Source organism: Peromyscus eremicus, chromosome 4 (genome assembly GCF_949786415.1).
Source record: "Peromyscus eremicus chromosome 4, PerEre_H2_v1, whole genome shotgun sequence".
Taxonomy (NCBI): domain Eukaryota; kingdom Metazoa; phylum Chordata; class Mammalia; order Rodentia; family Cricetidae; genus Peromyscus; species Peromyscus eremicus.
The window spans coordinates 152,156,461-152,267,257 of NC_081419.1; the positions used below are offsets into that span (position 1 = coordinate 152,156,461).

The 110,797-nt window shown below is 50.3% G+C and overlaps 3 protein-coding genes across 7 annotated transcripts; 2 read left to right on the forward strand and 1 right to left on the reverse strand.

Annotated features, from left to right (window-relative positions):
* The first annotated feature begins 11,939 nt into the window (after window positions 1-11,939).
* On the forward strand, window positions 11,940-26,835 carry Arfgap1 (ADP ribosylation factor GTPase activating protein 1). Of its 5 annotated transcripts, XM_059262114.1 has the most exons (14): window positions 11,940-12,052; window positions 12,445-12,628; window positions 15,659-15,722; window positions 16,178-16,287; window positions 16,595-16,766; window positions 17,230-17,330; window positions 18,066-18,152; window positions 18,618-18,714; window positions 21,299-21,355; window positions 22,314-22,346; window positions 24,082-24,138; window positions 24,596-24,655; window positions 25,533-25,609; window positions 26,203-26,835. In XM_059262114.1, the coding sequence occupies exons 3-14, from the start codon at window positions 15,663-15,665 to the stop codon at window positions 26,537-26,539; spliced, it is 1,248 nt and encodes a 415-aa protein (XP_059118097.1). In that variant the 5' UTR covers window positions 11,940-12,052; window positions 12,445-12,628; window positions 15,659-15,662; the 3' UTR covers window positions 26,540-26,835. The 5 variants fall into 5 exon arrangements, with proteins under 5 accessions (XP_059118097.1, XP_059118099.1, XP_059118096.1 ...); XM_059262116.1 differs by lacking the exon at window positions 16,178-16,287; XM_059262113.1 differs by lacking the exon at window positions 12,445-12,628.
* A 3,174-nt stretch (window positions 26,836-30,009) lies between these two features.
* On the forward strand, window positions 30,010-65,071 carry Col20a1 (collagen type XX alpha 1 chain). The gene is made up of 37 exons (XM_059262118.1): window positions 30,010-32,336; window positions 34,912-35,022; window positions 39,138-39,281; window positions 39,529-39,684; window positions 39,933-40,058; window positions 40,891-41,049; window positions 41,562-41,681; window positions 42,148-42,312; window positions 42,964-43,116; window positions 43,320-43,489; window positions 43,905-44,034; window positions 45,928-46,073; window positions 46,154-46,277; window positions 46,457-46,593; window positions 47,125-47,254; window positions 47,499-47,641; window positions 47,839-47,971; window positions 48,365-48,513; window positions 48,683-48,812; window positions 49,739-49,777; window positions 51,018-51,156; window positions 53,696-53,838; window positions 54,106-54,215; window positions 54,542-54,700; window positions 54,773-54,850; window positions 55,512-55,598; window positions 56,413-56,466; window positions 60,577-60,672; window positions 60,747-60,800; window positions 60,901-60,954; window positions 61,375-61,428; window positions 62,350-62,421; window positions 62,986-63,021; window positions 63,102-63,168; window positions 63,242-63,412; window positions 63,808-63,885; window positions 64,853-65,071. Exons 1-36 carry the CDS (start codon window positions 32,258-32,260, stop codon window positions 63,879-63,881), a joined length of 4,092 nt encoding a protein of 1,363 aa, XP_059118101.1. The 5' UTR covers window positions 30,010-32,257; the 3' UTR covers window positions 63,882-63,885; window positions 64,853-65,071.
* Window positions 65,072-70,438: 5,367 nt separating this feature from the next.
* On the reverse strand, window positions 70,439-86,789 carry Chrna4 (cholinergic receptor nicotinic alpha 4 subunit). Its single transcript, XM_059259828.1, has 6 exons — window positions 86,705-86,789; window positions 85,183-85,334; window positions 81,851-81,895; window positions 81,665-81,774; window positions 75,764-77,138; window positions 70,439-72,379 (listed from the first exon to the last, which is right to left on the reverse strand). Exons 1-6 carry the CDS (start codon window positions 86,787-86,789, stop codon window positions 72,254-72,256), a joined length of 1,893 nt encoding a protein of 630 aa, XP_059115811.1. The 3' UTR covers window positions 70,439-72,253.
* Window positions 86,790-110,797: the final 24,008 nt, after the last annotated feature.

The following is a 110,797-nucleotide window of genomic DNA, read 5'->3' on the forward strand; positions in this document are numbered from 1 at the left end:
GTGGCTACAGACAACTCGACCTGCCAAGGAGTCTGTCCGGAAGAATTAGCAACCGAGTCTCCCTCCAATAGCTTTGGGACTGGCTCCTGTCCCTGCTCAGAATCCTCTGGTGGGTCAGACACCTCGGCACTGTTGCCATCAAACTCCTTTCTTGTGGGGTTCAGGCTCACCCCATCCACGAGGCGTTCTCAGTGTGAGTCTCCAAGAAGTCCTGACCTGGTCCAGAGTTCTATGTCCAATCTGAGAGTGAGGACTCAGAAGCAGGAGGAATGATGCCCTCACCCATCACTACTTCACCTGTCTGGAAGGTCTAGTCCAGGTCTGCTCAGGAACAGCATTAGGAACTCTAGTGGGTGTCCTGTCCACAACAGTGCTCAGAAAGCCCTGCTGCACAGAGGCCTGTAAACCGGACTAAGCCAGGTTGTAGAGGAGCCTCACATCCAGGCTGGCATGGACGTCCTGGTCAGATGGAAGCACTGGGCTGTAGTGCAGGTCCTAGTGAATAATGATTTAAAAAAAAAAAAAAAAAAAAAAAAGCCTGTCGCTGGGGCAGGAATCTTGTGCCAGCAGCAGCAGAAGGTACCAGTCTGGCACCTGGTAGCTCACTGTGGGAAGATAGAGGAGGTGGATAGGAGAAGCAGTTCACACCAGGTGGTTTGGCCACAGGCTTCAGAGGAAACTGAGTCTAGGTAGCTTTGGCCTTGACCTGAGCAGCTTCACCCAGCCTCATGGGGATGCTCAGAACGTCTGTGGATAACCTTCCTCTGTGTGCCAACCATTGTACACAGAGCACCCTCTCACCACTGGCTTCTCACAGAGAAATGACCTGTGACTTCCTGTGGCTACTTAACTCCTGAACCATTCATACTATTTTATGAATTACCACATCCCCCTTACCTCAGTTTGGTGAACAGTCATATGGCACTGCAGGGTTCTATCTTGCCAGCCCATTTCATAGAAAAGCAAGTCAAGGCCTACAGCCTTGGGGAGGAAGCCAATCAAGATCCTTAATACAAGCTTGTGGAAGTACAAGTCTCAGACCCAACAAATAGGAACATTTAGAGGAGAGAGGGGTGTGTGTGTGTGTGTGTGTGTGTGTGTGTGTGTGTGTGTGTGTGAGAGAGAGAGAGAGAGAGAGAGAGAGAGAGAGAGAGAGAGAGAGAGAGAGAAAGAGAGAGAGAGAGAGAGAAATCAGGACAACAGACTTTAGGCTGATGAGAGGCAAAAATCAAGCAGACAAGGGAATGGGACATCCACTCACCCCCTGCCCACTCAGAGTAGTCTTGATGGAACTGAACTGGGGTTCATAAGCTCCCTCTAAGGATAGAGACTCAACAGCTGTGTCCTGAATGGGGCAACCTAGGCTTGGGGAAGAGATAGAGCCACATAGAAGTCCTGATCATCAGAGCAAGCTGTGTGAAGATGGTAATAGGACTTCTTGGGAAGGTTTTCATGGAAAGTTACTCAGTAAAAAGGGCAATGTGCCAGAGAGTGTTTGACTGGATGTGGGGTTGGATTAATTTCCTGAGGTGGGGCCCTCCTAAGTTGAGTAGAATGAACATTAGTGGCACCTTAACTTCCACCATGATATGACACTCTTCTCTAGTTGTGACAGCTACACATGTCTCCAATGTGGACCAATATCCACTCAGTCCCTTCCAGTGTGGGTTTGGTGTCATATGAAGGGAAACACTGTGTAGATAGCTCGATGGCACAGGGCACCACATGACACTGTGCACACCTCTGGGTACATTTTCACCATGGCCATGTGTGGGGGCCACAGGCTTCACTGCATGTTTTGCATACAAGCACACATTCTTTCTGCAGCCTGCTGTCTGTCTCCAACTACCATGGTACCTAAATTGTACACCAGAGTGCAGCAGTGAGCCTAACGTGACCCCACCTACGTGCTCTGTGGTCCAAGCCTACACCTCCACACCTCCAACCAGGTGGATGCCCTGTTGCACGAATCCTAAATAGTCTTATAATAAAAACCTGGAGCTAGATGTTGGGGTACACGCTGAAAGATCAGAGGAAACAAAGGGACAAGGCACAGCCACTTCTCACCTCCCCAACTCCTCAGCTGATCTTGTCTCCACGAATCCTCAGACTGAATGCCTGAGTCCTCAGCCAAAAAGGCTCTGTTTCCTGTCTCCTCATGTCTTATATGCCTTTCTCTGCCCAGCCATTTCACTTCCTATCTCAACCTTCCTGGTGCTGGGATTAATGGCATGTGTGCTTCCCAAATACTGGGGTTAAAGGTGTGTGCCACCACTGCCTGGCTCTGTTTCTCTCCTAGACTGGATCAATCACATGTAACCCAGTGTAGCCTTGAACTCACAAAGATCTAGATGGATCTCTGCCTCTCCAGTGCTAGGATTAAAGGTGTGTGCCACTGCTGCCTGACCTCTATATTTAATCTAGGGGCTTGTTCTGTCCTCTGATCTTCAGGCAAATTTTATTAGAGTACAACAAACTATCACCACAGTGCCCAGCCTGTGTTCTTCCCAGTTCTCTTGGTGGACAGCAGACATTTTGTTTCTGGTGTCTGCAGGTCCTGAGTCTTGGCTATAGCCTCTCTGAGGTTTGTTTTGTTTTGTTTTGTTTTTTATTTTGTTTGTTTGTTTGTTTTTGTTTTTGTTTTTTCCCCGTTTTTCGAGACAGAGTTTCTCTGTGTAGCTTTGGAGCCTGTCCTGGATCTCACTCTGTACACCAGGCTGGCCTTGAACTCACAGAGATCCACCTAGCTCTGCCTCCTGAGTGCTGGGATTAAAGGCGTGCACCAACCACCACCTGGCCATCTCTCTGAGGTTCTTTAGGACTCACTCTGAGACAATAAGGGGTGTTCTTATTCACAGGAGAACAGACATGAGCAGTGAAGTCTTCCTGACACATACTGTAGCTCAGGGGTGGCTGAGATCCAGGGCTTCCCTCAGCTATTTGGTCTGTCTGTGGGAACTCACCTTTCTGCATCCAGAGCAGGAGCATGCCGTCTTAAGTTTCTGGGTCATTCCAACTTCCTAACCTGGAGTGCACCTTGTGGACGTAGAAGGGCAGGCAGAGTTAGACACCAGATCCACAAATTTCATCTATGTCACAGTGTGACTTTATGCCAACCTAGGCACATGCTCTGGATCCACCTCCACTCCCTGTGTCAAGCTCCATCTTTATAGACCAGCAGGTCTTGTTGCATTGTGACTGCATTTCTTACTTTTTTTTCCTTAAGAAATTTTTTATTCATTTTACATACCAACCACAGATCCCCCCCCTTCCCTCCTCCCGCCTCCAGCCCACGCCTCATTCCCTGCTCCAACAAGGTGAGGCCTCCCACTGGGAGTCAGCAGAGCCTGATACATTCACTTGAAGCAGGTCCAAGCCCCTGCCCCTGCATCAAGGCTGTGTAAGGTGTCCCACCATAGATAGGTAGTGGGCTCCAAAAAGCCAGCTCATGCACCAGGGATGGATCCTGATCCTACTGCTAGGGGGCCCCTTAAGCAGATCAAGCTACATAACTATCTTGTTTATGCAGAGGGCCTAGTCCAGTCCCATGGAGGCTCCACAGCTATTGGTCTAAAGTTCATGAGGTCTCACTAGTTTGGTTTGGTTGTCTCTGTAGTTTTCCCCATCATGATCTTGATGCCCCTTGCTCATAGAATCCCTCTTCCCTTTGACTGGACTCCTGGAGCTAAGCCTTTCTTATGAATGGTAAAGAATGTCCCTCAAGGGACATTGCCACCTATTCTAAAATTGATAATGCATTTTTGGTTATATGCAGGATAGTCATATCATGTTAGACATAACTGTAATGTGATTAAATATAAAATTTGTTTGCAATTGTATGTGGGATAGTTTTATCATGTTAGGCCTACTTATGAACTGGTTATTGTTTTTGTTTGGAAATTAAACATGATATAAAGAGAAAAATTATGTGTCAAGTTGACAAGGAATGGACTTATGGCTGATTTTTTTTTTAAAGATTTATTTATTTATTTTGTATACAGCATGTATGACTGCAGGCCAGAAGAGGGCACCAGATCTCATTACAGATGGTGGTGAGCCACCATGTGGTTGCTGGGAATTGAACTCAGGACCTCTGGAAGAGCAGTCAGTGCTCTTAACCTCTGAGCCATCTCTCCAGCCCCTTTTTTTTGGTTTTTTGAGACAAGGTTTCTCTGTGTAACAGCACTAGCTGTCCTGGAACTAGCTCTGTAGACCAGGCTGGCCTTGAACTCATAGAGATCTGCCTACCTCTGTCTCCCAAGTGCTGGGATTAAAGGCAAGTGCCACCACTGCCTGTTGTGGTGGTTATTCTTTCTTGTCAACTTGACTATATCTAGAATCAACTAAAATTGAAGCAGCTGGTATACCTATGAAAGTTTTTTTTCTTAATTAAATACTTTAAAATGGGAAGACCTGTAGTGGATACCTGTTCCACCTATGACCTTGAAGTACCAGCCCCTAAGGTGTGGCCTCTGAGCTAGCTTAAGACTGAGGGGCACATACACAGGCCCCTTTTCTTCTCTCCCTTGTGGGCTTGGACGGTGGGGATTGACTCAGGCGGCAGAAGCAGCATGGGATCGGCCATCAGCCTTCCAGGACTCTGCAACGGATTTGCCTTATCCTGTTTAGTGAGTTCTTCTCCCCAGTATCATTTCTTAATAAAGAATTCCTTTATCAGTATCTGTGGATTATCTGCAATAAAGACTCATTTTTAACCCGGATCTCTTGAGGTGAGAAGAGCCACCTTTAACCTGGGCCATGCCTTCTGCAGGCAGCCTATGTAAAGTACCCAGAAGAAAGAAGCGCCCTCTCTCTTTTTGCCTGATTGTTCTCGCTCTCATTTGGAAAGTCTATTCCTTCATTGGCATTAGAGCCTACTTCTTTGGAATTCCAGTGTCTACTGAAGACCAGCTGAGACAGCCTCATGGACTGAACAAACTACTAGATTCTTGGACCTTCCATTGTTAAGGCAGCCATTGTTGGACTAGCAGGACCACATCCTGTGAGCCACTTTAAGAAAACATATACATATATTACATAATAGAAACATAACGGACAGAATACATATGTACACACATACTCTAGAGCACTGGTTCTCAACCTATTGTGACTCCTTTTGGGGTCATATATCAGATATCCTGCATATCAGATATTTACATTACTAGTCACAACAGTAGCAAAATTACAGTTATGAAGTAGCAATGAAATAACTTTATGGTTAGGGGGTCACAATAAGGAACTGTATTATAGGATATTAAAGGGTCACAACATCAGGAAGATTGAGAACCACTACTCTAAGAGTCTAGAGAATCTTACTAATACAGCTTGGGTAAGGTAGGCTGGCCTTGCAGGGACAGAGGGTTGTCTTCTCATCTGGTTTGCTTGATTCTTGGAGAAGGTCGTCTGATCCTCATTTCAGATGAGGACGCTGCGTGAGGGAGATCACACAGCCGAGAGGAGGAGAAAGTGGCAATAACTAAACCTGTAGGCTGAGTCTTGCAGTGCACATTTGCTCTCACAGAATCTTACACGTTGCTGAGTGGTGAGCAACAGGTCTGGGCCTCCCTGGGTCCCAGGGCAGAGAGAAATTTAAGTACAAGTACTGAGACCACTGACAATGCAGTGTAGAATGGAGCCCAAGGCAGTCAGTGATAGTGATGCCGTGAATGACTATGGACACCAGACCAGAGCAAGGTAAGCCAGGTGGGGCCAGTCACTTCTGATAGTTCACTAGGGTGTCAGACAGCATGATCAGCTACAGAGGAAGCCTTAAGCCTGGGACCCAATTCCTCTAAATTGAAACGTTCTCTCCTGGAGTGAAGAGCAAGCACATGCCACTTTTCAGGCTCAGGAAGCTCAGAATGTTTTCAGATCCACAAGGCACTGCCCAAAGTTACATAAGCAACAGTTGCTGAGTTGAGGAGACTCTCCCAGGAAGCTGTCTTCAAGCTGCAGTGAATGCTCTGGGTGCAGCACTCATGCATGAGCCGTCATGTTGAGGAGGGCTGCGTTTGAATCACCCTGGTCCTGTAAACAGCCCATCACTTACGCTTCTGTAAGTAAACCCTATAAACTCACTTGTTAATTAAGCTAGACCTAGATGGAATAGTTTCTTTGGTCTGTAGTTGGTACTTTATCTGGGGTTAATAGATGTGTGCCCATTTATCCTTAGTAAAAGTCAACTAATTTCTGGGAAACTAGGACTCCCTGCAGCAGAAGAAGGGCCCATGCCTGGAATCTAACAGCATGAGGGAGAAGACCTTTCCCTGTGGCCACGTACCTGGGTTTCTGAGAACTTCTCCATAGGAGCCCAAGGCCAGGGATCTGACCAGGATGTCTTGGGACCTCATCTTTAGTATTAGAAACTCATGGATCAAAGAGCAGAGCAAAGCAGAGGCAGGCGAGGCTGATATTTTTCTCACATTCTTTCAAACATTAGCTTTATTAAACAAACTCAAAGGGATCAAAAGCCAGCTGCAGGCCCCATTGGATCCCTCTACCCTCTCCTGAGGCTAGCAGCTGCTCCCCTTCAGTGCATCCTATACAGATTTCCTCTGCCCCCACTTCTGTTTCTTCCTGTTGCTCCGTCTCTCACGATGGAGCCCATAACATGATCTCTAAATGTTGACAAGAAACCAATGTTTGAGACAAAAGACCCGAGCTAGAGTAGTTTATAAAGAACGGAAGCTTGTTATTTACAGTTCAGGAAGCTGGAAGTTCAAGATCTAGCTTCATTAGATTTGGTGTTTGGTGTGGCCACTATGCTTTCCAGCAGGCCCCTGTTGAAACCTTGCCTGGGGGCAGACAGCAGGACAAGAGTCCTTTTACAGAATGCTATCCCATTTCTCAGGCCAGAGCCTTCTAATTCAGCCATCTGTGACCACACCTTAAAGCTCTTACATTGAGTCAGGCAGTGGTGGCACACACCTTTAATCCCAGTACTCGGGAGGCAGAGCCAGGTGGATCTCTGTGAGTTCAAGGCCAGCCTAGTCTGCAGAGGGAGATCCAAGACAGGCACCAAAACTACACAGAGAAACCCTGTCTCAAAAAACCAAAAAAAACTCCCCCCAAACAAAAGAAGTTCTTACACTGAGGTTCAGGCTTGGCATGAATTCTAGAGGGACTTCATCATTAAATCATAGCAGGGAGTACCCAGGAGGATGTAGAAATAATCCTTCTAGCCAGCAAACTCAGCTCCAAAATCACAGCATGGTCATTTTTCACTGTGGGTCATGCATTAATTTCGCTAGACAAAACACAGGGCACTCTTCCCAGACCCTCTGTTTTGTCTCCTTCTGCAAGGTACCCCACTTGGGAAGACCCCACTCGAGCAGCAACAATAGTAGTGGTCCCCACAGTCTCTGCCAGCCTGACAGCTTTTTAAATTTCATAAAAGCCCTTGTGGATTAGTGTTGTATCTTCTTCCACTTATAGGTGAGGAAACCAGAGCTTCATCCTAAGTAACTTGCCTGGAGCCTGCAAACGACAGAAGCAAGATTTAACACCAGGCCTCTTCAGCTCCAGAGTTGGACACAGATTGCACTTTTGTGCTAAAGAGAACATCCCAAGGGCCTGGGAGGCTGGACTAGGACAGAGAGTAGCCAGGAGGTGCCAAGGCCACCCTAGCACATACCCAGAAGAGAGGTGCACAGCCCATACCTTATCTTAGGGACAGATCTCACTTGTCTGGGCCTGTCAGCTTACAGGCCTTCATCTGATCAACACCACTGTGGGTACCAGCCTTGGTTAGATGGCCTTGTGTGGACCTCTTATAGCCCAATTTCTACCTACTGGTCCTGTTGGTCTTGAGGTAGGTTTGAGTCCTTTGCTGACTATCCCAAGTCCCCTCTGGCCACACTGGCTCCTTTCTCAGCTTCCCTGTGGGCACCAACTCCTCTACCTACTAACTCCACAGAGTCCCTAGGGTCTCTTCTAGGGTCTCATCCTGTGGGGCCTCTATTTCTTCACAGATCTGGCACTAGTCCTGTATTTTCTCTGCAAGCCAACTCCAGGCTCATGGGTTTGGTATTGGGTACCTAGATCTAGATATAACCAAGTCTGAAGTCATGGCTCCAACTCTCCTATGAACTAGTCTTCCTGGGCCCTCTGGCCTCCAGCAAGCTTCCCATGATTTCAGCAGAGATTCAGTATCCTGTTTCTCTCTCAGCTCCTGGACAGGGCAAGGTGCATCTACCACACCTCGGCCATTCCTCCTCCCAGGCAGTAGTCTCTGGGATAAGAGGGTTCAGAGGCTCTCACACTGAGACTCCTGTACACATGCAGGACAGTCAATATATGTGTATGTGCTGTTACCAACATCTGGATCTACAAACCTCTAGCTGCTAGAGTCTAGCACGTGTTTCCATGGTTGGATCTGAAGGGGAATAGCCCAATCTAAGACACATGTAGAGAACAGAAAAGACCAACAAAGTCCCACCATTCTGTCATCAATGTTTTCCTCATAAGGCTGTAGACTTACTGGATCTGGTGACACAAAGAGTTAAAAGCACCCCCATCATGCAGGGAAGGAGCACAGAGGCAGTTCTGCACTGAGGTTGTGGACTGTCTGCTCTCCGTGACCAGCTTTCATCTGAATTAGTACATTTGTTGTGTCCACCATTTAAGATTGGATTTCTGTTTCTACCAACTAGATCAAGAATCTCATCTAAGATAGGAGTGGGAGGGGCTAAGGCACAGGGAGTATTTAGGTCCTGACCCTTACAGTCCTGAGATCTGAACCATCAAGCCTCTAATCTGAGGAGCTGGCCAGTCCTGGCATATTCTTAGATACTGTGACCAAATGTGATTCAACACAGCTGCAGGTTCCTTGGAGGGTTAGGATGGAAGATGGCCCAAGACTGCTAAGGACAGTTGCACTTCCGAAGCTCTCAAGGCTTCTTGACCTTGCAGTGTCGCCTGCTCTGACAGTCTTCTAGTTCCCTCTGTCCCAACCCCCCCCCCCCCCCCCCCCCGGCCCTTCTCCATCATGGCTGCTCCACACAGCAGCAGCCTTATCTGGGTGGACCTGAGCCATCTCACATTCTTCTCTCCTGATTCAGGAAGGATCTGGAGGAGGTAGGCTATCAACAGAAACACACACACACACACACACACACACACACACACACACACACTCACACCAGGAATCAGAGGTTAAAAACAAAGTAAAATCTTCACTGGGAGGTGGTACAGCTCTGCCTAGCACACAGCAAAGGCAGGAGCTTGATGACACCAGCAGAGGGAGGCTGTAACTACTACACTAGGCACTGGGAACAATCTGAACTTCAAGAGGGTGTAGGAGGCTCCCAGGAGAAAGGAGGGTATGACGCAGCAGGTATGTCCTCAGATGGAGATAAGCCTCAATTGACCCAACCCTGCTCACCACTGGAGGAGGGGGCACTTGTGTTCTCACCTCTTGGGTGTTGGCTAAGGACTGGCATATGTTCTCTAGAGACCAGAGGCTGGCTCTCTGGAGAAAGGTGCTATATGCTATGGGCACCCAGAAGGCCCATGGTGAGTACATTACAGAGGATGTATAGACACTGGGTTTCCAATTCTGCACAGGGGCTGGCAGTGGCCTGCAAAGGCCTTGTGCTTACTCTGCTGTCTATTTCAGGGGTTATCTGTATGGTACACTTGCAATTGGAGATAAATAACAGGTCCAATAAGGAGGACTCCGGACTGCCCACTATTTTACTTTTGTGAACTCTGAATTCCTCAGTAGGCCTGACATGGAAGGGCTTAGCTCTGCCCTCTGGCTGGAAGGGCCCCAGCTCAGGCCCAGCAGGCTCCTTACGATGGCCTCTTGTCACCAGGATCTTCTTTGTCAGTTTACTCCAGTTGTTATACAAGGCAAGAGCCTTCCACGTCTGGGGCCTAAGCTACTTGCACCCGCCCAGTCCTCCTTGCACCCGCCCAGTCCTCCTTGCACCCACTCTTTGCCCCCCAACCCTGGGTGGCCGGCCAGAACTATCTAGACCTCCCATGGCCGCGTTTTCTTCCATAGACTTTCAGGAGACTGGAAAGAGGAGCTGTTTCTGATAAAACCCCAAATGGGATGACCTGCCCCCTGGAGGCCAGTCAGGGCTACATGCTTCCTGTATGCTGGTGGGAAACATCCCCGTTCAGAGATGAGAATGAGCCCACTATGGAGAATGTTTTCAGGGTGACCTTAACATCGAGGGTTCTCACATTTGAACTGTTTGATACAAGCTCTGGTGCTTCCTGGAGCAGTGTTTTATTTAGGGTTTAGTCACTACTTGGGGAGGAAAGGGTTTATTTGGCTTAGCTTCCACATCACTGATCATCATTGAAGAAAATCAGGAGAAGAACTCAAACAGGGCAGGAATGTGGAGGCAGGAGCTGATGCAGAGGCCATGAAGGAAGGCTGTTTACTGGCTTGCTCCTCATAGTTTGCTCAGCCTACCTCTAATAGCACCCAGAACCACCAGCCCAGGGTGGTACTACTCACAATGGGCTGGGCCCTTCCACATCAATCACTAATTAAGAAAATGCTCTACAGGCTTGCCTGATTACAGCCTGATTTTCTAGAGCATCAGTCCTCAACCTGCAGTTTTTGACCCCTTGGTTTTGGGGTTGAATATCAGATACTTCCATTACAATTCATAACAGTAGCCAAATTACAGTTACAAAATAGCAACAAAATAATTTTGTGGCTGGGGGTTACCACAACATGAGAAGCTGTACTAAAAGTTGGCAGCATTAGGAAGGTTGAGAATCGCTGTTCTGGAGGCATTTTTGCAACTGAGGCTCCCTCCTCTCAAATGACCGGTTTGTATCAAGCTGACACAAAACTAGCAAACACAAACAGGAAGAGATGACTTGATCAGGATGGGGATAGCTTGAGAACCACAACCTACACTGGCCAAAGTACTTCTGGACCACCTATAGGTCAGGTCTGCTTGCTCCCGCCTCCCAAGCAGCATTTGAGCCAGCCTGACCTGAAGGCCGTGGGTAGGAGCAGCCCAGGTCTGCACCCTACACTTCTGTCTGTCACAGAACTCAGGAAGCATGTAGCTCTGACTGGCCTCCAGGGGGCAGGTCAGCCCATTTCGGGTTTCATCAGAAACAGCTCCTCTTCCCAGTCTCCTGAGAGTCTATGGAAGAAAATACTGCCATGGAAGGTCTTCGAATTCCAAGCTAAACTGGGCTACAGTGTGAGAGCCTGTCTCAAGCCACAAAATTGGGCTCTGGATAAGTCATCTAACACTACATTTTTCGTTATTCTGTTTATACAAAGTTCTGAACCTGTGACAGAAACTCCAACAGTGGATGGAAGAAGGGACGCATTATCCCTGACGGTGGTACGGGTACCAACCGTATGTATTTGACAAAATGCCTCACTCACTGTACATTTCGTTGCAGGTAGGTTTGGTTTGGTAAATCTGAAAGTCAAACGAGCCGAGCGGTGGTGGCGCACGCCTTTAAGTCCCAGCACTCAGGAGGCAAAGCCAGTCAGATCTCTGAGTTCGAGGCCAGGCTGACAGCCAAGGTTTTAAAGAAACCCCATCTCGAAAAACAAAACCAGAAAGAAAATCAAGCAGTCGACGAGGGAGAAATACATGGCACAGACAGGCCCACAGTGTATACAAAACTAAAAACCACCAGCAATTAACCCAAGTGATTTGACCAGAACAGCCGGCCCAAGTCTATTTTAAACCACGAGTCCGCGGTTCGAGTTGACAGTGGCCGCGGGCAGTTCTTTGCTCCGGTCCAGCCTTGGTCGGCATCGTGGATTTCCCAGATGCCCGGCTGCCGTGACCGCTACCCGGACCCACCCGCTCTGCCTTGCTATGCGGCTCCGCCCACTCCGGAGCTCCCCAGCAAACGGCGCGAGGCCCAAGGGTTGGACAGACCGGAAGAAAGCCCCGCTTCGAGGCTCGCTCACGGAAGCGGAAGTACCACATCGCAGGCCTCCCATGAGTCCTCTCGAAGCGCGACGTAGCCGGAAGCTGCTGGCGGCTGGTGGGGGAATCTGAGCACCCAGTCCAGCTTGGCAACTCGGCCGGACCCGACGCCCTGAGGGCAGCAGGTGAGCTCGCGGCCCGGACACCCGGGACCCGCGGACCCTCAGTTCCATGACCTTCCGGTTCTCAGTTTACCGGGTTCCTGGTCCTCTAATCCTCGACACTACGCCCCTAGGCCCTGGTCCCCTAATACCCCGACTGTCCGACGCCCCCAGTCTTCATCCCTGACTCCACGGCTCCCGGTTCCTCCCGCGCCCCTTACCTCCCATTCCCTAGCTTCCTGGCCCAGGACTCTCCAGTCCCCCGACCCGTAACATTCCTGTTCCTGGGACCCCAGACTCCAGGATCCCTGTGTGAGGCTGCTCTTCTCGGTCCCCAGCGGCCGCCCCATTGTGTGAGCGGACCTCCTCGCTGCGGTGGTCCAGACCCCTCGGCCTCTGAGCCTGCCTCTCTTCAGCCTAGCGATTACGCGGATCTAAGTGGTCACTCGGCGATCTCGGGCGCAGACCGGTTCTGCATAGCCCAGTTACCCGGGAAAGGGCCGCTACCCTTCACTTCGAAAGAAGATTCTGTCCAGAGGTGCCAGGAAGCCACACTCCCTAGCCTCAGCTTGTTGATCATTTTCCTTCTTGGCCTTTGAAGTGAGTACTTTGCCGAAAGTGGAAAAAATAAACCAACAACAAAACAAACCAACAATAAAACCCCCAAAGGACCAGCCTTCTAAAATCTTTTCTCAGTTTTACCTGGGTTTAGAAGGATGTGCTTATGATTGCCCTCTTTAGCACCACACGTCAGAAATAATCCGCTCTGTTTCAGGCTTCCTATTTCTGCTGTGCTGTGTTTGCAGCAACGGAGCCCTACCTACAGTCCTGGGCAAGGTGATGTTCTGAAACCACCTGTTCTTCAGAGCGAAGAAGCATAACTTAGACATGGGTTCTTTGTGTGCTTTGAGCATTTCTGAGAAAGACAATTAGTATTTCTCCTTGTCACCCATACTATAACCTTAGGGCCACGCTATGTTCCCAGGTGTCCTTTTGACCTCAAAGGTTCATCATGTCCCATTTTAAGAACCAAATGCTCTGTAGTGTGACATGTAGCTTAGTAAAGTCTGAAAATATCCTTATTTGCTTCAGTATTTACTGGTTATGTGTGCTTGAAGGAAGAGAACTTTGTCGTTGTTTATTTCAGCTTTAAGAATTCTTAGGGGTGGGTGAGAGATGGATTATCAGGTAAGGGTACTTGCCACCAAGACTGAGTACCTGAGTTTGGTCCCTGGAACTCACATGGTGGAAGGAGATAGCTGACTCCCACCTTCGAGGCTTCTAGGCAAGTACTGTGGACACATTATACACACACCTAAGAAAGAAATTTTTTTTTTTTTTTTTTTTTTTTTTAAAAAGGATTCTTGAACCTTTTTTGAGCCATATTTAAGCTGGTGAAAGTGAGCAGATACTTGTTTTCATGTTATTAAACAACATTTAAGATAAGTAATTACTCACTAATACCCAAAGTTTGCCACACAGGAGACTTTTTTCAATCCAAACCAAGCCAGGGATGATGGTGCACACCTTTAATCCCAGCACTTGGGAAGCAGAGGCAGGCAGATCTCGGTTTGAGGCCAGCCTAGTCTGCATAGTGAGTTCCAGGACAGCCAAGGGTATGTAGAAAGACCTTGTCTCAAAAACAAACAAAATCCAAGCCGAGTCATCTACTTTTCCCTGTAGCTGTGAATGTCCTTTATTTATTTCACACAGTGAGAAGTACAGAGTTGTGTCATGAGATGCTGACTTCTTGCCTTTGTTTGTCTCCATTGTGTAGTTGTGAGCCTCTGAGGGCAGACACAGTGCTTTGAATATTGAGATTGAGTACAGAAACCTGCACTGGTCTTGGTGATGGCTGTTTATGTGCTACTGGAGAAGAATGCAGAGGGCTTTGTAAACTTAGATCTACCTCTGTCTTCCCAAATGCTCAGAACTGTCTGGGGGTGTGCATGAGTAGATAATTGGGGTGCTAACTATTCTGTCTGAATGAGTCATGCCAGGGCCCGAGTCCTACATGCAGGAGTCTGGATTTGTGTGTTCGTGGTTTTAGGGTGCCATCCTAACATGTAGTTAACACAGTAACAGGAAGCTAGAGTGAACTAGGATTTAGTTTCAAACAGTTACAGAAAACAAATATTTCCTAACATCAGAAAGAAGGGGATCCTGGTCATGCTAAAAGATAGAAATTTCAAGATGCAGGAGAATTGGTGGGTTGAGAGTCAAGATTCCCTTTACTGAACACCATGTTTCTTCAGACTTAAATTCTAAATGAAATATGGGATCTAGGACAGAGGTTTTTTTTTTTTTTTTTTTTTTTTTTAATGTGAACCACATGAATAGAAAATGGTCATTTTCAGTCTTAACAGCAAGTAAGTAGTGAGGCAAAACACTGAAAACCTGTAGCTTTTGTCAGAGAGAGTGCTCACCTGTTTTTTGTATGTGTTTGCCCTGTGAATTAGAGGAAACAGCATGGGTCCATTGCAATGGATGAGTTCTGGAAAGACCACACCTGACTGGTGGGCTGGCAAGGGGGATGGCTAGAGGCCCAGGTCCTGCCTCCAGTTCCCTCAGTGCTGGTATGTGCAATAACACTGGGATTAGTTTACATCCAGCCTTGTGGTTGGCACAGTCTGTTGCTTTTGCTTTATTTTCTTAGTCCTGAAGTAAATGGACCACCAGTTAAAGCTAAACATCGCTGAAACTGGCAGATATGAGACAAGAACAGTGGCTAGGGAAACAGTTGGGGGTAAGAGCACTTCCTGTGTGTGCATGAAGATCTGAGTTCAAATCTCCAGTACCTACATAAAAGCCAGGCATGGCTGCACATGTCTATAACTCCAGCATTGGAGGATGGAAATAGGAAGATTGTGGGAGCTTGTTTTCAGCTGAGCTCCAAGTTCAGTATTCCAAGGGCATAGGATGGAAATCTGTAGAAGACAACCTGTGTCCTCCTCTGGTCTCCACATGTGTACATAGGCATACATTGTGGATGGACAGGTACAAACGAAAAGAAGGAAGGAAGAAAATATTTAAAAAGAAAGTGAGCTTTTCTCTTTAGCTGAGCCTTATTTCTGTTCCCACCAAAGGCACCAGGCAGTGGTCTGTGGTCATTGTTGTATCCTATTATTTCACGTTTATCTGTCAGGATGTCCTCATAGAGGACCTATTTACAGACTAACACCATTGCCAGGAATACTTCCTTGGCCCTTGTTGCAGCCTGAGGGCTTCCTACACCAACTTGGAGAGCTGGCAGAGAGGTAGGAAGTACAGAATACTCTTCCATCAGTGAGCTGCCCTTTTTAGGGGAAGCAGATTTAGTTGCTAATCTTCATATGTTTTGTAAGGTTACTCCTTGTGAGTTTTATCACCAAATGACAGGGCTTTTTAGCCAGTATGCTGCCTGGTGGCACAGAGTGGCTGAACTTGTACTTCATTCCTGACTCTTACTGCTGGTTGTAGCCTGAGATTCCCTCCTCCCATGTGAAGTGGCTCCTGTACTGTGTAGGACTACCACTGTCAGATCAGCAGTTTTGTGGCAGATGTTATGAAGAAGTCATCACTATGCAATGTTATTGCACTGCCAATTCATTTTCCTTCTTTTATAGTAAGGGTTTGTGTTCCTCCTTGCAGTACCATGGCCAGCCCAAGAACCAGAAAAGTACTTAAAGAAGTCAGAGCACAGGATGAGAACAATGTGAGTGTGAACCTTTGGGCTGGGCTTGGGTAAGCTGGTGAATGTCTTGGTGTCAGATGCAGCTATGGTGGTGTCCCTCCTTGGAGAGACTGATCATGTCATAGGGGAGCAGCCGGCTGTTCTTGGTGCTCACTCATGTGGCTGTAGGGAGTGGGACTTCTGTCACGCTGCTCAGATTATGCTGAGGATGCTCGGTCTCCTTTCTGAACATTTTTCTTATGAGAGGTTTTTTATCTTTATGCCAGTTTCTAGGCAGCTTCTGCCACCTCCAGCTTTGTCCTGAACCCACATCCTTTGACCAATCTGAGCAGCCCTGTCCGGCTTATTGGTACTAGCTCTTTAGTTCAGTCTTTGCACATGTGGCCTGCTCCTCTTCTGCATCCTTTTGGGGCGTCTTTGGGGTCCTAACCCCACCCTGAGCTGCCTGGTGAGTTGTGTATGGCCTCCCTTTGCAGGTTTGCTTTGAGTGTGGTGCATTCAATCCTCAGTGGGTCAGCGTGACTTATGGCATCTGGATCTGCCTGGAATGCTCTGGGAGACACCGTGGGCTTGGGGTGCACCTCAGGTCAGTGTCCTGCCACTGAGCCCCTGCATATCCTGCATCTATCCTACTTTCCGTGTTGTGGGGCCTGCTGCCCAAACTGCTATCTGACAGGATGTTAGGGAGCTGTTTTCCACCTTGTTAGATGGTCTTAACTCCACTAACACCTGCCAAGATTATCAGCTGTTGTTCAGCTTGCCTCTATGAAGCTTCTTCTGTCTTCTGCCTCAATACAAGGAGCTCTTGTATCTAGCTCAGGATGTGATCTTGGGTTGGGAGGCTACTTGGGGCCCCTCATACTTGGTAATCAGATCAGATATCTGGTTTCTAGCTTTGTACGCTCTGTTACAATGGACAAATGGAAGGACATCGAGCTTGAGAAGATGAAGGCTGGTGGGAATGCTAAGTTCCGAGAATTCCTGGAGGCACAGGAGGACTATGAGCCTAACTGGTCCTTGCAGGACAAGTATAGCAGCAGAGCCGCAGCACTCTTTAGGGATAAGGTAAGGACTGATCTAGCTTGCCTCACACACAGAGGTGAGTGCATAGCGCACATTTTCATAGTGGCCAGAATCTGGCTTTAGTGGCTTTGGGAGACAGGTTTCTTTTGTCACTTTCAACATCTATAGAGGCCTTGTACTGTCCAAGAACAAAGACAAAGACAAGTGGCCTTTACTAAACCTAGGGCAGGCTTTTCTTGCCTACAGAGAATACAAATGACCTATGTGATCATAGTGCCTTAGACTAGCTCATTTTGCAGACCCTCTGAGAATTTGGCCTTCCTCAGATTGAGGGTCAAATTAATGAGTCCTTGTGCATTTAAAGTTGCAACCATAGTGGCCAGTAGGTCACTGACATTCTCATCGTCATAAGAGCCCTGGTTCATGGCTTCGTGGTACTGGCTTGTAGAGTTGGACATGCTTGAGTAGATGGTATATCCCCTTATGTCTTGTGTCATCTTGTTAGGTGGCTACTTTGGCAGAAGGTAGAGAGTGGTCTCTGGAGTCATCGCCTGCACAGAACTGGACCCCACCTCAGCCCAAGATGCTGCAGTCCACTGCCCACCGGTAGCTCCTCTGACCAGCTGGTCAGATCTCAGCTTCACCCTCGCGTTAGTGGTAGCTTAGGATTCCCATAGAAACCTCATTTCCTCCACTTGTGGAAAGAGCTCCAATTGTCAGCTATTCCCAGAAGTCAGTGAAAAGTAGCTTTTTAACATTTCTGAAACAGTGCAAACTTCTAATAAAAATTTACCCCAAATAAGAAGTAGCATCTCAACCTGTTCTGCAGGAGGGTTGATTCATACAACCCTATGTGTGTGTCGTACAACCCTATGAACAGTACCTGTGGGGATGTTTGTTGTGTCTTTTTTGCCATATGGCCATACCATAGAATAGGCCCAAGGTGGTACAGATCCCTGTTGTGCACACCAAGTTCCACTGTGAAGAGTGTCCCTTGTGGAGGCTGGTGTAAGATGGACGAGGCACAGGAGATGACTTTGTGTACTAAATGACAGCACATCCTCCACTCCCAGGTCCTGCAGAACTTGATGAGAAGGTCCTAGCACCACTGATGGCTTCAGTCTTCTTTCCCAGCTCTGAGCCCTTCCTGGCAAGTGCAGAATTCACTGTCAGCTGCTGTTAGACTGGGGCAGAGAACCACTGTACTCAGATGTGGCTGAGCAGCCTGTGGGTCAGAGCTGGTTGATGCTTAACCCCATATATGATATGAAATGTCACAAAGACTGTGTGGTTTCATTTGGTGTTGTCAAGGCCTTACTGGCCTTTAACTTTCTATTTCAGACCCTCTGGCCAGCCACAGAATGTGACTGCCTCTGGGGACAAGGCTTTTGAAGACTGGCTGAATGATGACCTGGGCTCCTATCAGGGGTAAGGCCTCTCAAGCCAGGGATAGCAAACAGGCAGCTGAGGGCACCTTTGACAGACCACTCTGCAGGGGTTTACTCCATTGGGTTGGGGCTCTTTCCACTCCTTCTATATGTGTCCACAGTGTGTGTAATCCAGGGTTCACTTATGGTAAGCCCCAAGATGGCCCAGGTTTGAGTGGAGGTTTTGAATAGGAAGAAACCCCAATATTAAAGATCATGCATTTTCTTCCTGGAATCTCCCTGGCCTTTAAATGATGCTTTCCAGTAACCCCACTTATTGGGATTGGGTACTGCTGAAGAACCTCAGGTCATGTGGTAAAAAGTATCTGTATAGCTCCTGTTCCCGTTGTGCAGAATGCAGTATGTCCTGTGAGAGGGAGGAGGCACCTCTCCTGCTGGCCAGTGTCTCACCGTTGAGGAGTGGCAAAATTCATGGCTGTGGCTAGTGATGTCTGTTTATTCTCAGGGCTCAGGAGAATCGCTATGTAGGGTTTGGGAACACAGTGCCACCTCAGAAGAGAGAAGACGACTTCCTCAACAATGCCATGTCATCCCTGTACTCGGTAAGGAGACCTGCAGAGTGCCTCCTGTGGCAGGCATAGCCAGAGGGGTTGTCTAGTGCCAAGACAAGGAGGACCCTTCATGGACAGAGTGGGTATTCCTGGGGCGCATACCCTTTGATCTGATAAGGGCCCCTTTTTGTTTACCTTCAGTGAATGGTTCTTTTACAAAATGGCCTTTTATTCATATCCCAGATGTATGCAGCCACTTACTTACTCTGACCATAAAACATGTATTTCAAATTTACCAAGGTAGATTTCCTCAAAGCACTGAAAGTTTTCTATGGAGCCTGTGTACCTCTTATTTCCAGGTCATGTCCTGAGTTCAGTGGAAGGCCGACCTAGCCTCCTGGCCTGTGCTGGGTAGGCTGACTCAGGAAGTGAGGCCCCGAGCAGAGACTGCCCAAGGTTCTGGCATTCTGCTGGAGTGTGATGCTTGGGCTTGGGGCCATTTGTCTGCTTTCAAGGCAACTTGGAAGCTCCAGGTCAGAAGTTCAGGGTGTGGTGTCTTAGGCTTGCTTTTCCAAGGAAACTAATCTTTTTTAAGCTGTTTTTGTTCATTGTAGTGTTGTGTTCTGTAGTAATCATAAATGCAAGCATCCTGAAGGGCTGGCAGGGGCTGCTGTTAATTGTCAGATGATACATCCATTCCTGGATGCTGCAAGTGAAAAGAGGAAGAAATAGGCCAGATGTGGTAGGGCACACCTTTAATCCCAGCACTTGGGAGGCAGAGGCAAGTGGATCTTTTGAGTTCAAAGCTAGCCTGGTCTACAGAGTGCCTCCTGTGTTCTAGGACACAGGACACAGTGTCGAGTTCCAGGACAACGAGGGCTACACAGAGAAACCCTGTCTTGAAAAACAACAACACCGGGCAGTGGTGGTGTAGGCCTTTAATCTCAGCACTTGGGAGGCAGAGGCAGGTGGATCTCTGTGAGTTCGAGGCCAGCCTGATCTACAGAACGAGATCTAGGACAGGCACCAAAACTATACAGAGAAACCCTGTCTTAAAAAAAAAAAAAGGAGGAAAGGCTTGTTTTGTTTTGTTTTGTTTGTTTGTTTGTTTGTTTATTTTAAGATTGATTTATTTATTATGTATATAGCATGTATGACTGCAGGCCAGAAGAGGGTACCAGATCTCATTACAGATGGTTGTGAGCCACCATGTGGCTCCTGGGAATTGAACTCAGGACCTCTGGAAGATCAGTCAGTGCTCTTGACCTCTGAGCCATCTCTCCAGCCCTGAGGAAAGGCTTTTTATATTGATACCAGATTTTCAAAATACGAATGAATAAGCACAATGCATAAGAGGAATAAATGCTTACTGTGAAAAGGGGCAGAATGCAGAAATCTGCTGTTCTACATGTGCACTGGAGTCTAGACTGACAGGCACAGATGGAAGACCAGCATCACCCTCTTCTTTTGTATCATGAATGTATGAATCTTTTACCCCCCCCCCCTTTTTTTTTTTTTTGAGACACTCTTGCCTGTAGCTCTGTGTGGCCTCCTTGAACTCATGTAGACCAAGCTGGTCTCAAATTTGCAATGTTTTGCCTGCTCCATCCTCCTGCATATTGGGATTACAAGCATGAGCCACCATGCCTGGCTCAAAAATTGTTTTAAAACTGAAGTCGAATTGTAATGCACCCCTGTAGCCCTAGCCCTGGGGAGGCTGAAGCAGGAAGATTGCAGTGAGCTACCCTGGGCTACATAGTGAGAACCTGTCTCAAAAACCAAAGATTTGCTTTAAACTGCCTCTTTGCCCCAAGGGAGTGTCGTTGTAGGACTGTGGCAGTGACAGTCATTTTCCTGCTATCAACACTGGGTCTTCTTTAGGACAGAAAAAGCAGGCTTTTATCATAAAGCATGTTGCTATTGAGAGGTCTCTCTCTTTTTTTTTTTTTGACAACTCATTTTGTAGATCAGTCTGGCCTCGAACTCAGATCAACCTGCCTCTGCCTCCCAAGTGCTGGGTTAAAGGTGTGCGCCACCATATCAGGCCCTGTAGAGCTCTATTTAAAGCCCCTCCTCGTTATTGCAAGCTTATTTCCTGTCTTCTGCTGATGACCTTTTCTAAGGAACACCCATGAATATAGGTGTCTCCTAAAGTCTGTCGGTTTCTCTGCACTATCTTATGGGGACAAAAGCCAGTGGTTTAAGTGGGATGTTTTTATATTGAAGTGGCTTTAATTTACTTTGGAAGGTATTGGTGAGGAAATAACTTTGAATTTAGAGGAAGGTCTTTCCCCACCACTGTCTGCTCCTCTGGGAGGCGGGAAGGAGTAAGGAAAGAAGTGAGTGCAGCTTTGCTGACACCCTTTATATCTGCCCAAGAGGCCTGGTAGCCATCCTGTGCTGTGGTTGGTGTCTTGAGTCCTTCCTCTTGGGAAGGACAGTACGAAAGTGTTCTGTATGCTGCAGCTGGCAAGGGGAGTATGGATACTACAGCACTTGGCTGCCTTTGGCTGGTCACAGAGCTATAGAGGTTTGTGATGTGCCTTCTGTGGAGTCTTCTGTGCTGAAGTGTCGAGAGTATGGCATGTACAAGGTCTAGAAAGCCATGCTCCACCATTCTCTGTTGTCTTCTCAGGGCTGGAGCAGTTTTACCACTGGGGCGAGCAAGTTTGCTTCTGCAGCGAAGGAGGGTGTAAGTAACTCTGGGGTGTATGCTGTCCACCACTGGCCTAGGGTTCTGGGGTCCTTCCACATATGGTTCCCCTTCTAACATTACAAGCATGGGGCCTTGTGCACTGCAGGTTGGCCCAGGACAAACTACTTGCAGAGGTTGACTTGACTTCATGTGGGTAGAGACAGACACAGTACTAGTGAATAGCTGATGGGTACCTGTGCCTGAATTTTTGCCTTTAGGTCTTAAGAGTAGTGTTGGGATAGTCGAGCTTCTCTCCCTCACTCTTACTTACAATGAGAGGAGAACTTGAAAGGCCTTGTTGGGATAGACCATGCTGCATAGGGAGCATGTCTGACTCTGGCAATGAGTTGGCAAGCACTGATAGGAAGAAACCAGAAGATACAGGCCTTCAGCCTGGGGTTGGGCTGTGTGGTCATGGTATTAAGAAGAACAGGGATAGAGGTAAACTGGCCCACTGGTCCTCAAGAACCTGACCAATAGTGCTCATAGCCATCCAAACAAGCTGGAAGCCATTGTATCTGCCTTCCTGCCCATTTGCCATGGAGAAGTTGCTGGCTGCTGAGAAGGTGTGTTTCCTCATCTCTAGAAAGGCTGGGGCCAGGGGAGGTCTAGTTACTTTCCAGCTTGGGCATCTGTAGACAGGCCTACTTTTTCTCAAGTGTCAGCAGTTCTTTATATCTAGATAAGTTAGATACTATGCTGCTCACATGTTGAACAATTAGGGGTTAGGGGTGGCTGCTAGGCCCAAACATGTCCTATCCCCAGCAGTTTGTGGGCTTAGCATCTGCTAAGCTAGGCAACCTGGTCCCTGTTGCCAGGTTGGTGCTGACTACCTGGGTACTTGCCAGGAGGGAGTTCTGGAACTAACTCCACTTGGGCCCCATATAGATAAAGCCTTATGATCAGGGTCAAGACATTTGACTACAAAATGCTGGCTTTTGTTTTTCCTTTTTAGGCTACAAAATTTGGATCCCAAGCAAGTCAAAAGGTAAAAAGGGGAAGCTTTTATTCTCTGTTTTGAAATTCTTCAGTCTTATATGCAGTGTCTGGAAGCATACTGGGCTAAATGCTCAGGTTCTGAGGTCCTAGTGAAGAAGGTCCTCCTCCTCCTCCTCCTCCTCCTCCTCAGTCCTCATGTGTCACTGTGATACCTCAGTGCCTCTAACTGCTGCGAGCAGGGGGCTTCCTGTGTTCAGGGCTTCCTCATCTACCACAGCCACTGATAGACATGAAGCCACTGTGGCATAACTGCCTTATATGGGAAGAATTGTGTAGGCCATGGCTCTCAGCCTTGGGCTGTTCAGCTGGAAAGGGGTCACTGCATCCCCACGTGGCAGCTTGGTTTGTGTGGTCAGCAGTGACAGTCTCAGCTTGGCAGTTTACTTTTCTTCCAAGCTGACTATAAGAATAGTTGCCATTCTTAGAGCTCTGGTCATCTGTCCTCCATGGTGAGGTGGGCAGGATTTTAGGTCCTTGTGGCCTGCAGCACTCTATTCATATGCATTTCTGCCTCTCAGGACCTTTTCCAGCCCAGCATCCCTAGTGATCCACCTTGGAGAAGCCTTCCTGGCTTTGCCTCAGAGCTTCTAAGGTAGACTCAGGTTCCTCAGGCATATTATGGAGTCTAGACTGTGATATTTTAGAGCAGAGAAATAATGATGCCAGGGTCCAAAGTAGATTGGTGTGGTTCTGATACAGGTAATACAAGGGTATGGTGGTACACAGGTGTAACGCCAGCAGTCAGGTAGCTGAGGATTGTTAAATGGCTGCATTGTGAGACCCTTCTTAAAAAAAAAAGTTAAGGTGAGGGGTGTGTTTTCTGGTACTTCTGGGCATTGCTAATGCGACTCCCACTGCCTGCTCTTTCTCTGTAACTGCCTTCATGCCAACTGGGTCAAGTTTTGGGGTTACAAGCAGCAATCAGAGCCGGTAAACCCTGTTTGTACTGGTGCATGCTGCCCCATGTCTGCTAAGCATGTGCTTTGCTCCTGGCTGCATCTCCCTTTGTGTTTGGTCACCAGTGTCACCTTCCTGACCTGCTGGTGCTGGAAGCTCATCTTCCCCAAGAGCCACAGCCCAGATGTTCCCTCAGCAAGGTTGTTTGGGCCCCTTGGGCTCTGGCGAGAAAGGCTGCTTAATTCAGTTTTCATTTCATGGATTAAAATGATATCTCAACCCAGATAACTCCTGGAATCACACCTTGCTGGAAAAGAGCCTTCCTATGTTAATGAATTATCCCCCTTCAAGCCTTTTATCTGGTCTTGCTTTGAGGTTAAGGTCCAGACAAGTCATATTCCTAAGGTGGCTCAAAGCTTCATGGCCATTAACCATGGTGGCACCAGGAAAGGCTGTACCCACTGTCTGCTACTGCTCTGCCCCAACCTTTTCTCCATCTCTCCACCGAGCCTCCCACATAGGCTTTTCTTCCATGTAAGGTTCAAAGACCGCTTTAGGAAATGGATGAAGAGGTGCCTGCAGTGAGCAGATCCATGTCTGTCCTCCTTACTTGTGGACTAGAGCCAGAGCTGCTTCCAGCATTGTGTGGGAGCTCCCTTCATATCTTGGTTCTTTCATTCTGGTGTCACTTCTATGACCCTGCTTCCCCATGTGTATCCACGTCCCACTGCCTTCCTTTCTGTTGGCAAAGCTTGTGCTGTCCTGTGCTTATTGTCCAGCAACTAATGTTGCTGCATGTAAAGCTCACATAGTATGTCTTCTCACAGGCTTCGGAGTTGGGCCACAGCCTGAATGAGAATGTTCTCAAGCCTGCACAGGAGAAGGTATGGGTGGCACCAGTGGTTAAGGTGTTTGTGTGTACCACTGAGGCTCTTTATTGACTGGGGAAATGGGTGTATTGGAGATCAGCAAAATCTTGCCTATAATTTTCTCTGGTCCGAGGGTGGCTTTGGGCTCCTTAGTCCCTCCAGTTAGTTCCCAAGGGTGTCTCTGAACTTGCTCTTCTTCTTTTTTATCCCAGTGGCCTGGCCACAGGCAGTGGTGCTTATCTTCAGAAGGGTATTAGCCCTGGGAGGAGTCAGTAGTCCCCATCCTTCCTCATAACAGGAGTCTGGACAGCAGTTGGCTTCTCCAGGAAGGCACAGGGCCCTCTTGGTAGTGATGAGGTCTTATGAAGCTGAAGCCAGCTGGGTTCCTGGTGAACTTGGGGAACTTAATGTGACAGGTCTCTCTGCACTCTGAAACTTCAGACCTCCTAATGATGCCCTTTAAATTGTGCAGGTGAAGGAGGGAAGGATTTTTGATGATGTGTCCAGTGGGGTCTCTCAGTTGGCATCCAAGGTAGGGTGACCCTGCTGACTTGCACAGCCAAAGCCAGTCTCCATATTCTAGACACTGCAGCCCCACAGGGCCTTGGGCCGGCTGAGGCAGTGGCCACTGCCCTCTGATTTCTGAGGGCTTGAGGAATATGGAAACAGCTTGGTTACTGGGGACTTGCCAGTCACTAACCTGTGTTTCTTTTCTGTCTTGGCTGCTGTGGGCCTGTCCTCGGTAAGTGCCAATGCCCTTGTTAGCTGTTGCTGGTCCTCTTCAGAGTCTGGTGGAATGAGGGTGGGATCATCAGATTTCCCAATGTGATGGCAGTGGAGGACACCTCCTGAAGACCTTCATTGCATTGTGGTAAAGACAAGGCCTGTGGTGGCTCGAAACTTTTGAACACCTTCAAAGTGTTGAGTGTGACATTGGGAATGCCATGGTTTTTGTGTTTGTTTTTGTAGTTTTTCCAGACAGGGTTTCTCTGTGTAGCCCTGGTTGTTCTGAAGCTTACTTTGTAGACCAGGCTGGCCTCAAACTCACAGAGATCCATCTGCCTCTGCCTCCTGAGTGCTGGGATTAAAGGCGGGCACCACCACCTCCTGGCGTAAGGCCATGCTTTTTACTATCCATTTGGAATTGTCCTACCCATCACAGGAACTGCTTCTGCAAAGAAGGTAGAGAGAGATGCTGTAAGCATCTAACTACGCAGCCAACAGCTAGTGTTGCTTCAGCACGGCTGCTGTGTTACTGTATACATATGTGTGCGTGTATCTATATGGGATACTCCTCCAGGTTTTTGTCCAGGGCTTCTCAGCAGAGCAACATCCATTTTTGTTCATGTTATAGAGCCAGAGGTGCTATGTGCAGTGGGGTCCCAGCTTCTTTTCATGTCTCCTTGTAGGTCCAGGGAGTTGGCAGCAAGGGATGGCGTGATGTTACTACTTTCTTTTCTGGGAAAGCCGAAGACACATCGGACAGGTAGACCATGTCCCCACCTCAGGCCCTGGGTCTTTTGGGCTCCTGAGAGATAGCTAGTGGCCTGACCTAGCACCCTCTGCCCAGTGTTGTACACATCGTCCTTTACTAGAAACAGAGTGACTGCCCTCTCACCCTTACCACCAGAGCCCCTGGCTCATGGACAGAGGCAACATGCTCTTTCCCAGTGCCCTAGTAAATACCCTACGGTTTGGGTGATGGTTGGGAATATGGATTGAGGTAGCAGGAGGAACTCAATCCCTTCTAAAAGTTCCATGCTCTCAGCACCAGAGTGGACCCTTACCAAGGCCAAATTAACTCTCAGAGAAAAGGGTCCCTCACTTAGTTGGGTACTCTGACCCTACAAGGGTGGCTAGGAAGCACGTGAAAGGGCAGCAACCTGCCTAGCTAGGAAGAGAGCATGGAGCTGTTGTAGGCATTTGCCACACCCTGGTCAAATGTAGGCTGGGCTTATGAAGTGGTGAATCTTGTTCTAGAGAGCCTGAGACCTGAGCAGATTGGGCAGCTTAAGGGATACAGGCAGCACAAGTATCTTTCTGTGACAACTATTGAGATCTTGTTCCTCTCTGTAATAGACCCTTAGAGGGCCACAGCTACCAAAACAGCAGTGGAGACAACTCCCAGAACAGCACCATAGACCAGAGCTTCTGGGAGACCTTCGGGAGTGCCGAGCCCCCCAAGGCCAAGTCCCCAAGCAGTGACAGCTGGACCTACGCAGATGCCTCAACAGGGAGGAGGAGCTCGGACAGCTGGGATGTTTGGGGCTCGGGTTCTGCATCCAACAACAAGAACAGCAATAGTGATGGCTGGGAGAGCTGGGAGGGAGCCAGTGGGGAGGTCAGGGCAAAGGCCACCAAGAAGGCTGCCCCATCTACAGCCACTGATGAGGGCTGGGACAACCAGAACTGGTAGGAGCCTTGCTGCATCCTGGCCCCAGCTCTGCTGGGAGACTGCTGTGTTTGCACTTTACCCTTCTTGTTCCTCCTTCATTTGACCTCAGTGTGAAGACAGTGTGGCTCAGGCAGGACTTGAGTCGGTGCTGCCTGCCTGGTGTGGGGTGGCTTTCTCTTAGGCCTCAGAGGACATGTTATCCATCTGCCTCTTGGGTCCTCTGAGCAGCCTTCCTGAACTCTGGGGTCTTGGGACCCAGGCACTATCTCTGCAGCCATGGCACAGCCTGGAACTGCAGTCCTGTGCAATGTCAGCCAAGCCAGACATCTGCTTTTGTTGAAATGTCTTTTAAAACTTGAAAGGTTTGCTCTAGTTCTTTTTTTTTTTTTTTCCTTGAAGAAAATGCCTGGAGTCTTAAAGCTGGAAACGAAATGACAAAAGCAATACTGGAGCTCGCACTGCCACCGACACCCTCACCTAAGTCCACGTCTTGTGGCCTGTGCTGTGAGACTCACTTTGTGACCCTCTGCCTTTCCTGCATCAGCCTGTCCAGCCCTCAGTCTCATGGGACAAACTCCACAGATGGCCACACATGGCAGCTTGGGCTCTGGCCCTCCCTGGACACCTGACTTGAACTTGGCCAGTCCTGGATAGCTCAGAAAGGAGGAAAGGGGAGTAAAAGGGCTGGGAGCATTGTCAGCCTATCTGCCTCTCCCACCTGGTACAGGGGAGCCTGAACATGGAGGGCAGGCTGAGGGCCAGCTGCCATTGCCCAGGGTTGGGGCGTCTTGATGGGGACCATCCAGGCAGAGCACCTGTTGGTATTTTGCCATGTATTGTGTCTACAACAGCCCGGGCCTTCTCCCAGCCTGCTCAGGGTGCTCAGGGTCAGAGCACACTAGGTCATGTCTCCTCAGCATGCAGCTGTCCCTCCAGACAGCCCCATTTTCCACCCTGTGGACTTTGTGGAACACTGCAGTTGAGACCCATGTGCTATCAGTGGTTGGAGTGACAGCCTTTTCGTCCCAGGATACCATGACTGCTGTGTGCTGTGGCTGGAGAGCCCAGCTTGGGTCTCTGTCTCCTTAAACCCACTCCTGTCTTGGCCCTCAGTTTGACCAGCAGTGCATGACCTGAAGCTCTGTGTGGTTTGTGTGTGTCATGTTTCCTGTTTCCTAGAGTTGAGCTGTCTGGGCCCTAAGGTTCCAGTGCTTGTCTCACCTTGGGAAGTCATAGTTCTCTGCAGAACTGGTAGGCCTTAGGTTTTGGGAGCCTAGGTGCTTTATCCTCAAGTGAACATGACACTACTTGGTCAGAAATAAGGTATTCAGGCCACAGAACATCTCTGAGCTAGCAAAGCAAGGGGAGATATCCAGGACTCATGACTGACAGAGCAACCACAGGTAGATGAGATCAGAGTTAGAGACTTGGGATGAGAAGCGATGGGATTTGTGGGAGCACATAGAAAGTTGGTCAGAAGCCAAGGAAGTCTGAGCATGGAGGAAGGACCTACACCAGTGCTGGTATATCCCAGAGCAGAGACTGTGATTCAGTGGATATAGGGTTGTATAAGGGGGATGAAATGCACTGGTTCTGGTCTGGGAAGCTGCCTGCTCTAGGCCTTTTGAGGAGTGAGAAATGGCCCTAGCTACCTATAGTTTCCTCTGGTACTGTGTTTAGGGACTGCAAATTTTGAGGCTTATTCTGACACAACTCAGAACCCTCCAGACCACTTCTGCAACCTCTCAAAAAAAAAAAAAAAAAAAAAAAAAAGGATGAGTAAGGCCTAGGTCAAGGTATTAGAGCCTTTGGCTGGTTTTTGGAGCCTGTATGTAGGGAACTTGCCAGACTATATCCTACATACACAAACCCTAGAGGACTCCTTCCCTTTGGTATACGTGGGCAAACACATGCCTTGTACTTCTGGGCTTCAGGGAGGCAACGGTTCCAGGATAGGCCTGGTTAGACTTATGTCAGATAGTTTGGGCCTAGGTAACCTGGCAAGGGGCTGAGCAGCCCTAGCTGCCTCTCTGGTTGGTCAGGTAGCTTGGAAGGTAGGGGAGGAGAAGTTGGTGGTATCTTGGACTGGCTCTGAGCTTGTGGCTTGGGTAGCCATTTCTGGGCCGTGTTGGTGGGCTCTTACCAGAGACTCCACATTCTTGGGGCAGGTGGTGGCTTGGCCTCTGCCTTCCATCCTCCTGACCTTGGCTAAGAGCTGTCCAGTGGGGAAGTGTGGAGCCCCCTGTATGAGTAATGGCCTGCAGAGGGGCTTGTCCATAGGTAGCACTGAAGGGCCAGGAGGTATGCTGATACTGATGCGTGGTCTCCCACCAAATGTCCTTGGCAGAGTTAGCGCTTAGCTGAAATTGGTCTTGGCCTCTGGCTAGCTGTGGGGAGTGTGGGCTTTAGTTTGAAAGGGACAGCTGACCTGCTGGACCATCAGGGGCATCTGTCTCTCAAGTCAGGCTTTGCTCCAGACTTCCAGCCCAAAACACCAGCCAGACAAGAGGGCACTTTAGGTCAGCCTTGCTCTTTGCAAAACCATTCAGACAGCATTCTGAGTGACCGCTAGCCACTTCATCACAGTCATCACTGCTTGTGTCGTCATGCCTGTCTGGGTATCCCCTTCTGTCAGGCTGTGGTCCTGAAGAAAGATGAGCAGACTCTAGGGCACTCTGTTCTGGTTTAGTTGGCATGGATTATGGCATGGATCCCAGAGCATGGGCATGAGGTGTATACATGCCGTTGCTAGGGGAAGCAGGACATTGGGCTGGCTTAAGGACTTGTAGGGAATCACCAGGCAGCATGAGAGAAGATTCAGAGTAGGCCACCTGAGGACCATAGTGCAGAGGAGTGCTGAGGTGTTTGTAAATGCACGTAGGTGTTTCAAGATGCCTGTGATCTGTGGCCACACATGCATATACCCAGAGATTACTAGGATGAATTCCTTCATTTGACCACGGTGAAGGTCTGCAGAGACTGTGAGCCGAGATCTCAGGTTGTGGGGATTTGTTTGGGGTCCTAGAAACAGGGCTATGTCCCAGAGTAAGGAGCTTTCAGCATGGCATCAAGAAAGAAGACTGCCCCACTTGCATGGATTACATATTGGTCATTGGTCAGGTTTGTCCAAGGCCATGTGTAACTCGGGTTGTCTCCTGGCCAGGGTGGTATTGTATGAGGGGCTACTATGAACATTTGGCAGCCATACCTAACCTGCAGGGGAGGTGATGAGCTCAGAGAAGAGTACCTAGGCAGGAGGTGCCTGGCAATTGCAGTTCCCACAGACATGAATAACCTCTGATCAAGTGGAATATAAGTCATCCAGCTTCAAGGAACATATCCCTGGGTATGAGTTCCTATCTGGGCAACTCAATAGGGAGACCCACAGGGTCCTGTAAGATGGGAAAGGCTGACAGTCCTACAACCTCCAATCTTGCTGGGTTCTTGGGCTAAGCTAGGGGTTAGGGTGGGTGGGGGTAAAGGAGGCAGGACTTTATGGTGGGTTGAAGCCAATGTGTAGTTGAAAACAAAGCTGGGGTTGCGCTGGACCCATGGCAACTCTAGAGTGGCTGCTTCACAAGCCATGCCTTCAGGTGGGAGCGGGGGCCTTTTATCCCAGGCCTAGTCTGCTGGGCCAGCTTGCTAAGAGTTATAGGAGTTAGACCATGGGGGATTTAGGATGGATCAGGAGAGCTTTGCTGAGGGCAGAACTTGCCTAACGCATTCAGGCTGGAGTGGCTTAGGAAGGTAGATAGTGCAAGAGAATCCCAGGCGTGGGCCTACTCCTAGTAAACACTTGCTGGGTTCTAGGGCAAACAGGAAGGAAGGGAATAGAGATCATAAACCCTAGTGGTTGGTAGAGTCTAAGTGGTCCTTCCCTCAAATGGACTGGCAGAGACTCCTAATGCCCAGCACCTACCAACTTGGCACCCAGGGCCACACACACTGGCCTTTATTCTCAAGAAGCCTGTGGGACAGGCTTTTGCTGTTCCCTATGACTACTAATGGGACTCCCGTTGTAGCATGCAATGGGGTCCTTTGTGCTGGGACCACCATCTCATTCTTGGAAACACGCCCCAGGCAGCAGCAGATAAAGGGGAGGAGAAAGGATTTGAGGGCGGGACAAGTGGTGATGTTAGGGAAGGGGACCTTTCATAAGCCCCAGCCTTCCAGTGGGCACAGCTGGGCCAAGAGGATCAAAAGGCATTGGGGAGTGAGGAAGACTATCTCTGGAGCAGCAGGTTAGTGACTCATCTATGGCCCCTGGGCTGGATGGGTGGGTGAGGGAGCCACTGGAGAATCCATTCAGGGCTATACTGGAGGATGACTTTGACCTTTTGGAAAGATTGGGATAGGTGCTGAGACCTCACAAGCAGAGAGACCAAGTCCAGCCTGGACACCTGAGCAGGTTCTCAGGATCCTGTGAAGATCTTAGATGACACTTGGAACTGTGGGTATACAAAAAAGACTGGTGTCCAGCAGAGGAAGGCTTACCTTGGCCATGAGGTAGTGAGGGGTCTGGCTTCAGAATGAGTCCAGAAGGTCAGGGCCATCTATGTGGGTCCTGTAGACAGATGGGACAGTGGTCCATAGCACTGAGACCTTAGTTTAAATTCCCAAGATGGATACGTATATCCACTCTAGGGCAGTGGTTCTCAACCTTCCTAATGCTGCGACCCTTCAATACAGTTCCTCATGTTGTAGTAACCCCCAACCATAAAACTATTTTTGTTGCTACTTCTAACTAGTTTTGCTACTATTATGAATTGTAATGTAAGTATCTGTATTCCAGTGGCCTTAGGCCATCCCTGTGAAAGGGCTGTTCAAACCATCTGGGGTCACGACTCAGGTTGAGAACCAATGCTCTGGGGTATATCAGCCTATAGCCTTCCTGCAGGTCTGGGCCCTGCTCAGGGAGAGCTGGATTCCTTTCAGAGGGTACCCTTGAGTATACAGGGAAGTTGTGCAGCTACAGGTCCTTTGTTCAGTGGGGTGGGGTATCTGGATTCCTCAGGACTCTGGTCACCTCAGATTCACACATTCTAGACAGGGTCATGTGTGTGTCCCCTCCTCCAAAGTGCCATCCCTGGGCAGTGGACTCTTGGATCTCTACCCCGTTGGCCTCTCAAGCATTGTTTCCCAACTTCTGAGAGAGCTCAAAGGTTTCCCAATACTTCTCATGCCTACCCAGTGTCCCTGATGTGCCTGCCCTCCTGCTTCTGCTCTAATCAGAATTTGGTCTTAAATGTCTCCTTTGCTTGAGGGCAAGCCACCTAATGTGAGGACCTTAATGGTAGGATTCTATCCAAGCCAATCCCAGACACCATGTGGGGCTTCTGGGGCCTCAAGGTCTTGCCACTGTTGGTGATCCCCTCTGTACATCTGTTGTGGATGTAAACACCAGAAGGGGCACGGGCAGGTGTGCTGGACTGGACCCTACTCAGGGAGAATTGGTTCCCTGCAGAGGGTACTTTGGAGTACACAGGGAGGCTGTGCAGCTAAGGGTCCTTTGTTCAGTGGGATGCCCTAGTATGGCTTCAGGGCTGGTCTTAGATCCTCAGTCTCTGTCACCATCCTCATAATGACAAGTCATAGGCCTCTGGGCACACACATGTCTGTGGAGACATCCTGCTGGTCCATGGGAATGGATGGAGAAACTAGCTTTCTGGTCAGGGAGGGGGGCAGACAGATGAACTAGTAGTGAAGGGCTGTGGCCTCTCCTCCCACAGGCTGCTCACCATGAGCCTCCGAGGCTCCTACCTCCACTTCTGCCTCTGGATGTTGTTGGGTGCCACCTTGGCACTGGGGCAGGGACAAGGTAAGGAGACAATGCCCCCACTGCCTGCAGGAGGAACCCTGATGTAAGCCTTTGACTTTCTGTAACTGGCATTTCCTCACAGATTAAATGCCTATGTAAGAGCTGTTGCAGCAACAGGCAAGCTGTTGGAACAAAGGGAGAGAGTCCTCCTTCTCAGCTTTTGTCTTGACCTTTGGCCTTGTGGTCTTTCAGCCTTGCCTGGGAGGCTTTTTTTTTTTTTTTTAAATTTCAGGGCTGAGGACCGAACCCAGGGCCTTGTGCTTGCTAGGCAAGCGCTCTACCACTGAGCTAAATCCCCAACCCCCCCCCCTTTTTTTTTTGTCTCAGCTTTTTCAAGATTACTGGCATACTTCAAATTTAATCCTGTATCAATGTTTGCTTAGTTATTCTGTAAACTTTTCAACGTTGTTTCAGACAGTACACATACAGCTTAATAGAGAGCAAGATTCTTGCCTCCTTTTTAAGACAAAAAAGCCTTCCTGCGCTGTCTTAGATAGGTGGTTCATCCCTCTTCTCTGTACAAGTCTTGAGACGAGTTTCCATCTGGTCCCTTCCTCTTTAGCCACTCCAGCTGCTCTCCCTGGGAAAGGCTCTCCTGGTGTTTTCTATGACCTCCAAGGGATGTGCACTTGGGGAGGGTCTGTGTTGCAGACTCCTTCCAGTAGAGCTGCTGGTGGATCCCTGGAAGGCAGGCTGCTGGGTCCCTATAGCTTTCACACTCATGACTACACCTAGCTTCCAGGAGCAATGTGTATGTCCCTCATAGCACCTGACTGGTTTGAATCTGTTTCTGGGGTTACATCAAGGTCTAGCCTCGCCCAAGTTAAGAACATCTCTTCCTGCCGCTACTATCCACTGCACTGCAGGGGTTCCAACTCAGGTTGGCCTGGAGCCCAGCAGACTTCATTTCCCAGCATGTCTTCTCATCCAGGGAGGTGACTGCCACATGGGAACGTCCCTCAGCTCCCTTTGTTCAGACAGAGAAACCCCAACGTGGGCTTGTGGGCTGGGATTTCAATAAGAAGGAAGCCTTTACTGTGAGTATGACCAACTTACAGTGATTCTGCAAGACCCACAAATGCACTGCTCTTCATCAGCCCTTTGCATGGCTCGGGTGGGCTGGGGTCTCAGAGACTAACCAAAGAGACAGGGCCCACATGTTCAGCAACCAGCTGGGAGGCGCAGCTTAGGTTAGGGAGGGGAACATGTGCCTGTGCTATCTCTGAGAGGGAAGTTCTAAAAGCCTCTAACATATTGCAGAAAGAGGGGAGAAACAGAAGGCTCTTCATGGGCAGAATTGGGGGCCCCTTTCACAGCTGGCCTGTTAGAGCCCCCACCTTATCCTGACACATTCTTGCCTTTCAGTAGATCACTGTCAGAGCAGCCAAGTCCATCCAGAAACAGTTCATTCTGAATGGGTCATTGTGTCTATTGCAGACACCCTCAGTCTTTGCCCATCTCTCTGTTCTCCAGCACATGCTGAGGAGACTAGAAGAGGCCTCTGTCCCCATTTTCCAAAAATAGCTGCCTGCACCACAGAGTCCGGAAGCTTTCTGGGAGGTCTGCACAGACCCTGCTGCCCTTTCTCCCCATTGACCATGGGTTCCCCCTCTTCCATGACAGGATTACCCTGTCTTTGTTTCTTTTCCTGTTGCCATGACAAAATGCTATGACAAAAGCTGAAGGGAGAAAGGGCTTATTTTAGCTCACAGTCAAGGTATAGTTCTTCATGGCAAGGAAGTCAAGGTAGCAGGAGCTTGAAGCAGCTGATCACATTGCATCCACCATGAGAAAGCAAAGAGGAGTGAATGTATGCTAGTGCTCAACTCACTATCTCAGTGTCATGTAGTCTGGGATCTCCTGCCAAAGGAGTAGTTCCATCTACAATTAAAATGTGTCTTCCCACATTGCTAACATCAGTCAGCAAAATCAAGATAATCCCCCACAGGTGTACTCAAAGTCTCATTTTTAGATTCTGTCAAGCTGACAATACTAACCGTCATACTGCCATCCCTAGGGCTGAAGCTTGGTGTGCATCCTACACGTGCCCACAGACATGCTGAGTGCACATAAGCAGACAGCCATCACCACCACATTTCCAGCTGAGGTCCTTTACCCAGTCTGCCCACAAAGGATGCATCAACCTAGCATGACTTTGGCAGTTGTTGGGGGAGAGTGTCTTCAGAAGCACAGCTGCTTCTACAGTCTTTCTTGAGACTAGGAGATCCAAGGAAGCTTCCAAGACCCTGGGCAGTGGGTCAGCAGCTTCCGTTTTATCTCTGCACCTCTAGTCATCACATGGTAGACACTGCCCCCCTGGGTACTGATCTGAGCCTCCTTTGCAGCAGGGGCTTTCCCTTGGGTGGAATTAGACTGCCTCCTGCTGAAGCTAACAGTGTGGCCTGTCATAGATAATCCCAAGGATGTAGAATTTTTCCTCCACAGATCTTTGTGGGGCCACAGACTCTTCAGACTCCTAGGGCTATGCCCCTTCAAACCTCTTAGGGGAGGCCTCCCTCTGTTTGGTCACTGGTAAGTCTGTCTTGCACCCCAACTTCCAATCCTGTCTTTACAGTAAGTGGCCGTCTGAGGTTGGCCGTACTGCCTGAGGACCAGCTGCAGATGAAGTGGAGGGAAGCAGAGGGAAGTGGCCTTGGCTACTTGGTGCAGGTGACACCTGTGGCAGGTATGGAGCTCATGTCTCCCTACTAGTCTTTCTCTCCTCTTCCCTGTTAGGACTGTTAGAAATGGGTCTAGGATCTCAAGAAAATGACCACACAGTCCAAAGTATTTTGGCAAAGCATGGAATTTTACTTCTGCAGAATGGTGTATAGCCAAGCTTAAGCAAGCAAGTGAGCACACCCACTCAGGGGCCCCACTGTATTTTTGTTCCTAACCAAAGAAGTGTTGTACTGTACTCTGTGTGATCAGAACTGGGTCTCACATTCTTACAGAGTGGCTAACTTAAAACAACAGTTGATTGACAGAGTACAACTTCTGAGAGTATGGTGCAACCTTGAACACAAACTTGGATCTTAGGAAAATGCTGAAGGGTGGACAGGGACTTTTCCTCCCAGATGTGCCTTTTTTTTTTTTTTTTTTTTTACAAATTTCTTTAAAGATGGAACTCCTTTGTCTCATTTAACGCTTTACTAGAAGAGACAGTGCATTTCATTCACAACTGCAGGACCAAGGCTTTCCACTTAAGGAAAGCAATGGGAATGGTACTTTCCTAGCAGGTGGTCACTAAGCCTGCTCCAGCTAGCATCTCCTAACACCGTCCAGTGGCTCCCACTCTCTGGCAGGGCCGTTTCTGTATTTCCTATGTTTCTTTCCCCTGTCAGCCTCAATCACGCGGAGCAGATGCAGTTGGAGAGGCCTCTGTATTCCCCTATATCTAGCATGAGCACACACACAAGGTGCTCAGGACATATGCTTTGAAGAAGTGGTGACTCCCTGGGGTTTTAAGAATAGTCTGGATCCTGCATGCAGTGAGCATGTGAGAGAGCAGTTAGCTTTCCAGTTACAGGGACAGGGTCATGATGACACAGGAAAGGCTTAAAACAAGCTGTGTGTGGTGAGGCTACATCTATATTCTAATACTTGGGAGGCCGAGACAAGAGGATCCCCCTGTTCAAGGCTGACCTGAGCTACATAGATGCTGTCTTTAATTTTTTTCCTGTGGCTTAGAGGAAGATGAATAGCTTTAGCTCTATAAGTTATAAAAGAAAAATTGCAGGGATGGGGATGTAGATTAGTGGTAGTGCTTGTCCAGCATATGGTAAGGCCCTGGTATGATTGAGTCCCAGTATTGAAAAAGGAAAAAAGAAAAACTAAGAATGTAAGCATCCATATTAAGTTATATAGAAATTCAGCTAGACTAGAAGGAAATGATAGAAAAGAGAATAAATTATAGAAATAAAAAAAAATAAAATGAAGTGAATCAACAAAGCCAAAAGATATCTTATAAAATACTAACAAAATAGATAACACAATACTAATAAAATCAATAGCAAAGTAATTGATTTGAGTTTAAATCTACACTCTTCCAATTTGTTTTCTTTTTTATTTAGAAAATCTTCTAAATGGATAGCGACAGAGCATTCTTTTTAGCCAGTGAGACAATCTATCCTTTTAAATTATGTGTGTGTGTGTGTGTGTGTGTGTGTGTGTGTGTGTGTGTGTGTGTGTGTAGGTGCCTCAAAAGCCAGAGGAGACAGATGCTCCTGGGTCTGGAGTTACAGGCAGCTGTAAGCTACCCAACATAGTCTAGGAACTGAACTTCATCCTCTACAAGAGTAGCACATGAGCTTAACTGCTTGCCATCTTTCCAACCCCGATCTTTGTCTTTTAGTTGAAACATTTTATCTATTTTTATTTAACAAAGTAATTGATTTATTTGGCTTTAAATCTATACTCTTCCAATTTGTTTTCTTTTTATATACTTTTATTCTCTTCTTCTTTGGGTCTAAGATTTTTATGGAAAAATTTAAACACCTGGAAGGCAACAGAGTGTGATGGAGCCTGGTGTTCGTCACTAAGCTCCACAGGTAACGTGGCGTCCAGCTTTGTTTCCCTCCTTGTCACACACCTGTGCTGCATTATCTTAAAGCAAAGCTGAGACATTGTATAAGTCTATCTGTATTTGTTCACCTTGAAGAAGGAAGGACTCAAACACAGCTCAAGTGCTATTGGTATGCCTCCACATTAAAACCACAACTTTGCAGCTCATCCAATAAATAATTTCTACAATTGAGCAGTCTTAATTAGGACCCCAAACGAGTATACACTTCTCCCCCCTCCCCCGAAATGGGGTCTTTCTGTGTAGCCTAGCTTGGCCTTGAGCTCACAATTCCCTCGCCTCAGCCTCCTGAATACTGAGATTGCCAAGTATGCATGCACCACACACTAGGCCGAGATATACATCTTACTAATCCTGTGCCTCACATAATTTTTCCTCTCTCCTTTCCCCTTGATATTTACTCGTAGGAGAAGCCAGATCCCTGTGTCCTTGTCTAGCAATGGCATCTTTGAGAAGCTGTATGACTTGTCCCTCTCTCCCCTATGTCTCCTGCAGATTGGTAGTTGGATCCTGAAGTTTGGTCAGGTTCAAGTTGGGCTGTATTTGCTAGTGAAGATTGTTGCTAGTGGTATGGGTGTTTCTGTTGTATGGCAGATGGCTGTCCACAGTGCTTACTGTTACTGTAAAGTTAAGGTTGGCTGGCAGGTGTAGGATGAAGAGTTCATGTCTTCACGAACTTTGTAGTTACTCACTTATCCCCTCATCTCCTGGTGACCACCTTAGACACAGCAGCACACATCCTTATAAACGAGCAAGCCCGATAGCTGTGGCACTTTTCATGGGTGATGCTGCAGCCACCGAACATCACATCTCTGTCTATCTATCCTGCTTCGTGAATCCTAATTCTGTAGATATATTAAATCTCATAACATGTTTTCAATATGGTAGTTGGTCATTAGTCTACATCTACGAAGGTGGGCTCATATCCTAGTTTGTTTTCCTTTCTTTTTTATTTAATTGAGATAGGGTCTCACTCCATAGTTCAGGCTAGACTTAAACTCATCAATTCTTCTGCCTCAGCCCCCTGAATGCTTGGACTTCAGGCCTGTGCCACCACAGCCAGCTGGAACCCATCTTCTGCTATAACATATTATTATAAACTACAGAAGCATGTTAGCCCATGCCTCCCTGTCTGGCCACTGCCTACTGTGGGACTGGGTGCAGGTCTGGGGACTGCCCACTTTTTGAAAACCTTGTATTCCTCCCTGGTGGGAAGTGTTTTTATTCCCTGGTGTTTGAGACCCAGAGGCTCTGTGAGTATGTCCACAAATTTTGTTATACCTCCCAGGTCCATTATGAGGTCACTTCTTTCAGCTCCACCCCACCTGCCCCCACATAGTTCTCTTTGGAATAGTATGATTGTATAGTCTCATTGTATAGCCCTGGCCAGCCTGGAATTTGCTATATAGACAACACTAGCCTTGAATTCACAGAGATCTGCCTGTCTCTGCCTCTCAATGGGTAGAATTAAGGGCATCCACCACCAGGCCTGGCTGTGATTTTTAATACTGGGATCCATCCCTATCTTTAGATGACTGCATTCCAGAGCAGGAAAAGTGGACCTTCCCCCACAGGACAGGCTCCACTACAGAGGTTTTGAAGAAGAAACTTCTTCCCTGACAGAACTTCTTTCCTTTCCCATCCCTGGCTCTCCAATCCAACCCTCATCCTGTTCTCTTCCCTAACCTCAAGAGGGATTAGTTTGGATGATTTCTTACATTATGTACATAATCCATGTACACAAGTGCATACATAAGGATAGGTGTATGGTACACATACATTCAAGGCACCCAATTCACACACCCATATATACACATAGGCATGTACATATATACCTATATGGTACACATGCATGAAGGACATGCATAACTCATACATACACACATGCACATTTGTGTACCTACATGCATGCAATGCACACATGCAATGTACATACACCTAGCCACATGTACATGAATACATGAATATTACCTTAGGATTCATGCACACATGCAGCAACACATTCATACATTCCATATATATGTGAACATGCAAAACACATATAAACATCCACTCACATCCACATATACACATTTGCCTACCACACATAGTACATATGCAAATGTATGTGCACAAACATGTACAGTAAACACATGTCAGCATGTATACACATCAACCCACATGTATGTACACATGTATTGTAAATTTGGCAGCCTCAACAATTCTCCACCTCCACCTAGGGGACTTGGAGCAGGAGCTGATATTAACCACCAAGACGCCCAAGGCCACCGTGGGTGGCCTGAGCCCTTCTAAGGGCTACACCTTGCAGATCTTCGAGCTCACTGACTCTGGGCCTGTCCTTCTGGCACGAAGGGAGTTTGTGAGTAAGTCCTCCTGCACACAGATGGGGTGGATGTGAGTGGAAGGCCTCTGGGTTGGGAGCTCATGGTCTGGGCTTGTGACCTGAGACATTTTGCCTGTGAGGTACTTGGGTCTTGTTTCCTGTTCCTGACATCGCTGCTCACCTCCCATGAGGTAGGTAGGTCCGGGAAGTCCATAACCCCCAAACCCCAAGCCCCTGCTCCCACTCTGGGCTGGTGTCCTGACAGTCAGTCCCTCCTTTCTCTGCAGTTGAGGATCTGAAGAGCCACTCTCTGAGCAGAGGCAGTCAGAGACTGGTGGAACCCACCCTGGAACCCACCTCCTTCCCTCTGGGGGCCTCAGACCCTGAGGAAACACCTGAGCCCAGTATTGCCTTCACCTCAAGCAGAGACCGGCCCATTCTTGGTGGGTCAGAGTGGAGTGAGAGTAAATCCTGGGGGTGAGGAGAGCCTTCTGAAGCTTCTTGTGACTCTTGTCATATGGCCAGAAATTCTTGTTTGTATTTGACCACGCACGTGCTCTAGCTTTGATTTAGGCTTATCAGTCATATTCCTTGACTCACAATCTCGGGTACATGGGCCAGGTACCCCAGAGCCCTAGCTTAGGTCTGGGAGGTGCATGGTAGCAGCTGTGACCCCTCCCCTTGCCTCCAGGAGTGGCCAATAAGGATCAGAGGAAACTCAAGCAGGGCCTTGGAGTACAGGACCCTGCTCAGCCAACCACAGACCTGGAGAGGCAGAGCCACATTGCAGACTCTTTGGGAAAGCGAGAGAAGCTAGGTAAGGTGACTGCTCTGTACTGTGGGGTCAGATGCAGTGAGGATATCTTCTCACCTGTCCCCCCTCATATCAGGAGGACACTTTCTCCACCAAACACGGAGCTGTGGGAGGGCTTCTGTCGTCAGACTTGGGTATTACTTCCTCCTGGCCAGGCCCTGTGCCCTATTGTGTTGTTATGGATTGGGTCTTCTACTACAATGTTACCCTACTATTGAGGGCCTTACAGGCATGCCTGGGCCTCCTCCTTTAGACTGAGGATCAGAAGCCACAGAGGAATCACCTACCTGGCTGTGTTTAGAAATCTCATAAGGCCTGCCAGGTGCAGTTTGTGTCAAATTGAAAGGGGCCCCAGGGAGCATTTTATCTATAAAGATGGAAGATCCTGAGGCCACAGAAGTAGTTTCTGGTTGCTACTAGCCCTGCCTGATCTTCCTGCCAATTTACCCAGTTTGGACTATCTGTGGTGCTAACACTCCTGCCCATGACTGGTGCCCACCTACAGGCAACTGGGCCTGGAAATGTAGATGCTGGAGCCTGATCAGCCCAGGGACTAAATTTGCAGGTTCAGACATAGTGCTGCCAGGGGCCTTGGAAGTCATAGATGACCCCTAGAACTGAGACTGTGATCAGCCCTCTCTGAGGGGACTTAGAGGCGCTGAAACCCCAAACTAGGATGCATGAGGGCTTTTCTAAATCTGGTGAGACACAAAGTCCTTGGAAACCCTTACCCTCAAGATCCCAGGGAAGGATATTTTGAGGCCTTCAGTCAGGTCTACAATACCTCAGGTGTCCTGGGGAGGCCATAAGTCTCACCCATCCTTACCTGCCACAGCTGACACCCAGTTCCGCTGCACACCCCCAACTCCTACTGATATAATCTTTCTGGTGGATGGGTCCTGGAGCATCGGCCACAGCCACTTCCAGCAGGTCAAAGACTTCCTGGCCAGCATCATCACACCTTTTGAAATAGGACCAGATCAAGTTCAAGTAGGTGGGTACCACCTCCTTTGCCTTGCCTTGGGGGAGATTGGACCTCTTAAGTCTTCACCAGTAGAAGGGGAGTAGCTGCCCTCATAATAGGATGGGAAATGCTATAGCCTCCCAGAGTCCATAAGCCGGCCAAGAGAGTTGGGAAACCTGGCTGATGGTTTGTCTGGATGCCTGTCTGGATCAGATCATGTGTCTGATTTCCTTTCTCTGTGAACCAGGGCTGCTGTTATAGTCTGCAGGAATGATTGGCTCCCAGTCAGCCCCTCTGATGATACCCCTATGAAAGCCTTGGGCTCTGAAAATGTGTCTTTTCCTGGGAGTGGGACCCCCAAAGGCTGTACCCAGAGCAGGCAACTCTGTAGATATGGTCTTTAAACAGCCCTGGCATTGAGGATGCTGTAGCACACTTGCCTAGCATGCTAGCCCCCTGGTGCTGCAAAAAATAAAGAGACTAAAAAACAAAACAAAACAAAACAAAAAAACCTCAGCCCAGCAACCAGAGTCCACCCCCAGGTCTGACTCAGTACAGTGGAGACCCCCAGACCGAGTGGGACCTGAAGTCCTTCCGCACCAAGGAGCAGGTGCTGGCAGCAGTACGCAGCCTCCGCTATAGGGGAGGAAACACATTCACAGGTATGCCTGGGCCTTGGGTTGGCTGTTCTGAAGCCTCTGGCCAACCTCCTTTTATGCCCCTTCCACCCGTGAGCATTTGTGTGATGGGTGGGTGCTGAGCCCACTTCACACCTCAGGAAGCAAACTCGACCTCCACCACCCGCCCCAACATTTAGCAGAAGTGGAGAACTTTCAGCATCTTGTTGAGAGCAAGTGTCTGCACTGGTCACAGGCAGCTTCTGTCAGGGTCCCACTCAGCTGGACAGTCAGCCTTGCAGGTGGCTTCTTAGAAGACATAAGCGTGGCCTTGCTGGGTTATGGGTACCCTCTACAGGAGGAGCTGTCCCTGATCCCAAGTGTCTTTAGCCGGACAAGACATGTGAACAGAGAGCCCTGGGATCAAGTGCTGGGAGCAGCTGTGGTTGAGAAGGTACCTGAGGAGGAAGTCCTAGTGGTTGCCTGTCACTTTGTCCCTGATGTTCCTAAGGCCTTGCCCTAACCCATGTCCTGGGGCAGAACCTGAAGCCAGCAGCAGGTGCCCGTCCAGAGGCAGCCAAGGTGTTGATTCTGGTGACGGATGGCAAGTCCCAGGATGATGTACGCACAGCTGCCGGAATTCTTAAGGATCAGGACATTGATGTCTTTGTCGTGGGTGAGCCCACATAGTGCCTGGGCCCTGGGTGGGAATGCTCATGGCCAGGGTGGGCTCTGGGTCACAGACGCATTCCACACCCATAGAGCCCAGAGAGTAAGTCCTGCTCCCTAGAGCTGCATGGCTGCACCTTGCAGCAGCATCTGCAAAGTCTGTTTCTGCCTCCTTTGCCATGACACTCCCCTGACTCCTTCCACCCTTCAACTCACACGGCAAGTAGCCTTCAAACTGGTCCCCTGCCTGGCAGCTGTCCTTGTGTCTGACGACTCTTCTACCTTCCCCCTCCCCAAGCAAGGATTGTTCCTGGTGCTCTCTGGGGCATCAACCACACTCACTGCCCTGTTTGATGGGAAGGAAACTTCAAGTGGTTCTAGGAGGCTCTCTCCCCCCAGGATTCCCCTCTTTCGTGGACACCTGGCACCAGCATCCACATAGTCTGGCCCTCTTCCCAGAGCTCCCAGAGTTAAGCACACTGGCCTCTCCTGGCCCATTCCTATGTCCCACTGATACTCCATGGGATCTAGGACACAAGGCATCAGCTTGTGCCGTCCCATATGTTGGGGACTCTGGCAGGTCTCTCCTCTATGGTACTGTCTGTAAATAGGATTAGAGTCTCAGAGAGGCCTATTGGCACACACTTCCCCAAAGCAGGTGTGAAGAATGCCGATGAAGCCGAACTGAAGCTCCTGGCATCCCAGCCACTGGACATCACTGTCCACAGTGTGCTGGACTTCCCTCAGCTGGCCACCTTAGCTGCTCTGCTCAGCCGCCTCATTTGCCAAAAAATCCAGGGCAGGGGCCCAGGTAAGGACACAACACCACGGTGACCAAGGGACAGGGAGACTGAAGCTACACCAATTTTCATGGCTCATGAGGGTCTGTAGATTAAACCAGAGGGAAATCTGTCCTTGGATATGTTGAGAGGATTTTCCCGTCCCTCCTGTACATGGCCACCAGGGGGAGCAAATAGATGTGCTTACTTGCTCCCTTACTACCTTTCCCCATAGTCAAACCAGCAGCAGCTACTCTGGCCCTGGACCCCTTCCCCATGCCCACCAGACTGGTCCTGACCCACGTCACCTCATCCAGTGTCCACCTGTCTTGGACTCCAGCTTTATACCCACCCCTCAAGTATCTAATTGTATGGCAGCCTTCTAGGGGTGGTGCCCCCAAGGAGGTAAGAGGGGGGTCCCCTGGTTCAGCCTCTCCTTGGAAGCTGGAGCAGCTGACAGGACTCTACCAGCATGGCTCAGGTGGGTTCTTGCTGAGCTATGGATAAGCACTAAAATGAAAGTCTACAGATGATTAAGATCACATGAGAAAGGAAAGCCAAGGAGGGTGGGGTTGGGAGTGGGTAGCTATATATAGATGCACCCAATCAGACCAAGTCAGAGTGAAGAGTGCTGGGCAGTGACTGCAGACACCCGGATGTGGTTTTGATGACACACTGATAGACAAATGGATTGTTTTACTATCTCTCCTGTCTCCGTGGTAGCTGGTGCTGCTCTGCTCTGTGTAGGGATCTAATGTCTCAGGATGATGGTACCACGTCTCCCAAGCCTATACCCTGTTGATGGGATTTTCCTGCCCAGGTGGTGGTGGAGGGACCTGTCTCATCCATGGAGCTTCGAAACCTGACCTCCAACACAGAATACTTGGTCTCTGTGCTTCCTGTCTATGAGAGTGGGGTTGGCAAGAGCCTGCAAGGCCGGGCAACCACAGGTAGAGGGGTGACCTTTGTCTAGTCCTGCCCCTTGGGGACTATCAGGACACAACTACAGGTAACCCTGGGTCTGAATTGCTCCCACAAGCCTCCATTCCAAGCCTCTCTGACCCTGGTATCCTCTTTTGAACGCAGTGGTGTTGCACATGGCTCATTACTACTGCTGCTTAAGATATCCTAAAGCAGCCTGGTGGTGTGGCACACGCCTTTAATCCCAGCACTCAGAAGGCAAAGGCAGGTGGATCTCTGTGAGTTCAAGGCCAGCCTGGTCTATAGAGCGAGATCCAGGACAGGCACCAAAACTACACAGAGAAACCCTGTCTCAAAAAAACAAAAAACAAACAAAAAGATATCCTAAGGCTCCCATCCTGTCTAGCAACAGCACATGGCTGAGGCCACTAGCTCTCAGCTGTTGCTGGACCCACCATGATTCCTGGATAACAGCTGCATTGAGATAGAATGCATATACCCATGCTCACCCACTTACAGGGAACATGGGATAGCAAACACAGGACTTTGCCAGGTGTGGTGGACACACCTTTAATCCCAGAACTAGAGGGTCAGAGACAGGTGGATCTCTGTAAGTTTAATGCCAGCTTGTTCTACATAGTGAGTTCCAGGACAACCAGGGTTACAAACAGAAACCTTGTCTCAAAAGACAAAAATATAAACAAACAAAAAAGAACAGTATTGTAGGTAGAGTTTTCCTGTCCTAACAGTGCTCCCCAATAACTGACAGCCACTTTCCAAATAATGGACTTGGAAACTTAATATAAATTAAAATGTTTGGCCAATAGCTCAGGCTTGTTACTAGTTAACTCTTACATTTACATTAACACATATTTCTTATCTATGCTTTGCCAAATGGCTCATGGCTTGTTACCTCATTTTCTTTTCTTTCTTTCTTCCTCTTTTTCTCTTTTTCTTTTCCTTTTTTTTTTTTTTTTTTTTTTTCTTTTTTCAAGACAGAGTTTCTCTGTGTAGTTTTAGTGCCTATCCTGGATCTTGCTTTGTAGACCAGGCTGGCCTTGAACTTACAGAGATCCTTCTGGCTATGCCTCCCGAGTGTTGGGATTAAAGGTGTGTGCCACTACTGCCCAGAGTTACCTCATTTTCTTTACATCCTGCTTCCTTAGAGGCTGGCTGGCATCTCTTCTGACTCCACTCTCCTTCATCTCATCATTCTCAGTTTGGCTTTCCCGCCTAACTTTATCCTATTCAGCTTTTGGCTAGTCAGCTTGTTTATTAAACCAATCATATCGACGTATATTCATACAGTGTACAGAAGGATTATTCAACAGCACAGTGTATTCAAGGCTATTTACACTAAGGCCATCATAGATCATATTTGTTTCCCAAGGAAACTGTACATTGCATTGGCACCCCAGGTCCTTTACTCAGCCTTGGCAACCTTGACTCTGCTCTCTGCCTCTAGATTTGCCTCTTCTGGTCATTCACAGAAATGGCTTCATGTATTATATGTTTTGCATGTGTGCATGCGTGTGCGTGTGTGTGTGCGCGCGTGTGCGTGTGTGTGCGCGCGCGTGTGCGTGTGTGCGTGTGTGCGTGTGTGTGTGTGTGTGTGTGTGTGTGTGTGTGTGTGTGTGTGTTTCAACCTGGAGGTTACTTCCCTCACTACCTTTGTAGCAAATTGCTTTAGGCCAGTAAGATGATCTGACTCCCCCAGAATTGTGAGCTGAAAAACAGAGTCCACTGACATTTAAGACAAGTGATTCAATCCTGTGCTCTGATTGGTGGTTGCCTACCTGGCTGTGCCCCAGGTATAACTTTACCTAGTGAAAGTCTTATCATTAGAGAAAAGGGTTCCTTTGTTTATGAGTTCTGCATATGCCACACTTGCAAGAGTCCCCTGATGGTCATCCCCTCCCCAGCACCTCTGCCTCCACCGGGGGCACTGACCCTAGCCTCAGTGACACCAAGAACCCTCCACCTCACCTGGCAGCCCTCTGCTGGAGCCACTCAGTACTTGGTGCAGTACTTGCTGGCTGCCTCCCCTGGGGAGGAGCAGAGGAGAGAGGTGAGAGGTGGGGGCAGGGAGACAGGTGGGGCAGATGGTAGGGCTTGGTGCTGAGACATGTGTTGCCATATCCCTGCCAGGTACACGTGGGGCAGCCTGAGGTACTGCTGGATGGCCTGGAGCCGGGCAGGGACTATGAGATTTCAGTGCAGAGCCTTCGGGGACCAGAGGCCAGTGAAGTCCGGAGCATCAATGCCAGGACCAGTGAGTATCCTTCCCAGGCCACTTGTTCACATAGCAGATACTCTGCTCTATTTTTTTAGCCTGCTCCAGGGTAGGTGACCACAGATGCCCCATATGTTCTTCAGTCCTAGCACTTCCTACCCTTTTCCCAGTCCCAAGCATAGGAATGCCAGCCCCTAAGGCCTTGTTATGCTCTGCAGCTATCCCGGGGCCCCCAAGACACCTGAGTTTCTCAGATGTGAGCTACAACTCAGCCTGTGTGTCCTGGGAAGCCCAGAGGCCTGTGCGCCTGGTCAAGGTCAGCTATGTCTCTAGTGATGGCAGCCACTCTGGGCAGGTAAGAGCAGGGGCTCAAAAGTCCCAAGGGCCTCTTGGGGGACCCAGAATCCTAGGTTGATTGAGCATTCACACAGGCACTGGAAGCCTAGCACTTCCTTAGGCTCTCGCTCCACATGTTCTTCCTATGGACACCTTCAGTTCATATCTGTTTAGCCTCCTGTTACACAGTCTTTGAGATGGTGCAAAGGACACAGTATTGATAATGTCCCAGCCCTCAAGGGGGCTGTGTCTGTCAGGAATTGGGGGAAGACTTGAAGCAAAGACACATGTGCACATATGTGCACATACATGCAATAGTGATGTCATTGTAAGACTGTGGCCACACCAGATTTAGAGGCAGAATGGCTTGTGGGGTTAAAAGGTGAGGCAGGGAGAGGAGTCTGTACTCACGGGCCATTCTGGGGATCCATAGCTGATCACATTTTTCCTCTTTTGGGAGTCATAGGCTAGCCATGGCTATAGGTTCTGAGACTGGGTCCCCATCCTGTCAGGGGCTCAGGTGCCTGATTGCTCTGTATACCTCCCACAGGCTCAGGTTTCTGGGAATACTACCTCAGCCACCTTGGGCCCCCTTTCTTCCTCTACCAAGTACATCGTCCGAGTCACCTGTTTTTACTTCGGGGGTGGTTCCTCCATGCTGACTGGCCATGTGACCACAAGTGAGTCAGTGAAGTCAAGGTTGGTGTGGAGCTGGACTGTGTCTTTATGGTCGGCTAAAGGGCCTGTATTGGGTATCTGTTCTGGCTGTGCTAGGCCAGGTGGGAACTAGCATCTGGGCAGATGTGATAGAAGGTCTGCAGAGAGACAAGAGGTCAGGGACATTCCTCAGTATGACTGACCTTTATCTGAAAGCAACAGCTCAAGTCAGCACGCTGCACCCCATTTCTACACCCCGTCTTCCAGAGAAAGCTCCCAGTCCTAGCCAGCTGTCTGTAACGGAGCTCCGGGAAGATGCAGTCAAGCTGTCATGGGTGGCCACCGCCTTGTCTGGTGTCCTTGTTTATCAAATCAAGTGGATGCCCTTGGGAGAGGGGAAGGCCCATGAGGTAAGGGGACAAGGGGCAGATGAGCTTTCAGGGAATTTCCTATGGCCCCAGATCCCAAGGCCAAGTGGGGCTTAGACTCTGTGTGTCCATCCAAGTCCTATATCTTGGGAATACCTGTCTGCCATAGCCTGTGAGCCAGCCTCTTGAGGTGAGTTTCCCTATAATTCAGGTGGATCCCTGGACTCTCCTTTCTCTAGATCTCTGTCCCAGGGACCCTTGACACAGCCATCTTACCTGGCCTGATGAGTCATGTGGAATATGAGATCACCATCCTTGCCTACTACAGGGACGGCACTCGCAGTGACCCTGTGTCCCTCCGCTACAGCCCCTGTAGGTGGCCTTTCTTCCATTCAGATGGGCTTGGGACAGGAGCAGCACAGAGGGGACCCAGACCCTCCTGGATCCACATGCCCAGGATCCCATACTCCCACTGGCAAGCAGGCTCCCTGAGTCCCTGAGACCCTGGGCTGGACCACTGGATCCAAGCCCACAAAGGGTACAGGCTCTTGGTGTGGCTAAGGTCCAAATTCCCGAGCATGGGTGACACAGCCTCTGTGCAAGACCTCCTAGGAGTATTGGGGGACTCAGCAGGGACATTGTTAGGGTTGGGCAGGGCAGAGCCTAAGATAATGATGCAGGACTGGCTGACTGGCTGGCCTTCTGGCCATGGGTACCTCCATTCTGGAGAGCCTTGAATTCCACATTGTCTGTGCCACTGGATAGCTTCAGCAAGCAGGAGCCCCCCATCCAGCCTGGTCTTGTCCTCGGAGACCCCCAACAGCCTACAGGTCAGCTGGACACCACCAAGTAGCCATGTTCTACATTACCGGCTCAACTATACACTGGCCTCAGGCTCTGGACCAGAGAAATCGGTGAGTCTATAAAGAGCAGGGAGCTACCCAGGGATTTAGATGCTGATCTTATCTATCCTTTGTGGGTAGCAGCTTCTTTATAGAGGGAAAGATGGGCAGAAGGAGTACAGCCTTGAAAGGAGAAGGCAGTCTAAGAGGGAAGGCTCAGAGGCCTCCCCCACCCCCACAGATCTCTGTGCCAAGCACCAGGAGCCATGTTGTACTTCCTGACCTGCTGTCTGCCACCAAGTACAGGGTCCTGGTCTCAGCTGTCTATGGAGCAGGAGAGAGTATGGCAGTGTCTGCCACACACCGCACAGGTTAGTAAGCACCAAGACTGGTTAGTAGGCAGCTCCTTCTAAACCCCAAACCCAAGCCAGACTCAAGGTCAAGCTAGATGCTAGACCTAGTCAGACCTCAGATCTTGTCAGACCGCAGACTAGGCCAGATACTAGAAATCAGTGGACCCCAGAGCCAGTGAGGCCCCAGGCCCAACACAGACTGTGGAGAGGCCATGGAGAGTTGGGGTACCCAAAATAAACAGAACAGACTAGATCAGAGTGACTGGGAAATGGCTAGAGAGTATGGAGAGTTTGACCTAGGAGAGACCTGTACTTGATGCCACAGGACATAGTCAGGCTCTTGTGGCCTGGTAGCCTCTAACCCACAAGGGCAGGCTCAGCTGTGAGGAATCACCTGAGAGCCATAGCTGCTCAGGGCATAAGGCCTTCAGAGTCCATGAAGCCACTGCCTCAACTCTAGTGCCCCATCTTGGATCATTCAGTTATAGCCCAAATGCCTATGATGATTGGTTTTTCACTGCTCAGTGGATGACCACTATGCCTGGAGTCCTGACTGTGACTTCATCTGACTTGTATCTGGCTATAGGGTCAGCCTGTATCTCTGCCTCCAGGCCTGTGCTGCTCACTGTATCCAGTCATTTCCCTGGCCCTACCATCTGGTACTTGGGGCTCACTTTGGGCCCATAACTTTTTGGGTGTGGTCCCCAGGGAACCTTGGTTTTGGCCCTGGGTGCACAGGGTAGGCAGGGGTACTTGCTCACTCAGTGAGGTCCTGGCATGGCAGAGAGGAATGGAGACTGCAGGGTGGGCATTGCATAAAGGAGGAAAGTGGGGCTTGTGCAGGTCTGCCTTGTCACCAGAGGCCTGACATTGCCTGGGAAGTGGTCCTTTTGGTAGTTGGGCTAGCTTTGATGTGACTCACCAGACCCTCTGTGTCCTCTCAGCAGCCTGTCCAGCCCTGCACCCGGATAGTTCCCTCTCAGGTAAGTTCTGTATATCTGTGCCAGCTCTGGTCTGTCTTTGCCTGCTCTGCTTTTCTTGACCCTTCCAAGGTTGGGACAGACCTTTCATGATCTAGGATCAACCATAGGGTACTGATCAAGGCCTGTACCTTCTCAGGTAGCCCACGACGCTGTCAGGGAAGTTTTCTTCCTGCTTTATCCAAAGTTAGTATTGGCATGTGCAGGGCAGAGGCAGAGCTGGCTAGCTCCACTAGGGCCCTAGGTGGCTCCCTGCTGCCAGGCATGTGGGATAAGTCATGCAAAGCCTGGAGTCCTCATAAGTACTATGCAAGAGGGCGGAGAACAGATGCTTAGCATGAGGCATGTCAGGGGATTCTATCCACCAAGGGAGGGCCTTAAAAGTAGAGTGTACAGAGCTCTGTGATATGCAGGCTGTATCTCACCTGCATCCCAGCAAGAGAGTCTGTCTGGGACTTCTACTGCCCTGAAACTGGCAGGGATGGTGAGTGGTGAGATGAGTGAATGGTAGGGCCCATGGAATGCAAGGCCAGTGGACAGATGGGCAGGTATGGCTACTTCCTTGAAATAGGCCTCAGAAAGGCTGAGCCTCTGCACCCTGGGTCTAGTTGTGCACAGTTAAACACCAAATACATACTCTGATTTGTGCCAATTAATGCTGAAAAAGGAGCTGGTAATTGGAGGACCCACCATGACACTGATCATCCCAGTGACTTGTATGCCAGCCTCAGCCTGTAGCTGGGGTCTGGACCATAGAGAGTCCTCGGGCTCTTGAGGCTGCTTGAAGCTTCTGTGCTGGCTAGAGGGGAATTCAGCAAGGTCTTCCTTAAAGAGAGCAACCTTGGAGCTGGGTTGGGGGCAGAGTGTGTGTGCTGTTTGGTAGGTGTATGAGGCAGGTGGCTGGGTCTGAGTGTCAGGGGTTCCACTGTGTCCTGTATATAGCTTTCCAAGGTGAGCAATTTCCCCAGTGTCAGACCTGGAGTTGAGGAAGAGGAACAGATGGCCTGGGATAGATGTCAGCCTGATTAGAAAGGAGCTAGATTCTCCTCTGGAGGGCAAGGCAGTGCTGGGCCCATGGCCACCTCCAAGACCCTGCTCCAGCCTCTCATCGTTCTGGTGACCCCATCCCAAGCCATCTTTTCAGGCCCTCTCTTCTACATCCTGCCACCCCTCTCCAAGTGGAATTGTCCCTGTTCCTTCCCCTTCCCTGATTGTTCCTAGTCATCATTCCCTGTTTCACCAGGGTTTGACCTGATGGTGGCCTTTGGTCTTGTGGCAAAGGAGTATGCCTCTATTCGAGGTGTGGCCATGGAGCCCTCAGCCTTGGGTGTGGCCCCCACCTTCACGATCTTCAAGGATGCTCAACTCATGCGGCGAGCCAGGTACGAGGGGCTGAGGGAACTGGGAGTACAAGAAGAGGTTGTACAAAATGGGGGGGGAGAGATTCAATATGGGGCCTGCCATATACTTTGTGGCTCTTCCATGACCCTGGTCCAAAACTGACTAGTCTCTGAAACTATGTCAGTAGACCATAGACTGGGTGGCTTCAGCCCTATGTACTCCAGAAATTTTCTTTTGACAGATTAATGAAGTCTTGTGTGTGGGATTAGGCTCCATGTCCAGCATAACTTGAAGCCATCCCTATGTAGCTCAGGGATCATTCACATTCACAAAATTCTGCAGATAAGCCATGGCACTGTTCCCTCTAAGTGGTTGTGTATCTTCTTTGTAGATTGATGGGCAAATCTACCACCATTTTAGATTTGTGAGAAGTGGGTGCTTTCCAAGAAGCCATGAGAAGGCAAAGAGGTCCCTGGTATCTAGTAGACACTAATTCCTGCTTATCCCATGAATGAGTCATTAACCTGAACTTTGATGCATACAGTATGACTGAGCAGCAGGCTCATTTCCCGAAAGAACTGAGACCCAGGCACGTAACAAAAAGTATAAATAAGGCCTCACAGAGGCATGCAAGGAGCACTGAAAAGCTCTGACCTTCACACCACTACCACATACTCCCATGAGCAGGAAAGGAATCCACGAGTTGACAGAGCATGGCCCCATGGGCTCCCACAGCAGTTTGGGGCCCAGGTGCAGGCAGCAAGCTGGAGATTTTGTCCTTGTTCATGCTCCTCCATGAAAACAGTTAGAAACTTTGGTCAGGTGCATGCAGAAGCCTCCTAGTCAAGCAGAGAGCTTGGGGAGGCCCTTCTTGTCTACTCAGCTGAGACCTACACAAACTCACCACCTTTTTCTATAGATGCATGAATTAGTTAATGGTTAGATAAGGATAAACATAGTGTATATTAGTTACTGTAAAACCATTGCTGGTGATGGTCTGCAACTGTCCTCTGTATACCCACACTCTAGTTCTTCATGAAATCCCTCCCCTGGACTTTACTGCTTCTCAATAGCTTTCTCATCCATTATCCCCTACTGTTCCTACCCTGAGGTGTATACATACCACTCTGTCCCCAGAGCCTGGCTCCATCTCTCATGCAATGGGCATGTTGGCTGATTGCATTTTTTGGCTCTGGTGAATAGAGCTACAGTGACCACGAAGTCTGATCTCATTTCCTTTGTACCCAGTAATGGACTTGCCAGATCATCTGGTAGTTCTTATTTAGTTTTTTGAGGACCCTCCATTCTGTTTCCCACAGTGGCTATGCTAATTTACAGTCTCAACACTGTTCCAGGTTCTCCTCGCTCTACCAACACCCAACAGATTTTATTTTCCTGACAGCAAGGTGGTATCTTACTATTTTTACATTTCCTCAGTGACAGTGATGTTAAGAGCTTTTCTATCTGCATGATCTATTTTTACATTTTCCTGCAAGAAGTGTCCTTTGAGGCAGGCATGGCCATGGCCACACGTACTTTGTGCTTGACCTTGCCATGGAGTGTCCCTGGCCCCCATGTAGGCTTGGCATATTTGGCTGTCCCTCATCTTAATGACTATCTGTTTCCGTCACCAGCCTCTTCCTTCCCCCCTTGTCTTTGCTACCGGCCATCCCTGTCTCTAGTCTTACCACAAAACCTAAACCAAAGTCGCGCACATTCTCAGTAGTGATTCTTCTTAATTGTTCCTTTCCTCAAATGAGTGACTTTTCTTGGAGCTCTCTCTTCTGGGGCTCCAAAAGAGGGTGGGACAGATAACTAACTTCCTTGGAGTACTCACTTAGCCCAAGTGGCCCCCACCCTGATAGCTGCTGAGAGTAGAGGAATCCTTTCTTGTGGTGGAATGTAGAGGCTGATCATTGTGTTTGGAGAATTGTAGAGTTCTTCTGTGTGTGTTGGCACCTGGAATCCTAGAACTCAGGAGGCTGAGAAAGGATCACTATGAGTCTAATTCCAGCCCAGGCTATGTAGTGAGTTCCTATCTCTAAGAAAAAAGAACTACAAGATCATGGCTGAGGTGGTATTTTTCTAGCTCTTGGCTTTTATCCTAAGAGCAGGTGAAGGTCAAACAGGGAGCTGCAGATTGATAAGAATAGTTGTATTGAGTGACTCGAGACTCCATTTTTTTGCCCTTACTGCCCTTAGATAGGCTGGATCAGCATGGGCATGGATTCCCCTATTGCCTAGTCTGAGAGATACCTCAGCATATTTACTCAGTGGGAGCCGCTCTTGAGTCCCAGGACTGCTCCAGGGACCTTCCTGGTGGAGTCTCCCTGGTCGGGCCCCTTACCTACAGTGTCACAGTGTCACTGAGCATAAGGGTCTCAGCAGCCCTTGCACAGTGACTTCCATTATAGCCTTGACCTGGCTTCAGAGAGCAGAGCGTCTGTTGGCCCAGGGGCCTCAGCACTTCTTGTTGAAAGCTAACAGTTTTGGGTAGAGGGGAAGCTCTGCTACACTCCCATGTTCCTTATGGAGAAACTGAGACAGGAATACCTCTATTCCAACCCCTTGTCTCTCCAGTGATATCCACCCAGCAGCTCTGCCACCAGAACACACCATTGTCTTCCTTGTGCGCCTACTCCCTGAAACACCCCGAGAAGCCTTTGCGCTGTGGCAGATGATGGCTGAGGACTTCCAGCCCATCCTTGGGGTTCTCCTAGATGGTGACTCTAGGCCTCATATCACCCTTGGCAGTTGGGAGGGATGGGACCCCTGCTTACCTTCTTTACCTCCTGGCATATAAAGATGCCAACACCCTGGCTAAACTGTGGGTCTCCCTAGGCAACTAGGCATGGAAGCCCATCATCATCAGTGTGAGCAGATATCCTGGATATCACCATAGCTTTGCATTGTGGAGACCCTACTGTGTTCTGTCACTGCCACCCTCTTCCAGCTTACCGTTCTCATCTGCTCCCTATCCTCCCTGGCAGCTGGCAGAAAATCTCTGACATACTTCAACCATGACCCCAGGGCAGCCTTGCAGGAGGTCACCTTTGACCTGCAGGATGCAAAGAAGGTTTTCTTCGGAAGCTTCCACAAGGTCCTGGGAACTGTCTGCCTGAGCCCTGCAGGCCCCAACCCTCTGGTCTGGCCTTCCCTGCATGTGGTTGTCTCCCTTGAGAATCAAGCATTGATCCATCTATGGCCTTTGACCCTGGTGCTCCTCTGTTCTGATGGTCCCTTCTTAATTTGGGTCAGAGAGCAAATTCTTCTCTTTGGGAGGCTCCTGCAGTAGCTTTCCCTGGGGAAGTTGAGACCCAGTAGGTCCCAGAGTGGAGTTGAAATCTGACCCCAGGCCCTACATGCTGGGCCCCTTAATCTGTTTTGACCTGGTCTGGGGTGAGAGACTCACTGTGGTTTCTGCAGGTACATGTGGCCGTGGGCCACTCCAAGGTCAGACTTTACGTGGACTGTCGGAAGGTAGCTGAGCGGCCTATTGGGGATGCTGGCAGCCCACCCACAGCTGGTTTTATCACACTAGGGAGGCTGGCTAAGGCCAGGGGGCCACGGAGCAGCTCAGCCACGGTGAGTCTGGGCCTTGTCTCATAGGATGGGTGGGTTCTTCCTATGGGGCCTGACCTTCCCCCTGCTTCACAGTTTCAGCTTCAGATGTTGCAAATCATGTGCAGCGACACCTGGGCAGAGAAGGACCGGTGCTGTGAACTCCCTGCATTGGTAAGTGGAAACAAGATCCTGGACACTGTACCTTGGCCCTGTGGGAGTGCCACCAAGGGTTACAGAGTCTGAGTAGATGGCCTGTATAGACCCGTGCTGAGAGAGGTGAAAGCAGACTTTCTGGGTGAGGTGGCCAGGGACCTGAATAGGAAAGTCCCACAGGCATTTGGGGGGATGCCAAGAAGACTCGTCTGCAGTTATAGCAGCTGCCATGAGTGTGACATGTGCGTGACATCCCATTTCTGTCAATAACAACTATATGCCAGTTAGAAGTCCCTGGTCAGCTCTAAGGAGAAGCTATTCCTTCTTCTCTATAGGCTCAGGTAGAAGCTCATTCAGTGAGGCTGTGGGGCCATCCTAGGTCTGCTGAGGACTTAGCAGCTATCTTCTTAGTCCCTTGAGAGCCCATCCTGAACTTGGCTATGCTAGGAGGGTTGGAGGAGAAGGGAAAAGGAGATACAAGGCTCCCATGGGTATCCAGGAGGGGGCACACTGAGCCTGCTGCATACACAGGACTTAGCAGCCTTCATTCTGACCTGCCCTACCTCTGGCAATGACTTTAGAGGTGTCCTAGAGTCAGGTGTCTTTGGCCATGGTGAGTCTTAAGATCGGATGAGATCCAAAGGAGGGTCCATTGAACAAATGATTTCTTTTCTTCCAGAGGGATGGAGAGACATGCCCAGCCTTCCCTTCTGCCTGTGCCTGCTCCTCTGAGACCCCTGGGCCGCCAGGGCCCCAAGGCCCTCCGGTGAGTCCGGTGTCTTCTCCCCTGGAGGTGACCAGGGACTTCTGCTGCCATTGGTGGACCTCAACACCAGCTTTCAGGAAACCAAACCCACCAGCCGCCCTCCCCAGCCACGTTACACACAGGATAGGCTTCCTTAGGTTTCTTCTATGGCCATCAGGCCCAGCAGCCCAGTCTGGCCAGCCCCTCTGCACACTACTTGAGCTTTTCTCTCTTATATATGTCCTCCATCTGTGGGCAGATGCTGGTCTTTCTCTGGCAGGAAATCAAGAGTTTCTCCATGTTCCTGATGGAATGAGCCCAGGTCCCACTGGTCTCCAGGACTGTGCTTGGTGGGCTATGACGTGGCAAACTGTGAGCCATAGCCTTGCAGGCGGCTCTGCCTTAGGTACTGGAAAGGAGTTAGCCAGCACCATAAGCCCTCTACCTTGGCAGGCCATGGTACCCTCAAAGGATGTTCATACCTTTTCTGGTCCTCTCTCTGCAAGCCCAAGGCTTCTGGGCCAGTCTTGCAAGGTTGCAAATGCTTCCAAGTCAGTGGTTACAGGACACCTGTCAAGAGCACTTACTTGGCACTTGGTGGTTCACAGGCTTCATTGTATATAGGCCCAGGGTGTGACCTCAGATCTGCCTTAATCCAGTGGGTACCCAGCAGTGAAGAGGAGGTCAGTAAGGATACCCTTGATCTTGGAGGATCCTTTTCCTCCCAGCAACACACATAGGCGTCCAGGGCTGGAGGAGGCTGGGTATGGGGGTAGCTGAGTGGGACTAAAGATTATGATGGGGCTGGTATTCAGTCTTGTCTGTATCTTTACAGGGCCTCCCTGGAAGGAATGGCACTCCAGGACAGCAGGGACACCCGGGGCCCAAGGTAGGTCTTATGAAGCACAGGAGCAATATGCCTGATCTGACCTGCAGTGGAAGGGCCCCAAGCATTCAGAGCACAGAGATCAAGTTTCATGGCATTCTGTATCAGGTGGAAGGGCTTCCCACTGTAGAAAAGCAGGGGTGTGATATCACAAGGAAATCAGGGATTATTCTGGGCTCCTCTATCACCTGCAGGACATCTTGCCTTGAACCCAATATTTAGTGGATATTTGCTCTTCACCTATTTTTATAGGCAGGATCACCTACATGGAACAGGTGGGGAAACTGAGGCTTGGGAGTCCAGATTGCCTAGCTCTTCATCTGTCTCATCATTCCCCTCCATAGACACTGGGTAACTCCTCCATCCACAGCACATAGGAGACTGAATTCCAAAGTGATTTCAGACATGGTTAGCCTCTGAATTTGTGTCATCTACAGGGTCTATGGGCATGCTGGAGAGAGGGTCTGACTCTGCAGAGGTTTGTGGGTGTGTCAGAGTATGGCAAGATGTAAAATTAATTTTTTGGAGATGTAAAATTTATATCTGTACCAACTGGGGTGGCACCAACAGCCCAAAGAATGACTCATTAAAGTTGATCTTTATGAGTAAAATGAGTTTATTAGGGATTACTTAGAGACAAATATAGACAGTATTTTGCCCTCCATTTGAATCTGGGTTCAGAACGCTGCCTACTGTCAAAGCAGCAGGGATAACCACAGGTTCAGACAGCATGCATGGTGCACAGACAAAATCAGGCTAACTCTGGGAAAATTGTTTGTGTGAGCTCCATTACCCTTATCAGGGATTCTGCTGCTCTCAGCAAACATAGTCTGGCTGTGGAAATGACAGAGTTTTTGCTGGAGTCTGGCAGATAATCCAGCTAAATGACAGTCCACTGAAGCATGATTTTCCTCTGGCTAGGAGTGGGAGAATTGGTCTCATTACACAGGGTAGGGTCTGGCTCTATGAGGTCTATGTGTGTTGGGATAAGGGTCTTGGTCTGAGGAATGTGAAGTGGAAGGCAGTGTACTTCAGTAGCAGTACTACCACCACCATCCCCTGTGGCCTACAAGGTGCCATTCTTGCTTGATTCTAGATTGGTAGGCCACAATGCCACATGTACAGAGTTTAAGGCATTCAAGGAGTGGCAGCTTTTGGAATATGCTCCTCTGCGCTGACACCTTCACCTCTTTCAGCCTTCTGGGGTGTCTGTAAGACTTCACCCCATATCCTGTCCTGCCCTGACACTGGTACAGTGCCTCTTGGGAAGGGTTGTGTGAACTCGGACAGAGCTGGCTAAGGTCTTTGTACTGTGGACATGCGTAGATAGTCAGCCTTCGATCAGGGAAACGAGTGTTCAGCCCCCTCCATTGTAAAGGCGCTGCGATGCTGTGTGGGCACATTCTGCAGGAGCTGGAGAGTCCTCAGGGATGGATGCCTGTGTCCTTACAGGCACAGTGTCAGCTGTCCTTGGAAGCTGGACGATGTGCACCTGCTCTCCCATGGTGAGCCATCTGCTCTCCAAACCTCTCCCAGATAACTAGCTGATGTTAGGCAGTCTGCTGGGTGAAAATGGACATAACTAGGAGGTTTTGTTTGTTTGCCAGAGGTTCTCACTATGTAGCCTATACTAGCCTGGAACTTGCTATGCTAGCTTAGGTGCCTTTCAGAAGCTGCCAGGATTTTGTTAGGAGTGTGTCCTCCGACTCTCCACTGTCCTGTTTGTTACTTGCTTTTTAGTGGGAGTCCTAACTTTTTGGAGTCAGCTGTGCTGCTGAAGTGACTTATGACTTCCCTGCCATCTTGTTGTATGCCCTTTGACCTTGTTTGTGACTGGTTTCTGTACAGATTTTTTTTTTTTTTTTTGGTGTTTCAAGACAGGGTTTCTCTGTGTAGCTTTGGAGTCTGTCTTGGAACTCGCTCTGTAGACCAGGCTGGCCTTGAACTCACAGAGACCCGCCTGCCTCTGCCTCCCAAATGCTAGGATTAAAGGCGTGCGCCACTGCCACCCAGCTATCTGTACAGATTTTTAAGGTAAATTTTTGTCTAGTGTACATAATTGCTCTGTCTCTTCTGGGGTTTGAATTTTGTAGGCTATTTTAAAAGGCCTCCCAAGGTGGGCATGATAGCTCTGCATGTGAAGGTGCTTGCCACCTAGGCTACATGCATTTGATTCTCAGGACCTACATGCTGGAAGGACAGAACTGACACTCACAAGTTGTCCTCTGGCCTCTACACATGTCCACACACTAATAAATGCATATTAAATACAATGAAAATTTAAAAGGTCTCCCTCAGTCTGCGAGTAGAAAGTGGACATCCTCTGGTTTCTCTGGATGCTGGCATTTTAGAGCTGCACGAGTTGGTTCATCCGCCGCTTGCTTGGTTTAAGTTGGGAGGAGCTATGTCCAGTCCTCAAAAAGTTAGCCTCTAGCCCCTATCCCCTGAGGATTCATCCCTGCTAGCCAGTGCCATCTTCACCTAGTCCTATCTCCAAAGCACACTTTACCCTCCTCACTGGTTTGTCTACCAGGCCACAGCCTAGCCTGACCAAATCTTTCTTGTCCACTGGGCAAATCCACGTCATGAATGACAGTTGGCTTCCACACCTACCACTTCAACAAGGGCAGAGCCAACCCACAGCAGGTTGTGTGTATGCTTGCATGTGCAGGTCAGAGGACAACTTTGTGGAATCTGCTCTCTCCATCCACCTTTACATGAGTTCCATCTTGCCAGCCTAGTCTGACCCTCTTCAGAACATTGCTGGTTCTCTTTGCTTATTCACTGTGGACTGTAGCGCTCACTCGTCCTTAGCTGGTGTTTTCACTGGGACCAAGTTCAGGTTGTAGCTGTACTTAGGAAGAAGATGTACTTGTAGAGTTTGCATTCTATCATCCAGGAGCATCCCGTTGTTGACGGGCTCAGGTTCATGCTGAAATATGCTTCCTTTTGCTGCTAGTGAAAGTGGTTGTCTTTGTTCTCATTACGGCTTCTCTTGTGGTGTATGTACAGGCTCTTCCCTGAGGGTTTCCCACTTGTCTTATTTGTGGCGTATTTTACTTATATCCCTGTTTTTCAGGCTCATATGAGATCACCTGCATAGTTACTTTTCCTTCTTCTGCCCAATGTTTATAACTCTGTTTTTTTTCTTCTTGCCTGGTGGTGTTGGTGAATAGTTCAGAACTCTGTCAAATGGTGTCATGTGGTGATACAGATGTCTTGGCTTAATAGTAATTCATTAAATGCAGTGCTGATTCAGACACTGAAACAGATACTCATTTTCATGGGATAACAAAATTCCTTTAATCTTAATTTATTTGAAATTTGAACAAACAAATCAAACAGACATTAAATAAAATGTATCGTTTATTTCAGTGGTTATAGACATGATCAAACAATTTTCTTCTTGAAGCTCCTTCCTATTAATTTTGCTGTTTCCCCACATGCTAAGTACTCTTGCATCATTAAGAAGCCATCATGGTGATGGTCCTCATCACTGTTTAGTATGTGGCAGTGCTCTGCATGGTGGTATTTTATTTATAGTTGTGCATTAATAAGACTGAGCAGATTGCTGCATCTTGTTTGGAACACTGATTTGCTTAATTTAAAAAAAAAACAGTTTGGAAGTGTTCCCCCTAATCTCAGTTTAAATATCTCTGGTGTCACCTGTCCCTTAGAGCTTGGATATCTAGTGAGAACCGAGTTTGGTGTTTGGGGATCATAGCTTAAGGAGATACCCTTTGTCCTCATTATCAGCCCACTGAGTTCCTTCTCTCCCCTTGGTGGTTTCTGTGCACGTCTCCTCTGGCCCCTTGGGAACCAGAGCAGAATAGGAAAACTGGGATGGGATAGAAGAACTAGCTTCAAATCCCAATGCCATTTTGGCTTGTTTGTGGCTCTGGATAAATGACCATGGGCTGGTGGTGCCCTACAGACAGGGTCTCCTCAAGACCCACTCAGGGTAGGCATAAGGGAACCTTTGTTCTCCAGTGAAGGTGCTTGTGGCCTAGTAGGAAAACGACAGCATGGTGAACAGGGCTGAGGGCAGGTAGAGAACAGGAAGGGATAGGGGATAGGCCTTCTCAGTCCTTACAATGCTTCTTGTGTCTCCAGGGAGAGCCAGGGCCACCTGGACAGACAGGACCTGAAGGCCCTGGAGGTCAGCAAGGGTCACCAGGGACCCAGGGCCGCACAGTCCAGGGACCTATGGTAGGTGCTGCTCTATACCCATCTTCTTCTGCTTTGTCTCTCTTCCCTGCCTCTCAGCCCATCTTCCCCTCCAGGGTCCCCCAGGAGTCAAAGGAGAGAAAGGAGACCATGGACTCCCAGGATTGCAGGTAATGGGTCAGGGTGGTGTCAGAGAAAGGATATGGGTAGGACCCTCCTCTGCATGTGATGTTGGCCTCTGCCTGGTGGACCATTCCTCTTCCTTCCCAGGGCCTCTCTGGCCAGCAAGGCATCCCCGGGAAAACTGGCCTACAAGGACCAAAGGTACTGTCTCCAGGCCTAGGAGGTGATGAGTGGGAGAGAGTGGGCCCAGGTAGAGTCTTGGAGACAGAGGCTCTGGGGAGTGAGGAAGTGGGGAGGCTTCCTCTTCCACCCAAGACTTCATTTTTCCCTAAGGCCTGGCTAGGAAGAAAGCCATCTCAGCCCACACCAAGGATAAATGGTGCCACCCTGGGGTTGGGTGAAGGGAGGCAGCTCCTCTAATCAAAGCTGGGCAATTGTACATCCCACCTTCTTAGGGTGGGTCACTTTCTTGGTACAGTACTGGCCTGGACCCAAAGGGCATCAAGTTGGTAGGAGAGAAATGCCAATGAGAAGAATATATCAGGGGCTGTGGGTGGGCACTGTAAAAGGCAAGGACTGATATAAGCCCCCATCTCAGTTTTCTCCTCCTCTGCCCATTAGGGAATGAGGGGACTGGAGGGACCTGCTGGCCTGCCTGGACCACCTGGCCCCAGGGTAGGCTCTGCCCAGAATCCCCAAGGCTCCCTGGAGCTGAAAAACTAGTTTGGGAGAAAGGCACTGAACATCACCTGCCACTGTCCAGACCACTTTGGAGGAGGGGCTTGTTCCTGCTACAGCCTTCCACAGGGCTCTGCTGGCATCTGAATGTCTGTACCTGGGAGCACCCCAACTCTACCCCAGAAAAGGCCCTTGCGCCTGGATCAGGTTCCTATGGAAATAAGCCCTGTACAGGCCCAATCATACCTATATCCTAACTCTACAGGGCAGGAGTACCAGGACTGACTGGGCCTGGTAGAGTAGGTGGCTAGACTACTATGGGGACGTGATGCTGTTCCTACTGTCAGACTTCCCAGCAGCTGGGACATCAAAGGCAGCCCTGTGACCCTGCAGAAAAGCTGGAGCTTCCTCACCTTGAGAAGACTTTCCTTCTTCAATCCCAGGGTTCTTTACTCTGAGCTCTGTACCCAATGAACCTTTGAGAGGGTACCTCAGGCCAGAAGCTGAAACGTATCCATGGATATGCTGCAAGGACTACTCTCTGGGGTTGGGGGAAGTCCACTGTGTTTCTGCCAGAGCACCCAGAGCCTATCAGGGCGCATTTCAGTGCAGAATAAACATGGATGGACAACTGGGTAAGGGGTGGGTAGTCTATCCTGGATACTGAGTGAAGAGTGGAGTGCCTATACGGAGTACTGAGCATAGGTAGGGTCTGTGCTGGGTGCTGGATGAAAATTAATGGTCTGTTATAGACACTGGTTTGGGAACAGGACCCGGAGCATGCTGGGGAGGAGAGCAAGGCCTGAGAGCACCTACGGTTAACCTTGTGGGGCAATGGGACCCTGGATATCAAGCCAAGTCTGGGGAAGGGAAGACTCCTTGGGGCTCAAACCCTGATATCTGCATTTTTTTTTGCAGGGGTTCCATGGTTTGGCAGGGGCCAGGGGCACCAATGGGGAGCGAGGACCTCCAGGGGCTGTGGGGCCAACAGTAAGTATCCCCTACCTCCCAGCAAGGCAGCCAAGTGACAGGGTTGGTGCGAACACAGATTCAGGGGTTCCCTAATTGAAGATTGGCCTGGTCAGAGCTTCTCATGGCTTCATGAGGACAGTTGGAAGGAGGCAGCAGTTGACTTTTGGGGATCCAGCTCCCTAGGTGGCCACCTTAGCCTTCAACCAAGAGGAGTAGGGTTTCAGCAGCTCAGGGCCCCTTAAGTGGGCTCCATAGCGTAACATAGAGGAAGAAGGAGGACAATGAGTAGGAGTTCTTGGCTCAGGCCGGCCTCTGGGTCAAGGGAGGGTCTGTTCTCAAGGCAGCGTTTCAGCTGTTTGGGACCTCTGCCCACACTCCCCAGCACAAAATGTACAGCTGGGGATAGGTTCTTTGCAGGTCGCTCCCAGCTCCACTTGGGACTGTTCCTGCTGTGGATGTCCAGCTTCACTTGCTCGCTGTGGGCTGGAGCTGAGGGCAAACATTCCTGGAGCCTGCCACATGCTGCCATGTCTGCAGCTCCTTGTCTGTGCTGACGGCTTTTTCCCTGTACCCCTGCTACAGGGTCTACCAGGGTCCAAGGGTGAACGAGGAGAGAAGGTGGGTGATGGCCGTAACCTGGAGACTGGGACTCCCTGGTGGCACCTGCCATGGGTCCCAAAGCCATGTCCTCCTTCCAGGGAGAGCCACAGTCCCTTGCCACCATCTTCCAGCTGGTGAGCCAGGCCTGCGAGTCAGCCATACAGAGTGAGTGAAGCCCACCCCGCCCTGCCTCATCCTTACCAGCAAGGCTGGGCCCAGCTGATGTCTTCTTCTTCAGCACATGTGCTGAAGCTGAATCCCTTCCTCAATGAGAATGCCCGGCCCCCAATGCCCTTCATGGTGGAGACAGCACAGCCAGGCAAACCTGGATCTATAGAGTCTCCTGGATCACATAATAAGGCTCTACTTCCTGGAGACGGGGGACATGCCCACCATCCTGAGGACCAAGGTACAAGGCTTCCTGCTCGTAGGAAGGATTCTAGAAGTAGACAGTGGTTAGTTCTTTGCACACACATGGGTGTATATACTTTTGTGTGTGTGCCTGTGTGTGTGTGTTTCCTCCTTATCAGTCCCTTTACCCCAAAGATGTCTTAATGAACCAGGAACAGCCTGGGGTACCCACAGGTGACCCTCCTGCCTCATTTAGGAGTAAAGTCCCCACTAAGGTACTTGCTTGGGTCTCAAAGACATGATGTGTTGCTGTCATGAGGCTCAGCCTTTGGCCAAGGGCTGAGCCTCATGCTTCCCGAGAGGACCCAGCCTCCCCCTGGACAGACAGGGCACAGAACAGGAGGCTGAAGCTGCTACATTTCCTGGTCCTGCAATGTCCCCCCTTCCTCTCAGGTGAGCCTGCAGCTATCAGCCACATGGGCAGCCCTGGACTGCAGGAGGGGCAGACCCCAGAACCCCTGGAGTGAACAGGTGAATTTCTCTCACCATGCCAGCCGTGGAGCAAGAAGGAGGGGCAGCTGGAGTGGAGATACCTGCTTGGGCTGCACAGTGAGAGGGTGGGAGATGGTGCTGCCTCCATCTAAGGGGCACTGTCTAGGAGAGTGGGATAGATCTGCACTTGTGAAGCTGGTTGTCCTGCAGACCCCCACTGGGCCAGCAAGTATGGAGGAGCCACAGAGTAGAGCAGAGGTTTGAGCTGCAGGAGTGTGGGTGCTCATGAGCCTTGGAGGAGGGGAGGCAGGATTACAGAGACTGGGCCTCAGTAAGGCACCCCAGTGACCACCTGGCCAGCTGAGAGCTCCTGAGGTCTCAGACAGAGTACTTTGGGGTTTCTGAGTGTGGGTGATAAGGTTGAGATGTGGGGGGTGGGGGGGTGGGCAGGATCCAGCACCAGATGACCTCTTTCCTTTCTCTGGATGTCCTGAGCAAGCTTCCCATGTACAAACCTTCCTGAGGAGGTGTTTCTAGGTGCACGTGTGGGGGGTAGGGTATAGTGAACACAGGTGGGCGTGAGCACAGATAAGCACAGGTGAGTTCTATGAACACAAGTGCAGGTGAGCCAAGTGAGCACAAGGGGCACAGATGGGCTCACATGGGTTCAGACGGGTGCAACAGCATTGTCTCAAGTAGACGACGGAGGTGGAGGTGTCTGGGAGCAGACTCCGCAGGCACAAGGGCTCAGGGGTGCTGAGGTGCAGGAGTGGGGAGCCACCAAATGGACAAGCTAGAGCACTGGGTGAGTATGGCAGCCTTGTCCCTATTCAGGAGACCAGAGAACAATCCAAAGTTCTGCTCTGTTCCCATGTCACACCAAAAGCTAGTGTGTGGAGTCGTTGAGTTCTGTCACTCTGGGGAAGCCTGGGCTCATGGTGCCAGGAGGCTGGGCCATGCTCTCCTAGGCTGCAGTCTAGCTGTGTCTGCCCTTCTCTCTTGCCAGGACCTCCTCTCTGCCACTCCAAATCACTCTGTACTGCCCCAACACCATCACCCACATTTTTTTGTCTCAACACTAAGAACAACTGTGTCCTGGAGAGATGGCGAGGGGAACCAGAGGAAGACCCTGAAGCAGCAGGAGTCGGGAGGGGAAAGGGTGGCACCTCTCAAGTCCCTTCTTTGTAGCACATCCAAGTTCAGATAAACCTCTGCTTGCTCATCAGCCTATGTGAGGTGTCTGGTCACTGCTGGGAGCTGCCTCCCACCACTCATGTTACCTATTCACTTAAAACTCCAGGATTCTTGGGCCTCCTCAAAGCCCAGACTCCTTCCTCTGGGCCTCATCAAGGCTCAGCCTGGATCCTGTGCTGACCCCTTTCCATTCTCCACCCAAGGCAGCAGATGACTGTCACCTGCTCATTCACTGCTCATCTTCACCCTATTAAGACACAAACCTGCTCATGACTTCCATTTCTCAGGGCTCCTTGTCATTTCAGGGGTAAAATCCAGACCTCCTGCCAATTGTAGAACATGGCAGGCTGTCTACTATGGCTACCCCTGGGCCTTTACATGTCATATCTGCTTGGTTCTTCCCAGGGTTCCATTCCTGACAGTGTCTCTCCCTCAGAGCAGTGCTCTCACATCAGCCCTACTGTCTCTTTCAGTCCCCTTTGCTTCTGGGTGTGAGCAAACCCACCCCTGTCACCAGTCCAAGAAGTCCAGATTCCCTTCACTTCCCTCAGCCTCTGTGCTTGGCTCCTATTGTGGTGATGTCACTCGAAGACTTGGTATCTATGGCCTCTTGTCTTCAGGGTCTCAGAGCAAGGTTGTCCCTCAACAGCACCTCAGCTCTGGATCTCTCTCCACCCTGAGAGATCATGCAAGTCTTCCATCTTACCCCACCATTCCAGTCAAGGGTCCGGGATGGCATGAATTCATGACACCTGCATTCCCAGTCCTGAACAGCTGAGTCAGAGACTTCTGTTTCCTTTTTCAACAAATATTAAGTAATTGGCCCACTACTTCCATCTGTGTAGCTAAGCAAGAAAAGTCCAGAAACAAAGAGGAAACCCACATCACTGGGGTAAGGGTAAACATTTTAACAAGGAACAAGAGATGTTTGACACTGACTGAAGGAATAGTCTACCACAACTCAATGTGTGTGGGTACATGGATGTATTAATGCCTGCATACATGTCTGTCCTCTGTGTGCATGTATAGTATCTGTGGGTGCATGCACATCTGTGTATATATGCACATGTGTTTTTATGCAATGTTGTGTGCATACATGTTTCCCTGTGCCTATGGTTGCATGCTTATGTGCATGCATGTCTCTGTGTATACATATGTCACTGCATGTATGCATGTATTTGCACATGTGTGCAGCACTGGTCTTCAAAAAGCTGTTATAAATAATGAGTAGTTCCCTCCTGGACCTGCATGTACACACATACATTCTAAGACACATATATACATGTACATAAATGAACCCTCACACTCCAATCATGAACAGCAGTTATTCAGGTTTAGGCGTGTACTGACAAGGAGGAGGAAACAGCTGAGGATAAAAACACTGAGACAAACAGTCTATATCAGACAAAGAGGAATTTCTGTTTTCTTTGGTCTATTAATTTTTTTTAAAACACACGATGGACCATGGAGGAAAGGAAGGACATTAATAACATGAAGCCCCAAATCACAGGGATAAATGAAGGAAGGACTGTGTGTGAAAAAGAAACAGAAACCAGGTCAGCAGGAGACACAGTGAGATGATAATGCTGTTGAAACCATCAGCAAGCTGCAGGATCAGAGGGGAGAAGTGTCCGGGAGTCAGGAGAGATTCAGGGAGCTTGTGACAGCAGCCTCACGTGAGGCCCAGAGGGAAGAAGCAGCAATAAACAGAGCACTGGCATTTTGGGATGACAAGACTTTGAAGATTTGAGCATCAGAGAAAGGCCTAAGATCTCAGACTGATGACGGGGCATGAGAGTTGACGAGTGGGTTGTGAAATGTGTCCTTGATGTCATACAACATGTTACAAAGACTGGGAACATTCATCAAGAAATCCTCCTGGAGAGAACCTATAGCCCAAACTACCAGACAATGAAAATCTGAGGCAGCAATGAGGTTCCAGGAGAGCAGAGGGGAAAATGCCAAATTTCATATTAAGGATTGGGACAAAGGATATTTCAAGGACCACAACACTTCCAGGTGTAACACACAAACCCACTTTGAAACTCATGGGAAGAAGCTTTTGTGAGGAGGGAGTCCATGGCGACCTCTGCAAAGGACTGGGGGAAACCGAACAGGGGGGACAGCAACCTCCCTCCACCTTGGGCAGTCACACAGCAACAGTCTAAACTAAGATCATTCTATGTGCTGTCAGGAGGTGGAGGCAGTGATGTTTCCGATCAGTACAGAAAGGCTTTGAAGCACAAGTATTTGCTATAAGCAAGGAGCAGCTTCTAGAATAAGAACCAGCAGAGTAAGTGTCCAAAGTGGCCGATTAGATCAGGCTTTCCTCTGTGGAGGGGATAGAACGCATTAAACAATAATCTCCCAGTGTGGCAGAAATTGCTGTAACTCTCCAAATTCCACTGAAATGTAAGACATGGTATTCTAGTGGATTCGTCACTTGTCAGGTAATACACGGCTAACACAGTCCTCAACTTTGTCACACTTCTTTTCAGTTCAACAAGAGCACATGCTCTGCTTGGCCAGAGTCCCACGCACATTTGAAAAGAGTAACCATGCTTTCTGTTATTTTAGAGAAGGCTCCAGAGATGCTATCCAGGCCCAGCTGGCAGCAATGGTGTTAAGTCTACTCTAGCCTTGTGTGTTTTCCCAATAGAAACATGTAATACATTTTTTAATTATTATAACTTAGTGTGTGTGTGTGTGTGTGTATGTGTGTGTGTGTGTGTATGAGTTTATGCGCCTGTGACTTGTGGGGACAAGAGGTTGATGTCTATTGCTTCCCACCTTATTTTTTGAGATATGGTTACTCACTGAAACTACAGCTTGCCCGTTTGGCTAGACTGACTAACCAGAAAACCCTGGGAACCTGCCTGCCTGAGGGGAATGCAGGACATGTTTGAGGGGTTTACAGGTAGCCGCCACCACTCTCAGCTTTTACATGGGTGCTGGAGATCTGAACATGGGTCTTCATGGCTACGTGGCAAACACTTTCTTTACCCACTGAGCAGCCTCCCCAGCCCTAGATATGTTTGTTGTTGTTGTTGTTGGTGGTGGTTTATTCAAGACAAAGTCTCACATAGCCCAGATTGACCTCAAACCCAACATGTAGTTGAGGGTGACCTTGAACCCTTCACCCTCATGCCTCTACCTCCCAATGTTGGGATGAAAAGCAAGTATGCAGACCATAACCCCTCGACACCAGCACTTCTTATACAATCACAAACTGGGACAACCCAAATGTCCACTGCAAAAAGAATGAATGAATAAATGGTGTAGCAGCCATACAGTGAGCACGTAAGAACTGGCCGTTCATGGTAAATAGATGAATCCTAAGCAGGCTAAGGAGAGGAAGCCAGGCACAGGCGTACAGCCCACAGGATGGAACCCACACAAGCTAGATGCAGAAATGGATACACTCAGTGGTAACTTCTGGGTACTGGTGGCATAGGCAATCACAGAAAGAAAGAAAGAAAGAAAGAAAGAAAGAAAGAAAGAAAGAAAGAAAGAAAGAAAGAAAGAAAGAAAGAAAGAAAGAAAGAAAGAAAGAAAGAAAGAGAAAGAAAGAAAGAAGGAAGGAAGGAAGGAAGGAAGGAAGGAAGGAAGGAAGGAAGAAAGAAAGAAAAAGAAAGAAAGAAAGAAAGAAAGAAAGAGTATGCAGGCACGATGATTGTCTGTGTATTCTATCTGTATGTCACCCAGGAGGTCAGCAAATAGCAAGAAATGTCAGGCAGGATTAAAGTAATGGAAACTCCTACCTGCAAACAGAAAGAGCAAACAGCACATCCGAGTGGAAAGTGTTTGTGAATAATCTAAATCCCAGCACAAACTCCAGTGCCTGACAATCCCACCCTTCCCCTTGGCATTGTGTCCTGAGCAGTATGCTTCCAGCTGTGGGTCAGCAAATCAATCTGGGGAGCTTCAACTGGCATTTTTCTACAGATTGAAACAGAAGAAACGGGAATCAAGCAGCAGGAGCCCAGGCGTGTTCTCAGGTAGCTTTTGGGAAAAACAAAAGCAAAAACCTGTGCGTACACCGTGGACACATACCAGGGATTCTCAGGTCTCCCCGCCCCCTCCCCCAAAGGTCAGGGCAATTCCAGGACCAGTTAGTGGCTTTGTGCTGATGGATCTCAATTTGTGTGGGTGGCAGGTGGCCCAGAGTATGAAGCCCTGGACCTCAGATGTTTCTAGTGGAAAAGCACCAGTGTCCAAGAGCGATGACAACAGTGAGATCACTACCACCCTGTGGGATGAGTTATCTACTGGGGTGGATGCCAAGGCTCTGTGCCCAAATCTCAGTTTACCAGGGAGACAAGGGACTCCCGTAGTTGATGGCACTACAGGAAGGGTGTCAGTTGCAATTACCAAGAAATTGTCATGCCAGGCAGCTGCCTGGGGATAGAGGATACCAGGTCCATCAGTAGGTGAAAGGGATGAGGGAAGGAAGTGGCACCATCTTCACAGGGGTTTCTGTGAGCGGCTCAGGCTGCGTAGAGGAAATAGCCTGTGATAGCCTGGACACCTCCTCAGACTCTAGGCTACAAAGGGGTCTCTAGTTGCCTTTGCTTTTGTGGCTGTCTCTTGGTGTAAGTTTTGTAAGGAATAGGTACTACGGTACCATCAGCCAAATAGGTGGGGTAGGCGCCAAGCAAGCTGAGCACCAGAAACTGGTCAGCCGTGGAAGCGGCAGTCTTGAGTCTGATAGGCCCCCAACATGTCAAGACATCATAGCATACAGAAAGCAAAGAAACATGATTAACACAAAGAAAAATGGCAACACGTGCCCACAGAGATGGATGCAGGAACTCAACAGCACCTTGACTGACAGCTGGAAATGAGGGCAGGGCTACACACTGATGGAGAGACACCACAACTCGGTTTATTGGGACAGAAACAGCAACTAAGAACCAACAAGCACACAACAGCAATGAGTCTCATGCACACAGCACTGCAGGTGAGCCCTGGCCACACAAGTGAAAGAAGCCAGACATCGCAGAGTCCAATATGGGATCCCGGACACATGACCAGGAGCCAGCACGACTGGTCTCCAGGATTCACATTTGAGTTGATGCTGTCCATGGGAAGGAGGAGAATGGGAGGGCTGGGAACTTTGGGGGAGACACTGTCTACAAATCAGAGGGACTGGGACCACGCGGTCTGGTTTTTAAAGTTCACTGGCCAAAGGCTTCAAATCAAGCACTCTGCCCTAACTGAACCTCATCTTGACCATAGATCAACACTAGAAACAAGCAGACAAAAGGACAGCTGAAGGGCCTGGGGAGAACGGTGCTTTATTTTCCTTTTCTGGCTTCTGGGTGCGTGTGGGGATGGCCTATGAGGAAGAAGAGCACAGCAGCCTGCAAATCTCGTGGTTGGAGCCACTATACGACGTGACGGTAGAGCTCACATCTGACAGGCGTGTCTGATGCCTTCCTCACCGAGGCTTGAGTTCCCCTTGGCTCCCAGGTTCTGAAACGAATTTCCCCACCAGGGTTATCTTGCAATGTCCCGAGGGCTCCAGTGTGGGGGATAGTGACCCAGTCAGTCAGCGATGTGAGGGAAGATTGAAACATGGCAGATGGGGTCCTTGATGCCCTTAGGGGAGGCGTAGAACATCCAGGGTTCAAACCCAGGCCTCTGCATGCCCTTCATGTACACACGAATGTCCTGGGGTCTCCAACTCAGGGTTCCTTTCTCAGCAGCACCCTGAGATGCCCAGCTGCCTTGTGTTTAAATGCAGGTTTGCCTGCAGGTACAGGTAAAGACAGCACTGGCCCTTTGGCATACCTCTGTCCTGACATCATTCAGCTGGAATGGGCAAGTAGTACCATGGGTTGGCAGCTGTATCTACTGGGAGCTTGGTGTGTTGGCTCCAGACTTCATTAAGTTCTTCATTTACTCAGTCCCCAGAACTATCCCAACAGGGACCTCGGCTTCAGGGCCTAGGACAAACGGGCTGAGGGTGCAGGGCCCAGCTCTGCCAAACCCACTTGGCTGATGGGACAGCGGAGAGGCAACCACGGCACAGGATGATTTCTTGGGTGTCTCCCATGTTCTGCCCTTCACCCAGTAGAATCTCATAGAGATGGGCACAGCAGGTGCTTCTCCTACCCCATCACTGGGGATTCTCCAGGTTGCCTGGTGCTATCTTGGGAAAGGGAAGAGGAGCTCCTCAGGTCTTCCCTACAACTTAAGTGCAAGGCAGGCTGGGTCTGTGGCTCTCAAGACAGAGTTAGAGAGCCTGGCTCGCTTAGAAGTCTCCTGGCAATCTACCACTGTAGGAGCTTCCCATTACTCCTGCTGGCCTAGAGAGTCCCAGGTCTCTTGTACAAGATGTGCTCAAGGGAACTGTGGCCTCACCACAGGGCTAGGATGAGAAGTCCTACCTTCAGTCTTTTAATCCCAGAGAAGCAGAAACAGAGGAGTATCAAGAGAGATCCATGAGGGGACCCACAGCCCAGGACCTGGACATGATTTGGCTCCCTCACAACCTTGAGACTCCCAGTGCTCTTGCCCTCCTGGGGTTGCTGGTCCTAGGAAGTACTCACTATAGAGCCCTTGTGACCCTGAGGTGGATGCAGGGCTCCCATGGGGCTTCAGTCTTGCTGTGAGGGCCTGCACTAGTTCTCTTGTGAGTGGGGCCCATCCACATAGCACAGTGCTCTGCTTCTTACCAATTCACCCCAATCTAAACAAAACAGAACCTGCCTGGGCTCAGCCCTGATACCTGTAAATCAGAGAGCAGCCCAGTCTGAAGGGTTGAGGGGAGCACATCATGGGGTAGGGAGGGGATGTGGCCAGCAGGGGCACAGTGGGAGTTTCCTAGGTCTGATGAATCCCCTGGGCTCTGGTTGCTGAAGAGGGATAAATTCTTGTGGCCCCACAAGAAAACTGAGACCAACATTGGATCATTCTCTGAGACACAGATGGGTGTGTGCTGTCTGTAGGCCAGGGGGGTGACTGTCACCTGCTCTACAGAAATTTAAACAGGAGCTCAGACTGTAACTCTGCCCTGTGCCAGCCCTCAGCTAGCTCCAACCAGGCCCATGGCTGGACTAGAACCAGTGCCAGCTTCTCGGTCTGGAGAAGCAGCATTTCTCTCCTAGGTGTTTCATGGCAGGTTTGGAAGGTGGGGGTAACTGACAAGTAGCATAGCCCTACAGAGACCAGGGAGCTGGGCCAAGCAGGCCTGTCCACTGCTGTGTCCCTAAATCATACCAGCCAGCCAGGGGGGCAGGAAGAGGCCCACAGTGCCCAGCAGGCAGACAATGATGAACATCCAGAGGAAGATTCGGTCAATGACCATGGCCACATACTTCCAGTCTTCCTTTACCTGCAAACACAGACATGGGTCACTCTAGCTCTCAGAGCCCATTGGCAGACAGAGAAACTTCTGGAACCTGGAACTAGGAGTCACAGTTTCTGCATATCCCATCAATCAGATACACATCTGCCCACACACCTGTGGGCAGTGATAAGTGTGGAAGGAGACTGTAACTGTCCAGCTACGGCCAGAGAATCTGCTGGGGCAGAGCAGCTGCTGCAGGATAGAGCAGAGGGAGACACCATAAAGGGTGGGCTGGGCATCTACGGAGCCCATATCTAAGGCTGTATATGTGAGGGGTCTTTGAATTTGGACTCACTGGAGCTTTCTGGTAGTTCACACTGCCACAAGAGACTTGGGGTTCATGTTGTACCCCAGCTGGTCTTACCTGCTGAGCAGGCTGCCTAAGCTCAAAGGGAGGCTGATTGGGCATACTTTGGACAACACACAGGGCCCATGACTTCAGGGTGAAGTTTGTCTTAAGTTTGCTAAAGCTGAATAGCAACATGGAGGTTGAGTCTACCTTCCCATAATGCAGATGTCAAAAGTGGGGGCTGGAGAGATGGATCAGTGGTTAAAGAATACTGGCTGTTCTTCAAGAGGTCCTGGGTTCAATTCCCATCATCCATATGGTGACTCACAACCATCCATAATGCCAGTTTCAGGGAATCTGACAGCCTCTTCTGGTGACCCCAGGTATGCATGCAGTGCACAGACATACATGTAATCAAAACACCCATACACATAACATAAAATTAAACTAACTTAAAAAAAATGGATCCTAGAGAGATGTCAGCCATGTGTCCTAGACCAGAAGGTAAGGGCAAAGAAAATGCTGGGTAATGGATTGATCACTAAGGCCATCCCACAGTGGCTAAGTGCCCAAAAGCAAGGGCTAAGTCCACACTTACCCCCTGGCCTGGTCCTGACTATCCATACCCCTCCTATATGGGCAGGTGTCCATGTGCAGCATAGCCAACCTGAGCAGGCACTGGGTGGAAGCAATGATGCCAGATGTCCCATGAAGGGAGGAGGTCAGGGACAGAGGGTGAACAGTGGCAACAAACACGCATAAAGCACAATCGTATGTCCACTATCTGCGGCCACTCAGTCTTCATTGGACTATGCTATGACACATGGTGACCATAGGTACAAAGGACTACTGGCTCTGTCTACGGTTCCTCTGGATCCCACACCGTGAACTCTTTCTGCCAGGGGCTGATGCAAGGTAGCCAGGCACTTCAAGTTGTTTCCAAAAGCAAAAACTCAGGGGATTGATGCCTGGGTCTACCTAGGCCTGGGAATTAGCATTGCACTGAAGACAGTTCAGCATGAAGCTCTGGCCTTGTACTTCAGGCAGGGTGGCTGTTACACCACTGTCCTGTGACTATGTCACCAGGCTAGAAGGGTCTGAATAACCCCGAGGCTTGATCAGAGCTGCACTGGGACAGTCTGTGCACATGTGAGCGGCAGGGAGTGAGCCATGGTAAGCAGACCTCAAGTCAACTGAGGAACACTTGGCCTGGCAAGCCTGGGCTGGGGAAGAGTGCGTGCGGCTGCCCCAGTTTCAAGGGTCTCCACCCCGAGTTTTCAAAGCAATCACAGGTGTCCTGATGGTTTAAGACAAAAGTAAGTAGCCATGTTCACTTAGAAAGCTTCAGAACAAATAGATCTTTGCTAAATAAAAAGCCCCTCAGGGGCTCCTCAGAGTAAATATCTGCTTGCTGTCCCTCTGCCCCTTCCTGTGCCTGGGACCAAACCTCCGAAGATGAAACACCACAGCCATGACCAAAGCCCTGCTGTCCTATTCCTATTAAGTCAGCAAGCTTCCCAGGCCCAGAACCAGGTCAGGCAGCTGCAGCAGGCCAGTGGAGATGGGAGAGGTCACGAGCTCCAGCTACAGGACTATGCTGGGAATGCACTGGTTTCAGGAGGATTTCGATTAAACTTGCCACATCCATCCTCCCTCAGTGGCCTCACTCCAGTTCATCCCTAGATCTCTTTCTCCATCCCAGAGCAGCAACAAGACATAGCCCCAGAACCAAAATTTCCCTGCAAACAGGTCTCTGAGGTCCAGAATGTTCCAGAGACTCCAGAATGGCTTCATGAGTCCCTGAGACTCGGTGGGGTGACTCTGGGGCAGAGACCCACTCCTGGGATGTAGGGTACCAGCCCTCTTTCTTTCCAGGGCTAAGCAGCTCCAGAAGACAAACGACAGACATCTGGAAGTAGACAACAGGCAAGCCCCAGGCTGGGTAGGAAGATGAGAAGAAAGCCAGCAAAACCAGCGTCCCAGGAGGGACAGTGGCAAATGCCAGCTCAGGGCAAGGTCAATGTAAAGGACAGATGCCACAGACATTTCAGCTGACACAGCAGAGACCAAGGTCGACCAGGACAGGACTTCCCCTGATGACCTCTTCACCCGACCTCTGACTGAGACTCTGATTCTCATAGGCAGAGTCAGATTTGGGAAGCAACTTTCCTAGCACCAGGAGTCCTGGAGACCCTTATGTGTTTCAGACAGATAAATGTGAAAGGGAAGATGAACCCACAATGCCCTGGTGGCAAGGTCAGACAGAGCTGGCACCACTGCCCAGCCCAACTGCTCACCAGAGCTGCACTCTGTGAAAAGTGCAGGAGCACTTGGGTCAGGAGACCAACACCTATAGAGGGACATGATCGTTCTTTTCAGGCCTCTGTAGAGTAAAGCCTAGAGCATAAAGAACACATGGGGGTAGGCTGGCTGAGCACCGGCCATCTGTGTCTCCAGGTTCCTGAGGGCCATGAAGTGTGGTAGTATACGTCCTCACCCCACGAACCTCCAAAGGATGGATAGGGTGGGAGTAGGGTGCAGCTCCTGGCAGCCCCATTCTCTTCTCTACACCCTCTCTATGCCTAGGGTTCAAAGGACCACCTTTCACCAAGTAGAAGCTCAGGGGAGACCTGTTCTTGGGGTTACAGGTCGGCAGCAGCAGCAGCAGCAGTCCCATGGAATTTTGAGGACGGCCAGTGTGGGACCTTGACTGTCACTCAGGCATGGCTGGGCAAGAGTTCCAAGGAGCCAGCAACAGTCTGAAGACTTCAAAGGAAGACCTTGCAAGCATTGGAATGACACTGTTAGAAACAGCCTCTCAGCCCCTGCTTGCCAGGGCTGCTAAGTCCTGGAACCTGAATGAGGTGGCAGCACCTCAGTTTACTCCCCACCAACGACCAAGCTTAACCCCAGCTTGCCCTAGGGACCCGTAAAGGATGCTAGGCAGAGACTCTGCACCCTCAAGTTGTGCAGCTTTTGTCTGGGGCCTTGGTTTCTGGACCATGTATGGGAAACACCAGACATTACATCTTATCTGGGCCAGGGACACCTCCCATGCATAGCCACTGGCAAGGACTTACCGAGAAATCTGTGTCTTCTGCCTTGAGGTGGTCTGCAATGTACTGGACACCCTCTACTGCCCGTGTCAGGGCTGGCGACAGGGGTAGGTGCTGAGGGGGTGCTTTGGTGCCTCGGGCCTTGAGCACAGTGACTGGAGACACAGGCGATGGTTCCTTGCACGTGCATTTGCATGGAGAGGCCTGGTCTGACAGCGGAAGCTGAGATGGATAGGCCTTCAGGGAGGCTGGGGAGCCAGCTGGCTGGCTGTCAGCCAGGGAGACAGCTCCATCCCGGGAAACACAGTACTGGATACTCCGAGACCGGCAGCGGATGCCACCCTCTGCTGCTTCTTGGGAGCTGGACACATGCTGGACACTCAGGGACCTGGCTTTGACAAGCATTGGGACCCTAGTGCTGTTGGGTGGGTGACAGGAACCAGGTGATGGACAAGGACTGGTCTTCTCAACCTCTGATGTCTTCAAATCAGGGGCCGTGTGGGGAGGTGACTTGCATGTAGGCTGGGCCTCGACTGGTGTGTCCAGAGGGTTGTGGAAAGACGGGGAGGGTGACAGGCCTTGGTTTCGGATGTCACTCAAGATGCCAGGCTCGCCCTCAGGCTCTGGCCAGAAACGAGGAGCATTGGCCATCTTGTGCATGGACTCAATAAGTCTCCGGCAGTTGTCTTTGACCACAGATGGGCGCTTCATGAAGAGGAGGCGAGGCACGATATCCAGGAAGACTCTGCGCACCCAGGCAGGCATGGTATGTGTGCGTGGTGAGCGGTGGTGGACATTGAGCACAAAGACCGTAATGACGATAGAGAGAGTGACAAAGATCATTGTGAAGAGCAAATACTCGCCAATGAGTGGGATAACCAGTGAGGTGGATGGGATGATCTCAGTGATGAGCAGAAGGAAGACCGTGAGTGAGAGCAGCACCGAGATGCACAGTGTGACCTTCTCACCACACTCAGAGGGCAAGTAGAAGACCAGCACGGTGAGACAGGAGATGAGCAGGCACGGGATGATGAGGTTGATAGTGTAGAACAGTGGCAGCCGGCGGATGATGAAGGCGTAGGTGATGTCAGGGTAGATCTCAGCACAGCATTCATACTTCCTGGTGTTGTAGGTGCCCACAGCATCCACAATGACCCACTCTCCACTTTCCCAGAAGTCCAGCTGGTCCACGCGGCTATGCATGCTCACCAAGTCGATCTTGGCCTTGTCATAGGTCCAGGACCCAAACTTCATAGTACAGTTCTGCTGGTCGAAGGGGAAGAAGGTGACGTCAATGCTGCAGGAGCTCTTATAGATGGCTGGGGGTGTCCACTGTACCCGCCCATCATAGAACAGGTGGGCTTTGGTCAGGTGGGTGACTGCGAAGTCCCCATCTGCACTGTCAGAGAGAGAGAGAGAGAGAGAGAGAGAGAGAGAGAGAGAGAGAGAGCAGTGAGTTCTGCCCACCCCTACACCACACCCATGAACATTCTTGTAGGGAAAGGCTCACAGCCTGACCAACAACCCCCACAAGCCACAAGCAGAGTGCAGGATTATCAGTAGTGGTCATGGGCTCTGGGCCATCACTCACCTGTGTGCTCCAGCTTATCACGCTTGAGTCAAGGTGGCACGTGGTCCAGAGAAGACAGGGTGAATGGTGCCCGCACCAGTGAGCTGAGTTAGTGCTACAGCTCTTATCCATTACTATTAAGAGGGGTACGGGGTGGGCCCAGACTCCGGCTTCTCTCCTAAGCTCCCACTGCCCTGTGAATTTGCATTTGTACCTCCTCCATGCCGAGGGGCCTGGGTCACCTCTGTGTCTTTGTAGATTGAGACATTATGGGAGTTTCTCCTTGGCTTCCACTGGTTACCACCTGAGCATCTCATGCACTGAGGGAAGGTGCAGGTGCCTGTCTTCTTCAGTTCAGGAGCTAACAGCTGGATCCTGCAGTGTGCTATGGATATCCCAGAGGTCCCTGTAGGACCATACCAAGCCCATTGAGTATGAAGTATGTGTCCACAAGGACAGGGCAAGTGGGTCCACAGGCCTGATCCAGAATGGGTGCCTGCTGGGCCCAGGAGCACAGGGGTGGGACAAGCAGGATTTCTTCATCATCCATGAAAAAGGAGGTCTTACACCAAGCAGCTTCTCATAGGTCACTGGTGAAAGAATAATCTTGCTGGAGGCTAGTGGACCTCTCTACCATCTCATCCATATGGAGGATCCTGGGTATGAAAATGACAGTGCAGAGCTGCCCAAGGTACCTCCCAGGACAAATACCCCTCTGAATTCCACCTGGACTGGGCCCTCACTCAGGATGGATCAGTTCTGACCTTCTGCCACTGGAGACTGGGAAGGTGTTTTTCTTTCTACTTGCCCCAAGAATTTGGAGGCCACCTCTCTATAGGCCATGGCACACAGGCTGGATGAGGACTCCAGCTACCTGCCTCATTCAGGCTCCAATGTCTGACTGTTGGCATCCTGCCTCTCTTTCTCTCTACCTTGAGGGATGTTTGCCAGGTTGGGCAGTGGAACATGGGCCTGCTGTCCTTCAAGCCCCTCCTCTAGATCAGAGTTCCAGCCTTGACCTCTGGGCTTCACAAACAGTGATGTCATGCCTTGTTTTACCCATTATTGGAACTTGATGACACTGGGAAGCAGACTCCATGAAGCCTTTCTCACCCTGCTTACTTCCACAACCCTCCCCAGAACTGCTCATATTTCCTATTTGCCCCATGAAACCCGAGTGGCCGTGTGCCACCCTTTAGGCCTTGGACCAGACCATTCACTCTGGCCCCGGATTAGCATTCACAGACTGTCAGACTCAGCAGCAATGCACTAACACTTTTGGGCAAACCCTGCCAGCTTCAACTCAGAAACACTGATGGGAAACCTCGATTTATAGTTAATGAGCTCTCTGAACCCTGATTAAACCCCTCACTAATGGCACCAGCAGGCATCACTTTGGTCTCATCACTCATAAAACAGTGTAGCCCTGAGTCACAGGCTCCAGAACCTTCTGTTTTCCCAAGTGCCCAGACCCCTGTGTCCCTTCCTTCTCCCACCTCTATTCACAGGCTCAGCTCATTGGTTCTTAGACAGAGAAATCTAGGTCCCTTGAATTTCATCAGTCAACTGGCCCTGCTCCCCTGACCAGCTTCTCAGGTCCTGACCAGGGCCCCTGGTGGCCACCTGGGACCCTTAGTGGCCCTTCCTATGATAACCAATCACCTGTAGCACCATTCACAAGGTCCAGAAGACCTGAGCCTCCCATGATGATGGTGCCAACCCTGGACCCTCCTGCATGTTAACTCATCCTGGGTCGATGCCATTGGTTTTTCTCCTGCACAGCTGTGCTGCATGTGGAAAAGGCTGGAAAAGCTGCTTGCTACATGCACCCCAATAAGGTTCCTGGCTGCACAATGCACAGTGCACAGCCTGGCTTCTACAGAAGCTGAGGTTCCCTCCGGGTACACGGGGGTGGATCTTGCGGCACATTTCGGGCCGTGTGGAATCAGGCTTGGGTTTGTTCCCTCCTCGCAGTCCCATCTCTCCAAAAATCAAAGGCTCAACACTCCAGGCACAAATTAAAATTCCCCCACAGCAAGTGAGTGGATCCTCTGCTTTGCAAACACTCTGCAGGGCAGGCAGGAGAGGCTGCAACCAGCTGGCAGACAGGGCCCCTCAGGGCTCACTTGAATTAGTGGCTCCCATCTGCAGCCTAGGCTAGTGGGTCTAGGTTTCCCACCCTTCAGACAAACTGGGGACTCAGCAGTCCTAGCTCAGGCTGTTTTGGCTCTATCTGCCTCCAGCTGTACTGCTCACCACTCTTGCTCTCCCCGGTCTGACCCGGGCCCCCATGAGATTTTCAGAGCACCTAGACCTATGTGGATGGATCCCTCTGAGGCTGCTGCTGTGCTTGTGTTTGCAGACAGGTCTCAAGTGCACTCTCTGAGGAAGGAGGTCTCTGAGGGTGGCAGTGCAGTTCATCTCCATCAAATTCTGGTTCTGCTTCCATATGATATTCCCATAAAGCCCCAGTTAACAGCAGAGTCCACAGGGCTCAGCACTCTGAGTAGTAGTTCTGGATGCTTTGTTCTTCTCATAGTGCCAAGAGTAAGGTAGTCAGAATGCCCAACGGATAATGCTGTCCCAGGGACCACTGGCAGCCCAGCCATGCACCGGGACAGCAGGTTCCTCAAATGAGCTGTCGGCATTTCACTGCCAAGACTGCTGTTGCAGGGTGAAGATGATGGGTCCTCAGTTTCCAGTTCTGCACCTGATAGCCCCCAGGAAACCAGAGGAAGTACAAGCATTTGGGTCCTACAGCCGTCCAATGTAAGTTAGTTTTGGACTCAATGAGCTGGCCAGTAGCTGGGGGAGGGTGGGTCCCAGATTGTATCTCTTCCTAAGAGGCTCCACCAAATAAGAGTGCAATTCAGAGGCAAGGGAGACCATCTGTTTGACCTGTACCTAGTTGAGCTTCTGCGTTTCCAGGAGAGGGAGCCCCAAGTCAACAAAAGAGTAGGGACTCCCCCTGTCCAGCAGTGGGACCAACCATCTGGCTGGCAGCTGCTAATTGCTGCTAGAAATGGCCTTCCTCCCTGCCAGCACAGAGTCCTTTCAACCTTCACCAGCTCCAAGTCCTGTTTGGATAGATCTCAAGTGCTTATCCCAGCCCCACAGGAAAGCCCATTTTGAGAGACAAAGGTGACCTGGGAGGGGTGGGAACTTCTGAGTGCTTGTCCTCAGGAACTTGGTCCTGGGCTGTTCATTGGCTCCCCCACCTACTCCTCTGCCTACCCAATACCACCCAGGGAATGCATGTCCTTCCTTGCCATGGGTCCAGTGGGCTCCCCAGAGTAGATTCAGTACTTGACCCTACGGTTCAAGGGTGGAACAAGCAGAGTGTAGGCCCCAGAAAGGCCCAGTAGCTAGAAGTCTTCCAGGGCTCAAGGTTCAACTGGATAGCTACAGAAGACAGAGAGCCTTTCTGAGGGAAGAGCAGGAGTCGTGGACCTTGACGTTCCCTGCCATATGCTTACTCTTGGCCCACCCTTAACACAGCCCACCCTTAACACATTTTGGGAAAACACCCGCAGCTCTTTCTAAAAGCCAAAGGATGTGGCTAGTACCCCTCTTAATGAAAGAGGAAAGAGAATCCTAATCATTCTTAATCAAATAGAAGCATTTGTAGGTCAGACGGTACCCCAGGGCCTAGAGGGGTCTGTGGACAGATGGCTGGGACTAGGGGATAGAAGGGCTTCTGTTTGCTTTGTCTGCAAGCACTGTGGGAGCTGCTACCCACCCAGACCATGAGGGAGGAGAGCATCACCCCGAGTAGACTCAGCTCAGAAAGCAGCTGCTCCTAGCTCAGGTCTCTTTGTAAGGGTCTCCAGAAAAAACGAGTGTGAGGATGCCCATCTCCTCCTTCTTGTCACCTCTGACTGCACTCGTCTCCATGCAGACCTCGGCTTCCAGAGCTGAGACAGGGTGTGAACTGAGCTTGAGAGCTGGGATTGCCCACTGGCTCAATGCCCAGTGCAGGACACAGCGTGAAGGTGGGACCAAGAAGAGCAGAGACAAGGCTTTGGGAAGCAGGCACTTCTCCTGCACCCCTTTGCCTACTCCCAAAGTCCCCTGCGTCATTTCTCTTCCAGGCTGTGATTTGTGCATGGCAGGGGTTAAGGAAACCTGCCTGGGTGGGACCTGCAGTCACTGCCAGGAGAGGGTGTCTAACCCATTCTCTGCCCTCAGGAGACCAGAAGAAGTAGAAGACCTCCAGACCTCAGGGTGGGTACCCCCAGGTGCTGGTGGGCTTCCACTCCATTTGCCTAGCTCCTCTTTGCTCCCAGCAGCTTCCTTGCTGGGCTGGAGCCTAACCTCATCTAACCTCACCACGTGCCAGGGCCCACAGGGCTTACTTGTTATAGAGGACGATGTCAGGCCTCCAGATGAGCTCAGAGGGGATGCGGATAGAGGTAACATTCTCGTAGTCACCAGGGTCCCAGCGTAGCTTGTAGTCATGCCACTCCTGAATGGGAGTGGAGAGCCATGTGTGAGGGAGTTATGGGGCAGAGGGCAGAGGCGGGGAAGCCCTCCCCACTCACCTGCTTCACCCACACATTTGTCGTCATCATCTGGTTCTTCTCATCCTAGGGCACAAGCAAGAAAGGAGCTTGAGGTCCCCCTCAGTAACAGATATGTTCCTGCCTAGATCTACTTATCCATAGCTAGCCATAGGCACAGACAAGCCAGGGCCGAACTTCAGGAGCGAAGGAGTGTCTCAGCCCTGAAGGCAACCTAGCCTGGGATGGCAGCCTAAGGGCAGGTAGGGTTAGGAGGCAAAGACCCTGGAACCTTTCCAGAAAGACATGGGGGATAAGCTCAGGTCCAAATGGACCCCAGGCTCCTTGTAGGCTGAGTGTCCTTCCCAGAAATCTGTCAGCCATGTCCACCCACATTGCTCCTTCTGCAGATGAGATCCATATGCTGCTGCTATTCCTATGGCCATCAAAGCCACTGGTTAGGGAGATCTTGACAAAATTATCCCCCAGGGCCAAGGTGGATGTCATGGAGAGATTCTGATGGTTTCACCTCAAGGTCACCATGTAACAACAGTCAGGCTGAGAAGATCTAGGCCATAGACTACTCTGTGAGGTCTCTTATAGCTACTGCCCCAATCTACCTGTCCTCCTTATGCCTTTATTTCCCCTCTGTGCCATAGGAATGGGCCCGTCTGTTGCATCCTTGATGAGGAACAGCAGTTGGAGACCCATGTTCTGAACAGTCAGTTCCTAAAACAGACAGAACCCTTCTGGAGAACAAGCAAGCCCTGGTGCAGGCACAGGGGTCTGTGGGGACAGCATGGCAGCCATAGCCATACCTTCTAGCCACTCAGCACTCAGGAGGGGCCTGAGACCTCAGGCCCACAGTCTGTGGAGGAGCATGGCCTTATCAGAGGCCACCTGATACTGGATACTGTATGTGTCCCAATCTGGACCAACGTTTTTCCATCATCAGCCTAAGCATGACAAACAGGCTCCTCCAGGGACCTAACTAAGGAGATCCCAGGACATCCAGCAAGAAAGTGTCTTGCCCAGAACAGGGCATGTGTGTACGACTCCTACCCCACAAAAATCATTATAGACTATCAAGTGTGAGAAGACTGCACCCCCTGAATGCCACGCCCCAGGCCTGGGTCCTCTCCAGTGCAGTCACCTAGGAAGGTGGCCTGAGTGAGCCCCCTCCCTGGAAGGACTCTGAAGAGAAGGTGAGATGCAGAGCACAGGCCATCGTCTGCTGCTTCCTCACGTTGCCTGCATGAGCTAGTCTGCAGTAACCTCATCCCTGCATGACCTGGACCTATACCCAAGAAAGCTGGAGGTAGAAGACTGCTTGCTTCATCCCATAGGGCCTCCAGAGTCATCAGAACAAACTTGGCTATGACTGGGCTGGGTCTTCTCGCCTTCCAGCCCCATGTGGCCATCACCCTCCAGGGGCCCTTGGGTCCCATAGACGTCACAGAGCTCTGGAGCACATTTCACAAGGACTCAGCATTGGGTTAGGAAATTACTGGGGATCCGGTAGCCTTCTCCGCAGCTTGCACTGGGGTATGAACTCAAGCAAGGCACGCAGTCTCCCTTACTGGATGTAGACCCCAGAGAGGGCATCTGTGGGACACAGGTAGGTCAAGCACTTGGATGGGACACCTGGATTCCAGGCCCTAGTGTAAGAAGGAAGAGTAGGCCAGACACAAGGCAGACCTTTCTACAATGTGGCCATGAACTTCCAACATGTACAGTGCCAGCCTGGAGCCAGCACTTCCCTGTGTGGCAAAGAGTTAGATGCCTGGCAGAGTGTGGGGTGAACCTTTGGGACACACTCCAACCAGGCCCAGGAGCTGTCTGTATGCATGTGTATACATGTTCACATGTGGCCTTAGCTAGATCTAGGGCAGAGGTCAGGCCTGGCCAGGCCCCTTATAGAAATTTTGGTGCTGGGTGTGCTCTGAGCCTCAGTGTCTCCGGAGACAGAGAGATTGAGACTGAGCTCGACAGGCTTAGGCTGGCCTGGTGGTAGCAGACCCAGAGCCTTGAGCTGCCGCCAACAGTTGCCTTTGCCAGCCACCACCTTGTAATGGTGTTTGCAAACCTCAGCAAGGTTGAGGGCCTGTATATCTTGCACTGTCCTTGATGTCCCTCAGCCCCAGGGACACTGCAGGAACCATTCGGGGGTCAAACGCTAGGCCCTCCTGACAATGAAAGTCTGAGTAGCCGGCTCTGAGTAGGGCCAACTGGCAAGGTTCTCAGTGTCCAGTCCCAGCAAGCCAGATCCCTGGGATGTAGTTGCTTTTAGCTCACATCAGGCAAGCACATGGAAAGGCTGGGAATCACACAGCATGTTCGGTGCCAGCCTCGAGCCAACACTTCCCCTGGTAGCAGAGTGTGGGGTGGGTCTTTAGGATACTGGGGCTGGGGTATGAACTCAAGCAAGGCACACAGTCTCCTTTCTGTCCTCCTTTCTGTCCCTCCCAGAAGGCTCTGCAGGGATAGCTCTCTCTCCTCGGATCCAGGCTCTGTCCCTGAACCCAGCAAAACTCAGTATGGAGACTCCAAGCTTACTAAATCAGGTGGTCTTTGGCTGCCCACTAGTAATGTTACACCTTCCCAACATCATTCCTCCAGCCAGGACAGAACCTATGCTGAGGCCCAGCATGAAGGGCAGAACCTTGAGTGGTACTGAAACTCAGGTGCACATCAACCCCTGGCTGGGTTCCCCAAAGCCTGGTCCTACCCCATAAGGAGCAGCTGAGCCTGGCCAAGAAAGGTTGGGTGCTAACAGCATTTCACATAAGGCCAGCCTCCTATAGTATACTTCTCAGGGCCAAGACCTTGTCTCTGGTGCTTCCTCCAGGACTCCTTGGGCCCCAGACCATGCAGAAGGGCCTAGCTACTGCCTAGCTCACACATGTCCTCCCAGAAGTCTTCCTGGACTCTTACTAGGAAAATGAACACATCCAGGTAAGCAGGTTCTGACTGCGATTCACTCAAGCCCTATTTTCCACACTGGTTGGTACTCTGTGTCCTCTGGGATCCACCTGAGATCAATGTGCCCCCAGTGAACCACAGTGCCCACACAAGGGTGGCATAACCAAAGTTCCCACAGCCTAGCTGCTGAAGAGCAGGGCATTGGCCCTCCTATACCCACAGAAGCCTTTTGTGTTCTTTACTCCAAAAGGTGCCCTGCTTACTTTAGGAAACATTGCCAGTAGCTTTCCTATGGAACAGGTCCGGAGCCACAGAGCCTACCTCCCTCCCCCAGTGCTGAGGACCTGCTGAAGCTCATGATATTTTCCTGTCAACCTTGGTTGGACCCAGCCACATGGAGTCTCAGAGTGACCCTATCATCCTATACACCACCAGGCCATCCCCACACCTACCACATCAATGAGCTGAGCAATGGACAGGCCGAAGCGGACAAGGACCACATCTGAGATGTTGGCTACTGGCCGAGACCACTTGTTGTAGCCAGAGAAGAGTCTCTTCAGGAGCCGCTCCTCTGCATGGGCCCGGGTCTCTATGTGGCCACTAGCTGTGGGGAAAGCAGGAGGCTTAGGGACAGGAGACACAAGGGCTGCCCCTCCAGCCCCATGCCATCACAGTCCTGCTTTCCTTCAGGTTCCTCTTACACATCACCTTCCACCTCAGAGCCCCTGGACATGCTGCCTTGATTTCCCCAAATCCCCTCAAGGAAGTCTTTCCAGTGCCCCTGGAATGGGTCAGGCCTTCCTGTACTTCATCAGGAAAACAGGGCAATGGACAGTGAACACTGAACTGCATACAGCTTCCCTGCAGACAGTCTCTTTGGATGGAAGTGCCCTATCTCCAGTGACCGGCAGAGACAAAGGACATGAAGTGACAGCAGCATGGGGAGGGGGCAGAAGTGCGTGGGGGCAGCGAGAGTGGTGGGGATGAATGAAAGAGGACTGGGCACCGCTCCTCGGGAATGCAGGGAGCTTGAGCCACTGCCCACAGGAGTGGCCCTGCTGCCTGGGCTTCTAGTGTCCACCCTGACGATGAATGCAGACCCTCAGGGCCACTGGTGCCTGGTGTTCAGGGCAGATACAAGATGCCCTGGAGAAGCTCCACACTGCTGCCTGAAGAGGGTGGTCCCTCATTCCACCAGCCAGCAGCCCATCTGTGTCCTCTCCATCAGCCCCCCACGTGGCTAGGGGGCCTCCCTGCCTCCATTTGCTGAGTTGCTGCATCAAAGAGGGGGTTGGGAAGAGGGAGGGGAGCCTCTGCTGTCTGCTGGATTCTGCTTACCTGAGAGCTACAGGAACTCCTCAGGAGGGGGCTCCTAGAGTACCCCCACAGCCTCATTCTTCCCGATACCTTGGACTAGTAAGGCCCAGCCCCACTGCTCAGCGGGGAGGCCAGGGATTAAATAACTGCCGGAAGCCCCTGAATGAGTTAGGGTGAAAGGTGTTCCCTAAGAGAATAAGAGGTGGAGGAAGCCGGGGGTGGGGTGGGGTGGGGGCAGAAAGGTAAGGTGGGAGCTCCAGGGGCAGAAGCATATCCTTGAAGCTAGGAGCAGACATGGGGGCGGTCTGCTGCGAAATTTGGCAGGATGGAACCTCCCTCCCAGGTGGACTCCACCTCTATCTTAGTTGGAGGTTCTGGTTTCAGCTCGGAAATGCAGCCAGACCCCCCCACCCCCCACCCCTCGCCCCGCACCTCCCCTCAAACCCTCTCTCCCGGCACTTGGCGGCTGATTCCTTCCTCACCGGCTCAGCTAGCACCGCAGGACGTCGGAGCTGTAGTGGGTGGAGGAGTCTGACTATCCCGTTGCGCGCACCCGAGGCTTGGCACCGCAGTCCGGGGCCTCCTCTCCCCTGGCCCCGGAGTCCCAGGTGCCAGGACCCGGGAGAAAAAAAGCCCATCCTGCGTTTCTAAACTTACCAGGCAAGAGGCCGACCCCTAAGAGCAGCAGCAGCAGTAGCAGTAGCAGCGGCAGCGGCGGCGCCCGGGGGGCCCCGAGCTCCATGGCGCACCGAGTGGGCTCTAGATGCGGGCGGCTCCCGGCTGTGCCGCGCCTCCGCTCCGAGACCCGCGCGCGCCCAACTTCATGCCCCGCGCCGCGGCCGCTCGTCCCCAAGCCGGGCTCCGCAGCTCGTCCCGCCGGGCGCGGCGGCGGGGCGGGAGCTAGAGGTTGTGGGCTCCGCGGCGCGGCCCCGCCCGGACCTGCTGCCTCCAGCCGCCAGAGAGAGGGGAGGAGGGGGAGGGACGGGAGAGAGAAGGAAGCGGGCGGGAGGAGGGGGCGGACCGGGCCCCGATGTTAGGTGGAGGCCATGCTCGGCCCCGCGTGGGGGTAAAGTTTCCTTGTACTCCTTGGGCTCGCGACGTGCCGCGTGGGGTTGGGGATCCCCTGGTCATCCCAGCAACCCCAGCGCCTTCAGGAAACAAGCCCCCAACCCTGGTCTCCAGCCCTAACCCGGCCGGCCGCCTGAAGACTGCTGGGCGCGCATTCAGGGACTGTGCGCGAGAGGAGGGCACCCTGCTTAGCTCTGGCTAACTCCATCACTCCACCTTGCCTTAGCATGACTGTTTGCAGTTTGGAAATAGCAAGTCTCTCTCTCATCTCCTTCCTTAGCCCAGCATTGAGGAAAGAACCCACCCTCCATCAGCCTGCCGCCCTCCTCCTGCATTGCAAGCCCAAGAAGCATCCAGCAGCGCCCAGGCCCAGCGCTGCCCTTCTAGTGAGAAGAACCTGGTGCCCCGGACCCCGCGTCTCTCAGGACCAGCCCGGTACCAGGTCCACCTTTGTCCTTTTTTGGCGTGCATGTTCTCTCCTCTTACCCCACCCTTGCCGGCCCGGTGGACTGTGCTGGCATGAAAGCAGCTCCCCACCCCAACTCTGTGGGCAACTGATTAGAGAGGACAGGTGCTTGGAGAAAAACTGATGGGTGCTGGGGGTGGTCCTGAGGAATGCCACTAACAAGGTGCACGGTTGCTGTGGTTCCTAGGGAGGAGGGCCCGCCTGAGCAGCAGGTGCTGGGAGGAGGGGCTGTGGTTTGTGGCCCCGAGTTTCCCAAAGAAGCCCCGTCCCACCCCAAAAGCCAGATGTGGCCCAACCTTGCCTTGTCCCAGAGACTCTGAAGCCGCCTCTGAGCCCCAAAACTGGAGACAGTCCTGAAGTTGAAGGGAAGAAGGTGCTGTCTCTGTCCCTGTAGCACATGCCCCTCTGTCCCCAGGCATGGTGGCTCTGAGGTTGACTGGCCTTCTGCAACGACCCACAACCAGTACAGGTCCAGTTTCATGGCCCAGCTCCTGCTCCCGCGCCTGACCTCCTCTTTCCCACTCTCCACCCTGCCCCACCTCCCCTGTCTGCCTCTCCAACAGTAGTGTACCCAGCTCTCTTGCCCTCTGGTGAATACATGTCACACACCCACTCTGGGACTTTCAGACTCCTCCAGGTCACAGGAGCCATCTGCCTGTACTTTGTGAACAGAGCCTTCCAAAATATTCTCCTCCTAGGCAGACCACCTTAGTAGTGACCATTGTTCCCCACTGTGCCTCCCTAGATGCTGGCCCAAAAATGAGGATGTGTAGGTATGCCAGACTCCCACAGTACCCTCCAAGGCCAATTCTTACCATACCTATGTCTTACCTAAGAGGAAATGGGTGCAAAAAAGATTTAATCAACTTGCTCAAGATCACACATTCAGTAGGCTATTGAACTTCAGGCTGGCCCCTGGCCTCCTGTGAAGAATGTTCTTTGGGTACTCCCTTTCTGCCTGGAGTCTTTCCAGGAGCCAAGGGAAGCCTGACTTTCCCAATAGAACCCCACTCTTTGCACTCTCACCACTAGGGCTGTTCCTCCCTTTGGGGCCCTTCTTAATTTGTCCTCATCTACCCCAGTCCCCCAAAGAGTCATACCCTGGCTCCACACTTCAGGCATATATTAGCCCCATCCCTCCACTAGCTGGGTATTCTTAAGCACACTTGTAGCCTTGGACTAAAAATCAGTTGGTGGCTGAGCACTTACTGTGGGGCAGAAGGCAAGCCTGTGTGAGGCCTGGCATGGTGGACCCTGAGGGAACTGGGGAGAGCAGCAAGGCCAATAGGTCCCAAGTGGGAAAACTGAAGCTGGACCTGGGTCTACAGACATCTTGATGTGACGTCTCTGCTTCATGTGAGCACAGAACAAAGGAATTACCTTACGTGACAGTGCACAGAGCCAACTCCATCTAATATTAATACTTTTATTAACATTAATATTAATAGCCAAAGATGGATGCAGTGGTGGTGCATGCCTGTAATTCCAGTACTCAGAGACTGAAACAGGAGGATTGCCACAAGTTCAAAGCAAGGCTAGGCTACATAGGAAGTTAGAGGGCAGCCTGGGCTACAGTGTGAGATCCTCATAATCCAAAGAAGTAGCCAACCACGATTTGGGTCCCTTGGAGCCTCTTCCAGCTACCCAGGAACTCTGATTAGGAGCTGTCATTCAGACATGGCTGTGGAGAAAAGTAGGCAGACTAAGGCTTCTCACTGAACACCTGCTCCCTAGGTTCAGTGATGAGGGCCCTGACTCCTGCCCCGTGGCAAATCAGAACCTCCTTTGGGGTGAAGCTGCTTTGCTTTCTCCCATCTTGAGTCCAACTCACAGTTTCATCTTTTGGCTGCCTTGAGTTGGGCCTCCTTTGACAGTGGTTTTGGAGGCGGGGGGCGGGGGGGGGGGTGAGTTGGGTGAGCCCTCAGAGGCTCCGTAAGGACGACACATAGGAGCAGTGTGGATGCTGTTGTGTCCACTTGTGCTTGAGGATTTGTTTAGTGTACAGGCCTTGGCACCCACTGTCTGAGACTGTTGATCTGTGATTTCTCCAGCCCTTTACAGACAGCTCAGATGTAGGAGCCTCAGACCACATCTGAGTTAGAGCTTATGCCTGAGTCAGGGGGAACTGAGAGCTTCTTGGGGCAGCTGAGCTCTGTTGCCTGTTCCTCTTCATAGCTTCTAGAGACAGGCTTTGTGCCCAGCCTTCCAGGGTTTGCAGTCTGAGAGTGGTTCTCACCAGCAGGGGTGTCCCCTAGGGCAAAAGGCCAGGTGGGGGTCAGCTCCACCCTCAGGGCACTGCTGACACAGCCCTGTGGACCACGTGTGCTGGCTCACACACATCTGCCTGGCTGGTTGACTTTCCCTGCGGATTTGCTAATGCAGCAGATTAATCAGTCTCACTCATTAATGTGGAGGGCCCCTCCTGCTCCACCTGCTGACTAGAAAGCACTGCTGGGACCCTGGGAATCCTGGCACTGAGCAAGGCTCTTACTGCAGGCACTAGGCAAGAAAAGCCTAGTTTACAAGTCTGTAGACCACTCTGGGCAGAAGGCTAGGGTGACCCTGAGGCCAGAGTCTTGTGTCCCTGTGGGTGGGGGTAGGGCAAGCCCCTGCACATGCCTCCCACCCTAGCTAACTGCTCTTCCAGGATGCTGCTGCCCAACTGGACAGGAGTTCTGCGGATACGGGCCTCTGAGGGGACTTCCCTCCCCCTCTCTGCCCTCTCTACCCTCCACCCTGTCCCAAGGACATTTCCATGGTAACCATCTGCTGGTATAAACAGGGATTCATATAAAAGCTGTGTCCGCTACACTAGGCCTCTATCCCACAGGGATGTGAGTCCAGGGGGGAGGCTCTGCGCCTCACACACAGGCAGGGCTATTAGTGTGTATGGGCATGTGTGTTGAATGCAGATGGAGGAATGGATGCATAACAGAAGGAAGGAAAAAGGGAGGAAGGGACAGAGGGGAGGAGGGAAGAATAAAATGGAGGAAGGGAATATCTGCCTCCCTGCCACTCTGAACCCCACCCCTGGACCACGCTTAAACAGGCTGAGTCTCTCTGCTTGGTTAGGGCTCATGGCAGGCAGCTGAAGTGAGCAGCAGAAGTGCAGAGAGGGGACCCAAGGCCAGGTCTTGTCAGGCAGGAGCAGACATGTTGGGACCTGGGAGGCTCAGGGCACTCACTCTCACTATGGGCTCCACTGCAGTAGTGATCGTGAGTACACTGGGCCTGGCTGCATTTCCTGCCTCATCCTGACCCCTGGCTGCTCCAGGTGTTCTTATCCCAGGACAATGGCAGTCCTCCCAAGTTCTCGTCATGTGCTGAAGCAGAGTGGGCAAGCTACAGGCTGGGCCTGGTGCCATAGTGACAGCTCTAAGCCTGGGGGTCCTTAGCACCCTGCAGTCTGGTTCTGGATTAAGAGGACATGTCATCCAGGGTCAGCAGCTGCCAGGATGCTAGCCAGGACCATCTGTGGCTGTGGCTAGAGTTTGAAAGCCCACTTTCCTTGTCTCGGTAACCTGCCTCATCTGACTTCCTGTGGGTGCTCCTCTTCACCGGTAGGCCATCGATCTGCAGACCTGAGGCAGTCAGTGATCTGCCCCTCTCCCTACACTGGCACTTCTGCACTAGCACTTAATTGTCCATAAACACTCTGAGGAGGGCTCCAACTCCAGGGAGCACTGTGGTGATGAATGAGAGTGATCGCCCCGCTGGATCAAGTCTTACTCTTGGCCCAGAGACAGCATCATTCATGGCTGGCAGCCAGAGCTGATTGAAAACGGCTCAGCCCCTCCCATGCAGTGACCTCAGGCAGGCCATTCACTTCCCTGAGCTCTGGTTTCCTCAGCTGCTGAATGAGGTAGTAATAATCTTATGTTATCAGTGCTATGAGGAAGATAGTAAGGACCAGGTGCCTGGAATCGAATCACCCTTTAACTTCCTGGCAGTTTGAGGCTCTCAGGGAAAAATCCCAGTGTCAGGATCTACGATCCACAATGCAGTGCCCTCAGAGTCTAGGCATGGGACAGACTAGATTTGACACAACCCAAAGAGGTGGCCCTGCGACCTGATTTGTCACCACATATGGGCCCAGGGCTGAGGGTCACTGGCCGTGACCCACATCAGGGACCACAGCCACACTCAGGCCCCACCGGCAGCCAGAGCCTAATCTCTCAATACCTGATAATCCTGAGATACAGCTTGGGTCCTGCAGCTGATGCTGAGGCAGGTGGTAGGTCTCAGGCTCTTTGTGAAGAATTTTGTCCTGACAGGCTGACAAAGAAAAGCCCGTTGTCCCCACCAGCTGGGTGCCTGTAAATTATTCCAGCCAGAGTCCCCCAGAAGCTGCCTCTGTGGAGAGTGGATGCAGCTCCCACCCTGAGGAACATGGACAGGAGAACAGGAGGGACATAGCTTCCCTGTAGAGGCGGGTGGGGGAGGGGCAGCCTCCTGGATCACTGCATTTGGCAGCTGCAGGGACAGCCAGGGATTAAGTGACCCTCAAGGGAGAATGCAAGGTCCTTCTGATAAATTCTCCTCCTTCACCTCCATCTCACCTTGTCTTATTCCTCCAAGCCTGTCCAGGTGGATTCCTGTGGTCCCACATGGAGCTGAGACCCTGAGACCCCTGAGGTCACCCTGAACACCATGACTGAAGTTGGCCCAACACTCCCCTCACTGCCCATGTGGTCCAAACCCTTGTGATCTCCGTAGTAGACATGGCTCCCATTTAGATATCATCATATGGCCTTTGTGACTTGAATCTGTATCTCTATACCATGGGACTTTCCTCCTGTGATCTCCTGTAAGAGACAGCATGCACATTCTGGGGCTGCAGGTCCATGGACTTTGTGGGTATCTGGCTCTTTCTAAGCCCCTCCTAGCACAGATGTGGGTAGAAATAACTACCAGTGGCTGAGGGCAGAACTCTCAGGCATATGTTACCCAGACCGTATATTGCCACTGACCTATGAAGTCCCAGGCCAGCACCTTCCCTGGGAGGAGAGATCCCCCTAGGAATGGAGTCAAGATTGGACTCTCAGAAACTGCCAGTGTTGGTCTACTGGGAGACTCAGACCCTGGTGATGGACATACACTGCTTCTCTGGTCTCTGGGCAGTGCTCAGCCCTTTCCAGCCATGCTCTCCCCTCTGGGCACAGACACTCTTCGGTATGTGAGAGTTACAGGACCCCAAGACAGAAGGCCTAGGCTTGCCAGTGTCCCTCCAGTCACAGAGCTTTAACAGGTTCTCCTGTCCTTTCAGATGCTCCTTCCCACAGTGAATTGTGGATGCTGTTCCCCACAGCTGAAGTTTTGAGAGCAGATGAGCCTAAGGGGAGATGCTGTGGCTATAGAAAGCTCTTCTTTGAAGGACAGGACTCAGAGCAAGACCCCCAGATCCCTTCTCAGATCACCACAACTTACCAGAGGTTCTCTGGGAACCAACACAGCTCCGAGAAGCCATATACCAGCTGGGCTAGACCATTCAGCCTAGTTCCTTGGAGACCCACATCAGTGTCTACCTCAGCAGGAATGACATCTGTCAGGCTATAGAGACTAGATGAAGCACCCCGATGGCCACCTAGCTTCTTTAGGGGTCAGGGTCTCTCTGGGGTAAGAGCCCATTGAGACCCTGGCGTGGGCAGAAGAGTAAAGCTTAGGCAGCCTCCCCCAACCCCCCCCCCCGCCTTTCTACCAAAACCATGTTACAGTTGCAGCCCAAAAGCTGATAGAGACACATAAAGCACAAATAAAATCCCTTTGTGCGTGTATGGAGTATGTATGTACATATGAAGCATGTGTATGTGTGTGGGGCATATGTTTACATAGGATGTGTGTGCATGGGAATGTATTGCATGATTTGTGCATGGGGTATGTGTTTATACAGGATGCGTGTATATGTTGTTTGTGTATGTTCATAGGGTGTATGTTCACAGACAGTTTACATGTGCATGGATATATGTGTGCATGAGGTATGTGTGCATGGGTGTATTGCATGGGGTAGCTGTGTACAGAGTGTGAATGTACAGGATATGCATGGATGGATGTGTGTACATGGTATGTATGGGGTGGGTATGTGTGTACACAGTGTATGTGGTGTATGTGCATGAGGTGTATATACACTGGGTATATGTTTGCAGAGGGTGTGTTTATGTGTGTGTGTATGGGGCATATGTGTGCATGATGTGTGGATGCTCATAGGGTGTGTGCTTATGGAGTTTACATGTACATGTGTGTGCACATGGGGTGTATTTGCATGGAATATGTGTGTACAGGGTGTATATGGTATGTGTGTGCGTGGAATGTATGTGTATGAGATGTATATGCATGATGTGTATGTACATAGATATGTGTATACACAGGGTATGTGTTCATGTTTACACAGGACATGTACATGCATAGGATAATTGTGCATGGTGTGTATGTATATGGTGTGTGTTTGCATGCAGTATAAGTGTGTGAAAAGGGTATGTGCACATAGTACATGTTACAGTCCTCCAGCTGTGTTTCTTAACCCTTGTGACCCTGTGACCTTGCTTGCCTTGTGACTGACCCTAGGGCTGCCCTGCTCACTCTTACCTTCCTTCCCTTGGAGGGGTTCTGTAGGAAGGGGTAGCCTAGCCTCTGCCGCTACAGTTTGCTCCCTGGATCTGAACAGGACGCTTACACTACAGGTCTTGGAGACGCAGATCTCTAGGCCCAGAAGGTCATTACAAGGAAGACATTTCCCTTGTTAAGCAACTGAAAAGGGAACCATGAGGGGTGGGCTAATCTTCCCACCCCCCTGCCCTTGGGTGTCTTTGGGTGTCTCGATATAGGGGATTGGTAACCAAGATTCCTGAGCTGTTCTGTGCATCCACAGCCTGCAGCCCAGGCATCCTCTTCCCCACCAGTAAACTGGGGGACTGATGGTGGAGCTCAGCCATCCAGGAGGCTCCTGACCCCTGGTCTCCAACTTGTTCTTCCTCACTCGGTGCCTCTCTCCAGCACCCAACGCAGGACCCTGCTTCCTCCACCCCTCTCTGTTCTCTGGCCTCCTCTCTTACCACTCACACACCTTCCTTCCCACTTCCACTGCCCCCAAGTGCTGTCCAGGCCACAGCACAGTGGACACTATTAATAAGGGTATGAGTGCACCTGTATCCCTGTGGCATGTAGGGGTGCCCTGAAAAACTAGGGGCTGTTTCTGTTAAGCTGCATTGTTCCACTGCTGAGAGTTCTTTCAAGATCCTGTGCAGGAAATTGACTCATCCTAAGTAGGAAGTCCTGGGGGCAGATATACCTCTCGTGGATGTGGATACTCCCTCTCCCACAGAGCAGGAGGGACCAAGCTGGATGTGGTCCTCTGAGCACCTGATGACAGTATCCAGGACCTTTCTTATGGTGAGGGTCCTTATTCAGGTGGGCTGGATGAGCAAGTGGGCCTAGCCTAGCAGTAACTCCAGGGATCCAGGTGGAAATGGAAGTTGAAAGATAAGGAAGCCCCAAGGAACAAGAGGAGGGCTCTAAGTGACCAAAATGCCTTCAAACCAGGTCCCAGATCCACAGGCAGTAGAGCTCACTGACTAGGACCCAGCAGGATGCCTCTAGGTAAGCATGATCTTGAGCCTTCCTAGTACAACTGGCTGTGGGTGGTGGGACATGGAAATGCCGTCTTGCCAGCAGGTGTGGGACAAGACTCCACCTGCCCTGGGTTGCTGAACCATCTCAGTCGAGCTGTAAGAAAGGTGTCATTTGCAGCAGGGAGCACTTTTTTCCCCTTCAATTTCTGGCATGTTCTAACATTTGTCATACCAGATGGATTGTCACAAACATCTGAGGTGACACTATTGTTGTTACTTCTATGATATCAAAGCCAAGGTCATTGGAGAAGGAAGAGAGACCCAGCTCTGAGACCAAGATTCCCCTCCCCCTCCTACATCACAGCCTCTGGACATTGATTCCCCAGGCCTGGGGCACTCACATCCTGGCAGCATCGTGAATCTCCTGTTACCCTGCTCCACTCCCTCCACACCTGTAGAAGCCTTTTCCTCCTGAGAATATCTGCTCAGGGGAGCACTGCACATGCCTTATTGTCAAAGACATCTACAAATAGCTGCTCACATCTCCAATCCAGAAATCCAGAAGTGCTTGTGTCGTTTCAAGCATGAGCCCAGAGCCAACTCAGTGGCTGCCAGAGCCTGCGGCTACCTAGGCAAGGCTATGTGACTCATGAATATTCATGATTGAGGGTACATTCACCCTCCAATTTACCTCCAACTAAGCCAATGGAGCTTTCCCAGCAACTCCAATCACTAACTTTGAGCGCTTCTCTTCAAATGGTTCCCTTCTAGCAGATAGGGTGGTTAGACTTGACTTCCCTTCCTGTGTTCTGGTGCCAGTTTCAGCTCACTGTCTTTGTGAAGCCCATGGTACGTTCCTGCCCTATTCTCGGAGAGCCCTGGACCTCATCCCAGTCCTGGTGAAGATAATTACCTGGTGTCCATTTGCAGAGTTTAAATACGATTTCTCGGCATTGGAAACATAAATTTGGCTATGGTATGTTGATGGGTTGGCACGTGTTCCCTCCTGCTGGCTGGGTCCCAGCTGGGACAGCCATCTCCACTGTTGAAGGCCAGAAGGTTCCTTTCAATTGGGCCATCAACACCAGCCCAGCCATGAGCATCAAACATCAGAGTACAGGAACCTGTTCATTGAGGAAGACCACTGCCTACAGAGCACCTAGATGTTCCCATGGGCCAGTGCCAGCAAGGACAGCTCTTCCTGTGCTTTCTGTATGAAGTTAAGGTCTGGCTGCCTGTCAACTTTGTAATCCTGAAACTAGGCTCCGTCTTGAGCAGGAGAGACAAGGAGAAGCTTGGGGGACTCAGGGCTGTGGAGGAGGTGGAACATCAGTAGCCTGGAAGACTGTGCCCAGCCAGGGAAGTTCCTAGGGCATGTGTTGAGATCTCTGAGATAACTAAGCTCCGTGATCTTGTTCTTTGGTGAGGACCAGCCCTCCCTGGAGCAGGTCTGCAGTTCAAGGCCCAGACCATCCAGTGCAGGTCTGCTGACCATCCATTCAGCCTAACAACCACCTGGGCATGCTGCCAGCCCCACCAGAAATAAGAACAAAATAATTCTACCCCATCCCAGAGCTCAGATCAGGATGACTCACTTGGGCTGAGTGAGGAGACAAATGGATCCATGATATAACTTTGTCCTTGGTCAAAAGGACACCAGTGCTCTGACCTGTCATTCTGCCCCACCTCTCAAGTGCTGTGGTTAGTTCTTGGAGCTCCTCCCCGTTTACCTTTCCCTGTTTCACTGAGCCCTTAGCACAGCTGGCTGCTTCACAGGGGGCCATTGCTGCATCATCCTTGGTTATCCTGACTCATGCCCATGACAACACTTCCTAAAGTAAAGAAGGATGGGGTGGGGGAGGGGTGAGCAGAAGCATTGGCTGGCATGGTGCTGTTAGGTATTGGGGACAATCCCACTCCCTCTGGCCTGATGGAGGAGCCAGCTGTGGCTGAAAAGGCTTAGAAGGAGGAACATGGAATTGACTTTTTTATATTGAAAATCCTGCCCTAAGAAATCAATCTGGCATTCCAGAAGGAGGCCCCGGAGCTGTGTATGAGCCACCATCCCCAGGTGCCTGACCCCAATCTTCTCGGTGAAGTGGCTCTGAGAGGCTTTGCAGTCTGAGTACCAGCTTCATACTGGGTTTCAGCCCTGGTCTGCATCTGGACTATGCCAAGCAGCTGGGGCTCTGGGACAGCAGCCCATCTCCATGCCTCCTGGTCCAGCCCAAAGAGCAGAAACCATACCCTGGGCTCCCCACTCTACACCTGCAGAACTTGCTGTGTGCGAGCAGAGTCCAGGGCAGATTTGGGTTTTTGTGTTGTCCCTCTACATAGGAGGGTCACACTGAGAGCCAGTTAAGCATGCCTAAAGGGCCAGTTTGGAACCATGTTGCCACCGGTCTCTTGCTACTGCCCTAATATGCAGCCAGAGCTTGCTTTCCACACACAATGGCTTCTCTGTTCTCTTTGGGAATCCCTGGTCCAGCTCTCAGGAAGAAACAGTCTCAAGTTGACATGTGGACAGCTGATGGGTAACAGCCAAGGTCCAGGCCCAACACTGACCAGGGTTTGATGTTTAAGCGGTCTTTTAACTTCTGCAAGCCTGTTTCCTCATCTGTAAGTAGGACAATCAACACCTAGTGCTCAGCTGTGGAATTAAAAGCCCAAGACAACAGGGCCTTGGCACAGCACATTTACTTCTTAGAACTGTGCTTAGAGCCAAGCCCTAGAGCAGTGCCTTCTAGGGAGCCAGAGAGAAGAGACACTTCTCACCGAGGGCTTGGTCCGCTGGGTGGGCTGAGAAAGATGTGGACTGCTCAAAGGCCTGAAATTGGGAGCTCACAGATGTTCCCTCCCTGCCTTGGGGCCAGTCATTTTAGCTCTAGGAGGACATCATTAGCAGGCTGTTAGGTAGTCTGTACGGTAACCACATCAGAGAAGAACTGAGGACCCAAGCGAGTTTGAGGCCTCAGAGTTTCTTTTTCAAAGCAGGGCACTGCTCAGTCCCTGCCAGGTGCCCCTTACCAGTACCCCCTAGACTCTCGGAATGATCAGTCCACCCCATGGTGGAGGGTCTGTGTCATGGGGAGGGGTGTGGTGTCAGAAGGAAGGTGGGTCTGTGAGCCCAGGCAGACTCTCAGCTGTGCTAGCTGTGGCAGCTGCTTGCTCATCTCCCTTCTCCAACACCTGTTCTCATCCAAATTGAACTTCTGTTTCATAAACCACCTCCATGAAGCTCTGGAGAGGTAGAGACTCCTTACGCTGATAATTAAGGTTCCTGCCCCTTACCTCCCACTTAATTAGCAGCAACACCCACTCAGCCCCAGCAGGCTCTCTCTATCTCCTACAGAGGTTCCTGTAGGCTTCGCACAGAGTTTCTTCATCTCCCACAGCTCCGGATGTATGGGGGGTGCTCTGCTTGCCAGCCAGGCAGCTATGACTCTGTGGCAGAGATGCTTCACTCAGAATGATTTTAATAGGATTCCTATGCCCGAGGCTGTGCTTGCTGCATAGAAGGTTAGCAAGTGGGGGGAGTTCCCAGGGTTTATGGGGACCCCTCTCCCACCTCCCAGGATATCCAGGGTCTCACAGAGATAACCTTTTGGCAAGGCGTGGAAGCACATCAGGCCACAGCTGCCAGAGCCTCTAGGATAGAGCACATCTGGCTTTCACTTTTGAGCCCATCCACTGGTCCCTGCCTGGGGTCTCTCCTCCCCCAACTAGCTCCAGGACAGGCAGAGAAGTCACTGTGGGCTGTGGCCCCAGGTGGAGGTGGTAACTTTGTTCTGTTCACAGGACTTGTCTTCAAAAGAAAGCTTGCATGGTAGTTCTATTTATAAAATAGAAAAAGCAGGGCTGTCCTGACACCAGCTGGGAAGTTTGAAACAGGCCAAACAGCCCCACACCCTCACCCTGCATCCCCCAGCCCTGCATCCCCCAGCCCTGCATCCCCCAGCCCTGGATCCCCCAGCCCTGCGTCCCACAGCCCTGCATCCCTAGCTCTGCACACGACACTCTATACTAGCCCTGTGCCCACCCCAGACCCACACTTCTACCCTGTAATAACCCACCTGCATGGACTCTGGTGTTTCCCTGGAAGCCAGGGTTCCAGGAAGCAGGCCAGATTCCATCAGCTCTGGGATTTGTGACTCAGGAATTTGGATAATTTTCTCAGTAATTGGTGGTAATTCAGGTTTTGTGGACTAGGCACTTTCAGACACTTGATTTTTCTCTTGTATCTATTCATTTAAATTTACTTCAATTCCATGGGTTAGACATATATACATTTTACTTGGAAATGATATAAAAAAAAATCCAAGTAAAGGGAACCATTAATGACTCTCAGTACTGTCAGCATCCCTGATGTGAAGGTAGTCTGACAGTGCAGGCTTCTTTAGCACCAAGGTGTACGTGCTTGTGGGGTGTGCCTGAGTGTGTGTGTGAAAGAGAGACAGACAGACAGACAGACAGACAGACAGAAAAACAGAAAGGTAAATGAGGAACTAAAAAGGAGACAGGGTATAAAGGTTTGGAGACCTGAAGACTTCTCCCAGGATTCATCGTTCACATGGAAATACTTTTGGCTTTGTTGAGAGCTCCTAGACCCTGGTGGATTTCCAAAGCCTGGAACCTCTTGCCAGGATAAGCAGGTGTGAGATAAAGATAACCAGCTCCTGGTCCTGACTGCAGCTCCCACAATGCCCAAGAAGGAAGCAACCAACACACACACACACACACACACACACACACACACACACACACACACACACCTGGTGCCATGAACATTTATTTGGTGGCTCAGATGACAAGGCTTTAGGACGGTGGTTCTCAAACTACAGGTCACACCCAATCTGGGGGTTGAATGACCTTTTCACAGTGGTGGCCTAAGACCATCAGAAAATATAGATATTTGCACTACAATTCATAATTGTAGCAAAATTATAGTTATGAAGTAGCACAGACAACAATGTTATAGTTGGGGGTCACCACAACATGAGGAACTATTTTAAAGGGTCACGGCGTTAGGGAGGTTGAGAACCACTGCTTTAGGAAAATGATGCTGGTGATGATAATAATGATGGTGTAGTTGATGGTGGTAATGGTGGTGATGGTAAAGATGGTGGTGATGGTGATGATGTTGAGGGCTGTGACAGTGGCAGTGATAGTCAGCATGTCTGGGTTCTAATCTGACTTTCTGTGACCTCACTGGAGCTGCCTCAGTTGCTCCATTCATATCTCTTTGTATAAGTACATTAGAATTCTACAAACTGAGAAAGTGTCTCAGTCCCAGAGCCTCCTCAGCATCATGACATCATATGAACCAGCAGCTCACGGGCCCAGCAGGTCCTACATGAACATTCCAGGAAGAATCAGTTCTTGGGCTTTGGGTTCCCACCTTCTGTTTTACCCTGATAAGATCACTGACAGGTGCTGGTGATTGGTTGGTGTGCCTGGTGCTTCCCTTACCTAATTAATTAATTATTAATGCTAGTAACAACAACTATGACTAGTTGCTTGTCCCTTTCCAGGCCGCTGTGCTAAGGGCAGATGTCTGAGCCTCAGATAGTTTGCATCTGAGGAAGACAAGACTGGGAAGCCTTATCATCAGACCTTGGGCTCTTCCTACAAAATGAGCCAGCCAGGACCTTGAATTGATAGCCCAGCTCAGACTCCTTCTAGCCAGAGTCTGAGGACTATTATAAGTGGTACTTTTTTATGTGCATTGGTGTTTTGCCTACATGTATGTCTATATGAGGGTGCCAGATCCCCTAGAACAGGATTTAAAGATAGTTGTGAGCTGCCATGTGGGTGCCAGGAATTGAAGCCAGGTCCTTGGAAGAGCAGCCAGTGCTCTTAACCTCTGGGCCATCTCTCCAGCCCATAAGTGGCACTTTTAATACTTCATTGTTTTCTAACTGCTCATTGGTAGCATGAAGAAACACAGTGGTGTTTATAACCTTGCAAGTTTACTCCTTGCTAATTCTAAGAACTTTTTATAGATTGCCTGGGATCTTCTGCATGAGAAGAGGAATAATTTTATTTCTTCCTTTCTCATCTGTGTGGTTTTTGTTTCTTTTTCTTACCTTATTACACCAGATGGGACTTATCATATGATGTTGGAAAAAAGAAATGAAGAGGCTGTCCCTGTACATTCCTAACTGAATCAGGAAATGTTCAGCCCATCTTAATTAAGTTATTTATCTTATGTGGATGCCCCTTACCAGGTCAAAACACTCCCTTTCATTCATAGCTTGCTGATAGTTTTTTTTTAATCATGCCTGGATGTTGAATTTTGCCAAATGCTTTTTTTTTTGCTTTGTCTATATAATCCTATGCTTTTTCTGCTTGTTAATCTGATGAATCATACTGACTGATTTTCATACTACTTATTCATCTGTTTATTTACCTGTTAATGTGAATATATGCATGTGTGTACAGGTGCCCATGGGAACCAGAAGAAGATGTCGGATCCCATTGAGGTGAAGTTATAGGCAATTATAAGCTGCCTGATATGGGTGCTGGGAACCAAACACTGAAAGAGCAGCAGTTCTCTTAGCCACTGACCCATCTCTACAGCCCCAATTTTCAGACTGTGAACCAGCTACATGTCATGTTTTCCCAGCTAGTCATAATAATATTGTCCTTTATATATTATAGCTTGAGTTTGTATGCCAACAATCTTCTTAGTACTTTTGCATCTGTGATACTTAGTCATGATTCTGATGGCTGGAAGGTCCAACAGACAGATCCAGCCTCCAGCAAAGACCCCTGGCTATATAACAACCTGGTGGAGAAGAAGAAAGAGAAGAGGCCACATACAGAAGGGGCTGTGCATGTGGAGTAGCCTGTTTTAGCACAATGAGTTCTTGTGAGTACTAAGTCACATGAGAGTTACAAGAATCCCTCCTGAGGGACTCCACAGTCTCATCACCTCCACTAGAATCAGTTCCACTACATTGGGGGCAAGCTTCAACGTGATGAGGGTGGAAGAGCAAGACATATTCAAACAATGGACCCACACACTTGCCATCCCACAGAAAACCCTGTCCAAGGCCATGTGGCTCCAGCCTGGTGCCCTGAGGCTAAGCTGTGAGTCATGGGAGAGCAGCAGATGATGGAACTCATAGCACTATTCATGCTGTTTTCAGTGTTCCTCTCCCTTCCAAATATGTAGCTCCTCCTGTGCTTCCACATCCCTGGATGCCTTTTGTCTTTCTATGGCTTTCACTTAACCATGGTAGGCAGAATGCATGCCCATCCCATCTGACCGAACTAGGGTCCTACAGCTCTTCTTTTGACAGTGTGTTTTGCTTGCTATTGTTTTCTTAATAGTTAGTTCCAGCTTTGCTCTGGTCTGTTTGCACCCCACACTCCCTCATTCATATATAGAGATTTAATCTCAAATCAATAATGTTGCAGGTAGGACCTTTGTTTGTGAGGTGGCAAGATCCCAAGAACAGAACCTCCCGAGGTAATATCAGGAGCCTTAGCCTATCCCCTCATTTAGTGAAGGCATGTGAAAGGTACTACTGATATGAACACATCTCAGCAGTTACCCCATTATCTGGTGCCTTGATTTGGGGCTCCCCAGTCTCTGAACTTTATGCAACAAATTTGTTGTTTATAAATTACCTAGTCTAAGACATTACACCATATGTCCTGAATAGACTGAGACCCTTTTTCCCCAAGAACTAAAACATGGCACATCCAGATTCCAAATCAGAGTCTACCTTACTGGCTCTGTGGTATCTCTCAGGTTAAGGATGGCACTTCTTTGTGTGGTGGGGACTAAGTGAATAAATACTTGGCACATCACTTGACATTTAAAAGTATTAAATAAATGCTGGTTACTGCTCCCAGCTGGGGCTTGTGCTGGAATACTAGACAAAATATCAAGTCATGGGCCTAAGAAGGGGTCCCCAGGGAGTCACATGTACCAGGCTGACCCCTTCTGCAACCTTGGAGGAAAAGATGCCAAGGCTGAGAGATTTCTGATTGCTGGGATGGACTCTGAGTGGAACTCTAGAATTCAGCTTATCTATGCAGGGGATCTTCTAAGGATGCCTGCATGGCAAAGCATAAGAACCTCATTGGCTGCTGAGTCACTGGGGCCCCAGGAAAGATGCTCCAAGTCTAGCTGGCTGCACCTTGGAGAAACACTCATCCCACCAAGGCAGAAAGCTGGTGTGCTGTGTAAACAGAGTCTGCCAAAACCCTTAAGTAGTTCTGCCCACTGATGGCATGGACTAGGTCTAAGATCATCCAGGGTTGGAACTGGCACCAGAGCAAGTCCAAGCCACACATTAGCCTTGACAAGGAAAAGATGGATAGATGACTCAAAGGTTCTGTAGAGAGGGGAAGATGGGAAGACTGAGGAGACTGAAGCAGAAGGGTAGGGGTGACACCCCCACTCCGTCTTCCAGGCCTAGCTGAGCTCCACTGCACCCAGCCATGCCCTTTATGTGGTGTGGGGACCTTTACCTAGCAGCAGGAACTTCAGCCTTGTGTTGAAGACTTGATTGTATTCTTTGCCAGGGCCAGAGAGGAGGAAAAGTTGTTGTGCTGGTGAGGAGGGGGCATCCCTCATGCTGGTCTGTGTGGACCTTCCCTGCTTAGGGGATCAGACCTCTGGGACACTCTGTCCCACTGGAGACAAGTCTGAGCTGGTTGGTGGAGCTGTATCCTGCAGGCATGCATGGGAGAACAACACATAAGCCTTGACAAAGGAGACATGGGTTGAAGATGTGTGAGGGGGCTCTGTGCAGTGTGGCCTTTATCCAAGACATGAGGGGCACTGCCAGCAGAGATGTCCACTTTACCCAAAGGATGCCATGTCCTTTGAACAATCCAAATTGCCAACAAGATTAGGTCTGCAGATATAACCAGTCAGAGCAAGACTCCTGGATCTGAGCTGTGGTCTTTCTGGGAAGCAAGGGAGCAGTCGGGCTTTGGGCTCTAGCCCTGAAGCACACCATTCATTTGTACCCAGAATTCCTGACAGCAGACGCAAAAATGGGAGGAGACTTTCAAGCCCCAGTGATGAGGAAATGCCTGGTGCAAGCTCTTGGGAATAGGAAAAACTCCACGAAGGAGACAGGAACTAGGATCCCTTGTGACCAAGGTCACTGGACTCCAGCACCCAGGCAAGCCCACCATATGGTTGTGTTTCCTCTCTCTACAGGACACGAGCACTATTCCAGTTCTTATGGATGAGACCTCAGCACTGTCTCTCTAATACCATAGGAAACCCACCATGGTTCTGCTGTGTCTCTGCTCAGATCCACTTTGAGATAACCCTCAGGCCCTGACTATGCAGAAGACAGAAGTTGGGAGAGCTTGTCCCAGAGAAAAGAGAAGCAAGAGGCTACACCTTGCAGTATGCACACATCTGCAGGCCTCTCCCTCAGACCCATAGGTCTCCTGAAGTCTCACTGTAACAGCACAGTTGCTGAGGAGGAAGAGCTGATTGCTGATGCCTGCCCTTCAAAGTGGGCGGGGCCAAAGGTAGGGAGTAGGAGGGGCATAACATGGCTCTTCTAGGAGCCTGCTAGAAGACCCCAAACTATTTCTGAGGTTCTAGGTCCCTACATCTGGTCAAGGAGCACACCATGGAGCTGCACCCATGGAGGGACACCACTCCTTACTGAACTGCTTCTATTGAGATGAACTATGCAGGACTTTGCCTAGGGAAATACAATATAATTCAGAGCAAGAAAATATGTGTACCTTCAGAACCTGAGATCTGGGACCTTTGAGAGGTAGGGTCCCATAGTTTCTCCACACAAGTTGGTATAGATGGAATCATCTTGCTCTTTTCCAGAGCCTGAAGAGCTCAGGCAGACGCACCCACAGATCACGTATCCGTAGCCAGTAGCTCTGTCTCTGCCACCCAGGCCAGCTGAAAGGACTGGAAGTTTTGTGCCCACCAGTCTGTTAGTGGTTTCCTAAGTACACTGGTAGCTTTGTGTGGATACACACGGTGGCCTCTGCTTGAGGCTTTCAAGCATCCAGGAGCTTCCTACTTGTTCAGGATGTGTCCTCCATCTCACCTCCACTTTGCCCTGCTCTGCTCAGAAAGCTCATTTATCTTTCAACACCTCTTCTCTCGACCCTCCGGGACCCATCCCCCACAACAAGTAGCCTATATGTTTCCATAGCAACCTGTACATGTTCTCAGACACATTTCTTCAGACAGTGAGCTCTTTGAAGGTGCCACCCTGACTTGAATACTTCATAACCGTTCCAGTGTGGGGGTACCATGATCTTGAACCAACAACATGGGCAAGCAGGTACCTCCATCACATACCCTCTTGCCCTGATCACCCCTATGTCATTCCCCTAAGCACATTCTAAAGCAGAATTAACATCATGTAACAGATAAATGGTCAGGTTAATGTAATAGATAAAGAGGTCCAGAGAGAGCTCTTCCATTTAGAGAAAAGGAACAAGGGCAGTATGATGACCAATGACCACTATGTACCAGCACAGGGCATACACAACAGTCGAGACCGGTATCTCAGTGAGAGGCCAACTGTTGGCTCTAGCTGGGAACTCTCTGGGAAGAGGGGGTTCCCTGGCAGAACAGCTCAGACAACCCCTCTTCCAGGTGCCATGTAGCCCAGGTTGTGTTGGAACCCCTGGTCTTCCTGCCTCAGCCTCCTGAATGCTGAGATTATAGGTACTTCATTCCCTCCACCCAAAACCTGTCCACGGAGCTAGAAGGCCAAGAGCCCTCACTGCCACCTCACTGACTGGAGCCTGGAGAGGCTGGGGACAGGTGGATGCAGGGTCTACCTACCTCAGCAGTGGAACCAACTTTCCCAGTGCTGGTGACATCTCTGCAAGGCTGGGTTACTGTCTCGGGAGTGTTCCCATCTTTATAGCAAGGCAATCAGGTTTTTTAGTATCTGCTTTGTTGATATCTAGGGCATCCTGAGTTAGCACTGGGTGAGCAAATGTTGACAAAGGGTCAGCCCTCAGACACGGGCTATAAGAGGCCCAGCTGAGGCCCAGCCCTGTGGCTTAAATCATGTCACGCATCCTGAAAGCAGCAACAGGAAGAGGCTCCTTTGTGAGCATCTGGCTGTTCTTTCCTGGGGCCAAGTGAGTAACTCATATCAATTCACATATACCAGACTCTACATTTCAGTTTCTGGTAGTAAAACAATTATTTCTGATGCAAATTTCTCAGCCCAAATAAATCACTGGAACTTACCCATTAGGGAATAAAAAGTGGAGACCATCTGTGTTTCTGTGTCCCTATGACTGCCCAGGGACTTTTGTTGTTCACTTCAATATCTAGCCCTCACTCCTGTTCCAGCCCTGCCAGCTGACACTTGGCAAAGAGTAGTGGAGACCCCTGGGGTGCCACAGGCTCTGCCACACCTTCATGATGGGCATTCTGATCTAGGGGTCCTGACATGGAATGGGAGGCTGGAAGGGGCTATGACACAGAGCTTCTCATAAGCCTGCTGTTTCCTGGATGGGGAAGGCCACAAGGCACAGGTGCACATACATCCCACTCCCACTGTGCATTAGGCCCTTGTCCCTACCTGCCACCTGTGCTTGGGGCCAGACCTGGGCATACTCTGCAACCCCACAGCAGTTTGTTCACAGCTGATGCTCACACAAGAGACTGGATCTACTATAGTTTTCTGGTGCAGGAGAAAGCTCCTGCTTGGTCTAGCTACAGAGTCAAAAAGCCAGCCAGCCACCATGCCTGAGCTGGTTGTATGAGCCTTTTGTACATTCCCCACAGACTGTTCCTTCCCTGCTCTTAAATGGCAACAGGCCCAGGTGAAACATGGACTGGGCAGTGACGAGAGGTCTTGTGTAGAGGGAGTCCAAAGACGACCTGGGAAAAAATGAGTGGCTGCCCCATGGGAATGGTCCCTAGGCATGCTGGGCCCAAGATGTTGCCCCCGAGGCATCCCGATAGGCCTATGGACTTCTATAGGCAACTTCTGCCTGTCCCCATGGCAGCTTTCTCCACTTCCCAAATGCTTGGTCCTGAAATGTCTCTAGCCTCAAACCCAGGAGTGTAGCTGAAATGACAGCATCAACTTCCCACCAGTCCTGTACACCCCACTCAAAATAAGCTGAACCAGGGAGACCGGTAACTGAGAGCTGCTGACCACTGAATATAAAGATGTAAACCTAAGTCCAAACACCTGCCCCTCTGCTGACAATCCTGTCATCTCAGAGAAGGAGGAGCTGGGAAGCCTGCACCTTCTCTCCCTGTGTGACCCAGGTGATGTCTTCTACCAGTTCCATATCCCCCTCCTGTCCCAACTCCCAGATCGTGTTGACATCCCTGGCCATATTAAGGCCTAGGGCAAGAGGCCCTACTGAATTCAATGGTGCATGCCTCCTCTGACCTCTGGATACACAGTCTTTCTTGAGGGATAACTGTGGCAGAGGCTTCTAGGGAAACAGTTTCTCCAGGGGAGCTCAGAACCCTGAGACCCAGAATACCCTACATAGATCCAGCTCAGATACACTATTTAATCTGAAGTCAGTGTCAACATGAGAAGGCAATGGATTTATTTTGTAAAATGGATGTTAACACTGACTTGTCCTCTACAAAGGTGCCCTGGAAGAGACCCTGACCCAATCAGGCACAAGACCAACCATTCTTCAGGTTCACCAGAGCCAAGCAAGTAGGTGTGACTGCAGTGCCACCTGCTGGAAATCTGTGGAAGTGCTGGGCAGTGGACCTGTGAAAGGATGAAAGTGCTGGGACCACATTGTTGGGTTGCTTATCAATTCTAACCTCTCCGTTCAACCTTAGATGTAGTTCTCTCATCTTCACCCTAGATGTAGTAACACTAGCCAATCCATTTTAAGGGAGAACAATATGCAGTGAAAACCAGAAGAGAAGTCCCCAGGAGGGATAGGTGCCTATGTGATGTGAGCACCTTCAGGGATGTGGTGGCTGAGGCCCTGTGGTCCTAGTCCTGCTTCCCTGGGGATGGGGTGACCTCTTAGGTTGGAATGGAGTAGAAAGCCTAGATAGGGATTCCTATGTGTCTCCTCTTGCTCAGGGGAAGTGCTGGCCAGGTTGTCAGTGGACTTGGCAATCCCTTGGTTTCCAAAGTCTCCTATAGAGGTAAATGTGCTCTTGTACCCTGTGCCAGCAGGACCCCAGGCTGCACCCTGCTGTCACCAGGCATGGCCCCTCCCACAGGTAGATTTCTTCCATTCTTGCTTCATTGTCTTCCTTCCCTTAGGGGAGAACCTGGCTGCTCCTGGTGGGAGTCTTATAACCAAAGTCTCCACCTCCCCTTGCTTCCCTCCACCCCCAGATCTACTGAGAACCTGCTGGTGTCAGGAAAAACCCATTCTAGAGCCAGCTAGGCCCATGTCACTGTCCTGCCAGCCATGGGCGCCTATCTGATTTGCTGAACTCTCGGCTGATTTGTTAAGGCAGAAAATATTTTACCAGATGTAGCAGGAATCTTAAAAGTTCTTATTAATAAAATCAAACCCGGGGCCAGTTATTGGGGTGAAATGCTGGATGGTCAGAGAGACAGAACAAGCCACAGCTAACCTCACCCGACCAACTTCTCAGCTGGTCTTGTTTCCTCAGACTGGAAGCCTCTGTGTCCTCATATCCAAATGGCTCTCAGCTGAACTGTGCTGCTAGAAGCCTGAAAGCTTAACCAGCCAAATGCTTCTAGTTTCTGGTCTTCATGCCTTATATACCTTTCTGCTTTCTACCACCACTCCCTGGGATTAAAGGCTCACTTTCTGGGATTAAAGGCGTGTGTTACCATGCCTGGCCATTTCCAATGTGGCCTTGAACTTACAGAGATCCAGAGGGATTTCTACCTCTGGAGTGCTAGGATTAAAGGTGTGAGTGTCACCATTTTCTAGCCTTTTTATCTAGTGGCTGTTCTGTCTCTGACCCCAGATAAGTTTATTAGGGTGCACAATATTTTGGGGAACACAATATCACCACAATCAGATTGCTTCTTGCTGCCTGAAGAACATGACATTTAATTTCATATCCTAAATTGCCACGTGACCCCTTTAGACCTAGCCTCTGAGAGCTTGGTTGGGGTGCTGGTCGAAAACCCAGGAGACGGTCTGGTGAAGCTCCTGCCTGCCTGCTAGGGCTCGATGCCTGTCCTGAATGGTCAGTTTATCACTATCAGTTCTGCTTCACTTCTTTTTATTGTTGTTTCCTTAGTCTCAATGTATTCACTGCTTTTCTGCTTGTTTAATTACAAAACTAATGCATGATACTTGTAACTATCTCAAGAGTTACACACGAAATTAGAATGAGAAAGGCTTCACATGTCTCCAGCTATTGAGACATTACTACAGTTTCCTGTGGCAGCATGCCTCAACTCTTCCCTCCTTCTGTCGCTAGGATTAAAGACCTGGGGTGCAGATAACGGGTACAGAAGGAACTTGGGGATTGAGCACCTTCTGTGATGCCCCATATAAGCCTCCATTGTCCTGGACTGCTCTGGGCTCACATCCCTGCAGTGCACAGCCATGGAGGCCAGTTCCCCAGGGCAGCCAGGGTTCTCTGGGACTCAGGGTACACAAGCCCCCAAAGCTCTAGGAGATGTCAGAGAGTATAGGATGGTGGATGCCTGACACTGGGGACACAGGTAAACTTACACCTCCGGGACTTGCCCTCAGGAAAGGAGGGGACCATGCGGGTAGAGGAACCCCAAAAATACGAGCACTGAAAGCCTGGCATCCATGACACTGACCACCCCACCCCCAGCTCTCCAGAGAGCTAACCTGTGTGAGCCAAGGACCAGGGTGGGGAAGTATAAGCAGCACAGCATGGCACAAGGACATTACCATGAGTAAAGCAGAGCTAAGGTCCAGAACAGTTGGCAGAGGGCAGAAAGGAGCAGCTCTGAGGAATGGACACCAAGCAAAAGAGTTCACACAAGACACAGCAAGCAAACAAGACTGATTCCTCCCAAGCTGCCCCAACCCGCTGAGCAGAGCTGGAAGTCTTGAAGAAGCAGAAGTAGCTGGTGCGTGGAGGAGAGAGGGCTGAGGGTCCAGAGCCTTGGAGATCTGTGAGTTTCCGGCCTGAGTGCTCCTCCACAGAAATCTACTCTGCAGTATTTGGAGAAAGAACCACGCAGGAGTCAGGCCAGAGCAAGTGTCCACATAAGGACAGAAGGAAAGTCGTAACAGACACCAGGCAGAACTCTCAACAGCAGAAGACAGCTGGAACCAGAATAAATGCTGATCTGTTGATGATGAACGAATCTTAAAGTCAAGATCCAAACCTCTAATTCCAAGTAACATAACATCACTCCATAACAAGTGTCAAAATCACAGGCATGCGAAAATATCCCTACCAAAAGAATCACTGTGGATCAAATTCACAATGTAGGACACTAAATCAGATTTCTAGGCATTCAAAGAAACAAAGCAAATGAACAAAAATACAAACAATTGGAACTGACCAAAATTTGCATTCATATTAGATTTGGCAGATAAGAATATTTATAAGTTATTATAGCTATATTTAACTTACTCAAAAGTTAAATAGAGATAGAGAAAATATAGAAAAGATCCAGATGTTTGTAGAGAATTCAGTAGAAATCTTGGCAAAAGAGAAGACTAGTAAACTTGGACAGCAAAGAAAGGATTAAAAATGAAACATAAAAG

What these genes read in the sequence shown, in the direction of transcription:
- Col20a1 (XM_059262118.1), top strand. Translation starts at nt 32,258, where the DNA reads ATGAGCCTCCGAGGCTCCTACCTCCACTTCTGCCTCTGGATGTTGTTG. An exon ending in ACCAGATCAAGTTCAAGTAG is followed by an intron (nt 41,050 to 41,561) that starts GTGGGTACCACC and finishes GTCCACCCCCAG; the next exon opens with GTCTGACTCAGTACAGTGGA. An exon ending in GAGAGGGGAAGGCCCATGAG is followed by an intron (nt 47,642 to 47,838) that starts GTAAGGGGACAA and finishes TCCTTTCTCTAG; the next exon opens with ATCTCTGTCCCAGGGACCCT.
- Arfgap1 (XM_059262114.1), top strand. Translation starts at nt 15,663, where the DNA reads ATGGCCAGCCCAAGAACCAGAAAAGTACTTAAAGAAGTCAGAGCACAG. An exon ending in CTGCAGTCCACTGCCCACCG is followed by an intron (nt 17,331 to 18,065) that starts GTAGCTCCTCTG and finishes TTTCTATTTCAG; the next exon opens with ACCCTCTGGCCAGCCACAGA. An exon ending in TCTCTCAGTTGGCATCCAAG is followed by an intron (nt 24,656 to 25,532) that starts GTAGGGTGACCC and finishes GTCTCCTTGTAG; the next exon opens with GTCCAGGGAGTTGGCAGCAA.
- Chrna4 (XM_059259828.1), bottom strand. Translation starts at nt 86,789, where the DNA reads ATGGAGCTCGGGGCCCCCCGGGCGCCGCCGCTGCCGCTGCTACTGCTA. An exon ending in CAAATGTGTGGGTGAAGCAG is followed by an intron (nt 81,775 to 81,850) that starts GTGAGTGGGGAG and finishes ACTCCCATTCAG; the next exon opens with GAGTGGCATGACTACAAGCT. An exon ending in CAGAAGACACAGATTTCTCG is followed by an intron (nt 72,380 to 75,763) that starts GTAAGTCCTTGC and finishes CTGTGTTTGCAG; the next exon opens with GTAAAGGAAGACTGGAAGTA.